At 46.2% G+C, this 144179-nt stretch overlaps 4 protein-coding genes and 1 long non-coding RNA gene across 5 annotated transcripts; 4 read left to right on the forward strand and 1 right to left on the reverse strand.

Annotated features, from left to right (window-relative positions):
• Positions 1 to 2033: 2033 nt before the first annotated feature.
• disp3 (dispatched RND transporter family member 3) lies at positions 2034 to 17725 on the forward strand. Its single transcript, XM_072704636.1, has 21 exons — positions 2034 to 2784; positions 5656 to 6660; positions 7562 to 7781; positions 8016 to 8152; positions 8456 to 8590; positions 8764 to 8924; positions 9272 to 9411; positions 9519 to 9610; positions 9806 to 9967; positions 10219 to 10380; positions 10504 to 10656; positions 10950 to 11086; positions 11347 to 11510; positions 12023 to 12153; positions 12430 to 12611; positions 12695 to 12821; positions 13307 to 13452; positions 14316 to 14475; positions 15296 to 15409; positions 15614 to 15786; positions 16085 to 17725. Exons 2-21 carry the CDS (start codon positions 5664 to 5666, stop codon positions 16436 to 16438), a joined length of 4047 nt encoding a protein of 1348 aa, XP_072560737.1. The 5' UTR covers positions 2034 to 2784; positions 5656 to 5663; the 3' UTR covers positions 16439 to 17725.
• Positions 17726 to 27143: 9418 nt separating this feature from the next.
• Positions 27144 to 68094, reverse strand: bmp1a (bone morphogenetic protein 1a). The gene is made up of 20 exons (XM_023801791.2): positions 67655 to 68094; positions 54277 to 54390; positions 53104 to 53238; positions 49939 to 50056; positions 48508 to 48686; positions 46991 to 47096; positions 42048 to 42172; positions 40522 to 40637; positions 39271 to 39373; positions 36734 to 36850; positions 35729 to 35874; positions 35378 to 35573; positions 34535 to 34660; positions 31813 to 31973; positions 31481 to 31661; positions 31258 to 31383; positions 30936 to 31063; positions 29286 to 29499; positions 28900 to 29150; positions 27144 to 28040 (listed from the first exon to the last, which is right to left on the reverse strand). The coding sequence occupies exons 1-20, from the start codon at positions 67797 to 67799 to the stop codon at positions 27906 to 27908; spliced, it is 2922 nt and encodes a 973-aa protein (XP_023657559.1). The 5' UTR covers positions 67800 to 68094; the 3' UTR covers positions 27144 to 27905.
• Positions 68095 to 82188: 14094 nt separating this feature from the next.
• Positions 82189 to 84929, forward strand: msmbl (microseminoprotein, beta-like). The gene is made up of 5 exons (XM_072709228.1): positions 82189 to 82224; positions 82671 to 83487; positions 83898 to 83979; positions 84429 to 84534; positions 84727 to 84929. The coding sequence occupies exons 2-5, from the start codon at positions 83452 to 83454 to the stop codon at positions 84854 to 84856; spliced, it is 354 nt and encodes a 117-aa protein (XP_072565329.1). The 5' UTR covers positions 82189 to 82224; positions 82671 to 83451; the 3' UTR covers positions 84857 to 84929.
• Positions 84930 to 92853: 7924 nt separating this feature from the next.
• LOC140581589 (uncharacterized) lies at positions 92854 to 96666 on the forward strand. The gene is made up of 3 exons (XR_011984672.1): positions 92854 to 93675; positions 94125 to 94230; positions 94936 to 96666. It is a non-coding gene; the product is annotated as an uncharacterized lncRNA (long non-coding RNA).
• Positions 96667 to 99809: 3143 nt separating this feature from the next.
• On the forward strand, positions 99810 to 134967 carry antxr1a (ANTXR cell adhesion molecule 1a). The gene is made up of 18 exons (XM_023802034.2): positions 99810 to 100392; positions 107110 to 107181; positions 107875 to 107946; positions 111406 to 111487; positions 111613 to 111646; positions 111936 to 112015; positions 112866 to 112934; positions 114110 to 114190; positions 115597 to 115657; positions 116379 to 116477; positions 119172 to 119241; positions 119352 to 119430; positions 119724 to 119819; positions 121542 to 121583; positions 125114 to 125209; positions 126008 to 126175; positions 127783 to 127863; positions 132885 to 134967. The coding sequence occupies exons 1-18, from the start codon at positions 100238 to 100240 to the stop codon at positions 133314 to 133316; spliced, it is 1869 nt and encodes a 622-aa protein (XP_023657802.1). The 5' UTR covers positions 99810 to 100237; the 3' UTR covers positions 133317 to 134967.
• Positions 134968 to 144179: the final 9212 nt, after the last annotated feature.

Here is a 144179-nt window from a genome sequence, read left to right on the forward strand (position 1 = left end):
AACCTCAGCATTTTTACCCTAAAATCATTATCCTTTAATTTTGCTTGCATTCTTTTTGTCAGAAGATGTTATTGGTTTTCCAGTATGTATTATGGTGCTATTCCCTCCTGGCAATGCATTTCGTGTTGAGTGGTGTAATTGCCTCAGTATCCCTATATTTTAGTTTGGGTGATGCGAGAGAATGCGCCCCCCCCCCCCCCTCCCAAAGGATGTTGGATCAGCCACTCCACTAATGGTTAACCTGGTAGCCTTGCAGTGATTCCGGCGACAGCGGGCGTAACCCGTGGGAGTGAGAGGTCACACGACAGTCTGCGAACCCGTGATTGGAGCATTTAGTCCTTTTCTTGTGGACACACAGGGGGGGGGTGATTTTTATAAAACACAACAATGCCCCAGTCAAGGCTAATATTTATCAAAAAAGAAAACGCAAGGGGAAATATCAAGAAATGCTTTAAGGAAAAAAAACTCAATGATACACGCAGAATTAACAGTAAACAAAAGAACAAAAGCGGAGACAGCTCTGTGTGCGGAGATAAGATACCTCCCCCTAGCCAGACCCCCCACCCGTCTTGGATTGGTTACTGGTTTCATCCCACTACGTCGGGCTGGGGTCAGTGTGGCCCCTCCCAGCCTATTAGACGCATTCCTCTCCCAGCATCCTCCTGCTGCCCCTCCATCTGCGGCCGCAGAGAAGCATGCGGTCGCATGTCATTAAAAGTTTATTCGGTTCAATTAAACCACAAGGCTGCTTCCTGGCCATTATGGGGATGCAGGGCGCCACTTAGACGGACAGGGACACCGGGGAAAGGTTTCAGTGCAAGAAAAAGGAGGCAGGCAGGCGTACGTTTCCTGGGGGTATCGGTTTGTGGGAAGGTGACCCACCCCCCCCGGGGTGCACTCGCATAGCGGGGAGGACAGTGGCGCACGGCGGACCCCCTCCCGCATGGCCTGCCAGCGCGACAATTAGCTTCTCACGTCGCATCGACCACTTCGCTTCATCCGCTCCCTGCCCCCCCCATCCCTCCATTACTGCCCCCCTCTCCCCAACCCCGCTCAGCCACACAGCAAGCGGCCTAATTGGAAATGCCGCCGGGAGTCTAAATGTCAGCCGCTTCTGCGCCGCCGCTGTTTAGCGTCCCGATAGAGAGGAAGTCTGCGGGCATCGGAGAGGGGGGCGTTAGGGGGGTAAACAGAGACCGGAGCCTGGCAGGTGACACGGGCATGGGCTGGGCGGGATCCCGGGACACCTGCACGCCTCACCTGGGCCCATATGGACCCGGGACTTTAAGAAAAGAACGGGCAGCTTGATTTCGCATTCAGCTGGAGACGCGTGTCTTGACACGAAAGCCCTGGAGGTGGGAAAGCGAGCGTGTTTGACTGAGTGCTGGACTGCAGGCCATCGCTTACGGCTGACCGCTGAGGTCCATGTCAGGTTTACGCTCTGCTGACACCCAGGGCCGCACAGAGACACGGCTGGACTCATAAAAAATGACACAGAGTACCACTCGTTCTCCAATTATCCACAATCGAACACCCCACCCCCCCCCCCCAGTGTCCAGGCTTCTGAAAGTCCTCTCCTTCATGGGTGACCCTGCTGATACCCAAACAAACCCATAACTCCCCCCCCCCCCGCCCCGACCTAAAGATGTTCACCCTTTCAGTGCCATATACATCCTAAGTAGCGACGTCACCATATGTTCTTCGAGCTAAAATTAGCATCATTAGCCATTTTGGCGACTGACGGCTGGCAGTAGCTGTGTGAAGGGCGGGTGACACATGGTAACACATGGTGACACATGGTGACACATGGTGACACGCACAGGGACGGACTTCCTGACGGAAAGCGGGCAGACAGTGTGGAGGCACAACGATCGTCACTGTGATGGACAGGCATGCAAGCGGACTTCGGTTTCACACCGACATGAGGACCACACAGCTGCCCTCTGCTGCCCTCTGTTGCTTGGGGCCAAAATAACCCGATCCGGCCCTCAATGCTACCCTGTCCAGCAGAAGCTTCCAAATGCATCATTTGTGCATTTTATTCCTCCTCCTCTTCACCTAATCTTCACCGTTATTTAATTACTTCGCTCCCCCCCTTTCACTGCTCCCTCTCTTTTCCCCTCATTTCTTTCAAATGCCGTGTTTAGACTATACCAATCCCTTTCTGCGAATAAGAGGGGGGACAGCGCTGCTGTCTGTCTGCATGCCGCGGCATTGCAGCGGGAGGCTGAAAGGGAGAGCAAAACTATGGGAAAACATCCTTGAAATCTTCTCCGTCCGCCTGGCAGCCGTCGGCGACGGAATCCGGTGCCGCCTCTGAGCTCTCTCTGAGGTTTGGGGTTATTCGCCCCCTCCCTCCCTGGCTTTTATTGGTGAGCCAGTCTGGAAAGGAGCGTGAACAAAGCAGCAGGAACGGAGAGGAGAGCCGCTGAAAGAGTGAAAGAACTGACACTCACGCCTGCTCGCTCACTCGCTCCGTCGCCCGGACAACCAGCAGCAGAGGAGAGAGCACGGGCAGAGGGAAGGAATAAGGGGAAGAAATGTAGAGAGTGAGCTGCTTCGCCTCGCAGTCAGCTCCAGAGGATCCCAGCCGAGAGCCTCAGAATAGCGCTCCTGCTCTTTTTGGACCATATGAAGGAGACCCACTTCAGTACACAGAGTTGAGCCCACGTCCCAAAACCGGCTTCGAAAAGGATCAGCGGCTGAGAATCCCCAAGGAAGACCAGACCGGTACCGGACATCCCACGTTACTTTGGACCCCCACCAACTTCTTGTCAGGGGCAGGTAAGATTCGTCGATTACCCCCCCCAGCCCCCCCCCCCCCTCACCGCTCTTCATTCCTCAGTAGTTTCTTTCGTGCACAACTTCCTCGCCAGACACACGCGTGTTTCAGCATAACAGACAGCTGCCGGTGGTCCGAACTTGCACACAAACACAATCCGTTGTGGGTGAGCGCTCTTACCGGCGCCAACGCGGCACTGGGGGACCAGCTTTGGAAAGATAAATGGGTTGGGGGCTGTTCCCTCTCCCAGTGACATGGACAGGGATGGTGGCAGATGATGGCTCTGATGGCCCACAGATGGGCTACTTTTCTGTCGATAAGCTGCAGGTCAAGACTGCCTGGTCTTCCTCAGTGGGGGGCAGTACGAGATAGAGCAGGCTGATGGATGCATCAGGCTGATGTGCACTGTGTGTATTTATGGGGGGGGGGGGTCCGTGTCTATCCATTCAAACAGTGACAGGCAGCAGCTCATCCATTAAAGTGTGGATTTCGGGTAGAGTCGGTGTGGCCCGTAGCGTTGTCCATCTAGGGCTCACCTTGTCCTCACTGGGACTGGCTTTTTCACACCTACACCTGGTGCAAGGCCTGCTTTTCCACCCCCCCACCCCCAAGTGTCTTGAACTTTCACCTAAGTGACTCAAGCTTTGTGGGGGTGGGGGGTGGGAATTTCAGATGTCTGAGTCTTCCCCAGACACATGATTGAGATTAATGCCCCATTAAACAGGCGTCCATGATTCTGTGAATTTACACCAAATTAAATTTGTGGGGCAGCAGGGGGAGTGAGAAATCCATACTGGAAAGGGAGGAGAGGGTGAGAGGGGATGAGTCTGGAGGAAGGAGGGAGGTGTCTATTTTTAGCACCTATCCATAAAGAAGGTTACGCACCCGCAACCTCACCGTAAAACGCTCACACACACACGCACAAGCACAGCTGATAATTATACGCAACCTTTGGCAAGTGACGAACCCCGAGTCGGGGGGGGGGGGCACGCTTGCCTCAGTGACACACACCAAGGGCACCGTGGCGGGAGGCGGACGTCTGCCGCTGTTAACACCACGGGACCCCCGCTTTCCCGTACAACCCGGCGCCAGATAATGGCAACCATCCATCTGCCGTTTCACATCTGACTGCATCTGATTAAATGCAAACGCTACAGATCTCAGCCCCTGCCAGGGCTCTGAAATGGAAAAAACACACACGCATGTGTAATATATATATATATATATATAAAATTATGATAAAGGCCCAACAGAAGCGCTAACAGAGGAGGCTGACCGTTATAAATTCTGTACGCCTCTCTTTGGTTCCCCTTAATGAAACCGGTGTCTCCATCGCTGTCGAATGGCTGGACATTTATAGAAGCCAATAAAAGCTGCTGGATGATGCCCCCCTAGTGCATGAGAGAGCGCTCAAATCTCCTGTGCAGATGGGCACGGAATGCGGGGAGCCCCCCCCCCCCGTGTAAAGGCTCCCGTGTAAAGGCCGCCTCGCACCCGCGAATCGCAGCGTACGGGGCTCGGCCGTGAGGAGCATTAAACAGGCCCTTGCATTTCCTCACCGTTCATCTGCACATACTCTGATAGACTCTCTCCCCCTCCGAAGGTGGGAAGCAGAACAGGATGTGAGAGATTGTGGGAGCTTTGCTTCCTTAGCCTGTAAACATGCCCCCCCATCCCGGCTGTGCTTCCTGAGTAATTAAGGTGCCGGCGAGGCCGCGCCTTTGCCAACACGGGACCCTCGTGCTGCATTTTCAGACCGTGCTACGGGTGTGCAAATGGCTGTTTGGATGGAATGTATTGTGCAGGCCGGGTAAGAATGGCACCAGCTCAGCTCAGTGTGATGAATGGTGTACAGATGGACCGGAGGCCTTGGCTCCCGCAGCCCACATCGCCAAACTCCGCCCCTCCTCAGAGATGGAGAACATCCTCTTATCCATTTATCGCAGGGAAAAGCAAAAGGTGCTTCACCGTGTATATCTACAGCCCAGAAGATGGGATGTGCAATGGGGGGGAGCAGGAGTTTCCGCCCCATCGCCATCCACACCCCCCCACCCTCACCCAGCCCACCTCACAAACACCTCCAGTTGAGTAATGAGTTTGCCCTCTGAGGGGCCAGGGGCAGTGGTGGCTCTTGGCTGGCAGACTATCCCAGCGGACCTGAATGCCATGCAGTTTTTTTCCACACTCCTGACAGAGTGGTGAGGGAAACCGGACCCTCCAGAATTACTGCAGAAGGGTGGTGGGGGGGGGGGGGGATTCCTCCTAGGTCCAATCTTCCCAGGCAGTTTAGTATGTCACAGGAAGTCAGCCAAAGCTCACGTGCGTCTCTGCGTTCCAAGCAGGATACCAGCGGCCCGTTAGTTCTGTAGAATCTTGTCATGACTGCAGAGCTTTGCACCTCTGACACCGACGGGCGAGCCAATCTTATCTGAGCGCATTTCACAGAGTTTAAATGCGCTCACGATGCACCGGGCGGGAGCTTACAGAGATCTCCCGTGGAGCACTCAGCGAGAGTGTGAGCGAGAGCAATTAGATAGCAGCTCGTACGCAGTCTCCGGTACGCTGTGCAGCGCATTCTAAACGGGAGCCTTACGGGGGACAGCCGTGGAGAAACAGATCAGCCTAACTGCAAATCCCTCTGGTCTAACCCCCCCCCACCCAATCACAAATAAAGCTGCCTCAAGGCAAGTCTAATGTACCCCCTCGTCCTTGTGTGCTAGCGACAGTGATCCGTCACCCTTTAACGAGCGTTATTTTCATGATTCACATTCTGCCGCAATGTTGACTTACCGCTGCCGTGCGCGAAGGTGCGGGGCAGACAGGTGGTGATTCAGTGCTGTGCCCCTGCGTGAGTGTTCCTCTCTGTGCCACAGGGGCGGCGATGGAGACAGAGGATGAGCCCTTGTTGCTCTTGGCGGACCCGGGTGTCACAGAGGAGGTGGAGGAGGAAGAGGGGGAGGAAGAGGAAGATTTCGAGGATACACCAGTTAGGTGTGATCATGTTGAGGACAGTGGGCTTTGGGGAATATGGAGAGCCATGGGCTGGGTGTATACTCAGGTCTGGGTGTGCATCCTGATCCTTGGGGCTGGAGTGTTGTTGCCCTGTGCCCTTTGTGCCTACATGTTCCTGCACTGCCCCCCACTGGACATCGACCTTTCCTACAGCGCCTTCGAGGTACGGAGCCACTCGTCGGCACAGCGATTTGATGCCCTCACCATCGCCCTAAAGAGCCAGCTGGGGTCCTGGGACAGACACAGGCGCGATGTGGGCAGCGTCGACACCCAGGCCCTCCGGGACTTGCTGCTTAAGCGGCTGGGCGGGCGAAACAGCAAAGGGCCCTTAAAGGCTACAAAAAGCAATCTGATGGCGGAGGGACTGGCGTGGAACACGACGGGGAATGGAGGCTCGAGGGAAGAGGCCACTGGGGTGAACAGTCATGAAACACACTCAAAGGAAAAGGGCATAGCGGGGGAAGTGCAGCAGCAGAAAGAAGAAGGTAAATCCGGAGACCCAGAGGATGATGGGGGACAGGGAAAGACTTTACTCAGGCTGCCTCGTTTTGCTGGGGGATCATCCTACTACCTGCAGAGTCAAGCCATGTGGAAGATGGAACTGGTGTTCCTGGCCCAAGGCGAGGACGATGCCAACATCTTCACCCCCGAGCGTCTGCGCACCATCCACCAGGTGGAGCGCCTGGTAGTGCAGCACCCCCATTTTAGGCAGTTCTGTTGGAGGCCCCTGGAGATTCTGAGGGACCTCCCCCTGGGTCCATCCTACTGCTCGCCCCCCAGCTCCCTCCTCTCCTACCTTTTCCCCAGTGAACGAGGAGGCAAGATTTACTATGATGGCATGGGACCAGACCTGGCCAATATCAGCGGTGAGTTACGAGCATGAGTGAGGGTGTCCTTGTCTGCAGTTATATTTCCTTCTTTGTGCATGTGTGTGTGTGTCTGTGTGTGTGTGTCTGTGTGTGTGTGTGTGTGTGTGTCTGTGTATTAGTTGGATTCAAAATTTATTCAGGGGAAGCAGGTGGTGACAGTGTCAAGAAGCTTGACTACCCTTGAGAAAAGTCTTTGCCCTGAAGGGCTCGAGGAAATACACCCAGTAGTGTAAATAGGCGAGAATAGCAACTTAAAGACATGCTGGGTACTGTAGATAAATGTATCCTTTAAGCAGCCAAAACCATGATAGGAGACAAGCTTCTGTTATGCTGATGGAACACAGTGCAAGAATGGGAGCAGCGTCACAAGATGCTTGCTGTGTTTGTCTCACTTGTATGTCACTTTGGACAAAAGTGTCTGCTGAATAAAAATGTGAAATGTAAATGTGCTGGGATGAGTACTGGGTGGAAGTGACTCCTGTGAGCAGGGTTAGCATGAGGATTGGGGTAAATTTTGGAAAGAATTTTGGTAGTAGGGTTGGATAAATGTTGCTAGGATGAGTGTAGGGATGAGTATTGTTATGAATTTTGGGAAGAATGTTGAGAGCATAGTTTGGACGAGAATGCTAGAGTCATGGGATGAGTACCGGGACGAGTACTGGGATGAGTACTGAGATGAGTACTGGGATGAGTACTGTGGTGCGTACTGGGATGAGTTCTGGGATGAGTACTGGGATGAGTACTGAGATGAGTACTGAGATTCATTTTGGGAATTAGGTTGGAGTGAGTCCTGTGATGAGTGCTAGGAGTTTGGTTGGGGTAAATGTTGGGATTAGTGTTGGCTATCGTCCCTCTTGAAGTGTGGTGACAGTGGCGGCTCCCGCTGCCATTCGTACAGGTGCCCTGAGCTTGGCCATCACCCACCCGCAGTTCTACTGGTACGTGGACGAGAGCCTGACGCCCAGCCGCCTGCGCAGCAGCCTGCTCCGCAGCGAGATCCACTTCGGCGCCCCCTTGCCCTCTTTCTTCTCCCTGCAGGACCGGCTGGACGAGCAGAAGCGACGCTTCCGCAGTTTCGTGGTGCAGTACGCCGACATCCTCGCCCGTCAGTCCACCAGGTCGGCCCCCAGCCCCTGGCTCCGCTTGCCCGTGGCTGCCATTTTGGAAACGTTGACAGGAGGATTTGCTTTGCGTGCTGCTAGCGTGTCGGGCTGGTATTTTTAGAGATGTGCAATTAAAACCGGCACTTTTGCTGGTATATGAGCACAGCTGGGAAGCTTATTGTACGATCATTGCTACGATTATTAAAGGGACCGTGACGGAGAACCCCCCCCCCCCCCCATCCTTATCAGCCAGGTAAAGGTGCTATACGGGGGTACGGAGCTGTTTGACGACGAGGTCAGGCGTACCTTCCACAACGACATGCTGCTGGCGCTGGTTAGCGGGGCCTGCATCGCCGCTCTGGTTTACATCCTGACCTCCTTCTCAGGTATACCATTCCATAGCTCCGTCTCCATCATCCATCCACCATCCAGCCCGCAGCTGCTGCTACTCAACAGTCCATTAACTACCGTGAAATATGCTGCACCTGTCTCGGCAGGATCATTCGTTGAAAAAGATTCACTGTGGTTTTTATCCTTGGAATATTTTGATGCATTTCCATGTCGAGATCTATTAACATAGTCGATCCACCCAGAAGCATCTGTACGGGCTGTCAGACTTTTCTTTTGTGGAGTGAGGTGGTAACGTGGGGCTCCCCCTTCTGGCCGGCTGCCCGTCTGTCTCCCTGCAGTGTTCCTGACGCTTTTTGGCCTGGCCAGCATCGGCCTCAGCTGCCTCCTGGCCCTCTTCCTGTACCATGTGGCATTTGGTGTCCGCTACCTGGGTATCCTCAATGGAGTGGCGGCATTTGTCATCGTTGGCATCGGTGAGTGCCAGTCCGTCTCCAGTGGCCCTTGGGGGATCCGCCTACATGGCTTAATCAAGCGGGGTAACGGTCCTCAGGGAATCAGGCAGGACGCAGCATATTAGAGCATAATCCTGTGCCCGTCCCCCCCGCACCCTGCTGTCCCCGTCTCCCCCGGACGCCCCGGTTTTCAGGAGTAGACGACGTCTTCGTCTTCATCGGAACCTTCCGGCAGGCCTTCCACATGACGCAGCCCCAACAGCGCATGGTCTATACTCTGAAAACGGCCGGCCGCGCCACCTTCCTCACCTCCTTCACGACTGCTGCTGCTTACGCCGCCAACGCCTTCTCGCAGGTACGGGGGGCAGGGAGCGGGGGGGTGGTGGGATATAGCATGGGGCGAGGGAACAAACATGCCCATTGTGATGAGACTGCACATTAGAATCTCATTTATTACATTTATTTTGGTGGTTTTTCCCTCAATGGGAAATGAATTATGTCGCATCAGGGTGATATGATATTGAGCGTGACCCCCCTGGCTGTTTTGATTTGCCTCAATTTTCACCCGCCGTTTCGGCGCCGTGGAGATGGGACACTCAGCGGCACGAGGGCCCACCGTGATGATGGCTTTCTGTGTGAGGAGCCGGGCCCCCGCTGAAGTGTTTCCCGTGTGGGTGTGTATGTGTGTGCGCTCGCCCTCAGATCCCGGCAGTGCAGGATTTCGGGCTGTTCATGGCGCTGATCGTCAGCTGCTGCTGGCTGTGGGTGTGCCTGATGATGCCCGCCGCGCTCGGCGTGTGGAGCCGCTGCCTGGAGCGGCATGAGGGCACCTGCCTGCGGCGGTACGCACCCCCCCTCCCCCCCGCACCGCCCAGCCCCGCCCCGCCCCGGCTGACACAGCGACCACCCCACACCGGCACCTCCTGATGTTTCCTCACTTCCTGTCCAGGTGTTGCCCTCCCCGTGGGCAATCAACGGGCTATACCCCCTTGTCAGACCAGGATGACGACGTCGCTCTCCTGTCAGTGGACATGGATTTGGGTGAGAGCGGCCATCTGAGATTGAAGGCCGTGTGATAAAATTGTCTTTTATTCTAGGGAGTCACTTAAAACATATAAGTAACACGTTTGACTGTTGATTACCTTTGACATTTAGATGTGCCGTTGCCAAGGAAAATGCTTTCAAAGGACTGCAAAATGGAATTTTTAGTGAGCACCCCCCTCCTGTCACGTACAGGGTCCTTTGATCCAGAGTCTGATGTCCCCCTGGTGTCACTTCAGGTGACATTTCCTCCCAACCCTAAACATGGCGGAGCAGGCATGGTGTGCTCTGGCCTGCAGGGGGCACTGCAGCGCTGGGTGGCCAAGCCTGTGGTGGAGAACCGCAGAGTCATTATAGGTCAGTAACAGCGCCTTATCCTTCTCTTCACCCTCTTATCTGCTCCAGTTACGGTTTCATGCACTTTTTCCAGTGCAGTGTTTCCCAACGCAGTCCTTGGGGACCCCTAGACGGTCCCCGTTTTCGTTCCCTCCCAACTCCCAGTACAATCCTCGAGGACTGGATTGGGAAACAGTGTTCTAGGGTAACAGGACCTTGGGTCCATAAACCGATTGCTATTTGGTACTGAGTGATGTTGTGCCGTCTTCCAGTTCTCTACATCCTGGTTCTGGTGGTGACCGCTGGGTTCTGCTGCCTGCTGAAGCCCGCCAGTCACGCCCCCCTCCTTTTCCGCCCCGACACCAACCTGCAGACGCTGCTGGGGTTGCGTAGCAACCTCAGCGCCCAGGGCATTTCCTGCCACACCTGCTCGGGTAAGCCCCCCCCCCCCCCCCCCACGGTCCCCCTGGCCGCCCCCACGCCGCACAGTCCGGCTCGGTCATGCCTGAACATCTCAGATCTATCCCCGTGTTGGTGACGTGTCAACCCCTCTTCAGGCCTCTTCATGGAGAAGCCACACTCCCTGCGCAGTGCGGCCCACACTGCGTGCCACACTGCGCCCGGCTCAGGCCCCGATGGGCACCACTTGAACCCGAGCACTGTGGTGGGACACACTGCGGACAAACACAGTACCAGCATCCACCAGACAGGTTGGGATGGAGGCTTCTTTGCACCTCCTGCTCTGGATAAACCGTTACATCATATGTCCTTTCACGGCGTAGCTTAAAAGCATAGCTTTTTTTATTATTATCATTATTTTTTGTTTTGAAGTTTTATTCAAACAGATATTTTTCCAAAAGGTTAATTTAGTCTCATTTAATCTTAGTGTAGTCCCTTAACCACGATGCCCCCTGCTGGGCATTGTGTTATATTGATTCAGCCACACTAACAGGCATTCAGTGGTCAGTGTGATATGGGGTGTGTCTCCCATTCCCTGCTACAGACAAGCTGTTCACCGTATACGTCTCGAAGCTGGAGGCGGACACCGGAGTCACGCTGTACCGCTTCTCCCAGAATTCCAGCGTGCCATCGCCCTGGAAACCGCTCACCCCCGGACAGGGGGAGGTGCCCTCCTTTCAGGTGAGCTGACCGCGGGCCGGTAGGCTGTTTCTGGGGTGGCAGGAAGGAGAACAGGGGCTCTGACGATGTCAGGCTGCCTCATGTCGGATCTGTAACTCTCTGCAGTGCATGACTGTGTCCCGCCTGCTGCAGTTTCAGTGAATTTTAACGGTAATGGCTGGGTTTTCCTCTGCCACTTTGCCAGTCCTTCACCGGACCTTGACTGCATCGCATCTCAAAAGCTAACGTGTTCCTTTCAACCTCAATCTTCCCCTGCTCAGGCTTTCAGCGGCCCCCACAGCAATTTCAGCACGCGCATGACGGTGTGCGCGGCCCACGCAGGGCGCCCCCGCTGGATGATCACATCGCAGTCCTGCGACACCGGCCGCGGCTGGGGGCCCGAGTTCAGCTTCTATGTGGCCTCGGCTGAGCAGATGCAGAGCAGGTGGGGACAGGCGCTGCTGCTGGACCTCCTTATATTCACACGGCTACAAGATCATTCTGGACTTAAAACAGCAATGCTGTAGTTACGACCTGGGAGGTCTATCCCACAAAGTTCTTTAAAAAATTAGCCCCAGGGCAGACGGGGGCATTCTGCGACACTACAAGCCCCCGGCAGCAGGCGATCAGGCTGACTGCCAGCAGCGGGTCTAGGAGCCTGAGGGCACACCTGAGAACCACAAGCCCCCCCACGAAGCATCCAGGCTCCACCAGGCGGCCGAGTCGCGTCAGATTAAAGTGTCTGTCGAGTAATTAAGTGACACAAATGAGGCTCGTGGATGGAAGTGACCCCCCTCGACGCTTCCGCAGGTCATCTCAGAGATCTGGGGCATTCTGATGAGGGCGTCTGTTAAATGAAGTAATAAATTAGAATATTAAAAGTGACACGTTTTAGCTGCGGGGCACATTAACCAAATGCCTCTTACTCTCTCTTTGTCTCTCTCTCTCTCCCCCCAGAAAGCTGTATTTTGCCCAGCTCAGACGCAGCCCTTACCCCAGCAGGGTGTGTGTGGCCCCCCCCGGCTGCGTGATCAGTGCTGGGCCTGACGGACCCACCAAGGGCTCCTTCTATACCCCCCTGGCTGCAGGTTTGCCACTCGCTCTATCTGCGCCGAGAAGCTTCAATCGCCACGGTGACCGTGCGGTGTCCTGCTTAGTAACTATTCAGGGTTTGCATATGCATGCGTTTGATCTTTTAGCATCAGATTACCCTTAACAGCCGTGATCTGCCTGTGCTGAGTTATGGTTATGAATGCCAAACAAATAAATAAAGCTGCAGAATAAACAGTATGTTAATTCGTTGATTAATCAGAGTCGGTGTATTCTGTGGCGGTGTATTCCTGAGGGCTTTCATCTTGTCCCAGCTCCAGACCCCAAGCCAATCAGTGCTTCAAAAACCTCAGGTTTCAACCCCTGCGGAGGGGGTGGATGTGGGCGGCCGGCAGTGCGCCCTCTGGTGGACACCGGTGCCATGGTGTTTGTGGTGTTTGGGATTCTGGGAGTTAACCGCACCCAGCGAGCCGACAACCACGTCATTGGGGACATGGTGAGGGGGGGGGGGGACACATGCAGACCAGGGTCACCTACAGTTATGCCCGTTCCCTTTTAATGACAGCCCTCTCCCCGCAGGGTAGTGTGGTCTATGACCCAGACTTTGACCTCTTCAAAGAGATCGGGCACCTGTGCCAGCTCTGCAAGGATATCAGTGCCAATGTGCACCTAGTCAAGCCTGGAGGAGCCCAGTGCCTACCCTCAGGTACCCCCCCCCCCCCTCACCCCACCCCTCCCCCAGAGCCGCAGTGGGTGGTTCTGCTACAGGAAGAGTCCTGCTGTTCTATTCATGACTGTGGTGCCAAACATCAGTATTAATGTGGCGAAGCGTCCAGCTGAGGAAAGGGTGTGACTGAAAGCTGTATGAGATGCTGCGGATATGAACGACAGCAGCAGCAACCAGGGGCGCTTGGGGGGGGGGGGGGGCAGTTAGGACGATTTCAAGGGCCCGTGAGTGACAGGAGTCCTAAAAAACATAATTGGATTGATCTGGGTTGGGGGCCTAGTATGATAGGCTTTCATGGGGCTGTAAATCTCTCGTGGCGGCCCTAACAAGATCAACGACAATGACGACAACAACAAGAATAATAATTATATTGCTGTTGTAGTTATTATCATTATTATTCTGTTTGTTGTCATTATCGTCATTGTTATTATTACTCTGACAGCCGGCGTTGGTCTGCCTTTCAGGAAACAGCCTTTCTTCTCTCCTACCCTTGCTTCACCCAAACTGCCAAGGTCTGCCTCAACCCAACCTGTTGCCTGGGCAACTCTCCCATGGGGCCGTGGGCATGCAGGGGGGCACCGTGCGCTGGCTCTCCATGGCCTTCGAATCGGTAAGCGCTTCCCCAGAGCGTGTCCTTAGATGATCTGCTTTAGTCACACATAAAGCGTTCCCCTGGCATCTGTTGGCACAGGGCACATCGTGGACGAGATTTTCTGTCGATACGAGGCGGGACAAGCACTGCAAAAAAACACCGAAGATGCACTTTAGTGAGCAGATAAGCCTTTTTCCGCTCAATTAAAAAAAGGTCATTATGAAAATTACCATCATCCTTTCGGCTTTCTCCATTTCCGCCTGTTTTGGAGACGTCTTAAAGCGTAACAACATTCCAGTGGCAGACTACACAAGCAAAGATCAAAGCCTGTGTGAATGGATTCCCCCTGTCAAGCTGTCAAGCTAGAACTGATTCAATTCTCAATTTTCAAATACAGGTGAAAGTCAACTAAAACAACTCATACTTCAATTACTTTGTTTATAAGTCTGGTTATACACAATCATGCCTTTAGGGTTGAGGGTTTAAATCCCACTCTGTGTGTCCGGAGGCTGCAGATCCTACCCTCACTGTGTGGAACTTTTTCAGATTGTATTTCATTAGGAAACCGGACTAAGACATACATTCAGGGTGACTGGCATGTCCAGATGGGTGCTTGTCCTGTAATGACCTGGCATCAAATCCAAAGTGTTCTGTGACCTTGTGCCTTAAGTTGCCTGGGATCGACTCACCGTATCGGATAACAAAACGAATGAATAGTTTAGTTTTTAGGAAGAATTATTCATTTGAGTATTGAAAATTGTCCCACAGATAGTCATCTACAAAGCTACAGCTCACCTGATTTGACAGGATTTGTTACTCTGAGTCTCGCTGCGTAAGGGTAGGAGAGAAAGCCGCTGGACCGGGTTCTGTTGCCTCCCCAGACCACCTACAAGGGGAAGTCCTCCTTCCAGACGCATTCGGATTTCCTGCAGTGGGAGTCCTTCTTACAGGAGCAGTTCTCTTCCCTCCCTGCATCCTCCGCCTTGCGCCATGGATTCCAGACCTGTGAACACTGGAAGCAGATCTTCATGGAGATTCTGGGCAAGTGGAGAGTTTTATATTTAGAAGGGCACTCCGTACGGCCCCATCCGCTGAAATCAGGGTTAATCAGCTACTCCGCGTGCCTGGCGTGTCGCTCGAATCTCACGCCTCCTTGCGTTAGCTGCTGACATCCCAGGCTCCCTGGGAAGAGCCAGAGTAGCGGTCAGCGGAGTAGGCAGGCTAATACAGGCCTCTCCTCTACCCGGATACGACAACGTTGATTATGTTTCATCACAAAGGAATCGACAGCTAATGACAGGGCCGATCTAGGCTGGGGATCAGTGTCTTACTGTATGAAATCACCCAAGAGCCCCTAGCGTTTCTGTTGAAGTATTTAAAATGCACTTAGCTTCACCATTTGAGAGACCCCCCCCCCCCCTGCCACCACAGTGTTATTAGTGCCAACATGATTAATGAAGTCTGCAACCTTGTTAAAATTCTGCTCAGTCTCTTAAAGCTGTACCTGGGCATCAAACATACTCTGGTGCCGTCTTCCCGACTGCCAAAAACTATCACCCAAAAAACGATTTGGCTAATACATACAATATTAATACAATAAGCGATCTGTAAAGGGTGGGTTTAGGGGACTAGGACCTGGGACTGAAATATGGCAGTGCCTATCATTGCAGGAAACCTGCGATTCGCTCGCCCCTCTCCTGCAAGCCGGTGAGCTTTCGATGGCCCACCGGGCGTTATGAGTATCGATCGCCTCTGCTAATCACCAAGCCACACAGGAGATTTACATAACCGCTGCCGTCTGCATTTTCACGCAAGCCTGAGGTCTGTCCTGCCTTCAGCAATTTTCATGCACGGTGTTCAGGTGTGGAGAGCGCCCTCTACAGTCTGCTGCTGTCCCTGGCCATCTGCATAGGCACTGTGTCGGTGTTCACTTCCCACCCTTTCCTGCTTCTACCCATCCTCCTCACCATTCTGGGTAAGAAGCGCCCCGGATCCGTTTGCGTGTAACTCTACACCAGCCTAAACACATAGCTGCATATTTACCTGTATAGCTATGTATTGGCCAGTATATTGCAGACGAGGTGCATTTTACAATGTTGCCAACCATTTCTGCACATTCGGTGATGACCTCGCTTACGCAGGTGCGTACCAAGCGGCTAATACTCTCGGTTGCCTGTAGGTGTTATCTGCCTGGTGGTGGCGGTCATGTACTGGCTTGGCTGGGAGATGGGGGCAGTGGAGGCCATTTCCCTCTCCATCCTGGTGGGCTCCTCCGTCGACTACTGCCTGCACCTGGTTGAGGGCTTCCTGCTGGCCGGGGAGACTGGCTCCCAGGCAGCCAATCACCACATGGTACGAGGCCCTATTCCCCGCCTTTCCCTCCCTGTCCTATCCCTGCCTCTGCCAGCCAGCAGCCTCCTTCTTTCAAAACACAGCACTGTGATGCTTTAAGGAAACTCACCCCTGATCCATAAGACATTTCACTGGTGATTTGGATCAGGACTGTAGACGCTGCCAAAAGACCCCTATTGTTATTCTAATGCTATTCCATTCATTAATGGGAAATTAGGAATCCAGAATAACAGACTAATAAATGAGGGGATTTCATTCTCTCTCTCTCTCTGTCTGTCTCTCCCTGATACATTCTCAGGACGCCTCTGAACTGCGGCAGCACCACACCATGCTTGCCGTGGACCATGTCGGCGTGGCGATCGTCTCCAGCGCGGTCACCACGGTGATCTCCACGGTGCCCCTCTTCTTCTGTGTCATCGTGCCTTTCGCCAAGTTCGGTCAGATTGTGGCCATCAACACGGCCGCCTCAATTCTCTTCACCCTCACGGTCAGCGCCGCCCTGCTGGCTACCTTGGGACCCGCGCGCTTCTCCAGGCCCTCTGGGGCCGTACTGAAGGCCATCGTTGCCGTGGTTGTGGCGGGGGCATTTGGGGCTGCACTATACTGGGTGTGGAGACAATTTTTGGGGCCGATTGCTTGGTACGCCACATAGCACTCTCCCTGGGGTGGGGGGCTCTAATGATTATGGTGAATGCTCCGAAGATGACTGCGGGGGTGTCTCACGACCGTGTATATTCCCATCATGGTACAATCAAGGCCTCCGGAGGAGCTGGTAGAAATTATTTGGTGGACTGAAAAAGCATATACCTTTTTTTTCTTAAAAATATAAGTTTGTTGTTTTGCTAGTTGCGTCAGTCTGAAGGATATTCCAAGAGCAATGGACAAGAGACAAGCTACTTTGAATTCTGTGAATTCGGTCTGCAGGGGTGATAAAGTGGCACGACCAGCTGGGTGTGGAGCCATTTACACGGACGCTGAGCGCTGACAGGGCCCCTCGAACGCCCTTCCCACGGATGCCGTAAGGGGTTTGTATTTTCACTTTAGTTATCGTTGCCTGCTTCTTCCTGCGAGAGGTCTTCCTCTCCAGAGTGGAATGAGGGAGACAGCATTTACCTGACAGACCAGCCCCCCCCCCCCCCCCCTTTCATGTTGTTTGCAGTCGTGTGACATTAAACAGCTTTGAAAGGGGCAGCGGCGGATGAGAGGTCGTGCTGGATCGCAGACAGATAAATTCCAAATAATACATCCGATAGCAAGGTCCAGCACTCTGATTTCTGGAATGAGTGACGCCCATTTTAACATGCTAGAAGTGTCGTGATGTCACATGCGGAGATCAGGGGAAGGCCTTAATGCTTCACAGCACCACTCTGTCACCACGGCGACCAGACCCATACCAACCTATGTGGAGTGGGGCACATCCTTCTGAAGACGGCGCCAAAGACTCCCTTCCTCTGGTCCAGCTGCGAATAGGAACACAGAAAGGACACGGGCCACCATCTTCTAGCGTATGCCGTCACCCTGAGAGTGATCGGATCCAGGCAGCCAGATCCGGTTGGACTGCGAAGTGGCGGCTAACTGCTGGAGCATCAGGCCCGGTGTGGCCCGTCCGTGGGAGGCTGAAGCTGACAGCAAACCCCAGAGAGCGTTACCTACATGTGCAGAGAGCTGAACAGGGCAGCATAGTCACATAGTCTGTGTTTAGTGGTCAGTTATGGGCAAATATATGTGAAACTAGATTTAAAAAAATGATTAAAAACAGTATTTTGAACGAGTACATTATGGATGTGTATTTACATCATGTCTGGCTGCTAAGACCACTTTAAAATGTTTGATATTAACGATAATTTTGATTGAACGCCTGATCCTGAGAAGCACATTGCAGTCTCCCGTTTTGTAGAGCCAATCATGCATCTAGTTGCTGAGATTTGATGAAATGAGATAAAACCAGGTCAATAAATACATTCTCTCGTTTGAGAAATGAACAATGTGTCGGCGTAAATCCTAAAAACGATCAGCTCTACACGCCGCTCGTGTGGTCCGCCGGGCCCAACAGTCGGCAGGGGGCTGACAGACACTCCCCAGCTGAATTCTGGGATTTTTCATCTCACATATGCCGACGTGGCCGTTCAGGTTAAGGGATTTAATCATGGCGACGGGCCTGGTGATTTATAGCTGCGGTTAAATGTTCTCCCGATTCCCGGTCCAGGGACCACATGGCCATCTGCTCCCCGTGGTTTCAGTCCAGGATTAAGTAAAACATCCCAGCCGCCTGCGAGATGGGTTAGAGCGCGAGGGGGGAACGTGCGTGACCAGCACAGCGTTACTGATGCGTATTATCATTCAGCGAAACCCTCCGTGGTACTCATACAAATTCAGAGCCGATTTGGATTTTCCATCCATCCATCATAGCCACTTAAGCCACGACACTGTCAGAATGAGCACGGAGCCATTCCTGGGATGCACATACACCAAGGAGGGGTGAGATGATTGAAATTATTATTATTATTTTTTACTTGACCATCAGCCACCACCATAGGGGACAACTGCATACAACACAATACCTGCTTGTCCTCTTCAAGGTCGTGGGGACCCGGATTCTATCCTGGAAGTTACGGGTGCAAGACAAAGAATTACCCAAGATGGGGTGCCATCCAGCTGCGGGGGGGCACTCACACGCCATAGCATGGGTTCGGACTGTGGGAGGAAACCCCATGACGACACGGGGAGTAAATGTAAACTCCAGACACATGGAGCCAGGGCAGAGACTCGAACCCGGGTGCTAGGCCCCAGTGCCCTGCTGTCCCTTAACCTGCCTGTATGCAACTGTCACAGACTCATACATACAGAGGGAAAGAAAAAAAAACTGAGATGAGCTGAACGCGGCAGGACTGCAGAAGAAGCATCCAGGGGATTCATCTCTGTGGAACAATGTTAATTATAGCGTGCATCATATCATTACTCTATCAATACGGCCAATCTACAGATATATGAAGTCAATTGAGATGACCCAGGCGTGTGTTTGTGTCCAGGAGATGCAGATGACGTCCAGATAAATGCTCCGGGCCACGTCACGCCTCAGGTGAGTCACATCTCAGTAGTGAAGAAATTTCAGTTGGTTCAAAATGCTGCCTGTAGACTATTAAGCAGCTCCAGAGCACATATTTCTGCTGTTCTGGCGCCTCTGCACTGGCTCCCAGTAAAATCTAGGATAGATTTTAAGATTCTTTATTATTTACTTATTAGGCTCTTAACAACCAGGCGCTGACTTATATCTGTGACCTTTTGACCCCCAACTCGGCAAATGGGACCCTCAGGTCTTCAGTTCACGGTCTTCTCCAGCTCAAAGCTTAACCCCAGGGCAGACAGAGCTTCAGGGGGCGTTTCTCCAAGGCTGTAGAACATCCTGCTCATGGACGTTACATCAGCCAGCAGTGAGGACCCACTTAAACAGCATCTTCTTGTACAGACGATCCATCTCTTAATGCTTGATTGTCTTTGATTCATTACCTGTGAAACAGTTTGTAACATCCATTCTCAAAAACTGCTACTGTTACATGAAGTTGGTACTTGTCACTTACTTTCGCCCATCAGCAACAGGGCTTCGGGAAGTGTGACTATTAGCCAGAACACTGCAGACGGGCCCCTCGCTGACATCATCAAACGCCGACGTGTTAGATAGCGGAATGCAGCTCAGCTCACGGGGACGCAGGGATAACAATGGAGATGAAGGCGAGAATACAAGTGAGGAGATACTGATGCTGCATCTTACACTGACCTACAGATAATCCCACTGAGCAGACTGCAGCACTGCTCTGAGTGGGGGGCGGGGGGGGGATTGTGCCTCAGTACATTCAATACAACCTGATCTCACCCCCCACCCCCACAAACGAAGGATTTATGGAGTTAAAACCGTGCTGCTAATGGTGTGATGCCTGGAAGTGTTGACTGCACATGGGAATAAGCCCATATTTTTAACAATTCCATGAAATTTAAATATTTAAAACTCCTATTTATGTTTAAACCACGAGCTCTGGAAGCTGAGTGGTTTCCCCGAGTCCCACATTCATCCCTAAAAATGAAAGGTAGTGGATCGAACGTCGGAATGCGAATGTACAAAAACGGTATAATGCCGGTTGTAAACCCCCCCCCCCCCCCCCCAATTATCAAAACCAGACAACAGAACCCCCTGGATCCCCTTAAATGGGTGGATGCCTCAACCCCCGAACACTCAACCCAAAGTTATGCCCTTGGATATGTTAAATTATATGTAAAATTGGACAGGGGGGCCCAAGGTGACATTTTGTCAGGGGGGTCAGAATTTCAAGCTGCTTCCAGGTCACGGGATGCAGGCGAAGTTAACAAAATGTCAAAAGCAGCCAGCGGACGCGTCCGCGTGACGTTCCACCTGCGCCACCGACAAGCAGGTGTTCCTTCTGCCCTCAGCCACCGACGTCTGAGGCCGTGTGCCGCCCTAGCAGTGCTCTGCGCTTCCTGGGCGGCTGCAGCTTCGATCGCCGAGGCTGTCGGCGATTTATGGCTGACGTCTGCCCTGTTTACGCTCCTCTGACTTTACACAAGATGGGCACCATCAATATTTTACGAGGCTCACATTGCCTCATCTCTTTGCTGCGTTTCCATTACGGGACCTCATTCCGCCTTGTATTAATAATCATGTTGCAACATCATGCAACAGCCGAATATAAACATCCTCACTCAGCCTCTTCTCCTACTGCTGCATCTTTTTTTTTTCCCCCACCGATGTCACGCATGACCTCCCCGGATGAATTCTGTGAAAAAACTCATCCATCTAGAGCTTTACAGTTTATCAAAGAAACCTTCCAGGACAGAAAAAGCACACAGCCAAAAAAACACAACACAAAACGAAAAAAAATGTAATAAAAAAACAAATTGCATCTTTGAATAAATTCACAAACAGTGGCATGGTAGAGTCCAAAAAAAAAAGGTGAGAATATTTTAGGAAACATCTCCAGAGCTCCACAAATGAAGAATGTAGGTCAACTCTGTTTTCGTTCATCAAATTAGGGATTGTGGGACACCTCAAATGCGAATGGAGCCAAATACGTCCAGGACTGCTGTTGTGAAGTTGCATGACTCAGAGAAGATTGCGACGTCCAAAACGGGCTTCATGTTTTCTCCTGTGACGTTATTGTTAATAACACAGTTGAGACAGAAAGTAATATGTCTGTTATATAGAAAATCAGGCTTTGTGGTCAGACTTGTTTTTATATAATAGCCTGTCACATTGCCCAAATGGACTCTTTAGAAAACCCTACTATGATCTCTCTAACTGTCGACTGGTGGGAAAAAAAACTACAAAAAAAATTAACATAAAAATTTTTCCAGCTTCAGGCTTTGCTCAAAAAACTGTCGTCATACATATTGCTAAGACGTACTTCCTTTCTTTCCCAAACCTACACGGACTTAATGTTTGTGAGTCCTGGTCCAGAAAGCTTCACACGTCACTATAATGCTATTATGCAACTCCGCTACATTACGAACAGGTCAAATGACAAACACAACCTTTATCGAGATCTCTGAAAGACCAAATCTGCTCAGAATTGGCCCAGACAACAACCAGTCAATCAGTGGGATTATACAGCCATAAATCCAGCAAAAACAACAACAAACAGGGCGTGACAAACCTTATGGAATTTACACCCACCGACATGTTACTTACCCTTGGGACCTTGTCAGTGCACACATTTAACTGGATACAACCAATAAGGGAAGAAAATACTGTAGCGATCACTGGAAATGGTTATCATGTCAAATTTCCATAGCTTAATCTTGGATGCATTTTACACAAGATTCGAGCAGACGCCTTTTTAGCAAATGCCAAGTTCAAATCGATATCCAGTAGACATAAAAAAAAAAGCAGCCTAATCGAGGAAACTGGAATAAAGGCTCCCGGTACCGCATGGTGAACGCAAGTCGGCGACTGAGAAATGCTGATTTAACAGTCGGGGAATATTTTTCCCCCCATGAAAGACTTGCAGGCAGTCAGCCAGCTTTCATCTCCACTAGTCAGGTACGCTTTGCTGCTGGGAGGGAAAGACACGCTCCTGGAAAGCTAAAAACAGATCTAGCCACAGAAAACACATCTGAATGAAAAAGATGGTGCAGGCCCCTTTCATCGCTGCCTGCTCTGTATAAGGCTGGTCTCCCTTGTATGCATTCACTTAGCTTATTATGAGGGAATGCATTATGTTTGCCTATTCAATATACATAATGTTTGCCCATTCACAGAAAGGCCCCCACCCTCATGACAGGGTCTATATACGCTAAACTGTTAGTGAATTAGCCAGTATTTCTCAGCCCAGTCCACGGGTACCCCCAGCCAGTCCACGGGCACCCCCAGCCAGTCCACGTTTTTGCTCCCTTCCTGCACTCCGCCGGACAGTCCACAAAACCTGGACTCTCTTGGGGCTCCCAGAACGGTTTGAGAAACACTGCGCTGGTACAGCTGACTCGCAGGTTGGTTAATTGGGGCTGATGGTGAGAGAGCGGGTAGTTAACGCTGGGGAAATGGCCCTATTAGCACGGGCCCTATTAAACAGCCGGCTGATAAAGAGCCGTTGATCCAGCCGCTTCCCGTATCGGCTTATCCTTTGCAGGGCTGCGGAGCAGTGAGCCTGGGGCCCTGAAGGTAGGAGACGCCCTAAAGGGATGTCAACCCGGCACTAATAATAAATAACAGCGGGGTTAGGGAGGTGTGCTGCCTCAGTGGGGAGCACAGCAGCCTCACGCCCCCGGGGGTGTGGGCTGATTCCCATTCCGGCTGTGCTCGTGGAGAGTTTGCAGATGTCTATCCGTGGGGGGGGGGGGGGGGGGGGCGGGGGGGAGGTTCTCTCGGGTCCCTGGGGGATTCTGCGTGGGACGCGTCCCTGCCTTCAGCTTCCCAGGGTAACTTTTTTCCAGATAATTTAGTCGATAAGTGCTTACAGCGTGCAGAGAGACAGGTAGATCTTCAAACTGCTCATCCCTGTCAGCGCTGGGAGGGGGTCTTTAATGGAGCTGAACAATATTGGGAAAATTCACATTGTGATATTTAATTGTCCACAATAAATATTGCAATAGTTATAAAACGAACAAGAAAATACCAAAAAAAAAATACAGCCAAATAGAATTATTATCTACCACCAGAGTCTGTCTTGCCATGAGTTGTGTCAACAAGCTCAGAGCTGCACCACCCAAACACTTCTGCTCAATGTCTCCATGGGATCTGAAATATTTCCATAAAGCAAAAGACCAATGTCATTTGATGACCAGGGGTCTGTATCACAAAGCTGGATCTCTTGCAATGATGGATAACTTGTCAGATTTAAGTCAGTCTTGGGTAAATGTAATTGAACAAAGATATAGTCTATTTATACTGGGGTAAGTTAAATCCAACAAGTAATCTGGCTATCATTTCGTGACACAGGCCCCAGAACTTGTTCGCTTCTCTCCTCCTCCTCACTCATTTTGTTAAATTTCTCACAAACACTCCACGCTGTCTGTGAGTGAGTCTGACAGCAGGGATGAGAATGATTTTGATTGGCTCAGACAGCGCATGCAGAACTCACGCAAAAGCAGGAGTGCTATACTTCACTTTTTTTTTTTTTTTAAAAAAACAAACTAGGTAATCTTGAAAACGAACATCATTCGAATTTCAAGCTTACCAAGTTTTGTGTTTCTTTGAGTAAATATGTTTTAGCATCTAATTGATGGTCTTAACCCAGCTGTCGCAGTCCTTGTGATGTGACAATTAAATGTGCATGACATGCGATGCCGATATTAACATTGCATGTCATGCAGGCCTAGTCTTCAGCCTCAGACAACATAAGGGCATGAGGCAGGAGTTCACCGTGGATCGGATGCCATCAAAGGGCATGTACACATATACACACAATCACGGACTATGGGAAATTTGGAGGTGCCAGGCAGCGTGACCGGATGCTTTTGGACTGTGGGAAGAAACCTGGAACCTGCAAACTGCACACACACAGCGCAGAGGTGGAATTTGAAAAATTACTGTTTGGAGAATGGATGTTCAGATATTAAACCCACTATCAAAGAACTTTTGGAAGGATTTTTTGATAATTGTATATAAAGATCAAGGTCACCAACGTTGAGGAAGTCACTCAAGAAAGTAATCCATTAAATCCAGACCAAGGTTTTGTTTCAACCAACCAGTTGAGTATAAAGAGTGACAGTCACAGAGTACTCAACTGGTTGGCTGAAACAAAACCTTGGTCTGGATTTGTACTTTCTGGACCTGAACTTTCCACCTCTGTCTTTAATGGATTACTTTCATGAATAGCTTCCCCAACACTGCCAAGGTGACACAGCCAGCTAGTGCTGATCATTTGTGCAAACTTCTCCAGCAGTGCTGAAGAGAACCTTCAATCCTTAATTAATAGAATGAATAGGGTTTGTTCAGCAATAATCACAGTAGAAGGCGGCCATTTTTATGAGTCTAATATTTAGTCTGTTTCCTTTTTAACTACATAAGTGGTGTTTGTCATTTGTTGAATATTTTTTCTGTAATTAATTGCCATTCTGCACCATTTTTTCTTTTTTATGTGACACCGATAGTACTTCAACTGTAATAAAATGCAGGAAACTCCAAGTGTTCAAAAAGTTTTGACTGGCAGTGTAGTTTATAGGGGTAATATCTATTAAACATTTACACACATATCCATGAGGGAGTTTCTCAATGTTCCAGACACCTTTAGAATACCAATAGGTTAACATCCACTTAAATGTTATTATGGGGAGACCATGTCTTTAGATTCCCCCTCAACTGTGAAGCTACTCACTTCATGGCGCTTAAAATGAGTTTCCACCAAGACATTCCGAATGCCGTGGGAAGGTATTTCTGACAAACGCTGGGGGAAAAAAAATAGCTCATTTGGATGGCAGAGGTATGAAACATTTGTCAGAAACATTTTTTTTTTTTAAAGCACAAGCACAGAAGATGAGAGCCTGGAGAAAGAGTCTGATGTAAAGTAAACGTTTGCGCGTAAACAGCGATTGGCCTAACCGAGGGGCTTACCTTCATAATGCAGGGAAGCACTGGGTGTTTCTCGATGCTCTTATAGATGCCGGCGTACAATACGGAACAGGCAGACCCAATTAAAATGTCATTAAACTCTGATGCCGACTCCCTCTCAAGACTTCATACCTCAAAGCACATTAAACATTCCACTCCAAGGCCAGGCATTTGTTTAGATTTGATAAACAAACACATAAATAATAGAGAAAGAAAAATGAACCGGCATCATTCTCACAAGGCTGCCTCTTATCGACCTGACTGGTCAGTGTGTTGGCAGTTTGCACCAGCCAGAGTCGAAGCACGTGGACACAGAACCTTCTGGCTGACTGGGAAAATTCCGTAAAGGTCCTTAATTAACTACCTGCCAGCCTGGTTAATGACCAGTGATCATCAGCTTGATTAACCAGCAAACTGGTCAACAAAAACGTTAGCCTAAGCAAGACAATAATAATATTATTAATAAAAATAATAATAATTCCACAAAAGGCACTCAACAAAAACGTTAGCCTAAGCAAGACAATAATATATTATTAATAAAAATAATAATCATACCAAAAGTCACATATTGAAACTGATGTTTAGACAAACTTAATTTATGCAAGAATAACAGGAGCTTATTTTATACTCGTCATTTTCACACATACAAATCGAGTTTCGCATAAACTTGATGGAGTGACAATTTTGGATACATATTTTTTTAGCACAATAAATGTAAATAGACCAATAATGTTTTAATGAGGACAAATTTAAAACAAATCTTTTCTGGGAACTAAGATGCTTGGCAACATTGACTAAGTGGATTTTTTATTAATTGGAAAAGCGAGTCTTGGAGAATAACAAGGGACAAGCTAAGAGGCTCCAGCTGAGGCAACAGTACAGTCATCAGAGTCTCACGGCTGTTTCCCCCCCCCCCCCGTTAGCACACTCCCCCGTTTGCTTCTCCCCCATTTGCGGTTTGTGCTGACAGCGGTTTGAAATGCGGGACGCGGGTGTGAGGTGAAGGTAGCGAAGGAATTATACAGAGAATGAAGCAGAAGGGGGAAAACAGGCGGGCGGCATGCAGGTCGCGCATAAATCAACATCGACCGGGATGAAGAAATGGAAAACGGGGCTGAGGACTCGACTCAACAATGGGGCAAACAAAGGCTGAGAGGGGCAAAGTTAAATAAAAATAAACGTAATCGCTCAACAAGGCTGGAAGTCGTCCAGACAAACAAGCTGCCTACCGTCGCCGTCCCGTATTGAAATTTTAGCATGAACATTATCGCCGTGGCAACTTGAGCTCGATACAAGCTGGCGCTGAGGAACGTTTTAGAAGAATCAATACCGTGGAATGCCCCTCTCCCGGGCATCCACTACAAACAGGACCCTTGGAGATGAAAGCGACAATGAAGGAGGCAATGACTCATGGAAAATAGCGACACAGAAAGAAAATAAAAAAAACAGGGAATCGGAGAAATGAAAGCGTGCAATTCTGCAGGCGAGGGGCCGTTAGATCAAGACTGATCCCGTACATGAAGGGGAGGAAGGCGAGACGGAGAAAAGGACGGGGATGAGGGAAGGAGTAAAACGAGGAGCAGACATGCGGATAAATGCGGGATAAATGAAGAATAAAATGGGGGTGGGATGCAAATAAAGATATGAGGAATAGGGCAATAAAAAGGGCAATACAGGCGGAGAGGAATACGGAAGAGAGAAGCACAAGGAAAAGCATCAAGACAGGGATCAAGGCAGGGAAATGGATGGGGACAGGGATGAGGACAGGATCAGGGATGGAGGGGTTAGGAATAAGGGGCCGTCTCCTAGCAACTCCTGCACCCCCCAACAGAGCTGCTGCTGTATCTGTGAGGAGCTACACCTGGATGATCGGAGATGCCACCACCACACATTTACAGTACACACATCGCCATGGAAACAGACTCTGCAGATTCTAAAGGGGACCGGCGACCCGCCTGTGACCCCCGCCGGGGCCGGCCCGTCCCTGTCTGGGGAGGGCAGGCCGTCGGGCTCTGACAGGCAAGCGCGTCCTCCTGGAAACGGCCATCATTAGGCGTTTGGGACACCGGCTGAAGGACAGAGGGGGCACGGGGACAGGGAAACGGCACCGTCTTCAGTCGAAAACAACACGCCACAGAAGAGCCACACAATGAAAGCTTTTATGAATTATACCCGGGGCTGTGGTGTGCAACAGGCCATAGCCTCTGAGAAAAGGCTTCAGCGCCGCCCCTGCAGTCACGTGACAGTGCGGTGACAGCTGCTTGAGTGACAGGGAAGCAACAGCCAGCAGACAGAGAGCAGATTTCATTTATTAGTCCTTTAATAAGATAACTGTTTCTTTCATTTTCCTTGTTAAGGGTAATAATGAGGAAAATTAATCCTGGCCAGGGAGCCAGAGGCTGGCCAATTATAAAGGCTGGTGCTGGGAGTGGGACTGCAGACACTCCCTTCCGCGTCCGTCCTTGGGGAGACATGCAAACTCTCCGGAATACAGCGTCAGAAGCTAAGGGTCATGGGTACAGATCCGGATACGGAAACAAGTCCTTTAACAGAAGGGAACGACGGGGCAGATGTGGGGGGGGGGGGGTATATCCTGATGAAATCAGGAAGGAGGGGGCAGGTGTACTCCACGAATCCCCCAGGCCCCACCCCCCCCCTCCTGGCGTGCTGGGGGGGCCCGACTTTAGGAGGGATCTGACCGGCTGATCCTGTAAATCCTGAGTGAATGTGATGTTCGTTTTTGGAGGCATTTAAAAAGGAAAAAAAAGAAAAAAAATTGAGGTCAATCGATTTTCCCCCCAACCCAGAAATCCAACCCCCCACCCAATCAGAACCATAAAAAAAGTTAAAAACAAGGTCTGCTGCTGAATGGCTTTACTCCTCTCAGTCCAGGGGAGGGGGCCCGCCCGAGGGGGCTGAGGTGCGGTCGGTGGTCCCGCGCCCGTTCCTCCGCGCCCGGGTGGTCTTGGCGGCTGGGCTTCTACGGGCGACGGGCTGGCGCCTCCCCGTGGGCCCCAGCCAAACCCCCCCTCCCCCGCGCGCGGCCCCGCCCAGTGCCCACAGGTCACTTGCGCGAGTGCAGCGTATCCTGGAACTTGGTGCTGGTGTAGCGCACGTGGAAGCCCTTCTTGTTGATGGTGTCGTCAGAGCGGAACTTGATGACGATGGAGTCGCCCGCAGAGTAGATCTCCTCTGGAGGCTGAAGGAGGCGGGGACAGAATGAGGTCACCAGATGCCCCCCAATCAGCTTTAAGCAGAAGGTACACCAACACTCCCAACCAGTGCCGACTCGGCTCAATTAGCCATTTCGGCAATACACTTCAGAACAACTCATTCCCGTGAAAAACATGTTACTAAAGGTACGGTCTACACATTAAAAGTCATAGAATTGAGTTTCCTGACCCGTGTCGGTGTTAAGTTAAAGTCACCTTGGGGGGGGGGGGGGGGGGGTGGACATTCTGGTCCTCCGCAAATTAAAATTGGCTCAGGAATGTAAACGACCCTTAAGTCCGCGCTCAGAGGTCACCAGCGCGTGGCGCCTAAGACCACGCCGAACAGATGGATCCGTCATCGCCGCTCAGTGCGGATAACAGAGGGCTCTCTGGTGTGACCCCCCCTGGCGGAATCACGGTAATGGGTGCTGGTATCTTGCCAAGTCCCTCAACCTCTTCAGCTGATGCCTTGACGCCCCCCCGGCGGCTCCACCGCAGCTCCGTTTCCGGCTCCCTCGCCTCCCCGGGGCCCTTATCGCCGATTACGACGGGCACGACCTACTTTTATCAGCCCCAGTAGCTGATCGAGGAGAGCTGTCCTCCAGTCACAACGTGACAGATTAAGATCGAGGATGCGGGGATGAAACTTTGGTAAAAGTAATTAATATTTGGAAATGGAGTTCGAAACCCGTAAGCCCCCGGCGGTCGATTAGCATTATGTGACAGGTGTGTGGCTGCGGGCGTTGGTAAGGCCCCAGTGCGTTGGTGATTCAGTAACGAGCCTGTCGGCCTCAACATATCAGCCGCTCGGGGGCGGAACCACGGCCCTGAGCGGAGGCAGCTCACCCCTGACCCGCAGTACCGGCCCAGCCTGGGAGATTTGCTGTCAGCGCCGTCGAACAGCTCCATGTAGTCGTAGCCGCAGTCGGCCTCCTCCTCGATCTCGAAGGTCTGGAAGATGAGCTCGACGCCATAGCCCTTCTCGGCCGAGATCACCCACTGGCAGTCAGAGGCGCTGGGGTAGTTGTTGTCCCCAAACTGGGCGTGGGAGTACAGGTCTTTGGTCTTGACCTCTGCTTTCAGGCGACCTCCACACTCTGGACACACAGAGAGTCAGGAGCACGTGAGGGATGATTTGGCGAGGAGGGGCGTCACGTGACTACCGGAGCGCCCTTATAAGGCTGCCGCACCCCTGCCTGACAGATAGGGGGCGGGCCATCCCCGGGACACACCTGCCGTGTGTGACGCCTCAAAGCCCTTCCTCTGCACCGAGTTGTCGGAGAAGAAGCGCAGGAATATCTTGTTGCCGCTGGAGAAGACGGGCTGGGGCTTCTTGGTGCCGCAGAAGCGGCCCAGACTTGGGGCTTTGCTGTCGCGTCCGTCGTAGATCTCCACGTGGTCGTACGCGCATTCTAGGTGCGCCTCCATGTCGATCTCGTTGAAAGCCTGGAGGTACACGGGATGGACACGAGCCTCATTCTCTCGCCATGGCAACAAGTATAGCGTCAGAGGATGGTGTTTTTAAATTTTTTTTTTTTATCTGTCTGTCCATCCATCCATCCATTTAATTAGAACAGCTTCACAATGAACTTGGAACCTATTCTACGAAATGCAAGGCGCAAGGCCAGGGGTATCATCACACAGCCACACACACACACACACACACACAGCCACACCCACATACAGCCACACACACACACACCCACATACAGCCACACACACACACACAGCCACAACCACATACAGCCACACACACACACACACACACACAGCCACACCCACATACAGCCACACACACACACACACACACACACACACACAGCCACACCGACATACAGCCACACACACACACACAGCCACACCCACATACAGCCACACACACACACACACACACACAGTCACACCCACATACAGCCACACACACACACACACACAGCCACACCCACATACAGCCACACACACACACACAGCCACACCCACATACAGCCACACACACACACACACACACACACACACACACAGCCACACCCACATACAGCCACACACACACACACAGTCACACCCACATACAGCCACACACACACACACACAGCCACACCCACATACAGCCACACACACACACACACACACAGCCACACCCACATACAGCCACACACACACACACACACACACACAGTCACACCCACATACAGCCACACACACACACACACAGCCACACCCACATACAGCCACACACACACACACACACACACACACAGCCACACCCACATACAGCCACACACACACACACACACAGTCACACCCACATACAGCCACACACACACACACAGCCACACCCACACACAGCCACACACACACAGCCACACCCACACCCACACACAGCCACACCCACACACAGCCACACACACACAGCCACACACACACAGCCACACCCACATACAGCCACACCCACATACAGCCACACACACACAGCCACACCCACACCCACACACAGCCACACGCACACACACACGCACACGCACACGCACACACACACGCACACGCACACGCGCACACGCACACGCACACGCACACACGCACACGCACACAGTGGGTGTGTAATGGAATCAGTCATTTTAAGGGAACAGCATATCTTTGTGCCCTAATTTCCATTAAATAGAAATAAATATGCAAAAATTGGGCCAAAAGTCCTCATTCAGCAAACAAAGACTGGGGGCCAATAAGAATAATTATTCACACAGGCAGACACGTTAACGAGATTCGGAAATCCATTGTTCCAGGGAATCGGGGGGTGCGGGGTGGGGGGTGGGGGCCCGATCCACGTCAGCGCCGCGAATGCCTGGGAGACAGGTGGGCCGCAGGGAGGGTGGGGGGACACGTACGATCTTGATGCGGTGTCCCGGCGTGGTGGAGAGTGTCCAGGAGCACGCCTTCTTGCTGGGGTACTTATCGGGCCAGTTCGGGCTGGTGATGATACCTGACACGCTGGTCACCACGTGGTCACATCCCGCTGCAGAAGACACAAGCACAGCGTCAGCCCCATGTGTCCCCCCCCCCCCCAGAGATACCCCCCCGTGCCACAGCCCCCCAAGGGCACGGGCAAACTGAGGACAATTTCCTAAAAATAGCCCCCAGTGCGGTTTCACATTTCGCAGGACTGTGCAGTACTAGAGAGGCGGGGGGGGGGGGGGGGGGGGGGCACACCTTCCTTGCAGTCGTGCTTGTTCTCGTGCAGCGTGAATCCACTCCTGCACTGACAGGTGTAGCTCCCAAAGGTGTTCACGCACTCATGCTGGCAGCCCCCATTCTCCTTGGAGCACTCGTCCTTATCTGGGAGGGGGGGGGGGCAGGAGCAGATAGGAACAGACCTCAGTGTCAGCTCAAGCGCCCCCCTGCCCCGCTGACCCAGACCTCCATGTCAGCTCACCGGAGAAGAACTGGGCCTTGAAGCCCTTCTTGGACACGGTGTTGTCGGACTTGAACTCAATGCGCATGTTGTTGTACTGCGAGGTGATGGCTTCCGGCTTCTCTGTCCCACAGAACTTGCCGTGCAGCTTGGAGTCGGCGGACAGTCCACTCCTCACCTCCACGTAGTCATACTTGCAGACCTGCGGATGGCATTCCAGAAGCTCCAACCGACATCCCATGGTCTACCTTCAAGGCTCCTCCTCGCCCAATGAAATCACAGCAAACAACACATAGTCCCTCCCCATCCCACCCTGACGAATCCCCAAGACGCAACGCTGGCGCGATTCTCACATCATTTCCCTCAGTCTCAAAGACGTCAAACACCAGGGTGATGCGGTACTGTGTTGGTGCCACCAGCTGCCAGATGCAGTTTTTGTTGGGGGGGTACTCCCGGGGCCAGCCGGGGCTGGTGATGGAGCCGTTGAGCTTGGTAATGAAGCCCCCGCAGGCAGCTGTGGATGGGGTCGGGGGACACACGGGGGCATTAGTATGTGACATGTCTTCCTTTCCTGAACAGCATAACACACAGTCAAGCATACAAATACCAGACAGCAGGTAAGCATGTGTACTGCAGGGCTCTGGGCTAGACAGGTGCGATTGAATCCTACAAGGACTTTCATTACAGGCATCTAAAAAACTATTAATATGACAAAAGCGACGGGGGAAGGAATTAAAGTGAACGTCACACGGCATAAAGTGAAACATGAGCGTGCTTTGTAACGGCCAGCTAGTTTGTAACCCTCTCCCGCTGAGACGGGCGGGCTGTTTACCCGCCGACACTCCGCACCGTTCACCATCACGTGACCTTTACGTGCCCCTTCAGTTCTCCGACACCCTTCTCCATTTTTTGTCACTTTAATTAACCGGCAAACTCGACCAGCGTCTCCGAGGAAGGGATCTGCGATGGGGAGGTTAACATGATTTTCATCTTTGGGGTCCCGCTGCCTAGCAGTTCTAAACAGGGCCATAAATCACCGACGGGCGGATATGGCGGGGCGTGTATCTGTGACGGGGTGCCCAGCAGGGGGGGGTCACACTCGCCTGTGAGGCCTGGGCTGCCCACCTGCCCCGTTAAGACCACAGAACAGTGGAGGTGAGGATTACGAGGACCGCGGAGAGGTGAAAGGGAGGCGTACGATTTAGAAGAGAACGGATTCAAAAAGAGCCTGGAATGGTATTTATACTTTTTTTTTTTTTAATAAAAAGCAGCTTAACAAAGCACTGAATGCTGCTTTTCTATGTCGCTTTGCACAAAAGCATCAGCTAAAGAAGTGCAAACGTATTCTGCACTTAAATTTACTTCCTATTAGACAAGCTTTATTTGTTTGAATAGTTATTCAGCTCCTTCCCACTCATGCCTGTCACCCAATTACATGGCACCTGACAGCTATTATGGGCTGGCCCCCCCCACCCCATCACGAGACTGACAGGTGGATTTCGCAGGTGACTGCAGTTTTGAGGAAGTCCGTGCTGGTGAAGCAGGAGTTAAGTGATAACATGAGGTTTGTAGTTTAAAGGTCTACATTCCCATTCTCGCCTACGGTCGTGGGCTTTGGGTGACGACGGGATGAACAGGGTTCGAATGAGCTTTCTCAGCAGGGACGGCAGATGACAGAGGGAGGACTTCATAAACCAAGAGGGACCTCATTTTATGGCAGACCCAGGGTACGCTGCAGAGATTTTATCTCCCAGCTAGCTTGGGAACGCCTGGAGATCTCCCAGAGCGAGCTAGAGCAGGGTTGCTCATCCCTGCTCCTGGAGACCTACCACCCTGCAGAACTTAGCTGCAGCCCTAATTTAACACACCTGATACAAATACTCAGGCCCTTTAGTAGTATCTCAGTATTAGAGTCAGCTATGTTGAAGCTAAGCTGTTGAAGCAGCCCTGAGCTACAGTCTGTAGCCACGGTCTGATATTCTGCCACCACCAGGAGGCGCCATGCGGCGATGTGATGAGGTGAGATGCTTTTCTGACATTAAGCTCTGTTTTGTATAGCTCTAATTCCCATGTTATTGGTCAGTCAACGGAAGATTATCCTAGCAGCATTTGTACCTAAGCTGACTCCTTGGCAGCTGTGTGCTTGTGATTTATCATCCGCTTCAGTTGTAAGTCATGTTACACAAAAGCCTCTGCTAAATAAACATCAGGGTGCATGCGGAGCGTCGGCACGCCGTCTGCTACTGGACAGCGCAAGCCGCCACACCTCCAGCTCCTGGAATCACTGGGCATCAATCATCACTGGGCATCAGTCATACTCTACTTATTGGACTTCTTTAAAGATTCAAGGATTCAGCATTCAAGGGTTTTATTTGTCACATGCAAGATTTGCAGTCCAGCTATAACCTGCAGATGATCAACTCTTGCCATATGTAAGAATTACTGAAAAGAATTATGACAAAAAGTAACAGTATAATACATATGTAATTAATAAGGAACAGTAAAGGAAAACAAGATATGGACAGCAGAGCTCCAATGAAGTGCATGTTGCATGAGTAAGGAGTGAATGTTTAATTATAACTGCCAATTAAGCATTAAGTAGTGTGATGGCCTGAGGGCAGAAGCTCCTGCTGAGCCTCTCAGTTCTCACTGATACCAGAAGCTCTCCAGACCTTTATTTTGAGCTGTCAAGCAAACCACTTTTATTTTCCTCATTGCCATTTTCCCCTCCAATACCTGTCTGCCCCAAAGCCACCGGGAGCTGGGCCACCTTCAGGCCGGAGACGCAGTTTCATGGGATTTCCTCTAGATGCCGACAGAGGGGACATTTTGAGAGAGGAGAGCGGTGAAGCCTGCAATGCGCACCGCTAACGATCGAGAGACCCACCGGCGACCCATACTGGCCGTATCACGCTACTGCTGGCACCCCTGAAAGTTATAGGGGGGCGTTGTGATGGCGCCGTCCGGTCAGCGCGACGTAAGGAAAGGTCAGCAGTAACTCGCGGCCGCCAGAGTCATCACCGATTAAATGTTTTATGAGGCCTCTCAGGGCCCACGGCATGCTGGGATACGCACCTTCGCAGCTGCGCTTGTCGGAGGCCAGCTCGAACCCGGGGTCGCAGGCGCACTGGTAGCTGCCTAGCGTGTTGACGCAGCGCTGCTCGCACCGCCCGTTGTCTGGCTTGGAGCACTCGTCCATCTCTGTGGAAGGAGGGGTGACAATGACTGACTCTCTGCCCCTACCCCCCCCCCCCGGGCAAGTCCTACCCCCCCCCCCCCTTTATCTGCCATCCCAACAACACCCCAAACCTTCAGCCTCAAACTGCTACCGTTACTCACATGGCACATGAAGTCAGCGCTGTGTTCCTCACAGTGACACACTTCCTGTCCATCCCAGCCACCCCCCCACATTAACCCCATCCCAGCTGCTGATTCAGTGACTCATCTTTACTTATGACAGATCCACGGAGTTGGGTAATTCAGGTCCAGAGAGGAAAAGTCCAGACCGGGATTTAGTTTCACCCAACCAGTTGAGTACTCTGTTACTGTGACTCTTTATGCTGGTTAGCTGAAACAAAATCCTGGTCTGGACTTTTACTCTCTGGACCTGAATTACCAAACTCTGCGGATCCACTATTACTTTCGACTTGTCAGTCGCATTAAAATGACCATTACCATAACAATTAGGTAGCAACAATTCTATACTATCAGTTTAATTCAATAATAACTTTTTTAACTGTCACAAATAAAAAACTGTTTATAACAATATAAATACAAGCTTGGACACAAAGTGAGATGTCAGATATAAATTCCGGAATGAAATACATCATGATTCCTGTATACAAATCGAGATTTACGAAAAAGAGTGACCCCTGTAATCGACACTGAGCTCGAGCACGTCACCCTTTGACCCCTGACCTTTGAAGAAGTTGGCGGCGAAGCCGGCCTTGTTGACGGAGCCATCGGACACAAACTTCATCCACAGTTGGCTGGAGCTGCTCTTGATGTCGTCGGGCTTGTCATAGCCACAGAAGCGGCCCAGCAAGGGACTGCTCTCTGAATTTCCATCACGCACCTCCAGGTAGTCATAAGCGCAGCTGTCATGTCTCTCAATCTGGGGACGAGGGTTATGTGGCAGGGTGAAGACGTCAAAGGGTACAAGATCCACCAATAAACTCATCCTTTTTGGTACTCCTAATGGGTTCCACTGAGAAGTACCAGGACTGGCCTCTAGGGGGACCCTGAAAGCGGTCTGCTTGCACCCCTCACCTCGAACGACTGGAAGGTCAGGCCCACGTGGAAACCTTGGGCCACGGTAATCTTCCACACGCACACCTTGTTGGGCCGGTAGTCGTCAGGGTAGTTGGGGGACTGGATCTGCCCACTGTCGCGTCTAACCTCCCCGCCGCAGATGGCTGAGAGACGGGGGAAGGGGGGCATTCACCGAGGCGGCAGCTTAACGGCTCTTCAAAACGATAATAGTAATTACAACAGGCTCTTTAGATGCGCGCCACGCCTGAAATGCTCCTCCTCTGACGCTGCTTACATTCATTACTGCTCATTCATTAGATGCTCAGCATAGATGAACTCATGCCTGGTCGACTACTTGTCAGCACGTATGGTTGAAATGTGCTATTTGCCTCACTTGTATGATGCTTTGGACAAAAACGTCGGCCGAATTAGTAAAAGTACAGTACTGTGAAAAAATGTTATGTTATTTATCTGGAGAGTAACTGTGTTTCTAATCATCTGAGCACATGCACATTAAGGATAACACAATAAATACTAACCAGAAATTCTTCCGGCCTGCAAAAAGTTTCAGACATTTGCTTGGATGGTTAGATAAACACCGCTTCAGTTCCCAAACCACTCCTCAGGGGCACCGTAGCCATTCCGTGTATTCATTAAATTCCACCACCAGCTCACTTAATTAATGAGCTCAATTAGTTAAATAACCCACTGATGTATTTATCAGGCAAAGGTGGCCGCTAGTGGTCAAGTGAAAAGATTGGATGGTTGCTGCAAATACTGGGGTGACTTTAGGAGAGGTTTTGAAAAGGCGGACACCGTTTGACAGACATATTATAGTTTTACACCAACAGGAAGATCATTTAGACGTTGGTTTCTTTGATGTGAACACAGCACTGTAAATGTAAATGTATGCAGGCGGACGAGGCGTAGAGGGTGGGGTTAGGAGTGTCAGTGAGGCCGATACGAAGGGAGATGGAGGGTGTAGGGTGTGGCGGTGGTGGGGGGGGGGCTGCGGCCCAGTACCTTCATAGACAGCCGAGAAGCCTTTGCCCACCCAGTTACTGCTGCTGCGGAACTCGATCCACAGCCGGCTGTCGGTGGAGATGATGGGATCAGGCAGCTTGTCGCCGCAGAAACGCCCTGCGCAGGCAGAGAAGCGAGAACCTTGGAGGTCATCGGCATCACAGCAGCACCACACTGACAGCTTTCTCACCGTCTGCTTAAAGACCCGCCATTCGGGGCGAGAAAATTACAGACTGCTGACAGTTTGAAAGCTGTGTAATATTAAAACACCTTTCAACACACTTTCCTAACGCACACATTTAGACTGTTTATATGACTACGATTCCCAGACAGACATCTGGCCTGAAACTACGTGATAATCTTAAATCTTTGTGATGGTATGACATTACCCAAAATATATTATAATAAAGTGGATTTTCTGATTTATGAAATGAATAATTTAAGTAAAGAATTTAGTTATAAAACGATAAGACCGCTGTCAGAGAGAAATTCATCTAAAGTTAAATTTTTATTGTTTATGACAGCATGTCTACTTGTGACTGACCTGCTTGACAATTTTGATGAATTTTCATATACTGTTGTGATAACTTGCCGTATCATTTAAAAATAATAAAATACTGTTGGACAGTCCAGCAGTTACAGTGTGACAGGCCTGAAGTATCCCCAAGAAAAGGCAGATAATCCGTCATTTTTACGGTGATTTACTCTGTCACATTCCCCAACGTGTGACGGCACGGTGGCTCAGTGGGTCGTATTGTCACCTCACACCTCGCGGGCCGGGGATTTGGATCTCGCCCTCTGTGTGTGGCGCTTGCATGTTCTTGCTGTGTTGCACAGGAAGAATCTGCAGTAGGGCAATCTGATGCCTGTAAATGTGCCGCAGTGTGTGTGTGTGTGTGTGTGTGTATACCGTCTGATGGCCTTAGTATTCCACTGCATGGTGTCCTGTGATACACTTCCTGCACTGGATAAGCAACGTGAATATGGATGGACCCTATAACATTTTGTTTTTCTGCTTTGAAAAGTCTGCCATGTAAAAGGCTCTACGGCAAGGGAGACATTAATATTATTAAAGCAATTATACTGAAGTACATCAATCCAGTGCTGCAGTAAAATCTGCAGTGAGAATTTTAATACTCCTCTGACAGAATGATTCTGAAGTCAGTTCATCTTACTGTGACTGTATCTTCGCCGATATTGATATTTAATAGCCACAATATCAACTTAACCTTTGGTTCAGGGCATCAATGTGTGTCATCGGATCATTTTTTGCTAATATGACAATAATCGAGCAGTACAGTAACAAATGAAGATGTCAGCAATTATGTGTTTTAAAAAAAAACTTTGCCAATAGAATTCAGTAGGAAGAAAATATAGAGCCACTCCCCTCTTATTGATGGGTTAAAAAACAGGGAAAATTAAGCCTCAAACGTATAGAGAGATGATTAAAAGCCAGTTTTCAAAGGCTGCGGTGTACAGCTGTATATGCACACGCACACACAGACCTGTTTTCATGTCTTTGTGGGGACCATCCATTCATTTCTATGGCCAAAACCCTAATCCCAACAATGACACCTTTAACCCCTACCCAGCCCTAACCTTAACCATAAGTAACCAAGCAAAATACAGCAAGACCTTGGATTGCGAGTAACTTGGTCTGCGAGTGTTTTGCAAGACAAGCAAATTTTTTTAAATAAATTTTAACTTGATAAACGAGCGAGGTCTTACAATACGAGTATTATCTATACGCTTCATCTGCCGAGCGTCACGTGATCATAACTGAGCCGGTGGTTCTCTCTCTCTCTCTCTCTCACTGCGGGATCGTGCATAATCTTTTCCCATGCGTGGTGTCAGTCGGTGTGCCTCACTTATATAATCAAAATTTAATAGAAAAGCACCACCCAAATAAGGGCGTAGCAGTGCAAGCGATGAATCCATTTAACGGCAATGCAATGTCCACATTTCCATGAAATCCTCAAAAGGAGGCAAAAGCGGCTGTCATTGGATGGGTTCCTTGTTAAAGTCGCACAAACAGAAAAAGATTCCAGTGAACCAACAGATAGCAGTGATTCCGTTAATTATAGTTAAAGTCGTCCTACAAAATAACCCTCCTCTTCTCTTCTCTCTCATCTCCCTCACACCATCCACGATTCTTTTCAAAGGTAAAGTGCAGGTTAATTTTCTTATGTATTTTTACTTTATATTTTGTATTAATCATTTTCATATAAATATTTTTGGGTTGTGGAACGAATCATCCGAGTTTCCATTATTTCTTATGGGAAAAAAATTGCTTTGATATACGAGTGCTTTGGATTAAAAGCATGTTTCCGGAACAAATTATGCTCGCAAACCAAGGTACCACTGTACTGGACTTTTGGCATTTTTAGTTTTTTGATTGCAGTCACAGATTTTTATAAAATTGAACTTCCCCTTGTGGGGACTGAAAAAAATTGTCAAAAGAACAGGTTATCACCACATTGTGGGGACATTTGGTGGACAATGCAATGTATATGTGACCCGCACACATGCCGGCTGACCTTTCAGCGGGGCTTTCCTCCAGTAGCCATCCCTGATCTCCACGTGGTCATACCAGCATAAGTGACTCCTGTACAGATCCATGGAGGTGAAGTTCAGAATGATCTTAAAAACCAAGAGACTCTGGTTAAAGAGGCTTCACTCTGGTCTGCTACAAACATCCGCCAAGAACAAGAGACAACGCTGCTCCTGAACGCCTCAACGGAATATGATCTAGAACAAAAACAAACTCAGACACACACAGGCATTTTCAATAAGCCCTCAACCAATGACAGCTACAACACAGGACCAAATCTAGGCTAAAACTGCAGCATCTGGATCAGACCTGGTACCTGTGCATCAGACACACTACTATCTAAGCTGCCATTCAACCTAAAATAATACACAATAGCTGTAAATTTATAGAATATAATACCATACATTAAGATGAGTGGCTTCCATAGAATCCAAAGGGTGATCTTAGGTGCTTTCACACCACAAGAACTTTTTTCCGGAACCAGAACCTTTTCCAGAATGAGGAACTTTTGTCATGTTCACACCACAGAAACTCGGCCTGATTGCAGTTCTTCAAAGGCAGTTACTTTTCAGAGGTGCGCTTACAGCGCTAGCTTGCGGACTGACCACAAGCACCAGAGATAACATATAAGTAACAGAGAAAAAATTAAAAAGAAATATTCTTGTACTTCAGTGACACGTAATGAATACATTTTTTGCTTGTGTTTCCATAATTCCAATACACTTTTGTCTAATATCGCTGGGGCCAGTGGTGAAACTTGTCATTAGCTAGATAACGTAACACCATTTTTTATTCTGTAGAAACCGAAAGATCTATCTACTGGCCAGATTTAATAATAAAATATAAACTTTTCACAGATCCTATGAATAAAGTAAAAGGCCCATTTTGATCAGAATTGCTTCCCCCTAATAAATAACAAAAAAACTTAACAAAACAACTTGTTCATTCTCCATGGTTTTGGGATGGTGGAGCAGTTACGTGTGAAGTTTAACCTACAAGCTTATTTAGCATAAAAGGTCCCAGTTCCCTTGTGCCGTGTGAAAGTGACATAACAAAGTAGCCAGGAGCTTCAAAGGTCCCCGGTGGAGACCAGGGACTTGTAACCAGGAACCAGGTTCCAGAACTTTGGTGTGAAAGTGCCTCTGGAGTCACAAAGGTTCACCCATATTTGGCCATTCCCACACATCTCTGAGGCGAGTGTCATTAAGCGGTTCTGCGAAGAACGGGGTCTGCCCACCTTTTCTCCAGGGGTCACCGATATCCTCCAGATGCAGTGCAGGTATGCGGAGTATCCGTTGGGGAATCCGGGAGATGAGAAGTTACCGCTGCTGTCCTGCAGGCTGTCTCCACACCCTGGCCAGACATGAGACACGGGGAGTGTGAGGGAGGCAGACCGCTAGTCCATTGGGCCATGGAGGAAAATGTCAATTGGTTGTTGGTTCGTAGAACCCAGCGATGATCTCTAGCATTCAGACTTGTTAACTGCCGGGTTGTTGAACTATCAAAATGAACGGCTCCCAACAAAGGAACCCACCTTGAAGGACCACTTGTTGACAGTAATCCTGCAGACAAGGAGGGGGAATGAGTGGAAGAGCAGGGCGCTAATACACCCTGTACTATAAACACTCGTCCGTTTGGACAAGCTGGGTCAAACCTAATCTGCGATTCCATTTATCTTTCTTTCCTGCTGCCCCCAGGGAAGCTCAGCGATGCCGCTCTGGATGCTCGGACCTATGGCAGGACAGCGCAGTCCCCAGAGGACGGATCGGGATGGCTCGAACCGTCACCCGCCTCCGCTTCTGGAATTACTCGGCAGACACTTGACACTCGCGCCCCCTGGGTTTCCGCAGCTGTGATAAGCATCACAACCGCCGTCGCCGCTCTCCCGCCGATACCTCAGGAAGTAGCAGGGCGGGTGTGTAAACAAGCATTTACGAGCGGCCCGGTTCCACCGGAGGCTGAGAGCAGATTTATGGGGATACACCAACCTCTGTGCCTCCCCCTCAGCTGCAGCCCCATCATCCAGCCCCTCATAGGTCTCCCACAGATACGGCTTCCAAGCTGCTTCCTTCCAGTCACATGGAGAAGGAGCTTCTGGTGCCAAGGCGACTGCTTCTGACTCAGTGCGTGTAACCGCGTGCATCACCTTCACACCCCATAGCCCTGCTGGTGCTCGGTCTAGAGGAGTTTCATGGAGTTTCACTCACTTTGCTTTGTTGGACCTCCCTGCCAGATTTTAAGGCCACGTTATCCCCAGTCTAAACATCGCGTCTGTTTGCTCATCACACACTCGAGAGGCCCGACATAGAACATGCAGCCTCCCATAAGGGCCGACATCTTGACTGAAGTATGAGGAAGAGGCCTCGTCACCGATCCTATCCCATTGTTCTCAAGAGACAGCTGTTCCATTACCTTCTTCTGGGAATAAGTGATGAGAAACTTCCCGTCCCAAGGCACTGTTTACACTCTGTCCCGTAGCCAAAGAGGCACAGTAACTGTAACCCAGGAAACCGCACTACATCAATGGCAGGCAAACAGCTATTTCAGGACGGGCAACCTCTGCTTCAGAAGTCAAGACGATCCTTTGTTCGGAGACATACAGCCCTTACCAAATAAGGGCATGTCACCAGCGGGGGGTGGGGGGGGGGGGGGTTGGGATGAGAGGAAGGTAGTACCCGTCCCCAGTTCCCAGATTTTCAGTCTGAAATCCATTACATCCCGAATGTCGAAGAGATGAGGAGATGAGACAGGGTGGGCCCTTACTGGAGCACTTGTAGAGTTTGCGTGCCTGAGCGATGTCTCCTTTGCTCAGCCTTGTCCGCTGGCCGATTGGCGGCCGGACTCCGTTGATGTCGTAACGGGGCAAAATGGTGTCCAAGAAGATACCCCTGCACATGAGAAAAACGAAGTGTTAATATGAGGGTGGGGGGCACAGGCTAAGTTCACACCATGGTACACCTTTCAGGAGACAGAGGGGGCTGGGAAACGCACATCCTGACTGGTATGTGGGCAGTGCTCCCAGCTGGGGTTGGGTTTCACTTTGACAACAGGCCAATGTTACAGTGTAAGTTGAGGGGAGGCAAACAGCCGTATCTGCAGAGGAAGCCAAGATGCTCCGGGGCCAGTGGGTAAAAGCGTTTAATGGTGAGGGAGTGAGACAGCGAGTCTGGGAAACATCGCTCTCCCTCAAAGCTGCCACCCGCGGGGTGTTGCCCCCACGGAGTCGCGGGGGAGCAAGCCGGCCTCCGAATTCCTCAAATAAACACATCAGGATGGTATTGCTCTTAAACGCTGCCATCGAGTCAGAGGATCCGCTGCATTCCTGGCGAATCGTAGGCGGGGGTGGCCCGTCACTATGCAGAGCATTCGCAAACATAAACAATGCACATAGGGAGGTCAAGGGTACCCTAGTGGTACGTACAGGAACGCCAGATGCATCTTTGACTCAAGCCGCCAATCAAGAGTCTTTGCGGTGAAAACACACTCGTCGCGAAAACATTATAATGCTTCCAATTCTCAGTGATAATTCCTGATGTACTGGGAACCTAATTACAAAATGTACTGAGGATGAGAGAGGCCACAGATCTGTTTTTATTATCCAGTCATTAGAACTTCAAGTACATTTGTACAACTCTGGCACCGTAGCTTTTCCTTGAATAAGGGCCCAGAACACTTAGTACAGAAAAAAAAACCCATCAGGTTTTTTCACTCCACTTTCTCGCTTGACACTTTGCTACTTTATCGTCCCTCCTTTCTCTCCGCAGCGGCGAGCGAAGGCTTGCTCCAGCTCCGTTCCCATGGAGACCCGCCCGTCAACGGCGGGCATGTGCAAACAGAGCAGCCTGAGCTAACAGTTTAAGCGCTGCCCGCCGGCTCCCAGAAGCCCGGCGCCGGTTGCCAGCGAACGCCGCTTCGGCCCGCGTCCACGCAGACAAAGGACACGCTGGCCGATCTTTATTTGATCTGGCCCCACGCCAGGTAGTGGGGGGTTCGGAAATCATTTGGGCGGACCTGAAAAGGCTCGGGTGACGTGATCCGAAGCTGCAATCCTAGTCCCCACAGTGACGGCTGTCTGTTACGTTTTTCAGGATTGGATACGTGGGGTGGGGGCTGGATTTTATGGTACAAAACCTACACAGAACACCTGGAACGATAAAATGCAGCCAGAGCGTGTGGCCACACAGCCCAGAATGAGCATGGGGAAATGCCACAAATCGAAGAGCAAAAACTGCTAACAAGCCAAACAGAAACAATTAAACAAACAAACAAACAAATAAATAAAAACAACTCAAAGGCATTTAAAGGCGAAACAGTGCGACCGACTAGCAATTTAAAAATGTGACTGCGCTTATAACAGGTAAGAGACAGAGCTTATACATAGGGGCCGCCGCATGACCCCTTTGTGTCCCAAATAGAGGGGTGACAGAAGCGAAACCATGCTCCTGTGTAATTGCCCTGTGAGGGGGTCTCCGCATGGCCAGACCCGGCATCCTGACTGCGCCAAGCGCTCACACAAACAGCGGGAACTTCATTTATAATAAACCCTCCTTGCTGGCAAACTCCTTTGGCAAACAGTGCTCCAGGGAACGTGTACTGAATGTTTTTCTTTGTTTTTGGAGTACAGAAGAGCACGCCGCCTTCTGATGAAATGCACTCAGCTTTCTAACACGTCTGGGAGCCAGTTTTGACCTTTGACTCGCTGACAAATATGTAATTAAAAACTTGGGAAACTCACAAATGCATCAGCAATGAAAGACATACCAAGCACACTGCTAAAAGACGCTTATAGGCTGTTCCTTCTTTGCCTGATGCACATTCATTTCCTCTGCAGAATGAGAAAAATTTTATTCGGTCATAAAAGAACCAAAACAATTATCCCTAACAGCGGTCGGTTAGGATGGTTTTTACACCAGATCTCGGCCTCTCTGCATCTCGCACAATCTATTCAGCAGAAACCGCTTCCCTAGAATCCTACATTCACAAATGAACTCTGAGCTGGCCTGGAGCGGCAAACCAGACAGAGAGGCTGCAAACGAAGAGGGGGAGGGAGGGGGAGGGAGGCAGAAAACAAAACCTCAGAAAAATAAGGAGGAGAGAACAACCCCCCCCAAGTACAGACAGCTGTTTCTCATATCTGAATGGTGCAGTAATCGCTGCAATCTGTGCCAGGCCCCACCCCACCCCACCCCCCCACGCTCATGCGGGTGCTTGCACTCATATTGTATCCCAGCACCAGACCTGTGGCTAACCGGGAGTTTTGATTTGTAACAATGAGGCAATTATATATATAAAAAAATAACTAAGATTTTAAAAAATGTACCACTCCACACTCCCTACCCATAATGCCACAGGGCTGACAGTATTTTTTTCCCAAGAAAACTCAACAGCAAAACAAAAACTTTTGTTTTATTGCTCCTGCTCCAAGGGAACCCATGTAGGATATATAAATTCAAAGCGAATAAAAAAAAAAAAAAAGAGCAGGATCAAAGTCCCCGTCGCCGTGGCTACTGTCCCCAGACCTCAAACAACCGGTTTCATGCCACAGAACATTTCAGCAACTGACGCAGTTGCCATCTGTGAGAAAGTTCCAGAACCTTCAAGTGAGGGCAGACGGAGAGGCAAGGTCAGCTGGCGCGCGGGGGGCTCTCCGGCCTGGGGGCAGTGTCGTGACGAGGACGATACCATCCCAGGGTCCTGCCCGCCCCAAGCAGGAAACCGCGGCGTTAGATTACTGAGGACACAAGACGGGGAAAGCGCCTGTGAGTCAGAGCTGACCTACATGCTCATGTCCATTTCATTTAGGGAACTCAGAGACCCTGATCTGGGATGTTTAATGGAAAACAAATATCAGAAAACGAATCCGTTAACCTTAAAGGCCGCATTTCCTGCGTTTGTTTCGCCAGTCTCAAACTTGCCTGTAATTCCGCTGTATGAGGTAACAGTGGAACAAAACGGTATGATAAACCATCACTGCGCTCGCCGAGGACCCAGCGTTCCACCCAGCGGCCGAGTTGAACGAGAATGCTGAGCGGCCCGCTTTCTATTATGCAGTCGAGCTCTCAGTGTCCCAGGCATTTCCCACCCGCCAGACGCGGAAGGAAAGAGTATCAGATCTGTCACATGTGATCACATGACATGAGTCGGCCGGCACGTCGCATGCCAAAAGCGGGCGGCAGTTTTTGCTGGGAGATGCGATCGGAACGAGGAGCAGATCTGAGATCTGGTCACATGACATGAGAAGAGATACCCACGCACAACCTGTCTCGCAGACCAGTGAGAGTAAAGCCCTCCGCTGCCTCGTCCACCCCCCACCCCCCCCCCCGCCCCACACCGTGTCCAAGAAACGTGTCCGTCGGCACTGGATGTACCTAGGCGGTGAGAAGCTCGCATTGTCCAGCCTCCGTCTTGTGGGTGAGTCAAACCTCGTATGCGTGCCGGATCTGGTTCCTCTCCATGCCAAAAGCAAAAAAAAGAAAAAACGGGAAAAAAAAACAAGCCAACATAGCTCTCAACACGCTGCGAGACTGAACGGCAGTCAACAAACTAAGAGGCGCGTTGGGTTCCGTTAGGTCCAGTCAAGGAAGACGAAGCGGAGTCGCGCTATAATGAGGCCATTCACAGAAGACGAAAAGGAAGCGTTTTCTTTAACAAGCAGGCTAATGAAAGATGAAAGAGGTGAAAGAGGCAGGATGATATGCCAGGGGGACTTGCTGACGGTGTAATCAGCCAGCGTGTGCGTTTACTAGCCCCCCCAGGCAATAGGAGCCCGACGGTTGAAAGAGGCAGCAGGTTGGCGCCAGAGCACCATAGGCTGAGGTGACCTTGACTCCCATCGACACCTCAAAGGCAGCACTCCCTGGAAAGTGGCCTGATAATCCGGGTCTTCAGAACCTCATTAGGGACGAGCGGAAAGTGGGACGGGCCTAGCTGGTCCAGAGCCGGCCCTGCCCGTGCTGTGTTTGCCGAAAGACCCGAAGAAAACTGCCTGGCTGTTGAAACTGAACACTTTTTCACAGTGGGATAGTTCACCTCGCACTGAGGTGCAGCAGCAGTCAGGTTTCGGAACGGAAACCGAACCGGATCGAATCACAAAATGTGCCGCACGGGGTATTAGGGTTATGCTGTTCTGATCCATCAAAGAACCGTTTGGCAGATACTTCAGAGAGTGTCACAGACCTCCCGGGGGACACCCCACGGACCCGCTGGCCTCGGCGTAACAGGTCACGCCCGGATGGGTTGGAACCGAGAAAGAGAAAAACTAAAAGGAGGGGGAAGAGAGAGACAGCAGCTTCTCGACTGTAGGATCGTGTGCGGTAATGAGTCTGACCGGGCATGCAGCGCATCGACTGAGCCTTGGGGAGGGAGTGAGGGGAAGGCAAGCCCCCCCATGCAGAGCCTCATTAAGGATGAACTTATGGAACGCGACCATGAAAGAGGATTACGAGGCTGCATCGCGTGAAGTCTCCCAATTAGGGAGACGGCTACAGACAAGGAGGCCTAAAGGTGGAAAGCCAGCAAAACCCAAACCCTACAAAAAGCCATAATAAAACAACTGGGGGGGGGGGGGGGGGCAGTAAAGATGGCGCATTTTAGCAGCCAAAGGGTGTTCAGCAGAACAGCTACATGCCGCCTGCTGACCTTCTCGCCCCGGCAGAGCACTGCCCCCCCAGCGGAAGTGGTGTCCCACGCTGAGGTTGGCATCCTACCTGGAGAAGGTGTTCCTGGCGTAGTGCATGATGCTGTCAAAGTCGTACACCTCTCCCAGGGAGTCCACCTCCCCGGGCTCCATCTTCAGGAAGTTGTACTCCTGTCCTGCGTAGGAGATACATAAGAAAATTTCTGCACGATGCTCAGCCTGGAATAATCATCTGCCTTTGACGTCTTCTAAGGAACGCTGCAGATCCGATCTAGCTCTGCTAAGGCTTCGCCGCTGGGGTTTGGACTGGAACTCGCGAGTTCTTGTTCAGGCTTCACCGTCGCATTGCTCCCGGGCGAACTACCGGCGTTTCAAAGACCTTAACCTGAAGCTTACAGCTAGACGCAGACACAAGGAACTGGCAGGGCGACTGAGGGCATCACGGCTTGTTGTTAGCAATGCGGAAGCCACAGCAATATGCAAATGATAGCGGCAAGAAGGCAAAACAAGAAGTGACCTTAGTAACACTTTATTAAAGCAGTTAATGCATCATACATGCCTTCATAACGCATTATAGCACATTCATAAAGTATTAGAAACACAGCTATAAATATTTGTAAAAAGGCACAACACATTATAGCCATGTTTATTATGCAGTATGAATGCTCTATGAAGCTCTCTTCTATAAGGCAATAAAAAAAAATTCATAATGCAGTACAAAGCATCCTCAATTCTAATACGAATCTTTATAATGATAGATGAAAGCTTCATAGAGCATAATGAGCATGGCTATAATGTGTTATGCCTTTTTATAAATATTTACAGCCATGTTTATAACACTTTATGAATGCACTACAATGCATAATGAAGAATGCGAACGTATGTCGCATTTTATAAAGGGGCTTCATAGAAAGTGTTACCGTGACCTTAAACTCCTAAGAGCTCTGGAGACATTCTGACATGTATCGGAACAGAACGCCAACAGGAGAGACCAAAGCAGTGCAATGCAGCGGAACACTCCAGCTGCAGAAATCAGCAAACATGTTATCATTCCCATAGCATGTCAGCTCCACATGGACGTTAAATAGGACGTTATCGTAACCGACATTCCCCACGTTCACTTGTTATCTGTGATTGTGGGCTCAAAGTTATATCAGTTTAACGTCGTTCTTGAAGGGATGGGGAAAAAAAAAGCAAAATGTCTTTAGAAATTTGCCTTTTCCCTTAAGGCACTGTTATTTTTTTCCTTTACATCAACCTGCAGAGCACATGCAAAAATAAAAGCACCCTTGAAACTTCAGACATAGTACTTACATTCCTGCTCTTAATTGTATATGGCTCTAATTATTGGGCATAGGTTGGATAGGGTTTCCTATTTTGAGTACTACAGCCTTTTTTTTGGTTTTATGGTCAACCTCGCAGAGAATAAAACAGGCTCCCTCTCCTCGACTATTCAGAGAGCAGGATTCAAGTTACCCTTTGAGACAGAGGCAAATAAATGTGCAAATGTAGCAAATGTTGACAGGAGGACACTGTGAACTTTAGGTCGGGCTCCCTGGTGCGCAACCCCCCCCCCCCACGAGGTACCTGGCTGGATGTTGTCCCGGATGATGCTGACGTGTTCGTCCCGGTCGGGCCGGGTGTGTTCGTGCCAGAAGCCGATGACGTGGCCCAGCTCATGCACCACGATGCCGAACTTGTCGCAGTTCTTCCCGATGGAGATGGCCTGGGGTCCCCCGCCCCTCCTGCCTACGTAAGAGCAGCACCTGCGGGGGGGGGGGGGGGGAGGTAAGGCTCTCTGTTAAGGGAGGTGCCAAAAACAGAGGGTGGTGCAAAGGGCAGCAGATGGCGGAGGTTAAAGAAGTGGATCAGCGTCCAGGAGGTTTGGGGGGCTGAAACTCTTCTGGGCTCCGTCTATCCGGCGGTAAAGATTAACCTGGATTTAAGTTAGTGTCCAGCATGGCAACAAGCTTCACCCCCCCAGACCCCAGCTCATTAAAACCTCTTGGGATGAAGTCCTGCCCTCAATTTGCAGGCGTTACAACAAACCAACTGAAAGTCAGTCTGTGGCAGGTCTGACAGGAACCATGCAACTGACATGTATTTAAAGATACGGGGGATAACTTAGCGTGGCACTGCATGCTCACTGCACTATAAACGGTTAATGTGAGCTTTCTATTTACAAACAAAAAAACACACAGCAGGGCTGTTATTTCCACTGGGTGCTCACACTCATAGGTTACGATAAATTTAGCAATGCCCTGGAAAGACAAATATGTCTATTTTTAGGGGGTAAGAAAAAATAAAAGATTTTTCTCAGGGGTTTTGCAGAGTGAGGGATGTAATAAAAAGCATAGCTTGCAACCCCCCCCCCCCCTTCCTGAACCAGTGGTGGAGGGACATGGCTATGGGGGGCTTCCTTCAAATGAGATAGCTGGAGTGGGAGGGCCATCAGCAGGCAGGCTCCGCCCATTATCCCCCCGTGGGCCCATCAGCCCGGCCGGCCTCCCGAGGCACACAGGACAGATGGGGCCCGGAGCCGGGGCCCGGAGCCGGGGCCTCGCACAGCGGAACTCCCTGCGGCTCGCAGCTGCTGCCTGCGCTCGTGCCGTCATCATCGCGTCCGAGCCACGGGCTTCCCCTCGGAAGTCGCCGCGGGGCCAAGCTTAAATCATCCACTACCCCCCCCCCCCCGCCCCCCCCACTCTGTTCTACTGCCGTCACTTTTTTTTCTCCCCCAGAGACCAGCCGGAATACGGGACACTGAATTGCGCGTGGGGTGGAGGTGGGGGGGGGGGGGTCTGAAGGGAAGGGGGTGTCACTTGGGGGCCAATTCATGATTGAGGGAAAGAAGAAAAACAAACTCAAAGCAATTAGTGCGACTCACGCTGTGTGATTCGGGCAAGGAGGGCGAGCGGGAGCCGAGGGGAGGGCAGGGAAGCGGACGTACTTAAAGCTCAAAGATAAAGAGACAGCAGGGGGCGCTGCAGAGAGAAGCGGCTCACCCGCATGACTCACCCGCATGGCCGGTAGGTGAAGACGATGTAGCTCTCTTCCTGAGTCCTCTCGATGAATGTCACGCAAGTGTGCTTCTCCCAGTGCCGCATGGCCTGCCGGAATATCGCCCTCTGGCTGCCTGGGGGAGGGACAAGCTTGGTGCCACGGCGACCCGACATGGGGGCTAGAGTTTCAAGGACATGGCAGAGATACGTTGGCAGCCCCCACCCCACCCCCCCTCCCCCGCGCCCCATCGTCACGCAGACACACGTCCCCGCTGATCGTGCCGTACGAGACCAGCTGAATCCATGGAAACAACTGAGCTTCAGAGATATTTTAAACCTCCTTTTGCTAAACACGTCTAAATTACTAAATACCATAGTCAATCAAAGTCAATATCTCATGAAAAGCATTTTGTGTTTAATATGCAAATAAAATAAGAGACATCCTGACCTGACAGAACAAGACTGCATATGTCACAGATCTGCTATACCACAGAACCATAAAAGATGTATACATTTTTGGTCATAAATGAGAATCTTTTATTACTAAGCCTGGACTAAAGACTAAAGACGGACGTACATTTCTGTGTAGAATCTACACCACAGGTAGGCATGGAGACGCATACCCATTGCCTGACGTCTGTGGCTACTACACAGAAATATAAAACAACATTTAGGCTACGTGCAAAACTGCACAATTGTTTGGTATATAGTAAGCGAAATATAGTATGCGCTATGAGCAGCATGTCTGCATCCTCAGTATGGATGGGACAGTAGGTGAATAGCACACAAGTGACATACTACACTTTGTGAAATTCCAAAGTGCACAAGTGATGGACGCTACACTATGCAACAAGACTACTGGAGTGGCAACGAACATCGTTCGTCAGAAAACTTTGTCAAGATGGCCAGAGGAAGCCATGGCTCAGTACAAATTTAATCAGAAAACGAAACCCTTTTACGTAAGTTGATTTCAATATGCATTTCTTCCATTGATAGTTTTTAATATTTGCTGGGGTCAAGTTACATCACTGGTAAACATCCAGGTCAAGTAATATGAAGGATGGCGACCTCAGCGTGTCTGGATGCATACATACTCTTCTCATGGATACATACTGTTAGCACTGCATTGACGGGTGAGTAGCAGGCTTCTAACAAAATTCATCACACGCTGTGTAAATACGTGATTTCAAATGGACCCTAAGTTTAACCTTCAGCATTTTATGCATCGTAAAGGTAAACGTGCAGCACATCTTCATTCTCACAAGGTGCTCTGAGACTACTGACTGCTGTGGATGCACGCGTTTCCCCACATGGAAAGCAGACTCCAACACACCATGACAGGCGTGACGAAAGGCCGCCACCTCGGCGTGCGTTATTTGAAAGACAAATTCTGAAAGGTTTCAAAGCAGCTGGACCCTCCTTGATTATCATTAGGGGCCAATAGTAGGCATGTCTGTTGCTGGAAGCTGGAAGGTCTTATCTACACTAGTCTTTGTTCCATTAATTGTTTTACCATCAAGCAGAGGTGGGACAAAGTCATTGTTTGGCAAGTCACAAGTAAGTCTCAATTCATTGCCCTCAAGTCCCGAGTCAAGTCCCAAGTCAAAGGCCAACAAGTCTCAAGTCAAGTCCAAAGTCCTACGGTTTGACTTTCGAGTCTTTTCAAGTCTTTTTAACAGAAAAATCAAATTGAATCTCGTGTGTGCTGGAGAGATTGTGATGCAAATCCGTCTAGCAGCAATGTAAAATGGTAGCACATTATTCTCAATGAAGTAGGCTACTTCATACAATATGTTTTCTTCACATAACGTTGAAGAACTTTGCTCTCTACCTTGTGTCATACACTCATGTAGGGCCTAGGCTACCTCATACAAACAATCCGGCTTTCAAAATGCCGATCAGTATGAACCAGCAGGGGTTTGCAGATTATAGTGTTTGAAAGGTGACGTTGAGGAAATGTACAGTCTCATTAATATAAACATGCATCTAGTAAATTACTTAGCTGATAAGTAGGGGTGCACCGATTGCAGTTTTCTGGCCGATCAACGATCACCGATCCTTAGACAACCTTACCTGCCGATCTCGATTTTTTTTTTGCCGATCTTGTTTCTTTCATAACTAAAAGACAATTACTTCAATGTTTCCATTTTTATTGAGTAAATTGATATGAATACTCACAAAACATGAGGTAGTGTCCTCAACTATAAATGAACATATAAATGAGCATTGCTGTTTGAACTACAAAATCATATTTTTTCTTCCAGACTTTAATTTCTCTAATTTTGTAAAAATGTATTGGGCGGGCGGGAGGGAGGCAGCCTGCACTGCACCTCTCTCGGGAATGGGAGAAAAGGCTGATTTAAAAGCATATAACTAAGATCGGTGGATCTCATGGGAATATGGTCGATTTCTGATCCCCTCAAATTAACGTGATCGAGGCCGATAGATCGGTGCGCCGATCGATCGGTGCACCCCTACTGATAAGGTAACGTTAGTTATTCGTTAAAAACTTACCTTTCTTTGTGCAACTTCAAGTGTCGAACAAAGTTGGAAGTTGTGGCATCTCCGTCTGTAATCCTCGACCCGTTTTTACATATTGCAATTCGTTTTTTGTTCACCACCTTGTAATTTTTATAGCCAAACAAAACTACCTTCGGAATCATTTTGCAAACTGGCGCGTTCATGTTGTTATCACGTTGGACGCTGTCGAATCAAAATAATCTACGGTACTTTGATTGGATGTCGTGCCGAATGCGCGCACGCTCTCTGTCACACAGAGATAGAGCGGTCCGTGTCAACATACTTTTTTATCTTTGGGCTTTTTATGGGAAGTAGCAAGTCTTTACAAGTCAATAGGCGCAAGTCCAAGTGAAAGTCACAAGTTATTTATGTTAAAGTCCAAGTCGAGTTGCAAGTCTTTTTATATTTTGTCAAGTCGAGTCTAAAGTCATCAAATTCATGACTCGAGTCTGACTCGAGTCCAAGTCACATGACTCGAGTCCACACCTCTGCCATCAAGTAATATACATTTCTGCACTGCTTGCCATAAAATGTAAAAACCTATTCTAGATTGATATTCTTATTTAAAATGATACAGTAAGAAACAATGAGGGACGACGATCACATCCCTGGGTTTGAATGTGATGTGTAGGGCACCACGTGACACACCCCCGCTACCTACCACTGAAGTTGCCGCTGATCACATAGGGAATGACTCCTTCTGGCCACACCCTCTCTGGCCGGGAAGTGGCAGCCCTCCTCCGGCGGGGTGAGGGCCACCCACCAGGCGCCGGGCTGTCCTCAGAGGTCTCATTAGCTGGATGGGCAACACGAGCAAAGGAATGAGGCGGTGAAGTGATTCTGCATAGAATCAAACCCTGCTTCATGGAGAGCCCCGTAGCAGAAACACAGAGTCATTTAAGGAGGTCGGGCTGAGCGGCAGCCAGTCGATACAACACTAGCCCTGAGTGTCTAATATAAGGCATAATTTATTACTTTGTTTATGACAGTGCATCCAAGATATTCAATAGACTGATACATTTTATGTGCCTTTGTCCGGGATATACAGTACACACACACACACACACACACACACACCACAGATATTGACAATAAACACTGGCTCACCCTCTAGTTTACACCCACGATGAAGAAAAAGAAAGCGAGATTAACATGAAAAACATTCCTTCGTGTTCTCAGATAAGGCCTGTTTACCCTCCTCCTGAATCTGAAGGCATACAGTATAGAAAACGTGCAGGAAATGCAGCAGCCGCCCGCAACCATGGTGACGGGAGATGGGCCGTCCGTTCGCTGAGCTGCGACTAGCTAAGACCCTCACGACAGACCCTCTGCCTCAAGACGCGGAATAATGAGTAATAACCGTGAGGTGTGTTGTGTAATCATCGATAAATGTTGTCTTCTCCTAACGATTTGTGCTGGGTGGTGATAAACAGCTTGGTCCACAACAGGGGCTACCACCCACGAGCTTCTGGAAGGAAGCCACGAACAGGTGCTGCTGATTTCACCGGCTGGCATGGAGCAGGCCTTCGTGGAACATTTGGACACTCAACGTGGAGAGCCTTCTCTTTTAGGTCCACGCGTCTAGGAAGTCATTGGACTACGGGGAGTGGGAGTGGTCTTTCCACATGGACCCATCTGGTTTTCCAAGCACGTGGTTGGACCAGACTTGAGCAATGATGCCCTTGGCCCCTCCCTCTCATTCCCTAATCTGCTTATGACACATTCACAGGGGCAGTATGTTCTGCCCCCCTTGCTGTGAGTGAAGCTGAGGTTTGACGGACAGTGGGGTGGGGGCACGGGGGTCAGGGGCAGACACAGAACATCCTGCTCTCACCTGCAGAGGTGCGATTGAGGGTCTGGATGGTTCGCTGGGCCACGTCGAAGATGCGGTCCACTTGGAACATGCGCAGGTCCTCCTCATCCAGAGCGATGTCTCCCAGAAAGGCAGCTGTTGGACGTGGTGACACACAGGAGAAAAGGAGCTTAAGGATGCCTGGCCACAGGCCATGCTGCATTCACAGCTCACCAAGTCCTCCACGGCACTACAGGCATGCAGTCGCATCTCCCCAACAGGGCACCTGCACATTAACAGCACCGCCTTCATTAACTCCAGTGATGCCAAACCACCGCCTGATTACACACTCACCAGTAGCAGTGTACTCTGAAGCACTGCACTGAAATCCGTGACATTTTCCAGAGGCTGCTGTTAGCCGGCATTCCATTGCACACCCGTGATCATCACCATCTGTTCTAATAACTATGCAACCTGTCATTTCCTCATGCTAGTGCAAATATCCTCTTATATAATCAAAGCCCTCAGTGCCTCTGTGTCTCTCCTTTAGCTCGCAGACGTGGAATGCCACGGTGACAGCTTTTGGTATCATTTAGGCCTGCCTGGTAGGTTGTGTCAAATTTGCTGCCGTTTACTCAGCAACAATGAGGAAATATTTTTGCCTAGAAGTTCATAGTCTAAACTGAAAATTGGAATCTTTTCAGAAAGAGTTAAGGCTGTGAGAGCAGAATGCTTGATAAGGTGATGACACAGGTTAACCATTTCTTGTTAATACGCCTCCTACGTGGTTGTTAAGTGCTATGTAGCCGCACTCTGATTGGAGGGTTAAGGTCAGTCACACCTGACTCTGGACAATGATTGGCCTGTTGATGTAAATGGGGCTCTCTCGCCTGCTCTCTGTAATCATAGGAGCCCACTGAATGTCCGCTGCAAACGAAGTGCCAGGCAGAGCAGTGACTGGCCATTTACTAAACCCCGCCTCCCGCTTCAAAATAAACCAGTCGTGATCGTGAATCCTCGTTTCCGCCACCACCCAATCCAATGGCGGGACAATTCACAATAGCATCAAGTGAAAAGTCACAGGCGAAAATCCCTGTCAAACAGCATCATCAGATAACTGGGTCTCATTTACTGCTGCCACTGGGAAAAGGACCTCTCTCCTTAAGAATGTCTAAAAAGGGAAGTGTTTTTAAGAACAAAAAGTGGGGCTGCCCTTTCTGCCTACAATTTCTCTGTGAAATCGTGGTCAATAATGCATGAGCCAGAAGGCTGCAGGGGTGGGCTCTTTAACCCCCCCCCCCCCCCGATCTCAGCTCTTAATTGCTTTAGTCAGTAAGTGTTTCCTCTGCAAGTCCCCTCACCAGGTGAATCAGCTGTCAGTCATTAAAATTTATACTCTAGAACAATGGTTCTCAAACCATGTTGCTACATGAGCTTAATGAAGGCAGTTGAAGGTAATAGTGTATTTAAGTGTTGGTCATAATGGCTGCCCGGTTAAAAAATTTTGCTGCCACCCCCCCTCCCCTGCCACGGTCGACAACTTTAACACGGAGAGCATAAGATTTTCTGAAATGGCACGTGGTATAAAAATTCTGACAACCACTACTCTTGAAGAACAGCATGTCTTCCCACAGAAGTGGCTTGTGGTAGGCCTTAATGCAGGATAGAAGAGAAGAGAATGCAGAATAGAACAGAAGGCAGAGAAGAAGAGAATGCAGAATGCGGAATTCAGCATGAGTTATCATTCTCTGGTTATTCTCAGCCAGGTACTCCCAGGGGTCATGGGGAAATGGTATCTGCAGACCTCACAGGACAAGCAGGAAGACTGATCCTGTCGACCGTGTGAGTCCCCCCCTCTTCTGGCTACCATGTGAGTCATGCTCCAGCCCAAAGAAGCATCCACCACTCACACAACAATACCCCACTGAACCCGCTGAACCCCAACCCTGACAGTTTTATTCCAGGCTCTAAATTATCCTTTTTCTCAGAGATTAGCACCAGATGTTGGTAACTGTCCATTAAGTAAACAACAGCAAAGGTGAAATTTTATCCTCTAAATCAGACAACTTTATGGCCGCCTCAGCAGCCGCATAATCACCTCTAGATGTTTATCTGTCTCAGTCGTGTAACAACAGGCAACAGGTCAGTCAAATCCTTCAGACACCACTGGGTCTGGGTGTCGTGGCAAGCGACCGGGCGGGGGTCCGGCCGGCTCAAGCGCGGGGCGACCCCGAATAACTCTGTGTAGCATTCAGCCTTATATATGCATTGTAAACACATGAATAATTATACTAACTGTGTGACCTACATGGATGGAAAGATTCATCAGAATCAGGCATTTTTTTTTTATTATAATTTATAGTTAGTAACGTTGAATCTGCTGAAAGGTCCAAACAGTGTTAGTGCATCAAATTATTTGTTTTTTACAGTCTGAGGGTGAACATCCAGCATGTTTTGTACTGAAACGTGACCACGCCACCCCTGCAGAGCGGGATCTCTGCAGAACAGGGTCGGAGGTCCACAGCAGACCACGTGGAAGCGCTTTCTTCTGCCCACGCTCGCAGAACGCCGACAAACGCTCATTGTGTACAGAGGCTCCACAGGGAAGGCTGATTTTTATGTCCTTTTGCAGGGAAAAATAAAAAGAAACAGTGTGGCTCACTGCTGAGTGGTTTGCCTCAGCTAGGCGCGAGCGCCGGATACAAGGAGCCATTCCAACAGCGTGGATACCATTCTGGGGGGGGGAGGGGGGGTACACACGCAGGCACGCTTTATGAGATCCCTCCATAAATACAGCCCCCGGGAAGCCATCCAGGTGGGGGCTGACGCCATGGTGTAGATCAGCCCCAAAAGTCAGCATATCCGTGGGATTTACAGCCTGGGGGGGGGACCCAATGTCTGGACCAGAGAAGAGGGAGGGAAGCCAGCTTGGTGAGGGAGGACAGGGAGGAGAGGCATGAAACTTCAAATACCGCTCACCATGCCAGGGGCGGCAGGAAGGAGGGGAATGCCGGCCCTTATCTATCTCTCTCTCTCTCTCTCTCTCGATCTCACACACGCACGCACACCCACACACACGCACGCACGCACGCACACACACCCCTCCATGAGCAGCTGTCGTCTGAGAGCCCATGGTACTGTCTGGGTAAACACAGACAACTTTTGGGAGCCAGATCTAGCACAGCATCCCTGTCCATCCTGCCGTCAGGTCCATAAAGGCGGCATACAAGGCATAAAAGTATAGGAAGAGGTATTTGCAAAATGCTCTACCACAGAGTACTCCTGAAATGCTCTACGAGAGTATTCCTGAAATGCTCTACCACAGAGTATTCCTGAAATGCTCTACCACAGAGTATTCCTGAAATGCTCTACCACAAAGTATTCCTGAAATTCTCTAAGATAAAAAATTCCTGAAATTCTCTACTATAGAGTATTCCTGAAATTCTCTTATACAGAAAATTCCTGAAATTTTCTAATACAGAAAATTCCTGAAATTCTCTTCTATATGGTATTCCTGAAATTCTCTACTACAGCATATTCCCAAAGTTCATAATGATCATTCTCAGATATTTCGCCATAGTGCTGCACAAAGAAATCCGAAAACCAGGGACAGAAAAAGCAAAAGAGCAGTAAAGAGACATAAAAAATACTTGGCCAAGCTGTTTTTCTCGCTCTCCAGATCAATGGGAAAATATGCAGCTGGCAGACGACCACCATGTCCCCGTCTGGGGGAAAACATATAATAAAAAGCCATCCCCAAAGGTCAAGGGGGGCTTGTTGTCGAATGGCTGGGTTAAGCAGGATTAGGCTCCTGAAAAAGGCAGCAAGAAAAGGTGTAAATCTCAGCCTGTGAGAGCAGGCAGGCCTGGGGACACGCTTCAGAATGCCAGAGAGGTTAATGGGATCTTCTAATTTGCACTCCCACAAAAGGCGAATCCGCTGGACCCGCATTCCAGCATCATGGAAAAAAAGGGCCACTGGGAAGCGGCCCTAGAACGGGAACGTACTGACGAGCAGGAAGATCCTCCAGCGGCTCTCACTCCAGTGTCAGAGACCCAATATTTATACAGGCACAGAGGGTTCAAATTCCTCCTTTTTATCTATTCCATTTGTTTTTTTTTCTTCAAAATAAGAACTGGTTCTGTGAAACTGTCAATGAGCAACCGCGATGAATCCGACGAGGCTTAAAGCAATTAAAACAGAACTTTCCTAGAGTGAGAAGCCAACCAGTCTTGGTTAGGCTACAGACCAGCAGTGTACCTGCAATTCTGTATACCGAGTCTACAACAGAGGTAGCATTTTGCAGACCAAAGTTTGTACTGCTCTAAATTTCAGAGTGACAAGTGTAAACACACCAATATCCAGGTACAGAAAAAAAACAAGGGGCCCCTCAGTGGTCTGTGTGGGGGCCCCTCAGTGGTCTGTGTAGGGGCCCCTCAGTGGTCTGTGTGGGGGCCCCTCATAACAGGAGTGAGCGAGATGTGGGTACGCGTCCCCAAGGCGACCTTTTCAGTCTGGCACACAAGGATGGCCGAAGCTGAAGAGAAGCAGCCCGCCAACAAGCAACGTTAGCGTTCCTCTTCCGGATGGGGTTCATAGTTGCCCTGGCGAGTCATCTAAATCAGAGGGATCTGGATTTAATCCCTGCGCACCCCCCCATCCCCACAGATACGTAGTAACCGATAATCTTACACAAAAAAAAAAAAACGACAACTGTCAGTCCGAAGCGTATGGATGTCACTAATCAAAATCGTCATATTCCAAGGCATCACTTCAGGAGATATCAAAATACAACCGAAGGAGATCAGAGCAAAAAAGCCAACTAGCTGAGTGTCAGATAGCGGGTAGAGAGACGCAGAGACGCGGCGTATGGGTCCCTGAACGCTGCCCCGTCTGCCCGTTACATAAATTTCGACAGCTGTGACGAGGCCCCTGATGTCGCGGATTCGGCAGCATTTCAGCATCCGCACCGTTTATCCACGAGGGCTTATACTGGTTACAGAGCTGCAAAGTCTGTGCTGTATGGAGATCTTGGCAAAGAGATTTAAAGGCCCAGTACAAACCGTGGCTTTCTTGAATTGCATTCATACAACGGACATCATGAAGACCGTGAGACATGAGGGCGGTGCTACTCCATCACTAGTGTGTTTTTAGTGTAAAGTCACCAATACAGCCATTCCGGGTAATAACAGGGTAACATGGAGCCCTTAGCAAAATCCCGCGGGTGGAGATGTTGCCACACTTCAAGATCCGCTTTGTGTAGCAGAGTTCGGCAGCTATCGGCTAATCAGGATTGTGGCCTTGAATATTTATGGACGACACACCCAGACATTTCCACCAAAAATGCTGCTTTTCCTTCACATTCATTACCATCATAAATAAAAATAAATTAAAAAACTGTTGTCATCACCTAGTGGCACTTTCAGACTGAAATAAAACGTCCAGCTGTAACTATGTGCAAAGGACACAGCTGTCCCTGCGAAAGAGGTACGTGGCCTTCATCTGCACAAACCAGATGGCCTGGAGAAGCCCCTAACTATGGTGGCACAGGTGTGACAGGTGTGACAGGTGTGACAGAGTGCTCCGGTCACACAGCGAGACAGAAGATCCTTCCGAATAATAAGTGACACCCCTGATGCCAACCGCTGGGCGTCTGCCTCCCCCTCTTCCTATCAATCAGCGTCTTCTGCTCTATTATGAAGCCAGGCGTCAAAGAGCCAGCGGTCTGATTCACGACACAGCCTTTAATGAAGATGCCAGTCATGTTCCGGCCATTTTGCCTCAGCCAATCAGGATGAAGAGCCACCGCTTGGTGCTAGGCTACAAGGGCACTGGCCCAGTGTAAATTGGCTATAAACCCCCAAAGTGTTTATAATTCTCTCTCAGAACAGACAGCTGGACCAAGGCTAAAATGGTGCTCCATTCAGTTTGGCCCGGCCTCTAGGCCCGCATGACAATGCACAAGGCCACACCCTGAAGTACCCGGGCGCTTGCATGTAAACATCTCATTTATATTTAGATGGGAGCTGACGATGGGTTGGGCTGACCGAATAAGCCATGAAATGCCCTTGTGCCGTTAGCTTGTTGTACCCCACGAGGTGGTGGTGGGGGGGGGGGGGGGGGGTCTGCCATGACCAAATGCAGTTCTCAAACCTATGTCATTATCCTAACTGAAAATACTTGGGTCCAGGTCTAAAAAAAACTTTCCGCCAACACTGATCGCTTAAAGCCAATAATGAGAACAGGGCTTACAGATGGACAAGTCTTATGAAAAACAGTTCTACAGCAAATGTTTACCATAACTATCCCAAAGGGTAAGATCTAGGCCAAAAAGAGGGGGAAAAAAAACCTTTTATTTATAATTATTTATTATTAAAATACCACATTATGAAAACACTGTATGTGTTCTGAACCGGCAGTTCAGCTCCAAACAGATTATACACTCCGAATGCGTTTCTGAAGAAAGACTGCAAGCCACGCTATTGATACCAGCAGCATCGTTCACAGCCAGAAAACGCACAGAGATTCCTCTGAAATCTAGAGCAGACAGGGTTTACATAAAGCCTTAAAAGTTTCCAAGTGACCAGAAATGCCCACCCATTTGAAGAAATCATCAGCGAGACAATATTACAACATACATAGCGGATGTGATTACGCTGGAGAATTGCAGCCCAGCATTCGGCTTATCTTTGGATAATTGGGCATGAACTGAGTGATTCAAACAAGCAATACGCCAGGCCTCTGTAGTCACAGTTAGCGCTTTAAAGTCCGAGTGGTTCTCACAGATTAATTTTTTGAAAAAAAAAACCTGCACATCTTTCGAGAAGAAGAGAAACCCCCATACTCACAGATCCTAATTACCAGGGCTGCTCCGAGTCGCCTCAGAGCAAAACAAACACGGTCAAGAACTGCATTACACAGCCCTGCTTGCAGATGAGAGAACGAGGGGCTTTAAAGAAGAGAAGCAACATCACAGACCTCAAACGTGCCTTCATAAAATAAAATAATAAACCGCAAAACAACAGCTCAAAGCCAATTTCCACAGCTGTTTTAAGAAGCTGCCGGTTGCATGCTGGAAGCCCCTGTCAGATAACAGCTGACTGGAGATCCCTGGGAGGTTAACGGTTCACTGCAGGGGCCAAAAGCCAGTCACGTCAAACATCTTGAGTGCAAGTGTTGCCTCGTCAATCAAGTGGTGACGCAGCTCAAAGCCTCCTGTCGCTCTTCGGAGCAGCATGGGCGCCTGCAAATCGCACATGTGAAGAGACTGTGTACTCAGAGCCCCAAAGGCAACATCTTCAAAATGTCAGTGCCATTAAGTGTTAAAATGTCAATGTGGCTCTCGCTTGCCATAACGTCAACGCTCCCTGGTTTTGGAGGCTAGCAGTCAACGTGGGCGAGGGACACATCTGAACGGAGACTCACCTGTTAGGGTGACCCACGATTTGGCCCGTGAAGATCGGCAGGAAAACAGAACCACAGGCTGGAAGCGATGAGCTGCCTCTGTAGTCCAGGCAGAGGATAACATCAAACGAATCGAAAGGAGATCCAGATGGATTCCCGGGATGTCAATGAGATCAAAAGGACATCGACGAGATCAATCATCCTCTGCTCCATCATGATTTCAGGAGGCATCTTTTCTCCTCCAAAACGCAGAAAGATTTCAACTCCCTGAGTTCACTAGAGCTGCAGATACGTAGGAGTGAGTTGTACACTGTAGGTCATCCTTTCAACTTCCACCTCGGAAAGCCCACGATTGTTTGACTGCTTCTGGCATTTTCACGCCGCAGTACTGATAATGTCCCTGTTGCAGAGAATACATCTCCTAGATTCACCACTGGGCCCCACAAATCTAAGATATATGATTTCTGTCACCCTGTGGACACTTAACAAGGCCTCTTAATTATATGATAGGGAGCCACTGACAGTCTAAAGACAATGACAACATGGTGTGTCAAAATATGACCAGGATGACATTAAGAGCAGACGTCCTACTTAAATTTGCATTGCACAACTGGACAGTTCTACACTCGAGGGATTTATGCCCCCCATCCAGGCCTCCAACGTTGTGTTAGTGTCGCCACGTCTCATCGGACCCACTGCTGTCAGTCAGCAAACGGTGCTATCATCTCTGTGACTAAATGATATTAAGAGAGGCTAAGCGTGGGACCAAAACAGAGCCCCACAGGGGTCACCAAGACTGACAGGATGATCCACAACGAGATCTCCCCCACAGCACATCACGGTAGACTGGAACGGATGGAAAGGAGCTGAGGACATGGTCTGATAGCACACGAATTTACACACACATGCACGTTCATATGCATGCAAATTGATGCAAATTTTAGTCTCGCTGTTGGGTCAGATTTAAAATGTCAACATGTATCCTCAGCAGACGCAGGAATCCTGCTTGATACTGGTTGCCATTTGGCTTGACCTAAGGCGTCTGTTCCATCACATTCTGTATCCATGAAGTCTGATGACAAAACAGGCAAACAGCTTGACATTTCAAGAGATCAACCTTTAGTGAAACTTGCACCTGAAGGCGTAGATAATCCTCGAAGGGGAAAGGAAGTTATTCTCCTGTGATCTGGCAGCTTGAAACGTGAAGACTTTTTTCAGCACCTGATCCCATCAACAAGCAAGCATCCTTCCGTCCTGACAAACCTTCCTCTCAAGAGCTCTCTTGTGCCTAAGATGGCACTACACAAAGACTAAGTCTATGTAAGATCATTTATAACTACATGTTTGCTTGGAGGAATGCAATTTCCTTAATATGCAGGTGAGTATCGTATAATGATGCGAGTTGTTAGTTCAGTGAACACATGCTCCACGTGTAGCAATTCAGAAATCTATGTATCACGGAAAACTGTAATAAAGTGTCCTTTTATGAAGTGATATCAACAGCAAGCACCAAAGCAGTTAACGGATCGAAGGAGCACATTTGTTGTTCCTCTCCATGAACCTATTGTGCAAGAATGTCTTAAAGCAGAAATGTAGCTGACTGCAAAGTGCAGCAGTGGAAGTGGCATTGCATTAAGCATAAATTCACTGGTTTTCCACAAGCACTTATCCAGTGGGGGGGTAGAGCATGCTGAGCGGTGTAATAAACACAATCACCGCCAGGTTAAACAACACTGATAAAAATGACGCAGAATCATTACACAGTTGCTTTTGAAGCTGATTGCTACCTGGCATATTGGGATTCACCATCCTGGAAGCGCATTGCTTAATTTGCCGCGTAATCGCATTACACAGCCACAGAGCCTCTGCTCCTTCCAAGGATCGACATCACCAGCCACAGCCCAGGGCAACCACTGCCCAAACCCTGAGCTGTGGCCCTGAAAGGGCAACGGGTGCGACTGAGAGGCGGTGCTGAGCCAACATGTTTTTACCAGACGCAGTCACGATATTATGTGAACTGTTGCACAGCATAATCCAAATCAAATACACACCCCACCATCCTGTGCCTGCCCCCCCCGCCCGCCCGCACTGAGACCAGATGCCCTGAGCAAGCTTAAAGGCACTCACAGATCAGACAGAGGTTGGCGGGTACCGACTCCTGGATTTGATTACTGAGCATGGGGCACTATAGAGCGATTCAGGCGGGTGGGGGTTGGATGCCAGTGGGTAGAACAGGGGAGTTCAGTGGGTCTGGGGATTCGCTGGGGGTGTCAGGCTGGGGCGTAGTCATTTAAAAGAAATTAGGGATTTAAACACTTTACCAGCGTGGCGACCATCTGCAGAACAGATGAAGGTCTGTAGTCTGAGACAACGGGCCAAATCAGGCCAAGGAGACACTTTTAATGTGGAAGACGTTGGGGTAAAGAAGACGCATGACAGCCTGACTCAGCGTCTAGAGGAGTCCACACAGGTCCCGCGGGGAAAATGCCAGGGACATCATCCACTGTTTACACTGTCAACCTTAACATTCAATCTCGATGTAACGGCTTTCACTGCAGGGACATACCTTATTTAACCTGGGCGGCTCTCTCTCTCTCTCAGTCTACCCCTCTCTGTGCAAGAATGACATGATGGAAGTAGATGGTTTTTTTTTTTTCGGGAAACACAAACAATGAGTGCAGAAGGGCACGGAAGAGAGGCTCCCATGACCTTTAAATGACAGCAAACACTGTTATTGACGTTTGCTGTCCACGCTCTCTGTGCCAAAAGCCAGCCTCCCCATACAAATCACCAGAACAGATGGGGAGAAGGAGCACCACATGGACCGTATCTGTCAGAGGGAATCCAAAAAAAAAAAAGGACAAACTTTACCACACAATCCAACACATTCTTCTCCGCTCAGTAAAACATCAGTACAGAACATGCCGTCAATAAAAAATCTTTTAATTTTTGAATCTTTGTATTTATACTTGAACATTTGAAGAAACACAAGCAGAATGACTGAGGAGATGTTTACACAGCGAATCAGAGCAAATTATGACTTTAAGTTTTGACTGTAGGAAACTTTGGAGTGTAGATAGAGCACTAGAGGTGAGGATTCATAATCTACCAAAACTAAACCATTTTCTCTCCTGACATAGAGCTTTAAGATGCATTAGAACTTTTCAAATGTTCTTGTTTCACACTTTACCAAAAGCCTTGGAAAAGAACTTGATCCTTATTAATAAAATTCAGCTTTAGGGAGGTAAGTGTGAATAGGACACAGCTTAGTGGGAAGTAACCCAGAGGTTATTGTATATGTGGCCGATGCTCCACATGTGGCAGGGACAGTCAAGCCTACAGGTGACATTGGTAGCAGCATTTTCTGAGGGGGCATTGGCTTGGCACCCCAACCGCTCCAATGTGTACCGTCTGAAACAAAGAGAAACTGAAGTTTCCCAGGTGGTGAAGCTGGTTTAGGGGGCCACATCAGCTTCGGCCGCGGCTTCACAGGACACTCATGGCAGTGTTATTACCGTTAACGAAAAGAGTCAAAGAAAAACTAAATTATCAGCAGAAAAATATTCTCTTTAACTGAAATAAAAATAGAAATGACAGTTTACCAGCGAAAAACAAAAAGAAAAACTAGAATTTCCAATACAATACAAACTAAAACCATATACAATTATGCAGGAAAAAAATGTTTTCATATTTTTAGTTGATGAAAAAGGTCTTAATATAATCCATCATGCTGGAGATCTTCAGCGCTCAGAAGGTGGCGATGTGTTTTATAAGTGAAGGGTGGACTCAAGGTCTACTTGAGACTAACCAACCATTTCTGAATCTATTTTGCATACAAAATGGTAAAATTGGGATGGAAAAAGTCCATGGGACCACTTTCAATAGTTTCAACACTTTCAATCCGACAGAAGCAGGTATCTTACTTTAGATGGCACCGGTCTCATCTGTGGTGCATTCCTTAAATGTGGGGGTGGGGTGGGGGGGGGGCAATTGAGATTATCCAACAAAAACTGTTCTGACCAAAGCATGAGCTCCCCGATGCACTCTCAACTCTGCCATGGTCGACAAATGCAACAAACTAACTATAATGTATGAAAACACCTGAACTCCACAAACATGAGGAGGAACTTCCTCAAGATTAACAAGTTGGTGCATCACTTATAAAGCTACACATCTCCCCCCATGGAATTCACTGGGAGACACTCAGGTAAGCACTGCTTTCTCCAAAAGAGCCAAATCCCATCAGATGTGTGCAAATTGCAATCAGGGACTGGGAGCATCAATAACCCAGGTTCTTTGTGACTATAAAAAAAATGAGGGTGTTACTGGTAAGAGGAGAAGGGTTTGGAACAAGATGATTGACACGTTCTCTTCAACGGATTCATGTGCAGGTTGAAAACATGGGAATCACTCCCAGTGTGGTACCGAAACAAGGTACTGAAAACTAAAATTAATACTGAAACTAAATAAAAACTAAACTAAAACTATAAATGTTCATTCAATAAAAATGAAACTAAAACTTTTCATACACAAAAAAAAAACTTAAGTAAAACTGAAAATCACCATGGAAAACTAAACAAAAATTAATGTAAATTTCAAAACTATAATAATCCTGATTCACTGTAGACAAAGAAGCCCCATATCTGGGCCATCGGTTGACTTATTATCAAATAAGTACCCAGAATTGTTTAACCTTCTTAAAAAAACGTTAATAGATTAGGTTTTCATTGCCTACAAATGAGGACAAAAATTCAGGCCAGAGGAAGCTCAACTCAGACAAGGGGAAGGGGCCCCTAACAGACTGAGACCAGAATCTCCCTATGCGCAAAGTGGACCATCTCGTTAGGCATCTCCCTGTCAAGGGGGACGGCATGGAAATTACTTCTGAATCACTAGAGAAGGGAGAAATAGTGGCCCCGGGAAGCATTTATTAAATGCTGTAATACTTTGACGGCTGAGTCTAAGCGGCACCGGGCTTCTCCCCAGCATCGACCATGGGGGACAGTGCGGACACTTCAAACTCCAAGTCATTATTCGGAACCGGATCAAACTGCTGCGGGCGAGTGTGAAAATAACGACTGCACATCTACCAGTCCAGATTTAATGAGTTTAAGTATAGTCAATTAGCCTCATGCAGACCGGGCCACTGGGGGACCACGGATCGTTGCTACGGAAATTAAACCCGTCACTGGGTGCCCCCCCGCCCCCATCGCAGCCCGTATGTCCTGGTGCTCGGGAACCGCGGAAGCAGGGCGACCTGGGTCGGCGGAACCGGCAAAGACACGCCATCGCACATTTACTGCCGAAATCTATGTCATACAGCCTGACGGTACAGCCATCATAGATTACCCTATTCCTGGAATATCTCCCTAGTTATCAATTTTAAGGCCGGTATATTTTTTCATTATCGATATTAGGTTTTTATAACTTCGAGAAATGCCATAGGGGCTTCTTGTAAAGTTGTTTTCTATACGTGTCTATAATTTATTATGCGATCGATATTTATAGTCGATAAATCGGACTAGATCTCCGATGCGGAGTCTGACATCCGTGTACGTGTGTTTTCCCGTGGAAAGACGGGTCTAAGCAGCTATAAAATAGTTCAGACTTGACGTTTGCACTTTGGAAATGCAGTGTCGGAAACTTTTCTTCTTGCTTTAAACTATGGAACAGAACATCTCGTTTACTTAACTGTTATCACAATCCACTTCCCCGTACCATTAACTATTTCAGCCACGACAACTAATATCAAATTCAAAGCAGTGATTTCTAGGAAAAAAGGTTTGTCCCGGAGTCGATGATACTCCGGAGTATTAAAAACAACAAGCGGAGCAGGATCTGTTCAGAATGTTTTCATCGCTCCGCTTTTTGTTTTCGTTTTTTTGCATGGCAGGCAAAATTCGCCGATGTCATTTCTTCAGTGACCATAAAATACCAAAACGCACGGCGGCTTTCGTCGCCAGTGATGCTTGCAAATAGATGGAAAAGAAAACCGGACACGGTCCGTGAAGCTCACCAGCTTTGCAGGGATCCTTGTAATCGATGGCATCCGAAGTAGCCGCGACTTCCACATAGTAGCTCGGCTCGACCTCGTCCAGATCGATCGCCGAAAGCAGGCGAAGGCAGGACAGGAGAAAGGCGCACCTCGTCGCGATGCCCATGGCTTTGCGGAGTGGGGCCGCTTTTTTACGGAAAGACAAGAAATAAAAAAAAGGGGGAAAGAAGAGGAGGAATGAGTAAAGGGATAGGGAGAGAGAGAGAGTGAGAGAGAGAGAAAAATGGGAGGTTTTGGGGGAAATGAGATCTCTCCGGAGGGCGGGTTTTAAAAAGCGGAGCTCAGCCTCTTCACAATGTCTCGCTTCTGGGGCAGCGATTCGCTCTGGGAGCCGGGCATGGGGCCAGGGCAGCGCTCGCAAACTTTGCAGGAGCGCACCGCAACACGGGAGCGCGCGGCTTCTCCTCTGCCCCGCACGGGTCCTCGTGCCACATAGCCCCCGGACTAGTTTAGACTCGCCGACAGAATATGCAAGCCCAGCCCACGGCCTTATAGGTCAGGTAAAACGTTTGGAGGGTGTGAGGAAGGCGGCGGTGTCGCAATGCATTTAAATGGTATGGGGGTCATACAAAGCGGCCCTGTATTAGTGCGGACGGGACCCGCCGCCACCCCCACACTCCCCAAATAGAAACATTCACTTGATCAATTTGCGAGCGGCGGACTTGATTTACGAAGTTGCCCATCGGGGAACCAAGGGTCAACAGCATGACCAGCTTAATTTTGACGGGCACTTTGAAGAAAATAATTTATTTTTTTTTTTACTACCGGTATGGTTTGAAAAAGGTAGTCTGCAAAATGTTGTCACGAATACGTTTCCCCTTGTAAGGACAGGTTGACGACCCTTGATTGTAACATCATCTTAAAAGTTTATTTTCCATGAAGGTTACTTATAAACGAGGAACGAGTGCACACATATATTTTAGTAAAATTGGGTAAAAAGTCGTTTTGGACGATATGAACCTATCCCTAACACACTTGGATAAGTGGACTTAAACAGGAATTAAGACAAATCTGTGCAAACCACAGGGACATTTATTCAAGATGGTGTCGCTCCAGATGTCGCTTAATAACTCAGTTACTACTGAAGTACGAATCATGAACAAATGCAGTAGTTACTTGAGATAAAAGATGTCAATTCATTAATGATGTACAAACATGAGAAGTATTTCACATTTGTTATTTGTTCCTTCACTAGTTCACAATGATTTACAGAATGAACATATTTAGTAAATATAGTAGCTGCTTGAGATGAAGGATGTGTCACAATTCATTAATGATGAACAAGCATGAGATCAGTGTGTGACTAAGACTTAGTTTGTGTTTAATTAATATATAAGTAATAACATGATACTATATTATTTCACCCCCCCCCCCCACCCCCCGCAAGTAAAGTGTTACCCTGATGTCTTTATTAAGTGATGCCTTGGATGAACTGATCTCACAAGTATTAGGCTTATATGTTTTTCAAACCATCACCCATTGTGTTAAGACTATTTAAAAAAACCCCATCTTGAACTGGTTTACAAATAGATTCCATTCATGGTCTTGTCTTTTTCAGTCGTCATTATCAAAAGTTCAGTTAGCCGTGCTCTTCTGGATTTTGTACGCTTGGGTCATGTTTTAGTCACTTTGTCTCATTTTGTCTTAATCTGTGTTTTCATTGTGGAGTACATCGACCAAACATGTATACAGTGCAGGGCTTGGGTACTTCTGTATTGCTTTTCTAAACCAGCTGACCCACTTCATAGCAAATCAAAGCAAAGGAGAAAGAACGCTGTAAAAGTCCATAATGCATGTATTCAGTGTTGTAAATGGCAGTGAGCATCTCACCAGTGTGGACAGCCCTGTCTTTGCAGTAATTTATAAAACAAAATCCTGGTTTTTGCAGTTTGAACACACCCACCGCTTGTTTATTGTCTGATTAGTATTTTGGCAGTGAAATGGAAACACTTTTCCTTTGTGGCTTTCTAAAAATCTATTGAAACATTCAGATAATGTTTCTGGGTTCTTGTTCGCATGACTTTCTGTTTGTTTCCTACTTCCGCTGAATAGGCCGTCCTGTCAGTGTGTGCCAGTTCAGCCGGGTGTGGAAGTGAGTTGTTCACAGCCGATACTTGGGGAGGCTGTTTAGGAATTCTGCCTTTTTTGCTTTGTAAGGCAACCCACCTCCCCCTTGTCCCCCTATTTTTTTTAATAGCTATTGCACAGCGTGCTGGGAGGGGGCCTCTTTTACATATGAACTGCAAGATTTCGTGCATGTGTGGGGTCCCGCCCATTTCTCATGTTTGTTTAATAAAGCAGGAGATTTGTTGGGGTGGTGTGCGGTTTAACCGTTCTGGACGCAGCGTGATGGCAAAGACTTGCTGCTCTGTCAAGTCCCAATTTTCTACGCATTACCTATACACTTATGTATACGCTTAATATTTATAGGGGGGGAAAACAAACAGAAAGGAAGATGGAAAACAGCAGGGCTAACTTTACAGCCAGCTGGTTTCAAACCAGCGCAGTTTCAGAGATTAATTTTAGGCATATCTACTGTCCTGATTTGTTTTTACCACATATCTGAGCTGAAAATGAGTTATGAGAGTTTGAGAGGAGCGACAGCGTGACCTGAGTGTGCGTCTGGCATTGGCAGCTGTCAAATGAAGGAGCTGACAATAGGTGTGTTTCACAGCGGGGGTCCCAGTGCGGGCTGCGTGACAACAGAGTGCCGTACTCTTCCTTGGGACATGCGTCTGAAGTGTGAAGCTGGCACATTCTATCCACACTATTCTGCTTCATGCTGCCATTCCTCGTACATGAAGGAATGCGAGCTGTTCCATATAATGAGGGATAGATCTTAGGAAATAACAACTCAAAGTACTACCTACTACAAAAGTAATATATGCAGTGGTCTGTATTTGTGTATAGGGATTTATCTCTACCAGGATAGTAAATACAAAACAACATGACAGTTACATCGTTATTATAGCCTCAAATAGTATGTAACGTAAAAGACTTTAAAAATCGAAGATTAATCAAAATTTACTTGTCAGTGAATTAAAAGTGAAAGGTAACGTGTTTCATATTACTGATATTGAAAGGGTAAACGACTGGAAAAGTAGGGGTTCTGAATAGCCTGCTCTTTTTTGAGTGACATCCATGTTGATTTGTGATGATGTAGATTAGATTAGATCAATTTTTATTGATCCCAGGGGGAAATTCAACTGCATGCAGCTTCCAGGTAAATAGAGCACAGACCCGCATACATTGATTGCCAAACAGACAAGGTGCAAGGCCAATAAAGTGCAGAGAAATAAACTTAGTGCAGAGAACTTCGAAAATACGCAGTACACATGCATTCCTAAAAACGGAATATTATGGAATATTGATGAAATGTTAAGAAAAAAATGAAGAGTGGGGTAAGGGAGACGCATTATATTTTCTCTCAGCTTGTTTGGATCAGAATTGGTCTTCTGATATCGGCTCATACTGTCTAGCTGTATGAAGGGGTCTCTGAGTCTGAGTTCATGCAGTGTAACTGTCATGGATACAGATTTGGCTTCGCAGTGCGTCATGGCCTAATCAGTTCTGCATTTATGTAACTTCAACCCATATCAAGGACAAAATCCCACATTGAAAAAGATTGAGGCTTCAGTTTGGTTTGAGTTTGGTTTGAGGTTTTGCAGCCACTCGGCCATCATGTCTCAGATTGACTGTGTATGGATTTGTTTCTTTTGACATCAGCCAAGTCTTACTTGTATGCTCTCTATATACAATCAGACCGTGTTCGGTATGGCATGTTATCCACTACATCAAACATCTTATAGAGGTCCATATAAACACTGCAGGAAGGTTCAGATTCAAGCCCCACCCTAGAATTTGCATGTTCTCCTTATATTTCTTTGGGTTTCCTCCTGATACCCTGATTTCCCTCTACTATCCAAAAACATAAGTTGAGTATAGTGTATAAGTATGTGTGTATGTGTCCTGATATGGACTGGCATCCCATCCAATGTGGAACCCAACTTTTGCCCTAAACTGCCTGAGAGAGGTTCCAGGACCCTGAACTAGATGAGTACCGAATGGCATATGACAGAAAATGACAAAAAATATCAGCTTCTATTAACAGCCTTCCGGAAGAAGTGAGATTCCTAGCCTGTGATTTTCATTTTAGGGAATATTACAAAATCCAGGTGTGGAAGAGTTGGTGAATCGGAAAATGCAGATTAGAAATGTACTACGCCAGCAAAACATAAAGGAATCTTTCACAGGTGGTTTGTCAGAGCACATTCATCTTATGTTACTGAATTTTTCATATTTATACACAAGACAAGATCCGAATCCGTAGGGGCACCCAAGGTGAAATTCATCTTCTGATCCCCTACACTAAACAGTTATGCCTGGCCACTTGGTGGTTCCGATAGCATTGTTACTGTACCTACCATGATGTAAAGTTACAGCTTTCAATACTCTTAGATTATCCGGTGTAAGGCAGGGAATGCAAAAAAAAAAAAAAACACTGATTAACATGTCAGCATGTCCTGAGTTAAACAGCACCTGAATATATCTATATATATTACAGACAATTTCAAATTATATGTTTGCTTATCTTCTGCATATTTAGTTTTTCATAATGCGTTTGCATGAATATAGATCTAACGTGAGAATGTGAACATTGGTCCACTCAGAGAGTGTGTACTACGACAGTCCTTTAGCTGAGATTATACACTGTGGAAATATCACATAACCATCCCAGAAGGCTGCACCTCGGGCTCGACAGGTGTTGATTTAGAGGACAAAGACACAGGCCTCCTGACCTTGGGAGGCACAGAAGGCTCAGAGCAAACCGGCTATAAGCATTAGGCTAGTGTATACTCTGCTGTTTTTTCAAGGGAACCAAGGTCTAAGGGATGTCAAGAAATCACTGCTAAGCTGGAAATATGAAACGGGGGAAAAACAAGAGACCAGAACATGTGGTTCCTAAGTTTGTTTGCATCAGACTCAGGTGGATTATCTTTTTAACTTGTATTTTAACGTTAAAATACCACTCATGGGAGCTTTACTTAAACAAAAATGTTCTGATGGCAGAAAGAAAAATGATTACTTCAGGGAGATAACCAATCAGATTGTAGAAGAGGTGGATCCAAGCAACTAGATGAGGCAGGACCAACCAATCAGATGTCTTGGTCCTGTGTCCTCTAGTAGCTTGGACCCACCTCCTCTACAATCTGATTGGTTATCTCTCTGAACCAATCATTTTTCTTCCTGCCATCAGAACATTTTTGTTTAAGTAAAACTACCATAAGCTAAAATATCACAGTTTGTAGGGGTGACTTTTCAGGAAAAAAAACTTTCTGGTAGTATTTTGAGCCTAATATACACACTGTGAGTGGATTTTTGATAATAGTATTTGTTAGGGCCTGGGGACCAAATAATATGTTGGTAAATTCAAAAGCTGTATGGTGAAATGAAAGCAGGATATTAGCAAAGAAAAAGCGAGTCAAGCCCTAAGCTGCCTGTATGCTTAATACAGTCCAACTGTTTCACTTCACAGTGATCTGTGCACTAAATATTATCACCCATTAGTCACTGTGGCCTGGTATCTGCTTGAAGCTTGCCTGGCAGCCCTCGGTGTTCCGCTTTGCACAGCTAGCATAGCCGCACGCTCGCAAAACTCTCGACCGCTCTCTGACATGTTCCTCACTGTAATCGCATATCCCACTGCTGCTGCTTGGCCGTTCGAACCCGAGTGTTCCCTACCGGGATATGCAAAAAGCCACCGTGGGCGATGCCTGTTCCAAGGCTGGGTTCCAGATAGCATAGCACTCTGGGACAACCCACGTAACAGCTTAAATAGATGTAAAAATACTCTCTTAAAAATACAAAATGTGTTGAAGTGACATCACCTACAGGAACTGGCAGTTGTACACACTGTTCAGCACACAGACATTTCCTATGCATACACACACACACACACACACACACCTATATATATATATATATGAATCATATATCATATATATCACTATGGCAATTAGTCACCTCCTCCGTGATGCCTTTTTATGTAATACCAAATGAACTGCTAATTAACACAAGTTTTATTTAGATCTTGGTTGTTATTTTTATGATATATGATCTAGTTATTTTGGATCTCAGTTGTTCCTCCCTTAATAGAAACAGCATAGCATTTCCAAAAGGTTTAATCAATCTAATGAGATAACTGGAGGGCGGATAGTCAGCTCTACATGCCGTGTGTAGCATTGGCTGTGTATATATACACACAGACACTTAAATATTGTTAGTTCACTTCAGACATTTGCTCTCTGCGTGCCCTTTGCTTCCCAGAATAGGCTCCTAACCACCTTGGCAAAGAAATTACAATAAACTACAATACATTATAATAACAAAAAAAAGTTCTGCCCTTCCCTCTGTGAGTATAAGGACCACACAGTAACTGCAATAAAACATAATGCACATTGCTCTCTCCTGTTCCCCCCTTAGAAAGTCTCCATGGAAATCTAAACCCCCTTTTCAGGGACTATAAATATTCATGAGCAGGATCCCCAATAACAGTAAATATTGTCTCATAACTCATAAATATTCATGCGCACCTGTCCGCAGAAGCTTCACAAGTTCATTTACACATAAGCAGACCTTTCAGTGTACAGTACAAAAGGTGCCATACCAATGGTGAGTAAGTACAGAAATACAATACCTCAACTTCAGTGATTAACAATTTTAGATTGTGCTTTTGATTAAGAAGTGAAATGAAAAACACCAGCTTTGCAATTGTTCCTAAGATCCAGGTTAAGATCCAGGTAAAATTATATACTGACTATGACATTATACGATCACGTTTTACAGATATGGTGTTTTTTTTTAAGAAAAATAAACAGGGTTTTGAGTTCTTCTAATATCTAGACAGCACAGTTTTTTTCAGTGATTAATTTTAAAAATGAATATAATCATTTCTGAGTTTGCCTTCCCAGGTAAACATCATACCCGTTCTTAAGAAAACAAGAAGGAATATTTTAAATATCTCAAAAAAGATTGTTCTTTGCTGTCAGTGCTGCCTATTATTTTGAGTAGTACCACTGAGTATGATTTTAATACATTCTTGTCTTTTAACAAGCAAAGACGATTTAAAACCTCGAATAGTCCATAATGAGTGCTGCGCCACCTGCTGGAAAGACCTTGAAACGACATTTCTATTTCCCTCCGTCTTTTAGAACGTGTTTATCAGGGAGTGCTAAATTTGGTAACACTTTACTTGAGAGAGCACAAGCACTTAGTAGAAACTCAGTTACTACTGAAGTACAAATCATGAAAAAATCTAGTAGCTACTTCACTTAAAAAATGTATCACTATTCGTGACGAACAAATATGAGATCAGTATTTCACAGATCAGTATTTCACTTGAGTTATTCATTATCTGTTCCTTCAGTAGTTCACAGAGGTTTGCAGAATTATCAGATTTATTAATAGAAATAGTAACTGATAAATATTCTGATACTATGTTATTTGTGTTACCCTAAAATTCAATCCATACTCCAACTGCTTCCAGTGCTGAGTCACGACGAAGCTGGAGTTTTTCCCAAAAAGCAGAACAGAGCAAAACATCCAGGATGCCAGTCCGTCAAAGGCCACACACAAAAACACAAACCATGGTCAACACCAGCAGCAGACACCAGTAAAGCTAACTGCTCGTGCTTGGACTGAGGGAGGAAACCCAAAAACAGAGCAGGAACCGGATTTAAACTACCCTGGAGGTGTGATGCACATCTATAAGATTGCATATATTCATCCATCCATCCATCCATCCATTGTCCAACCCGCTTATCCTACTGGGTCGCGGGGGGTCTGGAGCCCATCCCGGAAGCAACGGGCACGAGGCAGGGAACAACCCGGGACGGGGGGCCAGCCCACCGCAGTTGCATATATTCATTCATATGTATTGAAGATACCGAATTAGAATAACGTGCCAGGAAATTATTCATATAACTGAAGGTACTTAAAATATCTGATAGCACCGTCAGCGTTAGACATGTCACAGATCTGTGAGCTGATGTCAGAGCTAGGAGATACTCCTTCATTCTTATCTACAATCTAAATAATTTTGCCATCAAAGAGTTTTAAGAAGCCATCATTTTTATGTGATGGTTATTGATTCACTTATGCTGTGACTATTAGTCACCAGCGCAGCTCTGCTGAAATTATTATCTCTAGTTAGCTCTAATCCTCTTTAATTATATCTGATCTTCAGGCAGTCCTGGTCTGACTTCTTCACGCTGAGGATCAACAGCTTCAACAGGATGTGCAACATCACGAACCTCACCTGGGCAACCAACACCAGCTCCCTGACCAAGCGAGCGCAGGAACACCTGCACTTCCTACACTGTGTGAAAGACAGCCACCCTCCCAGCTCCCATCTTCACCACATTCTACAGCAGAGGTATTTGTGCTGTGGGTCACACCCCTCTGGTGGAGCACAGTGGAAGTGCAGGGGGGGAGGGGCGGTGCGGGTGAGGGGGGGGGGAAGAGAAGTGTGTGGTGGGTGTGAAAAAATGACATCTCACAATGTCCAAAATTCCCCCAGATAAGCTGTCTATGGGAAGGCGTCCCTCCCCCAAATTTCATTTGAGGGATCAGGACAAATATGTCAGGTGTAGGGGGCCCTGCCAAAAAATGGTTTGAATGCCTCTGCTGTACTGGGGCACCCTGGAGCTACCAAAGATAATGTGGACTCACATCTACCCCATGTCCAGGACCTTTTCCACACATGCTGCATCCACAAAGCTTCCATCCATGTGGTGAGGACCCCCCCCCCCGAACTCTTTGCCCATTTTCCGTCCAGCATGGAACATCCATCTGGTCCCTGTCTGCCAAACTGTGCGCCAGCTTCTTGTCAAAGACTGTCAGACTTTATAAAGCTGCCCCATCTCTAACACACACCCCAAATGCCACTATGTTGCCCACATCTACAGGACTACTGAAAAGGTCCGTTTACATCCGCAGTGCACTTTAAGCATGACCAGAACTTCCATGCACTCATTTCCCAGTGTTATGTTATTTGTAATGCTATGGTGTCTTCCCTTTGTCTCCCCTCCCCTTATGTTGATGATACACAGGACTACTTTTCGAGCAATGTTGCCGGGCAACTGCCAACCAATGGCCTGTACTACGAAGCGGGGTTACTGGCTTATCGGGGTAACTTGTCGGATTTAAGGTACCACAGTTTAAATGGATTTCATATTCGTTTACTTACATTTTGCCCAAACTACCTTAAATCCAACAAGTTACCCCGATAAGCCAGTAACCTCGCTTCGTAGTACAGGCCTCATGTGAAAGTACGGGCAACTCGTCAGGATCTAGATGAATGCACAAAGTTGCCCACTGCTGATCGCAGTTTTTCAAATGGAATTTACTGGCCCAATATCAATGGGAAAATGCCAGAGTAACATCGCTGGAAAAGTTGCCCTGTGCATCGTCACCCTTAGATTATTAATAACTGTAAAGAAATGTCTCTGTGATCTACATAAATTATTATAAAAACTCTATCATTAACCCTGTAATGACTGTCCTGTCATCAATGTTACACCCTGGGCCCAGGTGGAATGTTTCACTGGGTACTGTACATGACTGAAATGACAATGAAGCTTTCCTCGACGTGATACCATCCATCTATCTTCTAACTAGCTTTTCTGGTCATGAGCCTATTTCAGGCAGCATTGGGCATGAGGCTGGGGTACATCCTGGGCAGGATGCCAGTCTGTCACAGGGCAGGTGCACATTCACATTCCATGGACAAATTAGAGACACCTATCTGCATGTCTTTAGAATAGGGGAAGAAACCCTCCATTCATTTATATGGGAGAAACCCTAATCCCTACAATGACAACATTATTAATGTGATATTAATACCAGGAGCATATTTTAAATAAAAAATTCACTGAGTGTTGGTAGTTTTAACTAAAGTAAATAAATTATAAACAGCATTCTGTTCAGTGGTAGACAGACCTTCTGTTATCGTTTTTTTTTTCTTAATTACCAGTCTAGGGAATTTTCATAAAGTACAGATTTGTGACTGGGATCTTTAAAGGTTATTATACACAGTCGTAAAAGGAGACAGGTCGAAGATTATAAGGTCCTGGAAATGGAAAATGCCACTGCATTAGCTCTCAGAGTTAATATACTGCTTGTGGCTTGAAAGTAGCAGAAAATTCAAACCGTAAGAGAGACAAATTAAAAATTCATTAAAACGGACGTGCGTGCAGAATTTAAAAAGTAGAGGAAGTTTATTACTTTCGCTGTTGTCATCTAATGTCTTTGTTAAACATTCAGCAGGGTGTTTTAGAAGAGAATCATGCACATTCAAAAGCATTATTTCATTTTTAGAAATATCACAGCTGGCAGGTAAGTATATCCTCCGGAGACCCCACCCATTTATGTCCATTGTAGTGGACATTATAATTCTGCAACTATCTTTTCACTGATGTTAGGAAACGTATTTATTCCTGTTGTACACTAAAGAGGACATGCTGTGAAATTAAAAATAAAAATAAATTTGAAAAAATCTAACTTGTAAGATGTCTTATTTCCTCCAAAGACAAATAACCTAAATTGAAGGGCACTTTTTTCCTTGGGTCTCAGGAGGATATTGAAACATTGATTAGGATGTGATGGTTTCAGTTGTCCATGAATGATTTTGAATTTATACATTTTGTTAACCTGTATCACACTAACTCAAGTTACTGAAGGTATCTTGTTTGGAAACATCTATTTAAAAAAACTGAATAAAATGTTCTATTTGAATTGTAATAGGTCTAAGTCAATATTGTGTATTTATTTCCACATTTAATGGCATTCCCTCATCATTCACATAAGGACTTGCCTTGGTTACATCCTAATTTAATTCTTCTAGCTTTCCTAGCCTATTTTGTTAGAAATGTAGAGGCTTTGTCAGTGTAGCAGAATCATTTAAAGTAATCCTGAAGGACCAGAATAATGGAAGTTTCATTATACATTTTCATTTGTTCTCCTCCAATGGATGTGAGAAATTGCTGAAACTGCACCAGGCTTTGGGTGCCTCAGTGGCTCAGCTGGTATATCAGTCACTGCTCTCCTCTAGGGTTGGGGGTTTGAATCGTGTGTGTGTGTGTGTGTGTGTGTGTGTGTGTGTGTGTGTGTGTGTGTATGTGTGTTTTACGTAAACATTGTGGGGACATCTGTTCGCCAAAAACCGATAAAAACCTGTTATTTTGACATTGTGGGGATCATTTTATCATTCCCTATAAGGGGAAACTCAATTTTATAAAAGTCTGTGACTGCAATCAAACAAGTTAAAATGGCAAAAGTCTTGTATTTTGTTTGGTTATTTATGGCTATGGTTAGTTGAGGGTACACAGTAAGTAACACTGTTGCCTGATACCTCTAGGGTTGGGGGCTGGAATCCCACCTCCACTCTCTCTGAGAGGACACTGTCTCCTCATGTCCTTCTACAGTCCAAAGACAACCAGTTACGCTAATTGGCATCTGTGAACTGCCCATGTTGTGTAAGTGTTTGCGGGTTTCTGCCCTGCAACGGCCTGGCAGTCTCTCTGGGCTTGTGTCCTGTACCACCTGGGATAGGTTCCAGGCCCCTTGCAACCCAGGAATTGGGAGATTTTTTTTACCAGAATAAGGTGGGGCAGTGGTTTGTAGCTCCTTAGCACACAGCCAGTCACAGTAAAGCAGATGACAAGAGTCGAATCGAGGAAGGATTCATCTCTGATGTATTAAACAAAAAATAATGGGCAGCTTAGTATTAGAGAATAATGCATGAATATGAAATTACAGAAAAATGACTTTAAAGGGCTTTCTGTAACAACATGCTACAGCAGCTCACATGATGTGTTCATAGTACCTTTTGGGAAATCTACAGCCTTTCATTAAAAGACAATCACTGAATAATGTGCTGCATAAGTTTTTTTGTTCTCCTGGTATTCAAATTAATAAGTAAACATTTCAGTGATTTTGCTGAATGCTTCTAAATTCAATATGACTACTTTAATATTTTACATACTAAATACTTTTTGAGTTGTTGCATTCACAATGTCAAGTGTTTTCTACATTGGTGCCACTAAGCAGCATTGCTTCAACTTCGGAGAGATTTGACCAGGGTTCCCCAAATCCAGTCCTGGAGGGCCAAAATGCAGCACAGTTTGCAAATTTTCCTGCTTAGACACACCTACTAAACCTAATAATAAGCTTAAAGATGCAAAATAAGTACTAAGTAATAAGTACATTTCCTTTGGCGTCTTATACAGGTTTATGTGCATGTAAAGGGGCTGCAAAGTATTAAGGTACGCCAAAGGGAGTATCTCTCACCACAGAAACTACTCTCTCTAATCAGCCTGAAATGCCTGATTAGAATTCCAGCCCATATTTCGGTAACATGCTGAGGTCACCTTGTATCACAGTTCTTATTGGCCACCTACCTGCAAGGATCTGTCTGCAGACTGCAAGACAGGGGCGGAACATGTATGTCAAGCTGACCAGTTTGGAAAGCTGACCAATCAGAACACACTGGGCTCATCAGGGATGGGGCTTAAAGCTCCAATAGCATTTCAGACCATTAAGGACAGAGTGAATAGAGTGAATGTACAAAATGAGAGAAATTGTGTGTTTTTGGAACATGAAAAATGTAATTCTATTCCAGCAGACCCCAAAAATAAAACTATGAACAGTAAAAATTAGTATAATGGGTCCCCTTTAAACATTTTAATTGGGTGATAGCTAATTGACGTTAATGTAACAGAAGCATGGCAGAATATTTATATTTTTATATTTTACATTAATAATACAATGTGGCCCAGACGTCCAAGTACAAAATTCAGTTAAAACTTTACTAAAAAGGGGGCTATCGCACCATCTTACAACCATTTATCCAGCAGAGGTATCAGCCTCTATTACCTTGACTTGTTTATGAAGCCAAATGAATATCTTTTGATATAAAATCAGCATTTGAAACAGAAAACAGGGGGCAAAATTATGCAAATGGTCCTGTTGTCCAATTATGCCAATGGTCCAGTTAATCAATAATCTCCAAGGTCCTCCTGTCCAAGCACTGGTCAGTGCTGGGCCTGCTATCATGATGGCCCAGCCAATCAAAGGTCTCCAAAGCCGTCCTGTCCACCCATTGGTACTGTGCATAGATGTGCATTGTGCATGTGTATTGAGCAGACTTGTAAACATTGCTGTTTTGCTATTGCACATAGCTACCACAATCTCTATACCCATGTGATCAAGGGCATGACTTTGGGTTGAGCACTGGGGAGGGGGGGGGGGGGGTGGTTGAGATCCCCATCCATTTAAGGGGGTCCAGCTGATTGTATTGGCTGGACTTCATTACTGGGGGGGGGGGGGGGGTGGTTGAGGTCCCCATCCATTTAAGGGGGTCCAGCTGATTGTATTGGCTGGTCTTCATTACTGGGGGGTTGTGACCCCCCCATCCCCCTCATATTTTGCACCCATGCATGTGATTTTGTCATTAATAGCTGTTCCTTAGTAAGATGTCATTTCAGACCTAAAAAAACATGGGAAATCTTGTACCATTTCACGTTTTACCATTTAAATGAATCTAGGTAAAACTTTCATTTAAATAAATAGCATTAGTTTTGCTACTAGTTTTTCTACTGCTCAGGACAACAGAGAGATACACATTGTAACTGCTTAATTTGTGTCCACATCTCTTTCCGAAATTTATAAATCAAATGCTCAATGCCGGCCAGCCAGACTGATGACATCTACGTTAAGAGCTAAAATGACAGAACACTCTGTCCAAAACAGCCCCAAATTCATGGTTTGTTTTGTGAAAAATAATAACAATTCTATACATTGGTCCAAATTATTTATCATTTAATTTCCCTGCAGAAAATCTGAAGTTTCATTAAAGTCTATTTTATAATGGAGATTCTGTTTTTTAGGGAAAATAACTCACTTTGATTTTACATGACCGTACATTAACAGAAAGCATTGGTAGCAAAGACCAATGTGTTTCAGTCATTTCTGTGCACAATGGTTTTATTTATTGTACACAAGCCTTGACAGAGGCAAAAAGAGTTCCATAGCAGTATAATCAGAAGAGTGGAGAAAGTAGATTTTTCCTTAAAGTCTAGTGAGAAGCGAATCTGTGATCAGCTCTTGGTCGTATTTCAGGTATTGAATGGAACTGAAATGTAATTAATTAAGCAGGAACTTAACGAAATGTGACGAAAACTACAAATCAAATTTCTTTAAGTTGCATACACAGAGCCAAAAAGATTAATAAAAAAGTGTTTTTTTTATCTTAATACTTTGGTTATTTTTAAAAAGTAACAGATTTTATTTTTTTTGGAGGGGCCAGAGGGGAGGGGTGGGGTGGGGGGCACATTAAGTCCAAAGTTTGTGTAAACAGTTCTTCCAAGCAGTGTTTAAATTCCAAGGTGAGCTGTGGAAGTGCCAGTTTCTCTGTCTGATAGAGTCAATAGGGGAGCCAACAGGCTGAAATCTGACTTTGTTCTTCAAACATGGTGAGTGTTCAGGTCATTTCAGTCACACGCTGGAAGTTCTGCTTCTTTTTCCTATGCACTAATTTCAAGGTTTCAAAAAGAAATAGCTGGACATATACTTGTGCATAATATTGGGGAAAAAATGAGTAATGTTGGATATTTTGATATTAAATAGTAAAATTCCTTTTCAGGGAACAGATTCTTTTATCATCTAAAAACTCAGATGCAGTAGTTCCCTTCACATTCCGGAAGGTTAGGGGTGGAAGATTCCCACGAATGGGACAGTCTGCAAATAATACTAATCCCTAACCTCAACCCATATCAGTCTGTTAGCCTGAACGATTACATGAACATCTATTACCAATTTCTAAATTGTTCTTTTCTTTGTTCTTTCCAATCAAGGCTATTCAATAAGAATATTTGACTATTCGTTTGCTTTTTTCTTTTTTCTTCATATGTTCACATAGATTATCTGGCATTTAGACAATGCATCGGCATGAGTTTCAGTGATGCTTTGAACCTTGCACTGCAACTCTCACTGCAGGACCAGTACTTTTGCGTTCATGGGAGTTACCGAAAAATGTTCTGAGCGCAGAATGAACAATGATTGGTTTATAGAGATAACCAATCAGATTGTAGAGAAGGTGGGTCCAAGCAACTAGAGGAGACAGGACCAACCACTCAGATGTCTTGATCCCACTTCCTTTAGTTGTTTACAGTATGGATTTGTTGGAATAATGAGACAGGCAGCACACATGTATTTCTGTTAAAATAAAGCTCTGCTCTCCCCAAGCGTACAGTTGCATGAAACATTTCTTAGAAGTTATTAGTTGGAATGCTGCTTTGTCACTGACCCGACCAGCCCTCACCCGCGATGTTTTCTGGTAAGCTGCCCCAAATCCGCCTGACCCCGTTTGTTACGGGTAATCCTGTGCATCAGTACTGCCCAGATAATTACTAATGTGGATTTTTTTTTCAAGCACCCTGCTAAATATAAAAGTATATTCATGATTCTGCGCATTTAAAATTCTTCACTGGAATGCCACCCCTTTTGTAACCTTCTGTCTCTTCATCTCATTACTGTAATGCACAAAAAAGACTGTTCAAAATCACAGTTGACTCATGGGTCTTTTAATGCGGCAGCCCTAATACAGACCATCTAAATCATGGCCCTGTATGTACAAAATTACCGAGATTTCATGGTCACAAAGATGGCTAACGTGAGTGAGGCTGGTTGCGGAGACGAAGATGCACAGTGTGCCCAAGCCAAGACCTTTATTAAAGGTATAGTATGCACTTACACTAACAAATATTATGTACCACTAATATTTATATATTACATTATTTAATATGTTCCGAATCATTTTCAGTATTGTTTTTGGCTTACGCATAGTCTGCTAGATTCTGTGATCTTCCAGCAAGCTCAAAAAATATCCCCGTTTAATTATTCACGGCCAACTTGCAAACCAAAACGAATGTCAAATTCGTGAATGTGAAGGGATTACTGTATTTGGAGTGGGCCTCGTTTGTGCTTTTGTTCATACTTCTCTTGCAAATCACTTATTGGTGGGGGTGGGGGTAGAGCAGGGTAGAAAAGGCCTCCTTAGATATAAACTGGGTGGATTTCCGGGACTGCAGGTTTACCTCCCCTGATTCCTTATTGACGCGTCTTCCATCATTCATCTCCTCTGCAGAAGCTCGTGACATTAGCACTGCTTCTGTGTGCTTTGCTGCTGCACTCTGAAGCTGCCTGCTCTGTCCATCCTCTTAAACTAAGTATGTGCTTTGCATTGAATAGCGTAATGGGCCTTTCACACGGCACGTTACAATGCCATTAATTCATTATGGTAGACAGTTGCTGTCACATAGTGCTAATGATGAGTTGTGTGTTTTGATTTATATGACATATGTAGTGTTACACTGTTCTTTGTACTAGTCTCTAATAAATGTTATAGATTAGATCATTTTTAAAAACCAGCTGATTTTAGATTACTGTTAGATTCTGCTTCTGTTTCTATATTGCTGTTAGTTACATTTCAGTAACAGTAGCATGCTAAGCCAAGCTCCTTCTACATGTGACCTCATATAGCTAATATATCTCGTTCTGCTGATGCTTAGTACACTAGTCTCTAAGTCACATGACCTCTCCTTTTTAAAACATCATAGAAGTTAAGGGTTAAACCGTACCTCATCACTCAGACTGGTAAGACTATCTATCTGTTCAGGTGCCACACACTGCCAGGACTTCATAGACAAAACCTGGCATGCTGTAGGGTCATCTTGGAGGAACTCAGAATGTCTTGACTGCACATGTTCTCAGTGCTGTCATGCGTAAGTATGCGATCACACAGAACCACAGCCATAACTACATAACTGCGTTTCCATGACTACAATCACAGATTCATAACATTTTGTAATAGTCCTTTAAGGCCTCAATTTCTGGCTAGTCTTTTGATACATGCGCATTTACACTTACTTTTGTAAGCTGGTAAACTTTCATCGCTCTTTCTTTTGTGTTATAAGGTATGGGACGCCCGTTAATCTTCCAGAAGGCTGCGTGAAGGAGTTTGACAAGATAAACTGCAAATACAACGTGTTTAAAGAGGATGACCCTAATCAGTCATGTCCATACTACGGTGCAGTGGGGAAGTGATATTTCTGCCTTTATGCCAGTTGCCAATAGTAATAACTGATTATAAAGGTCTTTAATAAACATTTCATTGTTATACAGTTGTAAACCTTTGACTGGCTTCCACACGACAGGGCATGAGGAATGATGATCCAATTTATGACTGAGGTACAGGACCTTTATTATAAACAGAACTGAAAAGGACATGAAACAAACCAGGAACTGGGGTCCATAGCAAAGGTCATTAACAAGGAACACAGGCAAACACCCTCCAACGCATACAATATACTGCAGAGGAACAGGGCGAGGATCGGCACGTATATATACAGATAACGAGATGTAGGTGAAGGATAGGTGTGGGCCATTAACAATTAACCAAACACTAAGAACACTAGGAGATACCAGAACACAGCTGGTATCTGCAAGACTTGGCACAGGCAGTAAACTGGAGACAAACACGCAAAAGCCCAAGACCAATACTGAGGTACATTAATCATATGGAGCATGATAAACATGATGTTGACACCATGGAGTCATGGCACAATAAATGATTGTAATATGTGAATGGAACAGGACATTGTGCAGAGAATTCACAATAAGCAAGAGGACACGTTGATGACGTTTCTGTCATACAACTGGTGTGAAAATGGAAAAATACAAGTAGATAGAATATTCTGTCAGTAAGGGCCGTTGCTGAAACTGTCCAACAGATTCAAGGAGCAACAAGAGACTCAGTTATGTTTGATCAAATTACAAACCATCTGCGTGCCTGCGGTGTAATCCAAACTACGGAGCGAGTGTGTAATCCAATCTACGGAGCGAGTGTGTAATCCAATCTACTGAGTGAGTGTGTAATCTAAACCACAGTGCGAGTGTGTAATCCAAGCTACGGAGCGAGTGTGTAATCCACACTACGGTGCGAGTGTGTAATCCAAACTACAGAGCAAGTGTGTAATCCAAACTATGGAGTGAGTGATCAGAAATCATCTTCGGTGTGCTAATGAAACACTGTGATTCCCTAAGAGTGATGTCCTGCCTTCTGCATGCTTTACCCAAATTCCACCCCTTGTCTAATCCCGCCGGAGTATTTGTAGTAGGTGCAAAAGCATTTGACACAGACAATCTCAGTGTTACACGTGTAAAAGGGCACCTCTGAAAAATGTCCAGACCTGATTCTCCAGACAATGTCTAGAGTTCATGTGTGAAAATGGCTTAAGAAAGGTGCTAAAGTTTGGGAAGCACTGAGGAAAGCGACACCCTCTAGTGCAGGGGTCTCCAACTCCAGTCCTGGAGAGTTACTGTCCAGTCGGTTTTCTATCCTACTTGTCTTCTGATGAGCCACACCTGTTCCTGGTATTTACCTGAGAACAGGTGTGGCTCATCAGAAGCCAGGTATCTCTAAGGCTACCATTAGTTTTTACTTAGCTAGATAGTTAGCTGTCTCAGAGGCTTAACCATTGGTGACTAGCACAAAAAGGAACCTTTTTGCAGTACAAAAGCGATGTGTTTCCCAAAAGCACCATATCACAGTGATCATCTTAACCATTAGAGAGAATGTTCTGTGCTATGAAACGGGTGACTTTCCCAAAAGCATTGTAGTGTAAAGATCTTTACCGTAGCACAAAGGTCATCAGGTACTGCTTCCGTTATGAATATTAATGAGCCTTCTCCTGTCATCCTACATTTAGAAAATTCACATACTTAGGCTGCTACTTTGCCTGTGTATCTTCAGTGCATGAGCACAAGAGTATGCAACTTGTAAACAGGAGAGTCTTTATTTTACCCCCAAAAAAATTGATTCTGATGTTACAGATCAATGCATTGAGTTTCCACCCTAATAATCGAGGCATCATAATGCATTTAATCGATGCATCTGTACACCCCTAGTAGACAGGTAAAGAACTATTTGGAAATACAACAAGTAGAAAGAATCCTTCAAGGAAACGAATACTCACCTTACATCAAACATAGCAGAAGTTCCATTATTCTCTGTGGTTGCTTTGCTTCCTCTGGCACTCCGTGGCTCAAACATGTGGCTGAAATCGAAACATGAAGGCTTTTTGGCGTACAAAATTCAGCTTCTGTCTTGAAATAGAGTATCTGTCAAACATGCTGGATCCTCTAGCAGGAAAACAATTCTAAAGGGAAACCCAAAAGCACTCAGGAATGGGTCTACGCTGTTGGAAATCTTGATCTAGAGGGGCCAGAAATGATGACTGGACCAGACTGATGACATCTACGTTAAGAGCTAAAATGACAGAACACTCTGTCCAAAACAGCCCTGAATCATGGTTTGTTTTGTCACAAATAATAACAATTCTATACATTGGTCCAAATTATTTATCATTTCATTTCCCTGCAGAAAATCTGAAGTTTCTTTAAAGTCTATTTTATAATGGAGATTCTGTTTTTCAGGGAAAATAGCTCACTTTGATTTTACATGACCGTACATTAACAGAAAGAATCTATAGCAAAGACCAATGTGTTTCAGTCATTTCTGTGCACAATGGTTTTATTTATTGTACACAAGCCTTGACAGAGGCAAAAAGAGTTCCATAGCAGTATAATCAGAAGAGTGGAGAAAGCTGATTTTTCCTTAAAGTCTAGTGAGAAGCGAATCTGTGATCAGCTCTTGGTCGTATGTCAGGTATTGAATGGAACTGAAATGTAATTAATTAAGCAGGAACTTAACGAAATGTGACGAAAACTACAAATCAAATTTCTTTAAGTTGCATACACAGAGCCAAAAAGATTAATAAAAAAGTGTTTTTTTTTATCTTAATACTTTGGTTATTTTTAAAAAGTAACAGATTTTATTTTTTTTGGAGGGGCCAGAGGGGAGGGGCCGGAGGGGAGGGGTGGGGTGGGGGGCACATTAAGTCCAAAGTTTGTGTAAACAGTTCTTCCAAGCAGTGTTTAAATTCCAAGGTGAGCTGTGGAAGTGCCAGTTTCTCTGTCTGATAGAGTCAATAGGGGAGCCAACAGGCTGAAGTCCGACTTTGTTCTTCAAACATGGTGAGTGTTCAGGTCATTTCAGTTACACACTGGGAGTCCTGCTTCCTTTTCCTATGCACTAATTTCAAGGTTTCGAAAAGAAATAGTTGGACATGTACTTGTGCATAATATTGGGGAAAAAATGAGTAATGTTGGATATTTTGATATTAAATAGTAAAATTCCTTTTCAGGGAACAGATTCTTTTATCATCTAAAAACTCAGATGCAGTAGTTCCCTTCACATTCTGGAAGGTTAGGGGTGGAAGATTCCCACGAATGGGACAGTCTGCAAATAATACTAATCCCTAAACTCAACCCGTATCAATCTGTTAGCCTGAACGATTACATGAACGTCTATTACCAATTTCTAAATGATAAACTTTGCATTTTAAATTACTTTGTTCTTTCCTATCAAGTCTATTCGATACGAATATTCGACTATTCGTTTGCGTTTTCTTTTTTCTTCATATGTTTACATAGATTATCTGGCATTTAGACAATGCATCGGCATGAGTTTCAGTGATGCTTTCAACCTTGCACTGCAACTCTCACTGCAGGACCAGCACTATTGCGTTCATGGGAGTTTTCATTACCGAAAAATGTTCTGAGGGCAGAATGAACAATGATTGGTTTATAGAGATAACCAATCAGATTGTAGAAAAGGTGGGTCCAAGCAACTAGAGGAGGCAGGACCAACCACTCAGATGTCTTGATCCCACTTCCTTTAGTTGTTTGTACCCACCTCCTCCACAATCTGATTGGTTATCTCTCTGAACCAATCATTTTTCCTTTTGCCCTCCGAACATTTTTGTGTAAGTAAAAGCCACGAGCCACTATTGTGCGTCTTTCAGCTGTGTTCTTTCTTTGTTTACAGTATGAATTTGTTGGAATAATGAGACAGGCAGCACACATGTATTTCTGTTAAAATAAAGCTCTGCTCTCCCCAAGCGTACAGTTGCATGAAACATTTCTTAGAAGTTATTAGTTGGAATGCTGCTTTGTCACTGACCCGACCAGCCCTCACCCGCGATGTTTTCTGGTAAGCTGCCCCAAATCCGCCTGACCCCGTTTGTTACGGGTAATCCTGTGCATCAGTACTGCCCAGATAATTACTAATGTGGATTTTTTTTTTCAAGCACCCTGCTAAATATAAAAGTATATTCATGATTCTGCGCATTTAAAATTCTTCACTGGAATGCCACCCCTTTTGTAACCTTCTGTCTCTTCATCTCATTACTGTAATGCACAAAAAAGACTGTTCAAAATCACAGTTGACTCATGGGTCTTTTAATGCGGCAGCCCTAATACAGACCATCTAAATCATGGCCCTGTATGTACAAAATTACCGAGATTTCATGGTCACAAAGATGGCTAATGTGAGTGAGGCTGGTTGCGGAGACAAAGATGCACAGTGTGTCCAAGCCAAGACCTTTATTAAAGGTATAGTATGCACTTACACTAACAAATACATCTCCTCTGCAGAAGCTCGTGACATTAGCACTGCTGCTGTGTGCTTTGGTGCTGCACTCTGAAGCTTCCTGCTTTGTCCAACCTCTTAAACCAGGTATGTGCTTTGCATTGAATAGCGTAATGGGCCTTTCACACGGCACGTTACAATGCCATTCATTCATTATGGTAGACAGTTGCTGTCACATAGTGCTAATGATGAGTTGTGTGTTTTGATTTATATGACATATGTAGTGTTACACTGTTCTTTGTACTGTACTAGTCTCTAATAAATGTTATAGATTAGATCATTTTTAAAAAACAGCTGATTTTAGATTACTGTTAGATTCTGCTTCTGTTTCTATATTGCTGTTAGTTACATTTCAGTAACAGTAGCATGCTAAGCCAAGCTCCTTCTACATGTGACCTCATATAGCTAATATATCTCGTTCTGCTGATGCTTAGTACACTAGTCTCTAAGTCACATGACCTCTCCTTTTTAAAACATCATAGAAGTTAAGGGTTAAACCGTACCTCATCACGCAGACTGGTAAGACTATCTATCTGTTCAGGTGCCACACACTGCCAGGACGTCATAGACAAAACTTGGCATGCTGTAGGGTCATCTTGGAGGAACTCAGAATGTCTTGACTGCACATGTTCTCAGTGCTGCCAGGCGTAAGTATGCGATCACACAGAACCACAGCCATAACTACATAACTGCGTTTCCATGACTACAATCACAGATTCATAACATTTTGTAATAGTCCTTTAAGGCCTCAGTTTCTGGCTAGTCTTTTGATACATGCGCATTTACACTTACTTTTGTAAGCTGGTAAACTTTCATCGCTCTTTCTTTTGTGTTATAAGGTATGTCACGCCCGTTAACCTTCCAGAAGGCTGCGTGAAGGAGTTTGACAAGATAAACTGCAAATACAACGTGTTTAAAGAGGATGACCCTAATCAGTCATGTCCATACTACAGTGCAGTGGGGAAGTGATATTTCTGCCTTTATGCCAGTTGCCAATAGTAATAACTGATTATAAAGGTCTTTAATAAACATTTCATTGTTATACAGTTGTAAACCTTTGACTGGCTTCCACACGACAGGGCATGAGGAATGATGATCCAATTTATGACTGAGGTACAGGACCTTTATTATAAACAGAACTGAAAAGGACATGAAACAAACCAGGAACTGGGGTCCATAGCAAAGGTCATTAACAAGGAACACAGGCAAACACCCTCCAACGCATACAATATACTGCAGAGGAACAGGGTGAGGATCGGCATGTATATATATACAGATAACGAGATGTAGGTGAAGGATAGGTGTGGGCCATTAACAATTAACCAAACACTAAGAACACTAGGAGATACCAGAACACAGCTGGTATCTGCAAGACTTGGCACAGGCAGTAAACTGGAGACAAACACGCAAAAGCCCAAGACCAATACTGAGGTACATTAATCATATGGAGCATGATAAACATGATGTTGACACAATGGAGTCATGGCACAATAAATGATTGTAATATCCAGTGTGGGTGAGGCTGGCCTCTAGCCAGCTCGAATTCACAGCAGGTTCGGGATGCATGACCCTCAGCTGGGACAACAATACAGAGTAAAGCCCCGTTCAGACACACACTGTCACCCTGTGACTTTTTCAGACATTATCCAGAGGGGCCGCATGTGCGAAAAGCAAATGTCTGAATCGGTCGTACCGGACATTAAATGGACTTTATCGTTAGCTCCATAGTATAAAGTCTGGGTAATTTCCGATTGACCCCTCATGTGTGAATGGAACAGGAACTCGTGCAGAGAATTCACAATAAGCGAGTGGACATGTTGATGACGTTTCTGTCACACAACTGGTGTGAAAACGGAAATATACAAACAGACAGAATATTCTGTCAGTAAGGGCCGTCGCTGAAACTGTCCAACAGATTCAAGGATGTATCTGTACACTCCTAGTAGACAGGTAATGAACTATTTGGAAATACAAGAAGTAGAATGAATCCTTCAAGGAAACAAACACTCACCTTACATCAAACATAGCAGAAGTTCCATTATTCTCTGTGGTTGCTTTGCTGCCTCTGGCACTCTGAGGTGCAAACATATGTGTGAAATCGAAACATGAAGGCTTTTTGGAGTACAATATCCAGCTTCTGTCTTGAAATCTGTCAAATATGTTGGATCCTTTAGCAGGAAAACAATTCTAAAGGGAAACCCAAAAACACTCAGGAATGGGTCTACGCTGTTGGAAATCTTGTTCCAACCGTCGGACAAAAAACATCTTTCTAATATTGCCTAATCTATCCATTTTGCAGTTAAGAGACAGTGGTCAGTTTTCAGTGAAATGGTAAAGCAATGTACTGTACCTGATGGCTCCGGAATAGCAGCCAGTCTGGCAATGGGAGGAGTATCACTTACACATCCTCTTGATGAATAGTTGGGTCGACCCTGCCCCCCCTGTGTGCCCTAACCTTTGCTCCACAGGAAGATCCCCAACTTAGGCTGGATGTTTTTGGTAGCCGAAAGGCAAGACCTCTGGCAAATAATGTCAGTGCAGAGACATATTCTTTGCACTACCAGATTGCACTGTAGTAGTCTACCATCACATCGAGACCCCATCTGGTATTGTTGTATGCCAATAACCCTCTACTGCATCCCTGAAGCCCAAAGATACGCTGTGGAAGCCAAGAACTGGAAAATGCAAGAGCTTGGGGTGATTGAGGAATCCCAGAGCACGTGGTCCAGCCTGATAGTGATGATACCAAAGCCAGATGGGTCCATGAGGTTCTGCAATAACCAGAGGCTGCGTGAGGTGGTAAAGTTTGATAGCTGTTCCCTCCCTTATATCAACAAGCTAATGGAAGACCTGATATATCAATACCTTGGACCTCATAAAAGTATATTATCAAGTGCATTTAGCATCCCTGAAGGCTGCTGGCAATACCCAGTCCTCCCTTTCGGGGTACATGGGACCCCTGACAATAGTGAATGATGGGCATTGTCCAACACCTACATTCAGGCCTATGCAGCAGCCTACCCGGATGATGTGGTAGTGCACAATGACAAACGGGAGGAAAACGTCACTCACCCTGGGAAGGTTCTGGATACCTTCTGTCAGGTGGGCCTAACCACTAACCCAGCCGGATGTCACATTGGCCATACAGAGGCTCGATATCTGGGGTACTTTACAGGACGCAGCCAGCTCAGACCACAGGAGAAGAAGATAGAGGCTGTTCACAAATACCCTTGGCAAAAGCCAGGTATAGGCTTTCCTAGGGTTAGTGGACTACAACCTATGCTACGTTCCCCATTTTTCCTCTATTTTCACCCTCGCCAGAAGGAACAGCCTGAGCAGGTCTTCTGGAATGACTAAGTGGAGGTAGCCTTTGCATCTCTGAACTCAGCATTGACCATTCACCCTACATATGAAAGCCTTCAGCTGCTCCAGGAATGTAAACCACACCAAATGGAGTGACACCACTGTCAAACACAAGATGACAACTGGGCCACAAAGGAGTTTGGGTACTACCTTATAGGCTGGCCTTTCAAACTCATCAGTGACCATGTGCCCTTGCAACGAATGACCAAGGGAAAGGACACCAACACCTGCACCTCGCAGTGGTTCCTGGATCTGAAGGACTATTCTTTCAAAATCCTGCACAAATCTGGCCGAAAACATGATGATACTGTTTCCATTGGCTCTACGGGACCATCTCTACATCCACCCTCGGTTAGTCAGCACTCATGCCACCTCTGCTGGGTTCTCAGGCTCTGCAGAGTGACACTTGTGGGGGGGGGGCTGTCGCAGGTCAAGGGACAGGAGGTCGTCTGACTATATCAGCATGGACATCCGCCGCCCCCTGGCCCTGAATAGGACAAGCAGTTTCAGAAAATGGATAAATGGATGGATGGAAGGATGGATGGATGGACCTCCTTCGCTAATTCATACAATGGAAATGTGCTAAAACAAGATAAGCCACGGCTGGCAGACAATAGGCTGGCTGTGTTCCCTTCCTCACATGGTTGTTACCGAATATTTAAGCCATTCAGGAGTACAAGTTGACAAAAAAAGCAGGTGGGAGACAACTAACACTTTTGGGTTTTTGCCGTACAAGCCATCTGTGCACGTCAGCCCAAGAATCATTCCACATTGAGGATTCCCAGGATGGCCAATGAACTGCCCTTTTCCCCCCACCTAAGCACATCAGGGCTTCCTTAGATATAAACTGGGTGGATTTCCGGGACTGCAGGTTTACCTCCCCTGATTCCTTATTGACGCGTCTTCCATCATTCATCTCCTCTGCAGAAGCTCGTGACATTAGCACTGCTGCTGTGTGCTTTGGTGCTGCACTCTGAAGCTTCCTGCTTTGTCCAACCTCTTAAACCAGGTATGTGCTTTGCATTGAATAGTGTAATGGGCCTTTCACACGGCACGTTACAATGCCATTCATTCATTATGGTAGACAGTTGCTGTCACATAGTGCTAATGCTGAGTTGTGTGTTTTGATTTATATGACATATGTAGTGTTACACTGTTCTTTGTACTAGTCTCTAATAAATGTTATAGATTAGATCATTTTTAAAAAACAGCTGATTTTAGATTACTGTTAGATTCTGCTTCTGTTTCTATATTGCTGTTAGTTACATTTCAGTAACAGTAGCATGCTAAGCCAAGCTCCTTCTACATGTGACCTCATATAGCTAATATATCTCGTTCTGCTGATGCTTAGTACACTAGTCTCTAAGTCACATGACCTCTCCTTTTTAAAACATCATAGAAGTTAAGGGTTAAACCGTACCTCATCACGCAGACTGGTAAGACTATCTATCTGTTCAGGTGCCACACACTGCCAGGACGTCATAGACAAAACCTGGCATGCTGTAGGGTCATCTTGGAGGAACACAGAATGTTTTGACTGCACATGTTTTGAGTGTTGCCAGGCGTAAGTATGCGATCACACAGAACCACAGCCACACAGACAGCTCAGCATTACTGTCGCTTGAACGTTTCCATGGCTACAGTCACAGATCGATAACATAATGTAATACTCCTTTATGGCCTCAGCATCTTGGCAGTCTTTTGGTGCAGTGCATTTACAAATTCTTTCACAATATTGAGGATCATACACCTTTTGTAAGCTGGTACACGCGCCGCTGAACCATGCCTACGTATGACATGTGAAATGACATCAGGAAGAATGTGGTTATGAACAATCACAAGAAAATGATCTACAAATAATTTATTGCAAGCCTATAAAACTTGATCAATGAAAGCCTGAATTTAAGCAAGAATGTGATTTCTAAATAAGGCAAACAATATTGATGACTTACTGAGTGTTGCGATTTGATATCTACCAATCAACTGTATTGTTAAATATTTAATACTTAAACACACTTAATGTTACATCATCGGAACCATTAGCCAAATCGCAACATGCATTCCAAGGCAAAAAAATGCATCAGGTGTTGAGCAGACAATGTAGGAAAAAACAAAGAGGCAGAAGGTTATATCTGAGTCTTTCAAAAGCAAACAGGAAGTGGACCCCCCCCCCCCCATGCACCCCCTCCTTGTTTGGATGTGTTCCACAGTCTATGAGCAGGAAAATTTTCATCACAATTTCTCTACTGTTACCATTTCATCATTTCAGGTACAGCACAGCTTGGAAATCTTCCAGATGACCGCGTGAAGGAGTGATGTGTTTAAAAGGAATGGTATTAATCAACCGTGTCAACAACAACAACAACAAACAACAACAAATTTATTTTTGTATAGCGCATTATCACAACATTACATCGTCTCAAAGCGCTTTATAGCATCCCCACCCAAAGCCCCCAGTGAGTAAGCCAGAGGCGACAGTGGCAAGGAAAAACTCCCGAGAAGGAAGAACTCAAAGGGGGAGCCCATCCTCCAGGGGCCGGCAGGGAGAGAAGGTGGTGGAAATAAATGCAATTAGTCAAAGTAAGGGAGACTATAGGCAGTGCTACAAGTTAGATGAGTGCAATATGGAGTGCAATGCTCCGGCAGATATGGCTATGGCAGCATAAGTAGGAGGGAGAGGCAGGTGGGAATGCAGGCATGGGGGGTCCCTGAAATGTCAGCACTCCAATCCCACAAGCAATTGTGAAGCTAGAGTGACAGCACTGTCAATTCAGTTTATCCAAAGCCAATGGCACCGATCCCCACCCAGCTCTACACCTCACACTATAGGTCTAACTGGGAGTGAGGAGTTAGCTAGAGCTAGAACTAGTGTCCCTATAAGCTAAACTAAACAGGTGTGTTTTTAGTCTAGACTTGAATATTGAAAGTGAGCCTGAAACCCGCACAACCGGTGGAAGACCGGTCAACACATGTCAGTTTCTGGCCAAAGGTTCTGTGGACAGGCATAGCTAAATTATAACTGTATATGAAAACCAACCATTTGTTTACAAACCATAAAATGAGTCGTTCAAGGAAAGAGATGCTCTTCTTACAACAAACATAGTACTTCAGGGCTTAAATAAATACATCAAATAAAAAAAAAATCTACACACAAAGGCTACTCAGAGTGCAATATCGTCTAGGAATTGTCAAAGATGTTGGATTCTCCATCAGGAACACCATCCTAAAGGTAAACCAAAAAGCACTTAGAAATTGGCCAGGCAGAAATTCTGTTAGAGGGGCCAGAAATGATTACTGATCCAAATGTCATTTATTCAACCTATTGAATATGAAAACAGCAGTGGGACAAAACATCCTTCTAACGCTGACAAGAACCGACCATTTTGCAGTTGAGATGTTGGTAAATGTTCAGTGAAAAGGTAAAGTAAGGTAATGGAAGCTCACAGCCAGCATTAAGAGGTGTTTTCATAACCAAAGGATTTTTTTAATTCTTGAGATGCAATAATTTTGTCCAGTCCCTTTCTTGCTTTTCTAAATAAGAATACAAAGATATATATTTTTTTCTTTATTACAAACCTGATGAACTTTGTTTTTGCTGAATTATTTTGGACATACAGTACTCCGGTCATTAAGGGTTGCTGTAAGGATTCTGCTACATGGATGAAGCTTCTACAATTCTCTCAAAATGGGCTGGATATGTCGAGTTAGGAAAATTTAATTAGGGTGTAAATAAGGCATGGCCCTATTTGAATGCGAGGAGAATATTAATACTGTAGCGCCGGAGGGCTTTGAATATCCCGGCATGCTCATGAACACTTGTAAATAGCCCCTGTGTGTAATTGTCGTTGTTAGTGTGCTGTGTATCTGATTGTAGCGTGTTTGTACTCGGTCCTTACCTGTTCTTCACATGTCTTAGTCATGGTGCGATTATTCTACCGTGTGTGAATCTTCCCATTTGTTGTGTGACCTCCCTGCGTTTGCCTGGCATGCTGGTCCCTCTGTTATTGCTGATTCATCGCGGTCCTTTTAAAGATTACATTGAATAGCAGCTTTGTGTCAATCCGTCTCTCCTTGTCTTTATTCACTGCCGCCAGGATGCCTCAGTCTGCCCAGAGCCACAATATATTAGTCTAGGCCAGCCAAAATTACAATAAAACAAAGCATTTGACAGCATTGTAGTGGAGCCTATCAAGTGTCATGCAGAGTTAAGGTATAACAACTCAATGACACAGGAGAAATTCCAAATTCTGACAACCAGATCCATTGGGTTTTGACTCCAATACCATCTGGCTTCCAAAGTCATTCTGAGACTCATCTACTGCCAAATTGTCTGATATCTTAGTTAATTCTTACCAATCAGATCTGTCATGCTTGGGCAGATAGTAGCACTGGCCTCTACCAGCCAAATCTGGGCCTATACTCATGAGGTTTGTGAAAACAGGAAGAGTGGAAGTACCAGGTCCAGGATGAAATAGAGCTCAGTTTTTGACTGGCATAGACATTCCTCCTAGCAAGTCAAGTCAAGTCAAGTGATACCTTTCATCTTACAATATGCAGGCAGACGGTGAAATGAAATGGCATTTGTCAGAGACTTTAAAAACAGCTTTACACAGAACATAAATACACACAGGACAATAATAAACAAACAAACAAACAAATGAATAAATACGCTGTACATAGTGCAACCTTTGACTAAGGCTGTGCAGTGGGTGTGACTGCACATTATGTGCAGTTACAGTGAGTGTATACAGTGTACAGTAATTTTGCTAGGAATTCTCCAGCTGCTTCCAGCTGTACAAAAGATCAAAACCTGTAGCAAATTATAAACTCTAGGTGTACCTTTAGTATTATAGCAATAAGTGTGAATGATTTGGTTATTTAAAAACAATAAATGAAATGGGGGCACATTTAAAGTACAAAGTTGGTGTCAACTGCTCCTATCAAGTGTTTTAAGTCAGAGGTGAGCTGTGGAAGCGCCAGTTTCTCTGTCTGACAGAGAATCAATAAGGGAGAGTCAACAGGCTGAAGTCCGACATCGTTCTTTAAACATGGCGAGTGTTCAGATCACTTCACTTACAAAGTGTAAGTCCTGCTTCATTTTCCTATGCACTGCTTTTAAAAGTTCTGGAATAAACGACCTCTGGTGGACAAAGAGGGGGATTGACACTTCTGTGGGCAAGGTCACTATTGGCGCCCACTCTCTGTGACTGTTGATCACACAACCTACACAAGGTAATATAGGAAGGACAATCAATCCATCCATCTATCTATCCATCCATCCATCCATCTTCCCTAACTGTTTAAAGAAGAGTTAGGGTGTGTAAAGAGCAAAGAATATAACACTACAATAAATACTATTTTGTCATTTTAGAATCCACACTAGCATTTGTCCTGTGTATGCTGGTACCAGGCTGTTACACTATATGCCACAGTATCGACCTGAAACCAAGCACTGTGAACTGAGAGCCCCATCACACTTCTGTCTGTGTTCACATATAGAAAACACAATTATTTTGCAAAATAAAAGTCTCACGCGGCCTGTTACAGTCACATAGTTATACAGTCGCAATAGTTGCTGGTACTTTGCCAGACAGTTACCTTTACTTGTATTGTATTTATTGTAACTATTATTACCGTCCTTATTCAGGACATGCTACTACAGAGACTGAGAACTCCACAGCCTCGCTGCAGTGTTTGTAAGTAGCATTGCAAAGGTAATGTATTTAATGCTAATGATGTGATTATTTCAAATGTACGATTGACAAAAGCAATTTATCTGACAGGATCAACACACAAACACACACATATGCAATTGTATTTATCTGTGTCTATATATATATATACAGCCACGGAAAAAAAATTAAGAAACCACAGCACAGTTTTATGGTTGAGTGACTGAATAATATATATTTTCTTTTCAAACTGTAGCCTGGTTCTTCTCTGTTTCTCATTAATGAAGGGCTTCTTCCTCGCTCTATGGGACTTCAGTCCTGTTTCTAAGAGCCTGATATGAACTGTCGTAGCAGTGCACTTCACACCTGCACTTAACGTTTCCCATTCCTTTCGAAGGTCACTTGATGTCATCCTGCAAATCATGAAAAACTGTTTGATTAGAAAGTTGCTTCTGCTCTTTAGTTGGCTGGTTTCTGGTCGTTCCCAGTGTCTCCTGCTTCACTTTATCCTTCTGTACTGCTGTCTTAGAAATTTTGAACCTGGAAGCAACCCGCTGCTCAGTGTGGCCTTCTGCCAGCAGAACCAGGATTAAACCAGGATTTAAAAGTTCAGTTTTGTTTAAAAATGTAGTGATCTCTTAATTTTTTCTGTGGCTGTGTGTGTGTGTGTGTGTGTTTATATATATATAAAACGTGACATCAGCCTTACATCAGGTGATTCTTTATGTGCGATTTACTGGTAAGACTATAAGGATTAGACATGGCACATGTTAGGCTCGTTCTGGAGTGATGCTGACTGCACTGACTGAGCCTGCAAAGGCGTCTGCTGCTGTACAGAAGTGCTGAGATACACGGGATGCCAACGTCAGGCCGGGCTCGACTGTCAGGGAAAAGCTTCAACCCGGCGAGAGTCTGTCTCTAATGACACAATATCGTCATTTCACCTACAGCGTACCCGCTGGCACTCCAGAAGGCTGCGTGGAGGAGTTTGACCAGATAAACTGCAAATACTACGTGTTTATTGAGAATTACCCTAACCAACCATGTCCCATGTCCACTCAAGGGGATTGAGGGGACACTGAAGCGATGCCTTTATGGCAAAGCTCAATAATAAAGCCTGACAATAAAGGTCTTGGTGTTCACCAGCAGTTAATATTTAAAACCATTGCAAGAAACCGGATATTAGTAATTTTGCGATAAACATTTCATTTTTATACAGCCATAAACCTTTGCCCAATTGATGGTGTCCTTTGAGAAACCTTAATTAGGGAGATTAGTGATTCCTTATCGGGGGAGTGACTGCAGGTTTCACGGCGCTCTAAAGGTTTCACCCCTAGAGGGAGCTAGATGTACATTTTTTTTCTTTGAACTTGAATTTCAGTCACCCCCCCCACCCCTTCAATTTTTTGTTATGCAAAAAAAAAAAAAAAAAGAATACTGCAAAACATTTTAACAAACTTTCAGATGGAGAAATAGCATTCAATAATCACTAAACCTCCCAGGACCACACAATTGCCTCTTCTGATTAACAGCGGAAAAAAAAAAAAAAAAACTTTACAAGGGTGTTCCTGTCTGTGTGCGTGTGTCTGTGTGTGTGTTATGTGACAAAGACTGCCTGCTCCTGATCACAGTCTCCTGGTTTACGCCAAACTGCCTGTGTTCACAGCAGCTCTGCCACCGCTGCCTGGTTACTGCCTCAGGAATCCTTGAAGGACAACCCCATTCCTGCCTCTTTCTGCATTTTATTCTCCACTGGATGGCTGCTGGGAACAGAGGATAGTGAAGTGGAATATCTCCAGAGCAATAGAAGATCACTCCTCCTGTGTCACTGGCTACTTTTTCCTGCAGTTAAACTTTTTCTCCTCTGTGTCCATCATCTCCTTCTCACAAACTGGAATAATGTCTGTTTATGGCCTGAAGGACCTGTGGTTTCCAGTGCATTTATGTGTCGTACTGGTGGTGTTGGCATCAGGCAGCGTCGGGCAGAATCCGAAACGGGGGGATGCGGGACCATCCTGTTACGGGGGATTCGACCTCTACTTCGTGTTAGACAAGTAAGTGTTTTGATTGCCTCTACTGTGAAGGCTGCAGGCAGTCGCTTGGAGCCAGTGAAAGGGGTCACCACACTCTGAGAGAGGAGCATTTCTGCAGAAGTGCCTTCTGTGCATGATTGCATGGGGTTGTTGGTGCAGTCAGAAGTCTAATCAATGCTTGATAGCTTCTCTATTCATGGTTGCTGTTGATTTTGAATGAATGTAAATACAAGTGATTTCGTTTGAATGACGTGCTAAGGATTTCATGGGCAAAGACGGGCTTAAAGCAGAATGTTTATTACAGAAGCAAACCTGCTGAAGTGATGAGAATGCTGCGATCGGTTGTTTGTAAACAGTGCCGTTTACAGTAGTGACACCATGTTTTTGTAACGCATGACTCAAAATAGGTAGGCAGGGGGATTTTCAGTACAAACATTTGCCATTGTTGCTGTCATTTTTCCTCCCCAGTCTTTGCTTGGAGGGATATATAATTTGCAATTTCAAAGTTCCTGGGACACGGCAATGTAAGTTCCAGGTTGCAATACTGCCCCCTAGTGAGGATTAGGCTGAATACAGTTAGCAGTCATCGAAGCTGTCAAAGACTATTGGCAGCAACCCACTGAAAAACCAGCACCTTCACTTCCATCCACCAGTGTGTCACTGCACCTCTGGGAAAATTATAGGGGCACCTTCCTGCATTTCCTGTGTGCTGCAGTATTGTCACAAGGCTCATCTTGTTTTGCAAAGAGCCCTTCGCATAATTAGAGTAGCCTGGAGTTTACAGGATTTGTGCCAGTCAGCTTGAATGACATCAGCAGATTGTATGCTGCTTCCTGCATTCACGTCCAAGGCTTTGGATCTCTGTGGCTTTGGAAGACAATGGCCAGACAATTGTACCGATACAGTACATAGATGGTGCTGTAAGCTACGATCATGGCTGGAACAAAGACGATCATAAGGGTATGAGACAAAGCCCTGGGTTTCGGAGAGGGGGCTGATGTAACCAGTTAGCAAAAGGGAAAATAAACGATACTTTTTCTTTACTGGCCCAGGTCACACGGCATTGTTTCTCCGTAACTGGGCGTAACCGTGGCCCCATCACTCCACCACGTTGGTTTTGAAGTCGCAGAAAAAAAAAAATTGAGATGGATTTTCCAGTTGCCATGGATCTGAAAGGCTCTCCCAGCAGACATTTCTGTGGTGGCACGCCATTAAACTGGATGGAATGGAAATTAAAGCAGCGGCCTTATAACCAACACAGGGAGTGAGACAATTAATGAATTTCTTTAAAAAGTGCCATTAATAAATTTCGTATTTTATAACATATGACACATTTTAAAGCATTGGCATACATTAAAGCTTTACGTTAAACCAATAGGGATGTTAGTTTTACCATAGTCTTACTATTCCTCCCTAGCATTAATTACACATAAATTAGCTTGAAACCGCCTAAATTTTCTTTAGAATTTAATTGATCTATCCAACCATATTTCATCTGCTTATACGGGTACTTGATCATGGTCAGGCTGTAGACTCAGGAAGTGCAGGGCACAAGGTATCGCACACATTGGTTGGGAGGCCAGTCCATAATATTTAATCTATGCTAGAACACATTTGCATATTTTGCATTAGTTGTTGTTTCAGTCTGTCTTCTCTTGTTGTGGTCCTCAAAATGAGAAGGAAACATGTGCACCCCCAGTGTCACGAATCAAGAAATTAAATATATTCTAGAATAACTTCTTAGTTTTATAGCAGCTTATCCTGCAAATAGCTTTATGATGTTTTGGTTTTATGATCAGGCTTTTTGTCTGTCACACACCAGTCTGGAGCTCTTGACATTGGTGGGTGAAAATGTTTATGTCTTCAATGGGATGAGCACAAACAACGTTAAAAAACAAGGAGTCTTTTGTTTGTGAATGACTCAGTGATTTATAACAACGTTTGGCGATTTGTCAGCAAAGTCTATCGTCTCACTTATGTAACGTCTCAGTTATTTATTTTATGGATTTGCTAAGCCAGAGCGTTCGGTCACACGCTTTGGGGAGTGGGAGGGTGGATCTTTGTCGCTTGGCTGATTCTGCATCAAAAAGCGTCCCCATCTATCTCAGTTCTGCGAAGCCACACATGTTAAGAAGGCAGGGAGCAGGGCTTTGGGCAGAGAGTGACACCCAGAGCAGCCGCACTGATGTCACAGTGTAGTTTCTGGGCTAGCTGCCTTCCGATAGCTCAGGCCAGTAAATACCAGGATCAGTCTGTCGAGGATAATGCATGATCTGTACATGAACTGTTAATAACATGATAATAACATGATTTGTTGTAAAGACCTGCAGGAAATAATGGCTCTTATTATTTTATTTAATATTTTATATTAGTTATATTTGTGTGTGTGTGTATATATAGGCTATATATATATATATATACACACACACATATAACTGTGTATGCCCCCAGTCTACAGAGGGACAGAGAGAACAAAAAAGAGACAGACAGAGAGAGAGATTTTGACTTTTAAAAAACTCTTTATTAACACAAATGCATGATTAAGCCTTTCTCAAAAAATAAATGAATAAAATAAAGAAAACAAATAAAAAGAAAAAACAAAACAAATTATCGGTCCACAAAATTCACCATGCACGTCATACTTTCAACACTAGACTTTGAGAGAGAGAGAAAGAGACAGAGAGAGAGAGACAGAGAGAGAGAGAGAGAGAGAGAGAGAGAGAGAGAGAGAGAGAGAGAGAGAGAGACAGAGAGAGAGAGAGAGAGAGAGACAGAGAGAGAGAGAGCACCCTGGACTGCCATGCAGTACTAAACCCTTCCACCATTAGGTCCAGATGTTCCAAAGACTCTGCCTTTTTTGTTGGCTGCAGGGTCTGTGTTTTGGACCCGCAGGACAACGGAAAACATGAGGAGAGAGAAAGGGAGAGAAAAAGAAAGGGTATTTGCGTTTGGTCACAAAGACTTTCCTGCTTTTCAGGCCGATGGGGTCTTTGCCAAAACTACTAATGGTAGCAGCCTTTGACTCCCTGAATGAGACCCTGATCCTGCTACCATCGATTCCTTCAGGCTTTCTGAGCAGAGCCTCTCCTTAGAAAAAGTCTCCGTAAAAGCCTGCGTCTACATACATTCTGAAATCCACAGAGGTAGTTTTGGCCACATGAGTTGCTGGCAAGCAGATATTGAGGGAGGAATACATCTTAAGAAGGTTCAGCTTCTTTCATATGAACTCAAAAAAACAAAAATGACAGGCAGAAAGGCCATTGGCCCAGTCAGGATTCTTCTGGATAAACTGTGTTCCAGAACTGTAGCGTGCAAGGTGAGCTGTTTGTGAGTCGTCACGTGACGGGACCTTCTCAGCATGACCCACTGGGGTCCGGAGGCAGCTGCGGCTACACACGGGCGCAACACAGTTACACATAGCTGCTGAATCTTGCTGTTATTCTATCAGTATTTAACACCTATTTATAGAAGAATGAGTGTAGTTCAGTGCATTAAGGAGTGTAAAGTCTTCTTGAACACCCTACATCCAATGTCTTAGGAACTGAGCTGGGCGGTTAATTAAAAACTGAAATTTCAAGTTATTTAAATGCTGGAGAGACAAGAACTTTCCTAAGTAAGGATTTCCTGTGGTGTTTTTGAAAAATTGTCACAACAAAATGAACTGAAAACACATTTTCAGAATGTGGTCAACAAGTCCCACTCTGTCCTGTTACCTAAAGGCATGAATGTAAAGGACATTAAAGTCATGTCCTCAGGCCGGGGACTTTCTGTGTCCCTTAATCCACATAGTACATGATAATCTGGAAATTCTGCAGTCTGGTCTGTGTAGCAAGAAGGCTTCTTATATCATCTGTTGCAAAGTGAAGTTATTTGCAATTTTATAGAGAATTTTCATGCGGCTGAGGTCACATTACCCATGATGCCTAGCAAATCTACCTTAGTCAAGGTTAGTAGAGCCGCACACAATATGTTCCAGGACATGAGCTACCAGTTTTCAGTCCCACATTCACATCTATGATGCTATCCCTTTCTATCAAGGCAAACCCATTAGATACTGGCTTGAGAGTCCATCTTAGCTTACCTACGCCTCTCAAAGGATTTTGTACCTTATCAGCCTAAAATCCAACAGGTACACTCATGAAGTGCAAATTTCCATAAACTTTGTTTTAAACCTTGGAAATCTAACTGGAATGAGTGGATACTTATAATCTAAAAACTGACTGGTTGACCTTTGAAAAAACCCACCTGGTAAATTCCCTATACAGTGATAGAATTGAAGATCAGCAGCAAAAATACACATTTACAAAATTAGCTGATTTAACGCACTACTGTTTCTTTTTCGTTTCCGAGGGTAGTTGTGAGTATTAAAACTGACTCCAGCACCATCTATTTATCCTGATCCTGAGTGTGTCAGTGGGGGCCAAATCCAGGCAGCACAGGGAACAAGGCAGAAATGCATCCTGGGTTAGATGAAAGCCCTGTAGGTGTGATTTAGAGATGCCATTTAACCCAACTTCCTGTCGTTAGAGTGCTGGAGTAAACCTGCATCACATGGAGAGAACATGCAGACTCCACAAAGACAGTGGGGGAAGGTTTCGAACCCCCAGCCGTAGAGACATGTAACTTTCCTCCCCACATCTCAATACCTCTGTCGCTTGCTGGTCATTTTAATCCCACTGAAAGACTGTGTCCGTCTTCTTCATTCCAAGACGGTCAGGTTTCTAGCTTTTTGTAAAACAGCTTTGGGCTAACAATAGATTCTATGCCTTTGCATCAAGTTACAACCCTGTTTCCACAAGAGTTGGGTCACTGTGGGAAATGTAAATAAAAACAAAATGCAACGATTTGCAAATCATTTAAACCCATATTTAATTGAAAATAGAACAAAGCCAGCATATCAAATGTTGAAACTGAGAAATTGTTTGGTTTTATGACAAATATATGCTTAATTTGAATTTGAAGCCAGCAACAAATTTCAAAAAAGATAGAACAGAGACATGTTTACCACTGTGTTGCATCACCTCTTTTAACGACACTCTGTAATCGTTTGGGAACTGAGGAGACCAGTTGCTGGAGGTTTGAAAGTGAAATGTTGTCCCATTCTTGCCTGATATAGGATTTCATTTGCTCAGCAGTTTGTCCTATTTTTCATTTCATGATCCACCAAATGTTTTCATTGGGTGACAGGTCCGGACTGCAGGCAGAGAAGGTACAGAGCCCGGACTTCTACTATAAAGCCATGCTGTTGTCATACTTGCAAAATGCAGTTTGCCATTGTCTTGCTGAAATGTCCAAGGCCTTCTCTGGAAAAGACGTTATCTGGATGGCAGCATATGTTGCTCCAAAACCTGCATTTATCATTCAGCATTAATGGTGCCTTCCCAGCTGTGCAGGCTACCCAAGCCATGGGCACTAATCCATCCCCATATCATCACGGATGCTGGCTTTTGAACTGCCCTCTGGTAACAAGCTGGATGGTTGCTCTCCACTTTAGCCTGGAGAACACACCATGCATGATTTCCAAAAAGAATCTGAAATTTTGATTTGGCAGTTTTCCATTTTGCCTCAGTCCGCCTTCAATGAGCTCGGGGCCCAGAGAAGTTGTCGGCATTTCTGGTTCATGTTTAGATACGGTTTCTTCTTTGCATGGTAGTTTCATCCTGCACTTGTGGATGCAGCGACAAACTGTGTTCACAGACAATGTGCCTGAGACCAAGAGTTAGAGACTGAGACAACCAAGGATTCATCAAACCCTACCCATCATATGATCTGCCCAAGACAAATTGTCTAAGTCTAACCACTCTAAATAGTTAGCTAGAAACCCATTAAGTTGGCCACAAGTGTAATCAGATAACTGCAAAACTATGCAGCCAGCCACAAGTCAAAGTAGATGAAGCTGGCCGTAAATCCCTATAAAATCTTAACAAGAGCAAATATTCAGCATTTCACAGGAAAACTTAAGCTTTCATACTGGAAAACAGTAACCATCTGTGTCTGCTATATTGTTAGACAATCTTCATTTGCCATAATCTGTTTGACAGACATAATAACTCAGAGTTATTTGAGAAAAGGGTCTCTGCTTATTTGTTTATCTGATAGGTTTATCCAGGATTGCTTCACATTTTTCATTCTCCTGTAAATACATTCTGTGAAGGGAAAAACAATGATAGAGAGATTGTACTAATGTTTACCACTCAGAGAGAACAGCGACTGTTCTGTTTCTTCCTGCTAATATCAGAAAGAGGAAAGGCTACAGAAAGTCAGTCAGTCACAGGAATCCATCCAGGGACCTGGAGACGCCATGGAAACAGGAGGAGAGTGTTTCCAAGAAGATGTAAACAAAGAGATGTGGAATGTAACACTGTGCGAGGTCAATAGGCTTCACATTTAAACGGATGATCTTAGCCATCTGTTCTTACCTTATTACCATTCCGTATGTCTCCGCCTCGGAAGACTCAGAAGGATGAATAGGTACCAGCTGCCTGATGTGCCGTTTGGCTGCGCACATCTCAGCTTTCTCCCCTGCTCAGAAAGACGGCCATTCTCAGTAGGCTGGGGACGAGCACCAAACTGCCTTTGTACCAGTAACCCAGTGAATACTGTTTAGCTGCAGAATAAGCTGTTACTTCATCTACCCGCTTTGATTCTGTTGTCCATGTTGCCACAGCTCTGTCGCCCCCTACTGGGCCATTCAGGTACATATAAAGATCAATCCCCTGATTCAATTTCTGCTTGCAGGTCTGGGAGTGTTCAGCACCACTGGAATGAGATTTACCACTTTGTGGAACATCTGGCTCATAAATTCATAAGGTATGTGGGCAGAACCGGACCTGAAAAGAGACGGCAACACCACTAGCCAGCAACTAGCTTCTCATCAAGGGTTAAATGTGCGCTGCGTCGCTCTGACCTCACCTGCTAGCTGCTCCGGTATCCGCCCTTAAGCAGAAGCTAGATCTAAACCAAATTAAAGTTATACTCATGAATTTTGTTTTTCAGCCTAAGATTCCCCTTCATACATTTCACGTTGAGACGCTTCATTATTTATATTCATAAGAGTGCACCATAAAATAAGACATAAAGTAGATGGGACTGTTGTTGAGTAGTAAAATCTGTATAACACAGCCAGAATAGCAGGAGTAGTTTGCTGATACGATGTACAGTAATACAGAGCCTCAAAATAAAAAGAAGGATTTATAACCTGTTTTATCACACAATCACCCTCTAAGTGGATCATGACCTAGTTCTGAATTCCTTAGGATTGGCATGAACACAGCGCTGCATGAGCTTTATGCTCCGAAAGTGGGGCTCAGCTGTTCGCTAAATATTCATACAGCACTGATATAAAGTGAAGACAAAATGCTTGATCCTTGCTTGACCCACAGTAATCAGTGAGACCTAGAGCACAGGCGGGTATGTGACGCACTGAGATGTGACGCACTGAGATGTGACGCACTGAGGCCTGCCATCTGACACACTGACCTGATTTTCTTCAACCTGCTGTAGCCCACAGCTCCGGATGTCCTTCATCGTGTTCTCCACAGAGGGCAAGATCCTCATGAGACTGACTGAGGACAGGTACAGTAGGCCTAACGAGCAGCATTGCATGGAAGGAGAAAAGTGGAGGCTGCTGCTTGTATGCAATTCCTTACATCTGAACTGGAAATATAATGGCAATAATTAGCACCAGAAAACCACAATGCTAAACTATCCTTACTCATAGCAAAAGGCTAACATTTCATATTTCAGTCACTAGGCATCTATGCACATTCCAAAGGTTATTTATATTTTGACATCAAATACTAAAATATTACAAGGTCAGAACCTCATGCAGGTTATTGCAGTATACAGCTGGCGTTTCTGAGAAAAATTCCAGCCACTGCAATAATATTTTAAACACATATGATTTGTAACTATGCAAGTCAAAGTTCAGCATAATGCTATAGTTACTGGATATTTTCAGAAGCTCTTTTGTAAGATAAGGAGTGCTGAGGTGACAATGACATTTAACCTTAACCCTAACCCTAACCCTAATCTTAACCCTAACCCTAACCCTAACCCATCTAAGAATAGAAGCCTGTAGTGGGTACTAATCCCACCAGAATTGGCTACTCCATATTGACACCACAGCTGAATCATGATAGTTCATCATAAGGCATGATTTGTGCAGGAGTGATGAGGATTTCCATCCTGGTTGGACACCTAGGTAGTGATAAGTTTGATGGGTGTCAGTGTCGAATGCCAGAGCCCAGGAGACACTGAAAAACTGAATGAGTGGTGAATGCCAGAGATAGTGAGTTCAATGGAAAGTTTTTCTTTGAATTGTAATTGGTTGAGTTATTTCTATGAGAGGAGGTCTGATCTAATAGGCACAGAACAGCTCAGGACAAATGAAAAAGAGAACGAGGATCAGTAGGAAATGAGATGGGACCAGATATTGAGGACAAGTGGCTTCAGAGAGAGGCACAAACGTCAAGAACAATGTACTACTGCAAACTGATTGGTAGGGAGAACGAGCAACTCATTTCTCTCCATCTTGTCTCCAGATAGAGATCAAATTCTGAAATGGGAGAGGAGCTGGAGTAATAAGAGTTTAATAAACTACAGAATGAAGTTTCAATGTGAAAGAGGAACAGAGAAGGAGGTTCTGCTACGAGGCGCCAGGTTGTTAGATTTATGCCATTCAGCCAGGCGGTGCTTGGTTCTGTCAGCAAGGGGCGGAGTGCAGTGAGGCTGATTGAGGATGCAGTGATGACACTGGGAAGATTGCAGCGAGATCGGATGACAGGATAGAATGTGGCAGCAGAACTAGACGAGGGGAGAAGAGGCAGGGGGGAGAGTAAGAGGACAGAGGGACGTCAGGACTGAAATGAGGTAATGGTTGGAGAGGGGGAGGGGGGCATTCTTGAACTCCAGTATCTGCAGGCAAATGAAACATTTACCTTTATGACAGCACTCCTCCATAAACAATAATGAATGAGAACAAGTGAAAGCATTCGATCTGTGATGCCTATTCAGCGATATGTGGTAGGTTTGTTAAGAAACTTGAGAAAACTTACTGCCAATCACATCAGCAGTGTTTATTTTGGTCCATCTAATACAAAAATTACTTTTAAACTGCCTTTTCATTGTCATTATCCTTCATCCACTGTGTAGCCAGTCACTCAGACTGCTTCACGGCGTAGTGCACGTTCTCGCTTGGCGTTTAGGTGGCTGTGGGTCACGCCGGCCGAGTCGCCGCTGCTTGACCCCACGTCCGAAGCCACATTCACTCTCAGACCTGACACCGAAAAAGGCCACAGCGACCAATGCGGCCCTTTTTGGGTCATCTGAAAGCAAATTGCCTCCGTGGTGAACTTTCACTTTCCCAGTGCCTCGTCACCAGTGGGACGGCCAAGAGCAACAGCGGGGTCCCCAGACTACCCTGGGAACGGTCGGTTGGCCGCTGGGCTTGGCACGCAGTCAGCCCGCTGTCGGCTTACACGCCGCCTGTTTGTGCCGGCGGCCTTTCAGGAGGTCTGTCCACGCCGCCTGTTTGTGCCGGCGGCCCCTGCCCGCGGCCTTTCAGGAGGTCTGTCCACGGCGCCTGTTTGTGCCGGCGGCCCCTGCCCGCGGCCTTTCAGGAGGTCTGTCCACGCCGCCTGTTTGTGCCGGCGGCCCCTGCCCGCGGCCTTTCAGGAGGTCTGTCCACGCCGCCTGTTTGTGCCGGCGGCCCCTTCTCACGGCCTTTCAGGAGGTCTGTCCACGCTGCCTGTTTGTGCCGGCGGCCCCTTCTCACGGCCTTTCAGGAGGTCTGTCCACGCCGCCTGTTTGTGCCGGCGGCCCCTGCCCGCGGCCTTTCAGGAGGTCTGTCCACGGCGCCTGTTTGTGCCGGCGGCCCCTGCCCGCGGCCTTTCAGGAGGTCTGTCCACGCCGCCTGTTTGTGCCGGCGGCCCCTGCCCGCGGCCTTTCAGGAGGTCTGTCCACGCCGCCTGTTTGTGCCGGCGGCCCCTTCTCACGGCCTTTCAGGAGGTCTGTCCACGCCGCCTGTTTGTGCCGGCAGCCCCTTCTCACGGCCTTTCAGGAGGTCTGTCCACGCCGCCTGTTTGTGCCAGCGGCCCCTGCCCGCGGCCTTTCAGGAGGTCTGTCCACGCCGCCTGTTTGTGCCGGCGGCCCCTGCCCGCGGCCTTTCAGGAGGTCTGTCCACGCCGCCTGTTTGTGCCGGCGGCCCCTGCCCGCGGCCTTTCAGGAGGTCTGTCCACGCTGCCGTTTGCCCCATACAGCACAGACTTCAGCAATCAATAATGACCTTAGAGTAAAAGGTTAGATTAACTGGGGTAGAACATGAGTGATATGTCTCTCAAATTTAATAACACTTTCTATGAATGCTATGTCTATAAGAATCTATGAACACATTCGTAACACATTATAATGCATTCATAAAGCCTATAAATATTCATAAAAAGGCATAACATATAGCCATGTTTACTATGCATTTTGAATGCTTCATGAAGTTCTCATCTATAACACAGATTCCTTTATAATGCACTTAAAGCAACATTAATTGTTATACTAAACAGTATAATGCACTATGAAGGTATCTATAGTGCATTATAGATGAGAGCTTCATTGGAGCTTATGAGGTATTATAATGCTTCACGACTGTCAATAGAAGACACTGTAATGCTTTTTTAATTCTTGTACTGACCATATTAGTGCATTATGAAGGCATCTATAATGCATTATAGGTGACAGCTTCAAGTAGAGTGTTACCTCAATTTCTACTCTTAAGATGTTACAGATACATCACACCCATCTGATGTTTCTCACTGATTAAATTATAAGCATTATATCAATTAAAGTCAATGCGTCTTAATGGTTTTTGTATTAAACCAATCTGCAAATGCCATTGTGTAGGTGCCAGCTCTTCAATCCTTTTCACCTGTTTTCATATAAGTGCACACACAAGCGTCCACACACACACACGTTTACACATCACCTTTACTTATAGACCCAAAGGGCTTCTTCTTCTATCCTGTGGCCTTTGTGTCTCCCCAGAGATTGGATCCGCAAGGGTCTGGAGGAGCTGCGCAGAGTCCAGCCTGGGGGCGACACGTTCATGCACGAGGGCATCCAGAGGGTGAGCTGCCCACCGTAACATAGCTAGCGCTTTCGGCCAACCCACCAGGCCTATAGGGCAGGGTCACGTGCCCCATTATGATCCCAGTTTATTGAACGTGTTTCTATTCCATGTTTCTATTCCAGGCTAGTGAGCAGATATACCATGGCAACTTGCAAGGTAAGCCATTTTTTAATCTTAAACGCTACATTCTAAAGTGTTTATCCAGTGTAACCAATATAGAATATACTTTTTATATGGACTCACTCATGCACTGGATATTAACTATTTCATACGGATTAAAAGTACTTGTCTGGAGATACATCAGCAAGGACCTCACAGGACTAAGATCTGTCTCTGTAATCACTATCTAGCTTGTGCTCCTATGCTTTGCATCCCAACCATTAAGCATCGTTCAGATCGAGGACCGTGATGCCACTTGCGTCTGTGTCCTTGTGTCTGCTGGTAGGGTACCGCACTGCGAGCGTGATCATCGCCCTGACGGACGGGGAGCTGCACGAGGATCTGTTCTACTACGCAGAGAGGGAGGTGAGGCCCACGGCCAGACCCGGCCAGACCCGGCCAGCCAAGCTAGGGCACGGTAGACGGTTCCGAATCACCAGGTCCAGAGACCCCATCAACAAATGCTTTGATCCCATGTTGTGCAAGAGACACTCTACTGGAAAACTGTGGGTCAGCACCTCTGTCAGATTTATATCTCCCACCTGATAAGGGAATGAAACAGATCAGTGATGTGAGGCACATCTGGCGCAGAGACTCCAGCATTCAATCCAAGAATATCACCCCAACCTGCAGGTGAACCTGCGTACAGCTGAACCCCTATGGGACAGGATCTGGACGTTCTCACCACCTCAGTAGCACCGTCATGATGGATGAAGCACCCCAGATATGGACCATGGAACTGGGAGGGGCAAACTGATAAAATGTTACTAATAAATGCCTGAATGATTTCCATCTTTTCTTACAACAAAAGGTTAAAAGTTTTTCAAAAGCAAACAGACAGGTGGACATGACCTTATGCCCCCCTACCCCCCACATGCCCCCCCTTGTTCAGATGAGTTCCTTAGTCCATAACCCCAGAGAAATTTTTAATGACAAGCTAACTGTCTGTTTGAGAAAATGCATGTAAATAGCACTAAAATAGCTACTCAAGCCTGTGAGTTACAGGCTAAAATGTAACTATGGTTTTCTTGCCTTTCCTTTACATTTTATTTCTCAGCAATATTTGTATTGGCATCTGGGTCATTTCACATACAGGCCAGAATCTCAGCAGCAGTCTGGCAAAGACAGTGCACACCGGTAAACTGCATGCCGCTGAGTATTACAGGGCGATAATTCACTCCAGGTTTCCGTTCTTGTTTTGCTTTGAAAACTGCAGGCCAATCGCTCGCGGAGCCTGGGAGCCACTGTGTATTGCGTTGGAGTGAAGGACTTCAATGAAACCCAGGTAAAATTTAATGCTTGTAAATTAATTCTTAAACCTGCCAGCCAGGAAACTTCCCCTGTGAAAAGTCATATGCTGAGTTAATGAGAGTGTAAATCATAAAGGGAATATGACAAGCAGTATGTTTCAGCCATAAACTAGAGGCTGCTTAGTTTCATAAAGGGGTAAGATGGTAATAGCCCCCTTAAGAGAGAAACGGCGGTATCTGAGGAATGCAGGGTCTGCATAATACAGTATGTAAGCTTCAATGTGGGGGACGTGTCAACAGCTAACATAAGGCATGAAAATTGTATTGACCTGTTTAATGTTACAAAGTATTTTTAGGCATTTCTCGCTATTTCAGCTATCAAACAAATTTAAACCGAATCCTTTTCCAAAACCTAAACCAAACACTGATTATCACTGGGAAATGACAACTGAATGTTTAACCCCCAGGACAGTGTACTTATGAAAAGCAATAATACCTAAGTCTGTTCCCATCCCTGCCCATATGGACATTCACCCATTCGCATATTTTATTCAAGAATTCAATTAATATTTTGCCCCCAAGCATGTCTTAATCACCTCCTACAGAGTTTGACCATCATTGAAATTCAAACAGAAAGCTGTTCTGGCAGCCAGTGAAGTGCATGCAAGGTATATCGCTAGTTACCTGTCTTTCAAACAAATCAGCTTTTTACAGTAAATAAAAATCATTGTTTAGTTTATATCAATACACTAAAATGTGAATACAGTAGGAAGAAAGGTATTTAAAGACAACTAAAGGTAAAGAGGAGTAAGATTGCAGAACATATGATTTCAGTCAAGATTATTTCAGGATTTCAGTCTACTAACTGGGCATTTTTTAAGCCCGTTTTTTGGGTTTTTGTTGTTCTTATGTTGCACATTTGGGCCTTGAATAGACTTATTAGACTCTAGCTTTGTTAGAAGTTGTTCTGTAGCTCCTGCCCCAGTCCCGCTTACACTTGTACCTGGACATTCACTGGAAGCTCAGCCTAACTGTACCTGGGCATTCACTGGAAGCTCAGACTAGTTGCACTTAATTGCACCTAATTGACTCCCTGTCAGCACATATGTTTGTAATGTGCCATTTGCCTCACTTTTATGCTGCTTTGGACAAAAACATCAACTAAATATGTAAATGCTTTTGCCTCTAACACATTTCTTTCTTTTCCCAGTTGGCAAAGATTGCTGACAGCAAGGATCACGTTTTCCCCGTTAATGATGGGTTTGAGGCACTGCAAGGGGTCATAGGCTCGGTAAGAGCAAGATCTGCTCCAGGCTTGAGGGCTTCACCAAATGATTCATTGTGTTGGCTCTGATTTTTTTGTTTTAGTTTGCCATTCCACTGCCCGAAAAAGTCAGTTTTGGAAGTGCCTTCATAGCAGCATGAGTGGAGCAGTCTTTAAAACCTTTGTTTGTTGAGTTATTGGGTACATATGATGCGCTACTTGGCAACTCTGAAAGCTATATTTCCCTTTCAGTACGTCTAATAGGTGCAGGCTAGGTTTTTAAAGGTTTCCTTTGGCACCTTCAGTTTCCTCCTGCAGACCTAAGTTGGGTTAATGGGCATCTCAGTTGTTCAGTGCGTTTGAATGTGCATGTTTGTCTATGTGTCCTGCCATGGACTGGTGTCCCATCCTGGGCGTCCCACTGCCTTGTTCATTGTGTCCCTGAGGATGACCCCCAGGCCAACACTACCACCCTATACTGGTGAAGCAACTGGAAGATGTATGGATAGATGGATGTTTGGAAACAGAGACACCCAATAAATAAGCGCTGTGCTTTTAACTCAACAATTCCCGATGCTCAGCATGCTGGACAGTATGAAACAGGTGTACAGCGCTAAATGTAATCAGTGCCATTTCTTCATTCCATTGGCATTGCTGACTGTATTCATTTTATCGTTTATTTTAAGAAGGAACCCAGCTTATAGGCCAGGAACCTTACATGGTCCTTAACTTGCTCCAGTGAAATATCAGCGTCTATGAATGTGAAAATGTTACTTCGAAAAATGGTGCCACTGGAGCAATCTACTAACAGTAATACGAGCATCTTGTGTTCAGGTGTTGGGCTTCTTTGGATGTAGTTTAGGTCTGAACAGCTGACAGCCATCTGGTACCTCTTAGCGTCACACTGGAGGCTCCTGACTTCCTTTAAAGTAAACGGGGCACTGACAGTAAATCAGTCAGACTTCCCTTTAAACTCCACATACCTTGCTGGATGGGGGTGCTGAAACTGTCACAGCAAACAAATGGTATGGCAAGATGGAGAATGTTACATACCAGCTCTGGGAAGTCCGTGGCATGGCAGAATCCTGCTCTGTTTTGTTTTGGTCCCAGTGAATTTCCATGCAGTGTACTAAGCTTAGAAAACACAAGAAACTGCCACGAAATACTGTGAACCTTTGATCTTCTATAGCAGTGTTTCCCAACTTGGTCCTCTGGGACCCCTAGACAGTCCATGTTTTTGCTCCTGCCAGGAGCTGGGAGGGAGCAAAAATGTGGACTGTCTGGCAGGGAGTCGGGAGGGAGCAAAAAAGTGGACTGTCTGGCAGGGAGCAAAAACCCAGTTCCATAGAAATGGTGGCGGGGCCAGCCAAATAATGAGGACAGATTGAAGCCATATTCTTACCTCAGGCTTTTCCTCTATATCCTGTCTTTAGATCCTAAAGAAGTCCTGCATCGAGATCCTGGCAGCTGAGCCCTCCAGTATCTGTGCAGGAGGTACGTGAACATTTTGGATCCCCAAGTCCCCTGTGAAAATGTTTCTCACATGATTTGTGATACAATCATCTGATTTAATAAATTTTCATATGGCGTATATATAGTTGCATAATATAGTTTGGGCTGAAGGTTTTTTTTGGCCACATCATGTAAAGTATATAAGACCATCAAATCCTTGCAAAGCAGCAAAATAAGGTGGAAATGTGGAACATTATTTTCTGAACACATATCCGTACACCAGGCCGCTACAGAGCTGATCTGGCCAAGGCAATAAACATGCTAATCTTTCTGATACATGGAAAGTGGTTTGCAGATGTTTTCTGGCATTTGGTTAAGTACCTTCTAAAATTCTGTGAAAGGTAATGCAAAGTTCTGCATATTCAGGTAAAAAAAAAGAAAAAAAAAAACGATAGAAAGTGTTTTGTCAGTTTGAGAGCTTCAGACATCCATTACACAACCTGAGTCAGCTGCTGAGTCCAGCAAGGTGTTTCTCACAAGTCACAATGACTTTAAGTTAGCCACAAAACCGTTAGCTGATGGTAAAGGATTTCTGCTGGTCCCTGAATGAGATTGGTAGGAGGCTGCCATCAAAACCTCATTATTATTATGCAGGCTGTTGATTGATTTTTCAGGATTAAATCTCTGTATGCTTCTAGATTCCAATTTGAATCATGCTCCGGTCGCGATCAGTCACAGCACGACTTTTTATGCTTCCATGCAGAGTCCTTTGAGGTGGTGGTGAGAGGGAATGGATTCCTGCACACGCGAAACGTGGAGAAGGTCCTGTGCAGTTTCCGCATCAATGACACCGTCACCGTCAGTAAGTGGAGACCCATACGCTCCTCGTACTCCTCACCATGAGCAACAAATGGCGACACAACAAACGTAGCTCCCACATGAACTCCATTTTAATGGAATGTAGGGAAACAGAACCTTCACAAGCACAAGATGATTTTATACGATTCATCTCCGTAACGAGGGAATGTCTAATAAACATGTTATCGTGTTTATCCTGGTCCAAGAAAACAAGGCATTCAGAAACCGTGAATCTAATGTGACATTCAGTGCTATGCAAGTCTTAGGCAGCCCAAGGAAATGATTACAGCTACTGTATTTATCTGACTAGCAAGTGTATATTTGCACAAAAAACTATTTAATGTTAAAATATATGCAAATAAATAAATATAAAGTAAGAAGAATGTATTCTGTTCTCCAAAAAGTTACTGATATCTTGTTGGATGGCTAGAAGAAAACAGCTTTGCTTCCTAAACCTCTCCTCAGGGGTTCCTAAACCTCTCCTCAGGGGTTCCTAAACCTCTCCTCAGGGGCACCTCAGGGGTTCCTAAACCTCTCCTCAGGGGCACCTAAAACTTTTGCACAGTACTGTACTTTCAAATGGGCATAACCTCTTATAATGTTATATATGCTACGTAATCTTTTCTGAGGGTATTTTCCTTTATTTCTTGGGAGTTGAACACAAGAAACATGGGGGTATTAAATAAAAGTGTCAAGCATACGATACAGTGATGGGATTCGAGTCCTGGGAGGACTTTTGAAGTCCCCTCAGAGTTTCAGAGTTTTTACAAGCCTCTCAGCTCATATGCTGGACTTTTTCCTGCTGACTAATGGGATCGCAGAGCTGTGGATGTCGATTGCACTAAAAAAATGAAGAGGTCATGAATCCAGCTCCAAATTACAAACTAGAGAAAGATTTGGGTTGTATTACTAAGAGTGCTATTTAGTTCTTGGTGTGATCTATTCCAGTCAGGTGTGAAGGTCCACTTCCTAGCCATATGTTAGAACGTTCCTTCCGCCTCTGCATTAACGGCAAGCAGAACAACAAGCATAGCGCTTACAGTGCAAGAATATTTCAAAAGGCATTTGAGTTTTTTGGACAAAGAAACATTATTGGACTCAGAGTGTGCTTGAAACCAATATGGTGTCGTAAACATCAATGCTGGGCAACAAAACTGTAGTTAAAGTCACACAGCGGACGGGTAGGTGTGAAACTTTGCATGAGTGACTGACACATTTTGTTTAAGAACAGGCATTTCAGAAGGTACACACTGCTAATTATTTATATACAGTACGTGAAGGTCCAGTCAGATAAGTGAGAGCCATGGAGACAGTTCGACCACAGGAAGTTCCCCACAGTCTGATGGCTTTTGTTTATGCAGAAGCAGCAGCCATTTTTAAGGATGATGAGAAGTTTTCTAAATAGGCTGTGATTTTTCCTGGACATGCGACGCTGTGGCCCCGGGCCTGGGATCCAAGCACACTGGGGCGCTATCTATAGCCCACCAACACAGCACAAAAAGGCTCTGCTAGCCCGCCGTCTCCCCTAACATGCATACAGGCACTCCCAACAAACAGCCCATGCTCAGAGATCAACTTGGGACACACATTAGGGAGCCGTAAGGAAGCCGTGGGGGGGGTGGGAGGTGGCTGCATGTGTTCAGCTGCTGAAAGGCAGGAGTAGGGAACCTTGGGGTGACCTCTCAATCAGTCAATAACAGTGGGACGCCAGGACTGGAGTTGAGAACCACTGCTTTATTATTGGCTGAATGAGAGGTCATCCCAAAAACTCGCACCCACAGCGGCTCTCCATGGATCAGGTTCGCCACCCTTGGTCTAAGGAAACATCTCCCAGCAAAGTGACAATCCAAAGCATTTAGCTTGCCCTAAATCACAAGTATGAAGCAAGACTATTCTGAGAAGCACGAGTACTAGATGCTGCCCAGTGATGACAGACATCACCTTGCACCCTGAAATGACCCTCTGGCTGTCTGACGGGGGGGGGGGGCCCATACGCTCCACTGACGTAAACACACATCAACACTCTGATAATTAATCCAGCCATTTCCTGATTATAGTGAAACTCAATGAGGTGCTGAGTCAGCAAAAAGGTCAATTCGCTAGTAGGTGGGTTAATTTCACTCCCGCTGCGAGATTAACTCTGCTCTGCCCTCTCCTCCAAAGCTCCTTTAAGGACTCCGGCCGCCCCCCCCCCCCCCACCAGTCCCAGTTGTGCTCTGAGAGTGGGATTTCTGGCCAAGCTTTTTTTGGCCCGGAGTGCGGGCTGGCAGTGGGGGTTGTTTATCTACCAGTGTGTTCTGCGCTCCTTCTTTCCTCCACCCTTTAGGAAGGTCTTTTACTTATATATAAAAAAAACAATCACAGAAAGTTGGTGTCTATACCCTCAGAACTGGGTTATGCTCCACCTCAGCCAGAATAAACAGGGAGAAATAAGTGAAAAGAGAGAGAAAGAAACGCTGGTTTCACAACAGCCACATTTTGTTTTGCTCCCTCATTTCATTTGATAAGTCTCCCTTAATAAATACCTCTCATCTAATCCATTTAGGCACCCCCCCCCCCCAAGCACTGCCCCCCAGGTGCTGAATTAGCTGCCCCCTGCCATGTCACATAGGGATTAAACGCAGAGGACACTGTTTGTTGTGCTGCGGTGTGTCAACATTGACAATGAGTTTCACTTCTCTTCCATATTCCCCACCAGTGAGAAAACCCCTGGTTGTCATGGATACCTATCTCCTTTGCCCTGCTCCAGCTCTCCATGAAGTTGGAACGTGAGTGTAATCTAGACCGTACAGAAGTTCTTCCAATGTGCCAATTACTTCCCGTTTCAGGCGCCCATGCTGACTTATCATCTTCCTCCATGTCCCTCTTCTCGCTTAAGGTCAGCCTCCCTGGACGTCAGCATGAACAACGGCCTGAGCTTCGTCTCCAGCTCGGTCACCATCAGCACCGTGGGCTGCGTGAGTAAAAGCCAGCAGATCGGAGGGCCGGCCCATCGGGCCCACCTGCCATCTCCCTGCAGAAGCCCTCACTGAGCCTCACAGCCTTCATGTCGCTGAGGACTCATTTGAGACACGCACTGCAGAAGATGAAGTGTCATAGGTGGTTCCTGGGGGTTCCGGCCTTAAAGTGTACAGTACTGTTCAGAAGGAACGTCTTTAGCTACGTAGGCGGTAACCAGATACTTCACTGGGGTGGTAGAAAATATATCTGTGTTGTTTACTGAACCTTCTGTGCCCCCCTCCCTCCTCAGTCTGACGGGACCATACTGGCCATTGCTCTTCTCATCCTGATGCTCCTGCTGGTTCTGGGCCTGCTCTGGTGGTTCTGGCCTCTGTGCTGCACAGTGGTAAGTGGAAGGCCGAATTTTGCAAAAAGGGCATGTATTGGGAATCCAGTAAACAAGTTTGCAAACCTCAAAAAGGATTTCAAAATGGATGCATCTTCAAAGAAAGAGCAGAAGTTCTCAGTGGCAAAGTCTAACATTAAGCTATTTTGAAAGTTAACATTAGATTTTGAAAAAATAATTTGAGGACAGCTTTTCCTGGCTTATTCTGCACCCATTCAGTACCTCATAGAGTCAATTCTCTGCATAAAAACCTGCTTTGTGCCAAAAAATCCACTACTTGTAACTAGTTTGGTAAAACCAAATGTTGTTATACACATTTAAACAAAATGGCTGTCTGCCCTAAAGCTTCTTGACCTATTTTTGTGACTGCAAACAAGGAAAAGGCTGAATTACATCCATGGCCGAAAGGCTGAATTCTAACTATGACAAAACAGGTTTTGGAAAATACTCAGCCCGACGTCAGCGGACATCAAAGGCGGCAATAACATGAGGTTGTCGCTAAAATATTGTTTTGCACTATCTGGGAAACTTGATCAGGTATCAAAACCCTAAGGAAATTCAGATTCAAAACACAAGAAAGAGAAGCAGCGTTAGAGAGATCAAATCCAAACTCCAGATTTCTTTACTTTGGATCACCCAGTCCCTGAGTTCAGGAAACGGAACGGCTGAAGTCAGCGCTGGATGGACAGCGGGGGCTGGAAGGCGTGTCTCACGAAGGGAATAGTGAGCGAGGGAAAGGGTGGGGAGCCCAATCGTTCCGGCGTCGTGTAGATCCCTGGAGGGGTCTGTCCGTGGGTCGCCGGCCTGCACGCAGCATTCCACCGACGCCGCTATCCGTTTTCACGACGACGTCAGTCGCCTGGGAGACGATTGCCTTCCAAGTCACTCCATTACCCTTGAGGTGCATGAGCAAGCGACCATAAAGAAGAGTGTCTCTCCCAATGAAAACGAGACTCCCGCAAATGGGAAAAACCGTGCACATTATCTTCCAGGCCTCAACTAATATCAGATTTAATAAGAAGCCCTTCTCCAGGATTGTTTAGGGTGGTCAGGATTCGTCGCTGTAGGAAATAGACATGGACATCAGTTCTGGCATTCAGCTATATCCAGCATGTCCACCACAATGTATAAAGTCACATTTAACATCTTGAGTTTGAGCATTGGCACTATGAGGCAGAAGTGTTGTTTATATTAGTATCAATTGGCTGATTTTTGTATCAACGGGCTAATTAAGAAAAGCCACAAGCTCGCAAATGACACCACAGTCCTGCTCTCTCTCCCCTCCTGCTTTTCCTGAATTCCCTCATAATTCTTTACTTGGACATTTTACTTTACGTTCAAGCTATGGAAGGATAATAAACAAAGAAAGAGCAGGATGCTTCACGACTTGTGTGGTGCTGCAGAGGGCTGTATCCCGGCCCCCTGTGAGGCCCAGAGCGTCTCCTCCAGTTTCGGAAACCATCCAGATGGGGCACAGACTACAGGCCGCTATGTCGTCCTTGTAAATAAGGAGGAAAACGAGCGGGAAGGAGAAAAAAACAATTCCTCAGTCATGTGTTTTTGTGTAGCCCTGCTCTTCTGGCACACGTTTAAACCATTACTCAGGCCGTGTCACATGCTAATATAAAAAGTGGAGGCCGGATTCCGCAGTAGGGGAAAGCAAGTGTCGTAACATGTCGGTGTGAGCAGGCTTGTCTCTTATGCTTGGTCTTCTTCCAACAGATCATCCATGAGCCCCCTCCTCCGGTGGTAGAAGACAGCTCGGTAAGAAGCACTGCACTGTGCTGTCGGCCGCTGCAAATTCCCAGCCTCACAGATGTTGCTCTTAGAAAGAACCTTGTGCTAAACAACTGAAGTCTTGCATAACATGGGCTTTATTTATTTAGGAAAAAGCAAATGCTTTAATTATTTCCCCTGCTTTATTTATGGTAAAGTTAATAATCACTGTTAGCATATCCAAAATCACTTATTTATATTACATGTTGTTCCTGGAAGATTTAACAGCTGATCTGTCGTCTGTCGCATGCTGGACCAATAAGAAGTGGTTTAAATATTTTATGAAGAGATTATGGTAACACTTTATTTAAGGCAAGTTTTTAGTAATTTAAACATATTTATAATGCATTATAATGCATTCATAAAGCATTAACATGGCTATAAATATTTATTTAAAGGCATAACGCATCATAGCCATGTGTATTAAGCATTATGAATGCTTTATGAAGCTCTCATCTATAATGCACTATAGATACCTTTATAGTGCAGTACAAAGCATCCTTAATGCTTATACTGACCATTATAATGCATCATAAAGGTATTCACAGTGCATTATAGGGGAGAGCTTCATAAAGTATTCATAATGCCTAATAAACATGGCTATTATGTGTTATGCCTTTTGATAAATATTTATAGCCGTGTTTGTAATGCTTTATGAATGCATTATTATTTGTTATGAATGTGTTCATAAATGATTAAAACATGGCCTTAAGCTAAGTCTTACTGAGATTATAAACTATAGATAGAACATCTTAAGTGTCTCAATATAGCACATAACTCAGAAATCATGAAACTGCCCTCTTAGGTATCTTCTTATGATCCACTGGACCACAACCAAGCATTATCATAACTTCTTCGAGGTAAACAGACTAAGAGGAAAACATCCAACCCAAAAAAAATTGAGTCCCCCCCCTAAATTCTTTCCACTTTAAAAAAATAGCAGCAGCTTCCAAACACTATTAAATGTGCCAGCATGACCAATTTTCACTAAAAAGTATTTTGCACAAACAACTGTGTTTATAACACTTTTACTACTGAGCCTTGGGCAAGTGACTTTGGTCAAGGCATCAACCTAACAGAACCCCCCCCCCCCCCCTGCATAATGCTGGTCTTAAAATGTAGGCCTACAGCGATCTGGGAACTGTGCATCTTCACTCTCTTCCTTTGTGTGCTGTTATAACTACAGGTGTTAGAGAAAATCTCTACTTGAGCGAAGCAGTCACTTAATCAAAAATCCAGTCTCATGATATTCCACCCACATCCACAGCCTTAAACCTGAAGTGCATAAATATTTTACCAGATTTCAGTTTTAATACTTTTCGACCCATAAAAATGAAACAAGCAAAATTAACAAATCACAATAAATGCCAACATAAAAATGTGTGACATTGACACACCAACGAATAGACACAACCGACAAGGAATTACTGCATAGTAAACATAACAGGAGGGTGTTTATCAGGGAAGAACCAATGGCAGCAAATCAGAAACTTGGGTAACATTTTACTCAAGGCCAATTTTTAGCAATTTATAAACACATTCATACCAAATAATAATGCATTCATTAAGCATTATAAACATGACTATAAATATTTATCAAAATTATGCCTTTATCCTTAATGTTTCTACCAACCATTATAATGCATTATTAGGGAATCTAAAGTGCATTGTGGATGAAAGCTTCATAAGGCATTCATAATACATAATAAACATGGCTATAATGTGTTATGCCTTTTTATAGATATTTATAGCTGTGTTTATAGTGCTTTATGGCTGCATTATAATCCATTATGAATGTGCTTATAAAATATTATAAATATGGCCTTAATAAATTGTTACTGGAACTTGCATATAGAAAATTCAACACTGATTGCACCTGGTTCTTTAAATTGCATTTGGATAGATGATGGCTTTGTCATTCAAAAATTATGCTATAATTGCATAACAGCAATCCATCCATGTTAAATTGAGGCTTATAATAATGGATGAATGATTTGCTGGATTTACCAGAAAGTGAAAAAAAACACTTGACACTCCCATATTAGATAAAAGCAGAATATGAAAAGAATATTCATAGGAATATTGAAAGTAGTTGGTATTGTTTCCAGCTGCAGAGGAAAGCTAGACTGTCTTTCTCTGTTTCCTTTTGCCGGAGCCTGGTCATGAAAACAGGAAATGCCATAAGTCACACGAATGCTTTCTAAGATCCCGTAGTCAAGTCAACAATCGTTTCAAGGAAAAAAAGGGAAGGATTTCAAACTACACACTACAAATTTGGCTACCAAGACAATAACATCACATGTTTCTAACACTCTGTAAACTCTTGTCCTTTCATGTATTAGAATTTTCCTTTTTCTTCAGGCCTAACTTTATCGCCTGTTAAATTATAGCTTTCCTGGATACACCATTCCTTCACTCCCACAGGGTTGACATTTCTTGGGATTTGTATGTTGGGGGGTTTTAAAGGGATCTGCTGAGCTGTGATTTATGGGCCAGTCAGGTGAAGACCTGCTCTGATCAAGGGCATGAAACACCTGAAATACCAAAAACAAAACAAAATGATCAATTTCCTGAGAAATTTTATACGAGGAGTGGATAGAGATGTGTTTTCCTGTTAGTGAAGTAGTCATTAAGCCAATTTGCGCAACCATTTGTTGTTGAAGCACCCCACTGGAAACGCCAGTCTGCTGGGACCTTCACAATATGCCAGACAGACTAATCCAATCAAAGAAGCAATAATCTCTTCCAAGAAAGACCCATGACCAGAGACCAGCTGGAAAAAACATGGATAATGGATAATATATTTACATTAACACAGGCAGAGTATTAAGCTTTTTTGACGTTTCTTAATATCTCTTTAAAATTATGGAAATAATTCAGCTTCTACTATAAGTACTACTGGTTAAGATCCAAAAACCTCCAGTACTGATTTACATTAATTGTCATCACATGTAATTTCTACTCATTGTGCCAAAACCACAGAACATTCTTCAAGTCAGATGTGACAGAATGTGATGACAGAATTTGACCATGGTTTCATGCTAATATAGCTGTTTGTAGCGAGACAAGACTTTGCGATGGGCTCTTCTGTCTCAGCTACAATGGGGTAATCAGTGAAGAGACAGAAAACTCTGCTTAATCCTGTGCATCCCCGTGAGGAGATGCTGTTGCACGTGGAAGAAGGGGCCTCAGTTGTGGTTCAGTTCCATGTTCAAGGCTGAGGTGCACCTACCCTAAACTGCCCTCCGGCCAAAATTACTTCCAGAAAAGTAAAGTAGACCACATCCCAAGGTCTGATGTAGGCCATATATTGAAGAGTCTTTAGGGGAATCTGTGGGCATAGGGGGGGATCTCAGCTCTGCTCTATTCGAACATGGAAAATAAGTTACAGCATTGCAAACACTGCCAAACTGAGTTCAAGCAATCAGAGAGGAGGAACGGACCCAGGTGGTGAAACATCTCAGGTCTGACTCTCCATCCAGCGTGTGAATTTCTCCTCTCTCTTTTTATGCCTGCAGGAGGATGAAGAAGACGAGGCTCCGAAAAAAAAGTGGCCCACGGTGGATGCTTCCTATTACGGGGGCCGGGGGGTTGGTGGGATTAAGAGGATGGAAGTAAGTCAGGGGCAGGCACGATAACAGCCCCGTCCTTACAATGACAGATAATCATCTCACAGCACTTACCGAGGAATCGTCGCTCAACTATATTAACACCTTACTGTAGTTTTTGTTTCTGACAGTGTTATAAAACACTTTTAACCGCATCCAAAACTGCACTGCAGTCTTCAATGCCCCCCCCCCGCCGCCAAAGCTAAAGTGTAACTTCAACACAGCTATGATTTAGCTCCTATGCTATTGGAACTTCAGTGCCGCATTTAATCTTGCCAAAGCTACAGCGCAGCCTCAGTACAGCATACGGCCGTGATTTACACTCCGCACATTTTCAGCATCACAGCTGCAATATATGCCACCAATAGACTATTCCCTCTCCCCGTCCGCGACTCTGCTATACCGTACGCTATGGAAATGTGCCTGCTTTGTTGACACAATGACCCCTCTACAGCGCCACCCTGCTTATGACTGCCACCAAAATGACACCTAATCTCCACCTTTCTCCGTGGGCTGTAATCCCACAAGATGGCTCCATATAGTAATTTCAGGCCAAGTCCACATACTGTACTGTACCCCATCAATCACATTATGGCTTATCTGCTGCATGGCTCACAGACACAGATTTTCTTCCAGTCTACCACTGCCCATTGTCCACACAAATATCAGCCGCGATGACATCACTGCAATTAACTGGTAACAATTCCTCGACAATACAGGTTGCTCCCACAGTCCACAGCTACGATTGGCTGATTTTGTTGGAAGCGCGTGCCTCTCCAGTGACTGTGCGTGTCTCACATCGAGGTGCGCTGGGGAGAGAAGGGCTCCACGGAAGAGGGCGCCAAGCTGGAGAAGGCCAAGAATGCTCGCGTGAAGATGCCAGAGCAGGAGTTTGAAGAGCCCTCCGCCCGCACCCTCAACAACGGCATGCACAAGCCGCGCGAGCTCCGCAAGTGGTACTCTCCGATCAAGGTGCGCCGCCCATCCCGTCGCCGTCTTGGGACCCAGATCCCGGCTGCTGTAGTTTCCGTATCGACGGGGCAGATTATCCCGAAGCCCAGCAGTGCAGAGAGACCAGGAATGAGTTAACGGGCCTTTTCATAAGTACACAGTCAGCTGGGGATTGTTAATAGAAACCAGATATGAACTGGACTGACCTGAGGAAGGCTGCAGCAGCAAAACTAGCGGTTTTCAGAAGAAAAACAGATTCTTTTGTGTCGTTTTTTTTTTTTTTTTCCCTTCTGCCCCAAATACTCAACCACCCCCACAACGACACCCCCAATTGATCACTGGAGCCATGGAGAATTCTAAGTGAGCAAACAACTCTTTAAAAAGGATCCTGGAGAGGAAACACGGATAAATTAGGTCAGATAAACTAAAGGAGAACAAACTTTAAAAAAAAATAAAGCGCATAAAAGTCTTTACAACATTAAAAAGCACCAAACTGCAGTTATCCGTGATGAACCTGGATCAGTGGAGAAAACGTTTCATATTACCACTGTCCTGCCTCTCCTGCCATTTTTCCCCTCGGATGACATTCTTTGGAGTTGTAGCAGACATGGTGATTGCTCTGGCGTGGCCACTTGGCCAGGATATAGATGACACACGAACCATTACTGAAAAGCAGAGAATTATCCGCAGTGAATCTCACACAGCATGAGAATGCTTCCTCAAAATCCCCGGTTTCTTCATATGGTTCCTTTTTTTTGGGTGATTTGTGAAATAAAATAATTTCAGCAAATAGATCATATGAAGAAAGACAGTTGATTGGGGCATGACAGCAGAAACATGACTGTAGTGCATGTTTAAGGAATTCTGATCAGTGCTGGAGACTAAGCACTATTTTTTTACTGGAATTGGACAGAAACAATTCTGTGCAACAGTAGGCTATTTTTTGCACAGTAGATTTATATTTCCTCAGAAAACAATTTAATATTAGAATATACTCAAATTAACAGTAACATCATGAAAAATAACAATGTTCTCCAGACAATTACTGATATGTTGTTGAATGACTAGCCAGATCTCTCCTTGGTATTTGTTAAACTTTCACCAGCAGCTCACTTAACTTAATTAGTTCAATAGCATGATGAGGTATTGCTTAACCAAACATGGCATGCTAGTGATCAACAAATACATGGGCAAATTGGATCGTAACAAAATCTGGGGTGAGGTTTTGAAATTGTTAAGCTTTGACAGGCACAATATTATAGTTTTACAGCAACACAGAGATCATCTAAAACATCATTTTCTTTGACGGCCCTAGACTTTCACACAGCATGAGGCGTAAAGTTCAGGTCCAGAAAGTAGAAATCCAGACTAAGGTTTTGTTTCAACCAACCTATTGAGTATAAAGAGTCACAGTCACAGAGTACTCAACTGTTTGGTTGAAACAAAACCTTGGTCTGGATTTCCACTTTCTGGACCTGAACTTTACGCCTCTGCAGCACAGTATGCGTATATACAGAATGTCTGCCTGTTTGCCGAGATGGCAGGAGATTTCATCCAGGGCTACGAAGGTTCGACAGAAGTCTGATGATCCAGTGGCTGAGCCTGTCCCCCTTCTGCTGTCTCTGCAGGGGAAACTGGACGCCTTGTGGGTCCTCCTGAGGAGGGGCTACGACCGCGTGTCGGTGATGCGACCTCAACCTGCAGACAAGGTACCAGCAGCCTCCACTAACCGTAAACCACTTATTAGCTCCAGTTAACGGACAAACTAGTATGGAGTAAGTCTAATAGCATGAAACACCAAAACCTACTCCAGGACTGTGGGACGGCCTTACAAATAGGCATTTATCTTGCCCTGAAATCAACATCAGATTATAGGAATGAAAAGCCAGAGCAGAGGAAACTGCAGAGAAAACTGAGATCTCAGCAGGATATGGAACACAGTGCGACACGCCCAAAATCGATATGTACCTTGGAAATTTCCGACCAGTACGTCAGGTGATTAGAAAAGGTTCGGCTTTGGTCGGGCACTTCACTTTCACTCCAGGTGCAATTAGGACATGCGTTTATTTCTATGAGCTTCCAAAGTACAAATTTAGAGAATGTAGGGGACCAGCCCCAGGTCTGTAACGCTGCTGGTTACCCCTCAGGTCATATGTGCCTTTTAGAGAGATACTCCACAGCCGGGGGGTATGCAGGTCATTGCTGCATCTCCCTAATTAGATTACGACACAAACGTCATCCCGAAAACCAGCTTACACACCGGCCCTCTGCGGAAGAGATTGTCCTATAAGTAAAGCAGCGGCCACCGGAGAGGATGCACGCCTAGACGTGCAGGGCTTGCTTTATGCCCCCGTGCCACCAGGGCCACAAAATAACAAGCCCAACTTACAGAGCACCTACATTCTCCTTGATCAAATCCAGAATCCAGCCCAGTTCCTAAAAGACTCAAAACCAGATTCCAACCCTGTCTTAAGGGGATTGAATGCCTGGGCATATAAAGCTCCATTTTATGATGTAATAAAGCACGGAAAGTTGTGCGGAGCCACTTATTCTGCACCCCAGAAGTAAATAATTAAATTTATTTCACCTACTTGGCTAAAAAAAAAAAAAAAGATGATAAAAATTGAAGTTCGGCAACATGACGTTCATTTGCATATCGTAATTTAACAGACAGTTCTGCAGAGTAGGTCACGGGTCAGTTCAAATACCAGTATCAATCAACCAAAGGCCACAGTCACTGAACGCAGTAAGCGGTGCATAACTTACGTCACAGTCTTACATGAGATGTGCAAAGTGACGCAGAAGTTACTTGCGAACCATTGTGCCGTTAACATTTACTGAAAGGCAGTGAGTCATGAAATAAAGCCCTAGTGCCATAATGAAACCTGACGAAAGTCAAGTACGGACATTTGGGCAGCAGGATTCCGGCTTCTACAAAGTTAGTGCCTTCGAAACTTTGCCGGCCGCGGTGGTACTCTGCGCCGAACCGCCAGCTGCGGCACTCAGACAGCACAGCTCACTGGCCCACAGCTGTTTCCAATAAAGTGCGTACAGGCGCAGAGGCTTCTGGGAAGGCATGTGGTGAGCTGGCATCCAGAAGAAATAGGCTGTCCATGCTGCTCCTGATTGGAGGAATGCACTGTAGTCTGCCCCAGTAATAAAGGGAGCTCAATTATCCCTCTCCCCTCTCCACCACCCCAATCCTGCTGCCAGAATGAGGCAAACGCTGGACATCCACATTAAGGCACGTACTGTTTATAATTCCCACAGGGATTTAGGCTGTGAGCTCTGTTTTTGGCTCCGGGGTGCAGGGTGATGGCTGACTGGGGTGTATACTCCCTGTCCTAAGAATTCCAGCCCGAGTGTTTATAAAGTTCTTTCTTCGCCACTCAGCCTTGCCCAACGCGTCCAAAATGAATCATTCGAACCTTAAACCATGTTGCCTGCACTCACTGACGTTTTCAGGCTGCTGAGATGTTAACTTCTACTGAAAACCAGAGAATGGAACGATGTAAAAATCATGAGCTTCTGGGCAGTCATGCCTTTGATTTGTTGATTTGGTTATTTTTGCTGATATTTCTCTAAAATTCCTGAACCTCCTCCTTCCAACTCCTTTACATTCTCTTCCCCAGCTGCCTTCTAATGCTTGCGACTCTGAGAATGTAACCTTTATGACAGATCAGTCTTCACTCGGAATTATATAAAACTGTCAAGTAGGTAAAGATCCACACACCAGCGTCCCAAATGTATAATGTGGGAAAACTACAGCCTCATCTCCTCAAAGATGCCTCATGATGATGGAGAAAAGAAATAGTGAGAAGCGTGGAAACAGCAGCTTTGATTGTTTGTTTGTACTCAGATGTGCTAGAATGTCACTGTGCATGACAGAAGCTGGGAATGAAGCTTCAAAAAGTGGACTTTTTTTCCAGTGGTGTTCTATGACATCATCACCACACCTGAGTAAAACCGATCATCAATATCCTGTAGCTGTGAAGCTCATTGAACACAGCTGGTGCTTAATGTTTGATATATGAAGACAAGGTGGAGGAAGGTCAAGCTGGCAGTTGAGAATGAAAGAAAATACGAGTGTTAAATCTTCCAGAAGATATGGTACCAGGGAAAAGGAAGGAGTCGTGGGAGCAGGGAAGGAGTTTGCGTTGAAGGAGCAAGGGGTGGGGGAGAGGTAAAGAGGAGACTGGAACTGAGAAGGACATGCAGTCATGGTGAAGTCAGGAGCTCATCCACTCTGGGTAACTATCTGAGCAAAGTAGGACTAGATCAGTCATCAAACTAGAGTATGAAAGGTTCACTTATGAACAAATAATACTAAACAGTTTCAGGTAAAAGTTCCTCTTGGTGAAGCTGTTCATTAGCACATAGGCAGGCTGGAGCCCACTGTACTTATTCAGTAAACAAGCTTCCTCTGGATGCTATTAAATCCCCAAGTCAGGGCACCGGAAGATCTTTATGGCTTCCCCCATATCAATAAAGTAGCACAAGGGGGTGAAGCTGATCTAGTGAAAGCGCTGCCCCTTTATCCTCTTCCTAATACAGCGCCGTACCTTGTTATGGAAACATCTCATGATATACGACTGACTAACAAACCTTTGGAGCTTTGAAACATTTCGTTTCCCTGAAAGGGGCCACACAATAAAAACATTTCTCTTGGCACAGCTTTGCTAACAAACATTATTACCTTGTATTTCCTGCAAACCCTCATTACACAGGTCCCTGACCTTGGTCAGCTGTGGCTGTAGGGTACGCACGTCTTATTTGCCTTATTGAAGTAATTATCTAGACCCCGTGTTTCAGATACAAATCAGCGACTAATTAAAATGTATTTTCTAACACCAGCATGAATCTGGGCAGAGGCTGGGCACCCTGCTTTATAGGTATTACACAATTGACGTTGCCTCCCTAACCTTTGGATATACCTCAAAGGTTTCTGAGTCACTGTAAAGCAATCTCTGCTTTAACGGAAATGAAGGCCGGCTTTGACTTTTAAGGCTCACTCCAATGATAAACAGAAGAAAAAAAATAAAGTTCATAGCAACGGAACTGAAAGAACGCAACAAATTACAGGAAGGCTATAGTATTATACCTCAGAGGGAGGTATTTTTACCTGAACTTCTCTAATAAGGCGTGCAGCTGTGTAAACGGGTAAAGGTGTACAATACGGATATCCCACCTCCATGGTGTGCAGAACTGACTTGTCTGATCCTCTCTTCAGAACTCATGCAATCACTCCCATGAGTTACACTGTAAACTCAGAAAACATCCCACCCTTGAAGTTGTAGATATGGACCTCAGCACCACTATAAACCAGCTTCACTTCCTTGCAGCAAACCCAGTGGCAACAAGTAGAAAATCCAGGTCTTAGTAGCACAGGAACCTAATTAATTCAAACAAGTACCTCCTGAAACCCCAGCTGAGAGTGACGCTTTCCCATTGGTCGTACTGCTTGGTACTGAGTGTAAGTCAGTCGGCATTATGTGTGTGGATGTGAAATATCGTAGTATCGGTATTTAAGAACGCTATTCCAAATATATACCATTAAAACGAAAGCTTTTAAATTACGAGGATAACATTCGATATTGGGCATCATTCAACGCTTTGTTCTTCAAGATAAACACAATTTTTGTAGTTAATTCACAACTGACTCGGAAAACAGGTAGATAAGGAATGGTAGAGCAAGCAGATGGTAGAAATCTTAAAGATGCAGATCAAAAGGGCTGGTCCTTCCACAAGAAGTCGATCCAAAGTCATGTTTAAGGGAAAAAAGTAGGGCTATTGGATTCTCAGACTTCCCGTGTTTTCACACGAACATCTGGTGCTGCGATCTAAGCGTCTCCATTTTCCAGGACCAGGAGAGCCGAGGCTTTAAGAGGCCAGTATAGTTTCTCACCAGTCTGCTCTGAGGCCAGCTGGATAGGAGCACAGTGTTCAGGGCCTGCTGTGGAACCAGGGCTGGGAAGGTTATTTATGAAATGTAGTAGGTTACAGATTACTAGTGACCCTGTAATAAATAGGCACGTGCTGTGCCATACAATGGGGCTGTAATAAATAATGTAACTATTTTGATTACTTTATCAAAGTAATATAACTTTCTACATTTGATTACTTTTCTAACAAATGTTTTGAATTGGCCAGAAAAGCTGCGAGTATCAGCGACTTTGCTGACCCGCGTTGTCTGGAAATGTGCCAAGAGAAGGTGAAAAGACACAAAGCAGCAAAATGAATGTTATGTGCTTCAAGCTTTTTGCCAAAACGAATATAATTGGATGTGACCCCTTTGTAATCATAAACATTTTGAGTAATAACCATGATTCAATTGCATATTTTTTCTCAGTAACTGTAGTGGATTACAGTTACATTTACTTTGTAATTTAATTACGTATCGCCGTTACATGTAACTAGTTACTCTCCAGCACTGCTTGGGACTTTGAGGGAAAGCGGCCAGCCGGCGGATTTACTCGTGTGTATTTCTGGTTTTGGTTACACTGTTCATGTCCTCAAATCCCCCTCAGCAGACAGACGAGCTCACAGATTTGCCGGCACGTTCAGTCCCAGTGGGGCTGTTTGCTCATGCAGATGGGATGTCATCTTAGCCAGTCAGCTGCTCTATTTGCACAAATATCTGGCCACACCTTTAACACATGTCTAACGATGTCACCACATGTCTAATGATGTCACCACATGTCTAATGATGTCACCACATGTCTCATTGCAGGGACGCTGCATCAACTTCACCCGGGTGAAGTCCAACTCAGCGCCACGCTACCCGGTGTACAATCACCATTCTACCCCCATCTACAACCCCTCCGAGGACTGCAATCCGCCTCCACCCCAGGGCATGTTGCCCCCCCCACCTCAGAGCCCTCCCTCTTCTCCTTCATCCATTTTTTCCCCCTCATTGCCACCTCTGCCCCCGACGCCCCCTCCTGTTTCCATCACTCCGTCACCTGCAACCACCCCTCCTCCTTACACTCCACCCCCCACACGTGCCCTGCCCCCAACCACTCTGAATCTGCCCCTGCCTCCTGCTCCAGCATCTCCCCCACCCCCTGCCCTTTCTAATGGCCACCTCCCTCCACCTCCTCAGGCCCCGCCTCCTGGCAGAGCCCCGCCTCCTGCCCGCCCCCCGCCGCGCCCCTCCTTCTAATTCCACTTTGTTAAAGGGGAAGGACACAGCTTCCATAGACTGTTTAGTGGAACATCTGCAGCAGAATTAGAAGGTCCCAGTTGCTCTCCCCATGCATTCCCGTCGCCTCCTCCAGAGACCCAATTCCCTTTTTGTCAGACCACTACCAGCCAGGCCTTCTACAAGGTCCCCTTCCTTAACATTTACAAAAGCAAACAGAGGGGGGCACTTTCCGCTTCTCCACAGGAACACAAAACAGGTCCTCTAGTCTGTTCCTCTTTTTGGACCAAACCAGCTTCTGGATAAACATGAACAACATGATGCTGTGCATTATGCCATTCCACCGACAGTCAGCTCCTTCATATTCTTTTAGACCTTGTGTACATGTGTAAATAGTAACAATGCTTCCTGTGCCTTTCCCTGTCGCGTCTGTGTGGAGCGCCGTGAGTCCTGGGGCTTCCCTCGTTCCAGTCTCGAAAAGAATGGGATTTCGTCACCAGGACAACCTTCTTCACGCAACTGCTATCCTTGGTCATCATTAGCTTTTGCTCTTTATAAAACAACCTGTCAAATCTATTAGGGCATTATAAATGTGTTTAAGGTAGAGAGGCGGAGAAATGTGTGAGAGTGTGGTCTGGTTGGTCTGTGCCTCTCGGTCTGCTTGCTCTTATAGCAAAGATCACCTGGAACTCTGTGTGTACAGAGTGATGTCAAAATAGGATCATACCTCACCTAAGTCATTGAGCTGACGAGTGAGCGGATGATGTAGGTGAGATGAGACCCCGTGTGGGGGGGGGGGGGGGGGGGGGGGGGGGGGGGGAGAAGGCAGCAGCATACAAGCTCATGCACAGGCCAACAGTCTAGCCTCTTCAGGACTGTATATTGGTGCTTTTCAGACCTTATGTCATTTCGGGTTAGTCACTCGGACCAAGACATGTAGACCAAAGCACCTTCTGGATATAAGGGGTCTAGTTTTACAGTGCATTTTTCAAATAGCCAGTTAATAAGGACTATCCCAGTGTCAGACTACAATGCAGACTAGATGGGCTGAAAAGGACAGGATTGAGAAAAGGTATGCAAAAGAGAACCAAACATAGGCTTCTCTTAAAGGGTTCTTCTTGGGCAATCACGCCAATGAAGCTGATTCTGTTGGGTTTTCCTAGTAATCCTAAGTATGTGTGTGTGCCTGTACATATGTGACTGAGTGTCTCTGTTTCTTGCTTTTTTATACATATGTATAAATATATATAAAAGGTTTTACATTCTATTGTTGAATTTTGTATCATATATCATTTTGAATAGACTTTATTACAAAATATTTTTAGCACAGAAGGTGACTGAGATGTCTAATGAGTTTCGATCGACCCCAGGTCTGACTCAAAAGCCAAGGGCTGACTGGATTGCGTAGGCTTTTTCAAAACAAAGTTGTATATATTGCAAATTATAATTTCATTTATTGTACAACTTCCTATCATCTTTGTTCATAAATTCCTGAGTCCCATTCAGTTTCATAGTTTTCCCATTTATAAATTATTGTGAAGCCTAAAGCATCTCACGGCTGTGTATGGTGATGTCAAGCTGAGCTTGTCCGAATCTCATTCCTCACTGTCGTTGTAGCTGCTGTGATGAAGTTCATGTTGTGTTGTGTCATTAAAAAGGAGTTGCTAGACAAGTGCGCTCCAGTCTTGGCGTCGTACCGTGACAGTCGGGGCCTGTGGTGGGGGAGCGGGGGGGGGGGGGGGGGGTGTGATCTGAATCCATACTTTTCATGCTGTCGCTCACGGATATTAGCGACACGGCCATGTGAATGCAGAGCCATGGCTTCAGAAGCCCCGCCCACCCCTCAGTAAAGAGCCTATAGAAAAGTCGAAGCATACGAGCCAATCACAGTGCAGAGCCATGGCTTCAGAAGCCCCACCCATCCCCCAGTAAAGAGCCCACAAAAACTTTAAGGCTTACGGGCCAATCAGAGTGCAGAATGTTGTAATAGGTAAGAGTCCAAACTCTTAAAAGAGATCCACATCAGAGACAGACAGCTCTACAGCTGCATCATAAATTGACTTAATATTTAATGTATTTGGAAAAGCTGGAATTATAAAGGCATTTTTCACAAAAAAATAATGTAATCCTTCTAGACATATGGTAAATATAAGGCAGAAAATCACATCAGTGCTATATTTTAAATAAGTAACCAATGCAAAGCTATTTTCTTTTAATCTAAGACATACAGGGTCAAGATTTAACTTGATCTCAAAATAAATGCGGCAGGAAATATTTGCAGACATGAGACAGCAATATTCGCTTTACAGGAAAGAAGCTCTTCTAAACCAGAGGATCTGCACCTATAACTGAGCCACGACAAACGGTGGGAGGGATGGGGGCTCAGCGGCTAAGCTTCTGTACTGGAAGGTTGCAGGTTCGAGCTCCGGCAGAACAGTGACATGTCCGTGGGCCTTTATCCTCAGCCCCACGGGCGCTGCACGCTGGCTGACCCTGCGCTGTGACCCCCCCCCCCCCCCAAAGCTTTCTCTCGCCTGAAAATGTGTCTCTGTGTCCCATGGAAAGTAAGATGGGGTAGGAGGAAAGTTTTAATTTCAATAAAAGTATCACTGTTCTATTCTATAAGGACGTCATTAGCAACCAGCAAACAGAGGGGGAGACAAACAGAACAAAAGATTTACAGTAATCACAGTTATCTGAATTCACACAAGCCAAGAGTCTCAGCACCCCAGACAGCAAAAGCATTTTCTTTCATGCGGCTCCCGATTCCATCCATGGAGCACCTTCCATAGATCCTCCGCCAGAACAATTTTACTCTCCAGATGAGATTTAATTCAGATCAGGCCTTCTGCTTATCCACAGTAAAGAAGCTGGAGATCCGCTGATGGAAAGCTGGCATTCAGCGAAGTGTTTCGAAGGAACGTTTTGGTAAACAGCAGTGTGTTTGGAGAGGGACACTCTACTGTATATTGGTCAGGATGGGCCATTTAAAGCTTTCTCCTAAACCCATCCAATAAAACGTTTTGCACCACAGAAACGTTAAAATATGGTTGTGCATGGTCAATAAGCAGGAAAAAGGAAAAACATGATGAAACTGCCTTTGATGTGCAGTAGGTTTCATGACTTGTGTTAAAATAAAAAATTAGGGTCTTTCAAGCCAGCTGTTTGAGGCAATGGATAGGGATAAATCTCCAGTGTTCGGGGCCCTGCGGCCTAAGCCACGCCCACCAGAGCATCACCCCCGCACACACCGCAACGTCACACACACCACGTTGTCACCCCCACACACACCGCAACGTCACACTCACACACACCATGCTGTCACCCCCGCACACACCGCAACGTCACACTCACACACACCACGCTGTCACCCCCACACACACCGCAACGTCACACACACCACGCTGTCACCCCCACACACACCGCAACGTCACACTCACACACACCACGCTGTCACCCCCGCACACACCGCAACGTCACACACACCACGCTGTCACCCCCACACACACCGCAACGTCACACTCACACACACCACGCTGTCACCCCCGCACACACCGCAACGTCACACACACCACGCTGTCACCCCCACACACACCGCAACGTCACACTCACACACACCACGCTGTCACCCCCGCACACACCGCAACGTCACACACACCACGCTGTCACCCCCACACACACCGCAACGTCACACTCACACACACCACGCTGTCACCCCCGCACACACCGCAACGTCACACACACCACGTTGTCACCCCCACACACACCGCAACGTCACACTCACACACACCACGCTGTCACCCCCGCACACACCGCAACGTCACACTCACACACACCACGCTGTCACCCCCACACACACCGCAACGTCACACTCACACACACCACGCTGTCACCCCCGCACACACCGCAACGTCACACTCACACACACCACACTGTCACCCCCGCACACACCGCAACGTCACACGCACGCACACCACGTTGTCACCCCCGCACACACCGCAACGTCACACTCACACACACCACGCTGTCACCCCCACACACACCGCAACGTCACACTCACACACACCACGCTGTCACCCCCGCACACACCGCAACGTCACACTCACACACACCACGCTGTCACCCCCGCACACACCGCAACGTCACACTCACACACACCACACTGTCACCCCCGCACACACCGCAACGTCACACTCACACACACCACGCTGTCACCCCCGCACACACCGCAACGTCACACACACCATGCTGTCACCCCCACACACACCGCAACGTCACACTCACACACACCACACTGTCACCCCTGCACACACCGCAATGTCACACTCACACACACCACGCTGTCACCCCCGCACACACCACAACGTCACACTCACACACACCACGCTGTCACCCCTGCACACACCGCAACGTCACACTCACACACACCACGCTGTCACCCCCGCACACACCACAACGTCACACTCACACACACCACGCTGTCACCCCTGCACACACCGCAACGTCACACTCACACACACCACGCTGTCACCCCTGCACACACCGCAACGTCACACTCACACACACCACGCTGTCACCCCCGCACACACCGCAACGTCACACTCACACACACCACGCTGTCACCCCTGCACACACCGCAACGTCACACTCACACACACCACGCTGTCACCCCCGCACACACCGCAACGTCACACTCACACACACCACGCTGTCACCCCCGCACACACCGCAACGTCACACTCACACACACCACGCTGTCACCCCCGCACACACCGCAACGTCACACTCACACACACCACGCTGTCACCCCTGCACACACCGCAACGTCACACGCACGCACACCACGCTGTCACCCCTGCACACACCGCAACGTCACACGCACGCACACCACGCTGTCACCCCCGCACACACCACAACGTCACACTCACACACACCACGCTGTCACCCCCGCACACACCGCAACGTCACACTCACACACACCACGCTGTCACCCCCACACACACCGCAACGTCACACTCACACACACCACGCTGTCACCCCCACACACACCGCAACGTCACACTCACACACACCACGCTGTCACCCCCGCACACACCGCAATGTCACACTCACACACACCACACTGTCACCCCCGCACACACCGCAATGTCACACTCACACACACCACACTGTCACCCCTGCACACACCGCAATGTCACACTCACACACACCACACTGTCACCCCTGCACACACCGCAATGTCACACTCACACACACCACACTGTCACCCCTGCACACACCGCAACGTCACACTCACGCACACCACACTGTCACCCCTGCACACACCGCAACGTCACACGCACGCACACCACACTGTCACCCCTGCACACACCGCAATGTCACACTCACACACACCACACTGTCACCCCTGCACACACCGCAACGTCACACGCACGCACACCACGCTGTCACCCCCACACACACCGCAACGTCACACGCACGCACACCACACTGTCACCCCTGCACACACCGCAATGTCACACTCACACACACCACACTGTCACCCCTGCACACACCGCAATGTCACACTCACACACACCACGCTGTCACCCCCGCACACACCGCAATGTCACACACACCACGCTGTCACCCCCGCACACACCGCAACGTCACACTCACACACACCACGCTGTCACCCCCATATACACCACAACATCACATGCACGCACACAGGCCACGATGTCACACTCACGCGCACCGCAGCATCACCCCCTCTCATGCCACGATGTCACACTCACGCGCACCGCAGCATCACCCCCTCTCATGCCACGATGTCACACACCACTTTTAAACAGGCCATTATACAGTAAGTTAATGGAGGCTTAAGGGCCTCAAAGCTTATTTTTACTATATACTGCATCAATGTTGGCATAAATAATCATAAAGGAAAAAGGGCAGCTCCCCCCCATCGCCCTCAGGCACTTGATATTTACTGTAGGGTGTCCACTCCTGCAGGGATGCAGTCCGAGCCATTTAGGTAAAGTCATCACGTCTTTGACATTCTGCTCTCTTTTATATGTGCATAACAGCCTTATAAAAATCTATTTTTAGAGATGTGGTTTAAAAAAAAAAAAAAAACTCAGACAATTTCTCTCCACTTTTCAAAGCTATGCTTTTTTTAATATTACATACTGATGTAATCAGTCGATGAAGTTAATGAATCGCTATATTCTCTGTTTCTCATAAAATGTTGCTAAATTTTTATCACCTCAAGCAGATCAAAAGAATATTAAGAGTTTGTCTGAAAGAACAGTAACTGATCTGGGTAATTTGCCGTTTTCATTAAAAGCTAAGTGAGCATTAAGTACTTGGTGTGATCTGAATACAACATTATACAATGTATCGAATTGAACACAATGGGCAGGGCCTTTGAGAACAACACAAAGGAATGCCGAAATAACCTCTGGCATCTGTGTTCATTCCCAATACTAAAATCCCCATGACAAATGCTGATCATGTTCTTCACTTGTCACAAATTCTAAAGGCCATCAATAAATGGGATTTTTGTGATGTTTCTCAAATATATTGATACACACTATGCATGTCTCCTATTTAAAGGAGCCATACAATTCAGTTAAACAGTAAAACATCCTCCAGTTCTGAAAACTGTCCCTCTCCCTTCTGGACTTATTGTTTAGGAAGAGTCATAAAACCATTTCCTTCTGTCACATCTCCTGTTTCTCATCATCCGGATCCATTTCTGTTTTAACTTAAAAGATTGTCAGGTCATTGCAATGTACACACACACACACACACACACACACACGCAGACAGACACAGAGACACACCCACACACACACACTCAGAGACACACACACCCACACACACACACAGACACAGAGACACACCCACACACACACACACACACACCCACACACAGACACAGAGACACACCCACACAGACACAGAGACACACACACACACACACACACTCAAAGACACACACACCCACACACAGACACAGAGACAAACACACACACACACACTCACACACACACAGAGACACACCCACACAGACACAGACACACACACGTTTTGTACCTTTGTCAGTAGTCTCCATTCAATTCTTTGGGAAAAACCCTAATTTCAACAATGACAACCTTAACCCCTCCCCAGTCCTAGCCAACAAAACAACATACAAGAATTTTGACATTGCTAGTTTCTTGATTGAAGTCACAGATCTTTACAAAATTGAGTTTCCCTTTCCCCGCAATGTAAAATTAATAGGTTTTTGTCACATTGTGCCCCCACCGCCCCCCCCCCCCCCAAAACACACACTATTGATAATTTGAAGAGACCAATATACAGTACTTAACCACTTCTTTGCACTGCATAATGCACTCAGCGTACCTGAAGGAACCTGAGGGGGGACATTCAAACGCCAAAGACCCATACAGGACGGGGGCAGGGGGGGGGGGGGGGGCATTATAACGATTCAAGACGGCCAGAGTCAATTATTTACACTTTATGTACACTGAGGAAGCAAGATAACAGAGTTAGCAAAAGGAAGAAGCGGATTGCCTGTGTAGTGCTTATAAAATTCGGTGACACTTTACTTGAGGGGGCACAAATAATGTAACACTCTTACTGAATGTGTTAATTAACCAGAAACTAATTAACCAGTATTAATTATGTATTGATCCCATGATTAAATCAATAAGTTCATATATTTCATGTGGATAATATATTTGTTCATGATTTGTACTTGACTAGGCACTGAGATACTAAGTTACTAGTGCGAGTAAAGTGTCACCAAAAATTCTTTGTTTGGTAATCTGTTAAAAAAAAAGACCCACAACCCCAGAGGTGCGAGTCCTAACAACTTTTTCTGCCACATTTGACAGAGACAAAAGACTTAAAACCCCATGTTTCTTCAGATGTGCCTACAAACGTAGTTAATGGAACACAGTTACCTTCAAGAGGAAAAATATAGAAATCATACAGAGAGATGTACAGAATGGTCTGGGGCACTGTGAAAAGTTAACAGCATTGCCAACCATAATCAACACTGCCGCAGGGCATACAAGATCTCCAGCTCAGATTTATGATACACGGTTTGCAGCGGAATTCTCCACGTCAAGCAGCTGAGACGTTTATACTGGACACGACAGTCGTGAAGCCGAGCCGTGAATTAAGGGACTTGGAAGTAGTAAATGGGTGGAAATTTGTCAGATACTATTCATTAATAAGAGCTTCTCAAACAATTTTGGCTGAGCGAGCCAAAAATTAAAAAAATACTGCAAAAATGTAACTCTTTCCAGATGATATGGGCCACTCTGACCCTCAGTTTAATAAATGCAACTACTTGTCCAATAGATCACAGAAAAATATGCATCAAATAGTAAAAACAACATTTAAGATTTAGTGCTATGCTGTGAAAATGATAATTGCTCACATATTACCAAAAACACCTGCTCAGTGACCGCTGTATTTTGAATGAAGAGGTAACATAATCAATGAATTAATCCATCAATCCATCTATTCTAAGACAGGACATGTGGAACATGGAGCTTATCCCAAGTACCACAGGGCAGAAGCTTGGGGCACATTCTGGATGGTAGAGCTCTATTGGTTGATTTAAATATACATTAATCACATCTTTGAGTTTCAGAACAAGCCTAGGTAATAATACATAGGTTTTAATGCTTCAGAAAGCTAAAATATTAGAGAACTGATTAAAGTATAACTACAGTGTGCTGCGCAAACGGTCAAGCTTGCTTAGCAAGTCAACGCAGCATAGGACAGTGTCACTGGGGACTGTGACGAACGGGTGTGACACTGGGCACCTACAGCTGCTGGAGCACTCACTCATTCATAACAAGAATCAGAATAATAGCAAATGCATCTAGGACCGTGTTGCCTGATCCGGTCACTGGAGTCTCACACACAGTCCATATTTTTGGTCCAACCCAGGTTCCAGTAGGGAGCTGGAAGGGAGAAAATATGTGGACTGTCTGGCAGGGAGCAAAAATATCGATCAGCTGTGGGTCCCTCGAGGACCAGATTAGGCAACACTGATCTAGAGAGACACTGTCCATCATCATTCATCCTTACAGGGTCACTGTGAGGTTATACCAGGAAGCACAGGGTCCAAGATAGAAAACATGCTGGACAGCATTCCAGTCCATAGCAGGGCACACACACAAATCACACCTTATGACTATTTCACCAAACCAGACGTACATTTAGACGTTAATTTACAAGACATTAAACAAACCTGGTGTCTTATCATTGATATTGCCTGTCTAATGCCAAGGCCACTATAGCCCTCACATTGAATTTGTTCATTTTCTCCCCCTTTAACAGATTTAACAGGTTTTTAGGGTTCTTGAATTTTTGGTTCTGTTACAGACAGGCATGGTGAAGGACAGACGATCCACGTTGTGCCTCACAAAAACTGAACATTACTAAAAAGAATACAAGAAACCAAAAGGACCATGAGGGGTAAAAAAAAAAAAAAGAAAAGAAAAAAAAAATTAGGTAAATGACAAACACAAAGGCAGGGAGCAACACAAGAACAACCAAAGCGGTACAGCAGTGACCAGAAGGAAACAACAGCTACAGACACAATGACCAACTGAAGAGCAAAGCAAGAGGAGGCACATAAATACACAGATAATCAAGTTTGACAAGAAACAGGTGGGAACAGTTAACATTCAATAGAGACTAATAATACTGAGGAACAGGTGTGGGCAATCAGGGATCAAAGGGAGAGTAGAACAACAAGGGTAACTAAACAATGCTACAAACAATGAAACACAGGATTAACCCAAGAACCAGGAAGCAAATAACCTTAAATCATGACTCAAACCCATGACAAATTGTGGGGGGGGCTATCTTGACAGGTGCTAGGAGCTGGGAGGGAGCAAAAAACGTGAATGACAGTGAGTGAATAAATGTTGCATTTATGTCGCGCTTTTTAAGGTGCGTAAAGCGCTTTACAGAAGCAATGGGGAGCCATCAGTGTGGAGCCCCCACCTGGATGATGCGACAGCAGCCAGTCTGCACCAGTACGCTCACCACACAGTAGCTAAGGTGGCGAAGGGGTAGGAGAGATTTCACCAGTTAGATACAGGGGATGAATAGGAGGTCAGATTTGAAAGGGACACAGTGGGCAATTTTTGGGCAAAAATGTGGACTGTCTGGGCGTCTCTAAGGACTGTGCTGAGACAGACGAAGCTTGGTTAAGGCAATTGGGCCGTGTCACACGACAGCAGGACATACCCGTCCATATCAAAGTGCCAGTGTGTTTTTCTGGAGGTTTACAAGAGCGGATAGCAACTCTTTGGCTGAGGGGCTACAAGACTACCAGTCAGATGGCCCATCTTCTGTCATTTATATACCGGCTTTGTCCGGATTGGATTCGGAGCAGAAAATCCCCCTGGCCACTGCGCCGGTGTAAAGCAGGGCCCACAGTATGTGAGCCTTGACGAGGGACACTAGGTGGCAGGGCCCTCGTGCGTCCGACGTGGGGGGCGACCGGGATCACCGCAGCAGGCAGCAGAGCGGCAGCTGCACCTGTCACAGAGCCTCACCAGCAGGGTCCAGGCAGACAGCGCCAGGAAGGGGCAGGGATACGGAGCCACGGTTTGGGTTAAATTAACAACACCCTCATGGCCCCATATAGCGTCTCGGCAACATGAGCCCACAGATGCGAGAGAGACCCTTCTAGCAAAATCACCACCCAGACAGGGAGTGGTGCAGGATCTGAAGCCTGGATTCGTGTTGTTTACACCACCCTCTTATATGAGGGATTTAAATAGGGGCAGACACCTGATTAAATTAGGCTTGTGGTTCTCAAATTTAGTGCTGAGGGATCATTAGGGGGGGGGGGGTGCTGATTTT

Source organism: Paramormyrops kingsleyae, chromosome 2 (genome assembly GCF_048594095.1).
Source record: "Paramormyrops kingsleyae isolate MSU_618 chromosome 2, PKINGS_0.4, whole genome shotgun sequence".
NCBI lineage: Eukaryota > Metazoa > Chordata > Actinopteri > Osteoglossiformes > Mormyridae > Paramormyrops > Paramormyrops kingsleyae.

Bases quoted from the DNA above. Each gene is read 5' to 3' on its own strand.
- bmp1a (XM_023801791.2), bottom strand. From the start codon at position 67,799: ATGGGCATCGCGACGAGGTGCGCCTTTCTCCTGTCCTGCCTTCGCCTG. The intron at 42,173-46,990 runs GTAGGATGCCAA...TCTCATGTGCAG, and splicing joins GCCAGGAACACCTTCTCCAG to GGGTATCTTCTTGGACACCA. The intron at 34,661-35,377 runs GTCAGGGGTCAA...CTCCTTCCACAG, and splicing joins CGCCGCCAACTTCTTCAAAG to AGATGGACGAGTGCTCCAAG.
- antxr1a (XM_023802034.2), top strand. From the start codon at position 100,238: ATGTCTGTTTATGGCCTGAAGGACCTGTGGTTTCCAGTGCATTTATGT. The intron at 111,488-111,612 runs GTGAGCTGCCCA...TTTCTATTCCAG, and splicing joins TGCACGAGGGCATCCAGAGG to GCTAGTGAGCAGATATACCA. The intron at 112,016-112,865 runs GTGAGGCCCACG...TGAAAACTGCAG, and splicing joins TCTACTACGCAGAGAGGGAG to GCCAATCGCTCGCGGAGCCT.
- disp3 (XM_072704636.1), top strand. From the start codon at position 5,664: ATGGAGACAGAGGATGAGCCCTTGTTGCTCTTGGCGGACCCGGGTGTC. The intron at 11,511-12,022 runs GTGGGGACAGGC...CTCTCCCCCCAG, and splicing joins GCTGAGCAGATGCAGAGCAG to AAAGCTGTATTTTGCCCAGC. The intron at 13,453-14,315 runs GTAAGCGCTTCC...TTGCCTCCCCAG, and splicing joins TCTCCATGGCCTTCGAATCG to ACCACCTACAAGGGGAAGTC.
- msmbl (XM_072709228.1), top strand. From the start codon at position 83,452: ATGCACAGTGTGCCCAAGCCAAGACCTTTATTAAAG. The intron at 83,980-84,428 runs GTATGTGCTTTG...CTATCTGTTCAG, and splicing joins TGTCCATCCTCTTAAACTAA to GTGCCACACACTGCCAGGAC. The intron at 84,535-84,726 runs GTAAGTATGCGA...TTGTGTTATAAG, and splicing joins TGTTCTCAGTGCTGTCATGC to GTATGGGACGCCCGTTAATC.